The sequence below is a fragment of the Dysidea avara genome, chromosome 4 (assembly GCF_963678975.1).
Source record: "Dysidea avara chromosome 4, odDysAvar1.4, whole genome shotgun sequence".
Classification (NCBI taxonomy): domain Eukaryota; kingdom Metazoa; phylum Porifera; class Demospongiae; order Dictyoceratida; family Dysideidae; genus Dysidea; species Dysidea avara.
In genome coordinates this window covers 41,671,065-41,815,243 of record NC_089275.1, presented here as the reverse complement: position 1 = coordinate 41,815,243, position 144,179 = coordinate 41,671,065, and the positions used below count along the sequence as shown (strand labels likewise).

Here is a 144,179-nt window from a genome sequence, read left to right as displayed (position 1 = left end):
GCGTTGCATTACCCCCGACTCTGCCTGTACTCTGATCTTCGTCCTCGGTCAAAACGAAAGTCAAACAAAAAATTTGTAGTAGGTCAAAAGACAATTTTGTTTATAAAGTGCATACCACAATTGCTACTTTTAGAATTAGAAAACAGCCGTAATTTTACAAAAATTTACAAAAAATTGGTCAGGAGTCAAGCATGGCTTTTAGTGTAAGTCAAGGGTCAAGGCTTATTTTTCTAGTTTGACCACTTTGACTGAGGACGAAGATCGGAGTACAGGGTATATTGGAATCCCACCCCCTTGTTGTTTCCAATATCATTTCTTAGGCATTGCGTTTTAAAACTTTGGGGTCAAAGTGACGGCTTGTTTGATTCCTATTAAACTCCAACCTTAGGGTTTGTATCCGTATGGTGTGGTTAAATGTGTCATTTGTCTTGTTTTATTACTATAGTAAGTTTAGGGATCACATGGCTTTGAAAAGGATCAATAAAGAATTACAAGATCTGGAGAGAGACCCTCCTGCTCAGTGTACGGCTGGACCTGCTGAAGAAGACCTCTTTCACTGGCAAGCAACCATAAGGGGACCACCAGATACCCCTTATGAGGGCGGAGTATTCTGTCTCACGATCTATTTCCCTATGGACTATCCATTTAAACCACCTACAGTGAAATTCTCAACAAGAATTTATCATCCAAATATTGATTCCAATGGTAATCCATGCATAGAAATGATAGGACATTCACAGTGGAGTCCAGCTTTTACCATATCAAAAGTGCTTCTATCTCTCTGTTCATTATTACATGATCCGCCTAACACAGATGATCCACTTGTATCAGAAATTGCTAGGATATACAAGACTGATCGAGCAAAGTACAATGAGTCAGCGAAGGAATGGACTCGCAAGTATGCCATGTGACCAATGGACCCAAAGTTGGTTGGAAATTTTGTAACATATAATAATATTATTATGTGGTTTATATATAAATGTAAGGCTTATTATGATGGCCACTGATCACATCTTTTTGAACTGCAAGTCCATCACATGCCATTGTTTTAAGTTGCTTAATATTATTATATTTAACATGTACTATTTCTCTTTAAGACACCTGGTAGTGCCAACTTCACATAAATTTGAAGGGGTGTGCGAATTATGTAGAATACAATGGCTGGGCAACCGTATCGCAAGACGATGGAAGCAATGAGAACAGAAAGTTGGAAAGGATTAGCCCTAAGCTTTCAAAAGACGATAGTAACTTTCAAGTGGACAAGGTCATAAAGTTGCTTCATGAAGATGTGATATTGAAGAAATATGACTGCGAGAAATTGTCCAGTAGAGACGCGACCAAAGACAAGACATCCGACTTACGTTGGGGTCATTCCATGCCAAATCAACAAAAAAAAATCTGGACCCCTTTCGATTTTCGTGAAATTTGGCACAAACATGGACCCTATCAAGAAACTTTCTCACACCAAAATTTAGCTCATTTCATTGGTCTCCCTTTAAGTTATGACCACTCAAAGTTTCTGCTGAAAATTTTATTTGCTTACACGTCTACAGTAAAATGACCATAACTTTGCTTGTGATTGATGTAGAAATTTCTAGTTTAGAGTTTTGAAATCCTTATTTAATTCTCGTTCAGGTGATATATAATAGTTTATAATTGCTCAAAGGAAAAGGTCAAACCACAAAAATGTAGCTTTTTCCTTTGATCTTCATTTTCAAAAATATATATTCTTTAATTAAATGTATTTTTGGTTTACATGTTGCTCTAATACCTATCATTCATCACTGTGAGTTTAAAGTTGGGACCAATAGTAGATCATGAGTTATAAGTGTTAATGTGTAGCCTTGTAATCACTGCTGTTTGTATGGTATTTTTACAGTGTAATTTCTAATACAGATTGCAAGTAGCCTTATATTGGTATGTTAAATATCATTTATGCATTAAAATAGTATTGACAAGGGCTCACTACAGTGAAACCACATTAACAGAGCCACTTTTAAAGCTAAGAAAGTTGGAGCAATAATAAGGCTGCCTAATAAAGGAATCACTGATTATGTTTTTGCTGTAAGTTCAGTGTCCTATAAAATAGAGGTGGCTACTATAACAAGGTGGTCTTATTATAGGGGTAGGTATATTTATAAGGGATTTACTGTACAACTAATGATATTCCAATCCATTCTTTCACTGTATAATAATAATATTCAGCCACAGATTATGATGATAGTTTCCAATCTTGTATGTGTGTATAATGGATGCAAACGACAGTTATTCGTACATATGTACATGTAAAGTGGAATTGAAATGCCATGTCTTAGTGATATCCAAAGTTTCTTGGTATTAATACCTAGATAGCTGCTTCATATAGTTGCATTAGAGTAGAAATGTCCTATTTTAAGTTGGCTCTTATAAAAAGGTGGCCTTTAAGGTAGCCGCTAAGGTATGTTACACTGTATATCACTTTTGAATCATACTTTGAAAGAGCAAGCCTACTACTGACCACTTAAAGGCCAACTTTATATGTTTATACCTATAAACAATGCCTTTGCTGGAAAAATGTACACTTTTAAAACCACTTACTCGTCAGAAATTTGATGGAATAGAGTGGAAAGTTACCACCTGTATAGAAAGGCCACTACTCCATAACAGCCAATTTAAATTGTTGCTATACACTTATGCAAATGCATTAAGCAGTTACCTGCACATTAAGGCCCAGAAATTTTGGCTCTAAGGTACCTGACTTTAACTCCATACATCAACTGTATCATGATAAAAATAGCAATGTATATAGCTCTTCTATAATTAGAATCATAGAAATGTTCCATAGAAATTACATTGTAGAAAGGTTCACTACAGCAATTGCACACTGATACATATCTATAGCTTTAAGTGAAATACATTAACAATCAATTAAAGAAAGGGTCAAGGAAATTAACTTCAAAGTTAAATCAGAGCATTATAGTAAAACTTGAGACTGAAAGTGGTGCATATTGCATGACAGTCTCTACAATCATTCACATGTAACTTTGATATGCAATGAAATCTGATGCATCGATATCAGTACACAATTGAATTGTTGAAGGTATAAGTTGGAAAGACTGTTAATACTGCATCAGTCATTCATTACTACTTTTTTAGAAAATCTCTAGTAGATTACAATATTAAAACATTCATGCCTGTGTTAAGAACAAAGAATGCAGCTACATAACATCATGTTTTATTTGTAAGTGTTTCAAATTACAGTGGAACTTGTCTTAGTGGCCATGCCACCTGTAACGAAAGTCCACCTTTCTATTAAGGGCCAACTTTAAATTGTTCTAGTAAGACATTTATACACATCAAACAATATAAATAGCCACCTGAATATTAAAGCCAAAAAAATTGGCCCTGACTGGCTTAGACAGTTTCCACTATAGCTATCAAAATACATACTTGCATATCAACAATCAGCATTAAATGCTAACAGTAGCAGTAGCAGTTACTGTAGCTAGTGAAAATGTCATCAAGTTCAATATTTCACTACTATACAATAGACTTGGTGTCATAATCAGAAACAATATATACAAGCTTGATAAGGGGTAAATTACTTGAATATATGTATTTAAGTATAAGTTTTTACTGGGTTTTCTTACAAGACATAAACAAATTAACATTACTTACAAACCAACAATGTATTAATGATTGTGACATAGTATTATATAACGTTACTTGCAATTGGTATTGCATCTTTGCATACTTGAACCATACGAACAGCAATGATTACAAGGCTACACATTAACAGTTATAACGCATGATCTACTATTGGTCCCAACTTTAAACTCACAGTGATTAATGATGGGTATTAGAGCAACATGTAAACCAAAAATAAATTTAATTAAAGAATACATATTTTTGAAAATGAAGATCAAAGGTAAAAGCTACATTTTTGTGGTTTGACCTTTTCCTTTGAGCAATTATAAAATATTATATATCACCTGAAAGAGAATTTAATAAGGATTTCATAAATCTAATCCAGAAGGTTCTATGTGAATCACAAGCAAAGTTATGGCCATTTTATTGAAGATGTGTAAGCTTCATAAAATTTTCAGCAGAAACTTTGAGTGGTCATAACTTAAAGGGAGACCAATAAAATGAGCCAAATTTTGGTGTAAGAAAGTTTCTTGTAAGGGTCCATGTTTGTGCCAAATTTCACGAAAATCGAAAGGGGTCCGGATTTTTTTTGTTGATTTGGTATGGAATGACCCGTTGATATTCTTGCTGAATGCTCTCAATCTGACGATGGAGTGCCAACATAGATATACTAACAACCTGGGGTTAGTATATCTATGGTGCCAACATATGAGGTGCTTATTATGGCATTATTTAGGACAGGGCAGGAGAAATTGCAGAAAATTGTACCAGATTGGCTAGCAGAGAAGATCCCAAAGCCGGTTTATGTGAGCATGAAAATATGTATGGTTATTTGGTGAACCTGGTCACTGTACACATACCTTACAACTGTTGGATAGAATTTCTACAGACTCTGAAGTACCTTGTGGTTTTCAGCCTATAGTGTTACCAGGATTACAAGGTTCTGTACACAAAGGACAATTTGATACAACAGACTAGTGTTGTTTTAGTTAAATAAAACTAAAGTGGTTTTAGTTAAGCTTTTACTTTAGTTGTCTGAAACTAAAACTTAGTTTTTCTGATTTGTCAAAAGACTAAAGCTAAAAGTGCCTCAAATTTTACACGGAAACTTATACTAAAACTATCATTTAATGTTTACAAATAACTGAAACTAAAAGTACTTGCCAAGTATACAAATAACTAAACTAAAAGTAGCTACTTACCACCTACAATTATAAAAGTTGTTGATTGTTTAAAACTAAAAGTATTATAGTAACACATATAGCTAATTATTCACTATACACATACTATCTGCCAGTGTATATAAAAGTAACTAAAAGTGTTTTGCTATAAAAATATTTAATAATCATCACAAGGATTTAATGCTAAAAAGTTACTAATGTGACATTGTCAAGCAGGACGTAGCTAACTACAGAATTTAATAATAAGAGCTCTTAAAATTAGTGAAATCATGTGCACTGTATTATACTTGTTCTTTGAAGAAAAATCATGTAGGTAAGCTGCTGCATTCGCTATCATCATTATTACATAAACCAAACATGCATGGTGGGTTGAAAGAACATAACTACATCAAACTATTGAAGGGTGGCATGCACTGACTGCTAAATCGGTCTCCATATATATTTACTACAATTGTTTTGGCACTTGCTACAGCGAATCATTTTGATTTTGTTACCTTAGTATATTCTGTTGATTTTGCATGTCTATCTTGGAACCTTAATTGTCACAGACATTGCGTATCTTGTATTTTCAGAAACATTTAGTATACGTTTTTCCGCAGCAAACAAGTAAACTTATGATGCTTTTAAATTTGCAAGTGTGTAATTTTTAGCACTCAATACTAGGAGTGTGCAATATTTTATTATTGCAATAATGCACCTCGTTATCATGATTATCATGATACTTGACTGCACAAGTAAATACTGTGTAATTAGATACTGTAAATGTATCTAATAATTATCACTGTGTCATTCGTTATGCAGTTGTACTTGCTTTGTAGCTATATCTGGACACCATGCAATATTATGAGACAAAAAAATTTAAAGTACCGTAGATTCCCTAAAATTTCGGAATCTCTAAATATTCGGCACTCCCCGTGCTTTGAACGCAATGTGCTCTAAGTTTCGGCAAGCGCAGGAAAGTTTTTAATTAAGCGCGCTAATTTTTCGCCACTTGGAGTACTAGTTTGACGAAGGTCTCTTGAGTACTGAGGATTCTCAGTGACCTCACACAATATGTTACCTCGATTCTGTATGAAGCACCAAGTGTGAAATTGTTCAGGGAACGTACCCAACGATATCATCGTGTGACATCACGGCCGGCTATAGCAAAACGATCTTCGTTTCTGTTCACAGAATAAAATCTCTCCTGGCCCCACATGATACACCCTCAGATAACACTTTGTTAAGCCATGGAACACTTCATGCAGCATCTGGTAGCAAGATTCATCACAAGATAGTTTAATAATATTATTGATTGTGGTTTCTATTTTTTATTACTTGTTGAAATCTTTAATATTACGTCTGGGTGATTGTATTCAAAAGCGATGTAGTAATGACATTGACCATCCCTCCTGGATAATGTAGGCAATCATAGTATATAGCGCTGCGGCCAAGTGAGTGTTGTAGTATCGTCAGCTCCGCCTCGAGGCGTTCCTGTTGGTCCCTGTAGAAAGAAATCTAGAAAGTAAGCAGTAAACGGATCGCAAATAACATAGCCATGAAGCGTGCGGACTGTATTAGAGATAGATCCCTAAAAATTCGACAATAGCACCGGGTTGGTACATTTTTTTCCTAATTGTTCGGCCAGACCTGAACAGAATGAAGCATGTCTTTAACTGAGTAACATGCATGGTGATATCGTCATGAACTTGTTTCACCATCATATCAGCTAAACCAATAATTATCAAGACATGTGCAAATTTAACTAACATAAAAATATGGCATTAGTTTATGCATGGTGGTTAAAAGAAGGGATTATGTATCTGGTATGCTATTTCTGACTGGCACTGAAACATTACTTGTGTATATTTCAGCGTTGAAACCGGGTCGGGTCATCCGGGTCTGACCCGGATTGGATCACGTGAGAAACGAAATTGTTCGTTTGACGACGTGGAAACTTATAAACGCTATCGCGTAGCTCTTTGTGAGCCACGCCCACTTATCGCATTACCAACATACGCTCAACTACGCCCATTTGCTAGTAAGTGCAGTATGCAGCACGAAACTGAGGGTATCTATGGTGAGGGGTAGCTATTGTCAGTAGGTGAAGACTTTTTTTTTTTTTTTTTTGGTCTTCAACCTACAGCTAGGCTGAAGTTGTAATATTTACTCAACACGAATCGAACGCTCAAAATGTAGACTCGTTTGCTCGCTCGAGACTAGCCGAAACACGTCTCAGCTTTAATTAATCCGGGTCAGTGGGTCATCCGGGTCAGCAGTAGTGACCCGGTTTCAACGTTGGTATATTTAAACACTATTATCGCACAATTAATTTCAGCCAGGATAGTTATAATTATAAGTGCTGAAAAGAATTTTGAATAGTGCCAGATTTAAACAATATAATTATTATTGCCTGACAAGTGATTGTTGTGTATATTGTGTGCCATAAAACCTGCACATGTGTGTGTTTTCAAACTTCGGTGGATACAATGAAAGGCTGGGCATTGACTTGTCCATGTATTATTTTGCTTCATTTACACACAACATATTAACTACAATCAAATCATTGACAAAGTTAGGATTAAGAAGCCAATCAAACATCAACTTCCATTTGTAAGATATCTCCAATATCCAAAGCATGGATTCAGGTTGATATACATACTGGGATAGATAACAGTCTGTTGGTTAGTATGAGTAAAAGAAAATACTAAGCCATTATGGAGACTTGTAGGTATGTGTCTGCATGTTCTATTTTTTCAAGTTACAACCCACATGTGATTTGATTGTTTCAAGCACTGCAATATCAACTGGCTTTATTTGTGCAAACTGCATAATTGTCACTCCTACCATCAAATGCTAACTGGAACAGGTGCTACTGCTAAGTTCATTATACATACATATATAAATTACCATGTATTACCTGAATTGCAGGTGTATACGTAGTTCTTCTTGTGACATTACCAAAGCAGCTAAATGTTAGGAATCAAAATGCTGATAGGTTAATGTAGATCATTGGATGGTTGCATGGTGGCATTTAAGGTTGACAATGTTTCTGTGCATGACATATATAACTAAACCACCATAATAATGTAATTTAGTATTTGGTAATAATACCATTTGTACCATTAGTAGCGATGGCTGCATGACCAAGGGAGCCACTCAGGCATGTCCACCAATATTTATAACAGATAACTGCTAGACATACGTAATTATATAGTCATCAACCTTGAGGATGTAGCTGGTCTGACTAATTCAATCCTGCTGAAAGTTGGAGTGACATACATTGTATGGCTTATTATAGACCATGCGCATGCTAAGGTACAAGAACCAGCTGTTTGGATAGATAATTTAATACCTCCAGAGGTATATACGTATTATGTATTGGTGGCTGACCACACATTACACTGAACACCAGATATTTTCTAACTCAATTCATGGTAGTTCTGTTAACATAAATACTAAAAATACACCTTGTAATATACTATGGTGGGGGTTCATATGAGCTGTAATTTTTACTGCTGAATCAAAAGGCCTGGGTTATTATTGTTGTCTATCAAGCAAAAGTGTGACAGCTAACAGAAGCCCATTCAACATTAATGTGAATATTAAGTTGAACTCCTCAGACAAGCCCTGTGTGTTTTCACATGAATACACCCATAGCAGTCAGTACTATTGTTTCATAAGTGTATAATAAGCTTAAGGCTTGTACTGTACTTGTCTGCAAAGTCTTTTCATGATGTCAAGTAAGGGAGTGTGTATAATTTAAACAGCAGTGGAAAATATAGTGGGATGCTATGGTGGAATAAAAGTCTAATATCATTTTTACATGTACAGATAAAATACAACAATTTGCTACAAAGTCAGTTTATTACACCCCTTTAGTTCTCTTTTGTGCCTTATATGTTTGCTACAAATATATTGATATTTCTATGTACCAGTAGAAATATTATAAACACATGTACATCTGTTAACTATAGCAGTATCACTTCAGTAGTGAGAGAAAGTTTTATCTTTTACAGTTAAACCTTGCTATTAACATTTGCTCCATCCATTGTCATGAGATCATTTCTTCCAGCGCTACCATTTGATTTTTCTCTACCACAACCCATGCAGCACTCTGCCGTGTAGCTACATGACATTCTATTGTCATTTGTTTTTGAGGACTCATTGCCAGCTAATACATGTTACAGGTCTAGCTACTCATGGTTGTGATATGACATAACCATGTACTGTTAATTAATCATCAAACCACATCATTGTGTTGAGGGTTTCTATTTTGATCTTCACTGGATGCCTGTGTACAAACTCTTGATGGTGTACTTGAATTGGCTAACTAATTTGATGGCATAGCTACATTGTTAAAAATGGGTTGTTGCTACAATACCCCTAACTTTATTAATTTAACATCCTATATTACTTAAGGGTGTTGTGGCAACACCCTGCATTACCCGAGGGTGTTACTACACACCCTTGTAAGTCACCTGGGGTGTTACTACAACACTCTTCAACAGTAATTAGGTGTCATTTGTATAGTTTGTCTGCTTTGTCATTGATTTTTACAAGAAGCAATACAATGCCTTACAATTTTACAACAATAATCCCATGCAAAAAACACATTGCAAAGAGACGCTTGAGATGTTGATATATATATTTTCAACACAGAGAAAATTAGCCTTTTTCCTCAATGCCACTTCAATAAATTGTACATTCACTCCCATGCTACGTAGCTACATTGCATTTGTGACTGGGCCTGCGAAAACAGGGCATGTGGGCACAAACTACACCCTGTCACTCTACAGGTCATATCTCAGTACTGGAACAGAATATTTGCATTCTGTAAATTGCATCATAATGCCAATTAAATGCTTACTTAGAGTTGAAAATTGTGTTGTTGTTGCTATAGCATAATGGTACAAAAAGTTTATGAGTGATGAAAGTTTGAAAAAGTAGGCAAAAATCATGTGCCCACATTCCCTATTTTCACAGGCCCAGTCACATTTTTACATGCTTGTATAGTAAGATTCACAATTTCATATAAATTTGACAGTGGAAACAATATTATGGTGTAACAAACAAACTTCATAAATCATTAAAATAGACAGAACTGTATAGCAATGGTTCTTGCGATGAGAAACATTTCAGTTTATGCAACTGGCAATCCTGGCTGTATACTAACTCAGTACTTAGTCAAGCTGCAAGGAAATTGTCACCAGTAATCAGCTATTGGTATTGTGAGCCAGTGTATCATATCATAGGAAAAGCAATCAATGACTAACACTAATGGATTGATTTCACCACTGTTATCTACCACTGTCATGAACACCTGAGTGCTATTCTATAAAACCAACAAGTCACGTTAACCAACAAGTCACGTTAACCAACAAGTCACGTTAACCAACATAAAAGTAAGGGCAGCAACAACAAATTTATCAGACCAAACATTAGTTATGTCCAAGAATCTTTCAAACCTCAAGCATTAACTGAGCTACAGAAACAATGTATCAAACATTCTTTGTACTACTCAACACTTCATTATAAAGAAATCATAACTTACTATTGTATTTTTATGTGTTTGTAATAATCTTTTCTTGGGGTAATTTTGGTACCGGGATGGAATATGCATGGGAGCACCCTTAGGGTGTAGTGTAAATGCCCATGCATACACCTCTTAGGAATGTTACAAGGTATAACATCCTTACACCCTAGAGGAGTGTCATTCTGGAACATTTGGGGGAAAACCCTTAAGAGTGCACTAGGAACACCCTTGTTTTTATCCCTATTCCTGCAGGCACAACTTCTAGACTTTTCCAGGAGCTCCTATCAGCAATGTCCTTACTTGCTACTCCCTTCAAGTACTATACATGTGTAGTATTGCAATTGTATGACATGAATGGTATTTTAACTTTTCATACTATGTTTATGACTTGAAGCAAACAATGCAACCCACATTCTCAGTATGATGGCTGCAGTGGCAAATGCTCACAAAGCAATGAGGTATGTATCTGTATAAATTTAGAATTTTCCCATTATGAAAATAGCCTGTTTATAGCACTGACTCAAGGGAAGAGTCTTATTGCCTGCAGATTATTACTGAGTTTCAAAATTCACTTTAAGACAATGCAACTGAAGGGAATACAGGGGCGGATCTATGGGGGGGTTCAAAGGGTTCCATGGAACCCCCCTTTTGAAAGAACCTCTCTTACTCGAGATACTCTAATAGAGCAGTCACTGTAGTCTTTTGAGGAGCAGTGTAGGAAGCTATGTATACAGTTATAAATAAGGAAATGTAGTTGGTGAGGGGCAGATATTGTCAGTAGGTGATGACCTTTTTATTTTTTTGGTCTTCAACTTACAGTTAGGAATTCCAAAGTGGAACCCCCCTTTTTAAAAGTCTGGATCCGCCCCTGGAATGTGCTAAAGTGATACAATGTCAGTTTACAAGGGTATGTCAAACTGGAGTTTAGCATGCTTAGTCAACTGGACTCAGCTTCAATTTTCCAGTCTAGCTAATGGGGTTGCTATATTGCATTTGAATACTGAGCATGCCATCATGATCATATCAGCTAGTGATGTTATCTGTTTGTACACAACTGTTGCATAAAATCTGCAACATTTTGTTTGCGTACTGCATTCATAGACATTTTGATTGACAGCATAGACATAACAAATGATTGACTTTCCATACTGAATTCTTTCAGAAGTATGAAGGTAGTACTGTATATTAGGAACCATGGAGGTTAGGGTTTTTCTGGCCAAAATTATCACTCCAAAACCAGCTTCACAATACCACCCTGGTACCTTGGCAGTATTGGTTAGGTATAATTAACCAAGCCCAAAAGTGCCTGACCCTAAATGCTTCCAATAAGTAGCTCTATTTTTTTAAAATTATTCAGTGGAATTTTCTACTGATTGACACCTTCAGACAAGCATAACTCAATAATGGCTTAGGATATGGGCTTGATGTGTTTTCACTGTTCGACATTGCTTCATCCGTAGATGTGCCTTTTGGCATACTGCAGTATGTAAAATGCATGCATCATAGACTTACCTTTGTCCTCCTTTGTGTCCCATTTCTTTTTCAAGGTGTCGCTGATTCATGGTAACACAATACATGGCTTCCATTTACAAATGGAAATTGTCCATATTTTCCATGGTGACTAAGTTGATTGTAGAGGCATCCTCATTTGTAATGCTGTATAAATAGGTGAAAGCAAAGTGTACTAGCCACTTCACTTTGTGTCAATAATTGATAGCTGGGGCATGTGTTAAGACAAAAGCATTAACCTCTGGCCCCATCCTTTCTTTTGATGTGGTACGGTATCCACGGGTTCACCAGTCATAATAATGTTACAAAAAGTAAACAAACAAGTACAAGGATTTTAAGTTCAATTAGGGATCCTAGAAAAAAAGTAGGAAACAAGGGAGGTCACCTACTGACTGAGCTGCTGCTATCACAGCCGAGTTGATCACCTCACTTAATTTCTACTTTATAAATGAAAATTCTAGCTAAAATCTACTCAATAGTAAAAGTTCAGATCTACCAATGGAAAATCTAGGTTGTTCTAGAACACTGCATTCTATATGTGTGTTCTATTAGAAATCCTTAAAAAAAATGTGTGCTCTATTAGAGCATTACAAAAGTAATCAAATAAACTCTGTAATACAATACCATTACAACTTCTCTAGTATTCCATTGAATCATAGCCATTTTGGTACAGATTGGTGGGGCAGTACACTACTAAAATTTTATATACCTACTCATATCAATCATCATTATCATAATCATAATAATAAGTGCTATGCTAATAAAACTTGTGACAACAGGCTGTAAAATGTATTCTAGGATAAACAAATTGAGCAACTGCAACTGATCATCTGGACACATTAATGTGTCTACTGATAGTCCAAGTAATGCTTTTCAATTTTGTGAATTATCTGTTGATTTTGTCTTATGATTCTAATCATATTTGACTAACATCATTGGATACATCTAAATCGACTGGACCAGGTGGTTTGTCAGCCCATTTCCTTATGGAAATAGCTACCAAAATTGCTGAATCTCTTACAGCAATAATGAATTTCTTCGATCTGATATAATTCCACTACGTACATTTTCAAAGTACACCTGTTCATATGGGGGCTCATGTGATGACCCATCAAACTTCCAGCCAATTGCTGTTGTCTCAGTGATTGCAAAGATCTTAGAGAAGTTGGTTGCTGGTCATGATCAGTTGTCTGCTCATTTGCCATCTAATCATATATTACACCCACACCAAGGTGTGTACCAGCATGGAAAATCAACATCTGACATTCTGTTAGTTGTTTAATTAGCTACTTATGTTTAGACAAAGGTGACTCAGTGTGTACTGCATTCTTGGACCTACGTACACAGCATGATTCATACACAAATACTGACTGTATTTATTCCATCTATGTTTAAGTGCTGGAACTAATAGTCCAAAAATTCTACCTTGACTCAAACAAAAACAGACCACAGCCCCAATAGTCAATAAAATTAGAGTTATTTATTGATTTGAGGTTCGTTTTGTCTCATTACAGGGAGTTTTTTAAAATAGTTGTTCCAATACTGAATAAAGACGGGGTTAGAATAGGTAGTATTAGAACACTATTTTGCTGTGATAAAACGTACAATTCACTTGATCACAGCATTTTTATCGAAAAGATAGTCAGACCTTGACTTGTCCTGTCCTATATTGAAATGGTTTAAAGATTATCTAACAGCAAGACATCATCATGTGAAATACAATAATCAGCTCTCATCCTGGAACTTAATGAAGGGGGGTATTCCTCAAGGCAGTGCCTTAGGTCCCTTGCTATTTCTAAGTTATTTCCTTCTGATGGTTTATTGTTACAATATGCAGATGACACCACACCAATTTGTTCTGGTAGAACCCCAGTGGAAGCTGCTTATAAACTGAATCATCAACTGCAATTTGTTAGTTCTTGGTTGACAGATAATAGAATGCTACTTAATGTCAGGAAATCCTGTGTTGTGTGGTTCGACGTAGAAACTCACAGCCCTTTCCAGATAAAACATCACATTATGTACTACTACAAGACAAAAATATCCTGGGTTAGTGTTTGATAGTCAGCTAAGGTGGTGTGAACAAGTTGCGAATGTATGTAAGAAGATGTTGTATTATATCCTCCTTGTAAATTCCAACATGAAGTAACTTCCTGGTGAAATCATCAAACTTTTAATGAACTCACTTGCATCATCTCATTTGTTTTATGCTTTGCCTGTGTGGGGCCCTTCCTTGCTTCAATGCCATGTGACTGCAAAAATGTGAGTTTCTTAGAATTACCAACAAAAAACAACCAATATTAACTCAATACACTCTGCAAAATCAAACTATAAAGGAAGTAACTCATGCCAAATATTTAGGGGATAAGAATTTATCCTGGTCAGAGCATATCAAACAAATAACTAAGAAAGCCAATAATGTAAAATGCTCTTACAATGTAATATAAGCAAGTGTCACCCCCAAACCAAAAGTAATTGTTACAAGGCTCTTGTTAAACTACATTAGAATATGCAAGCACTGTCTGGTCACCCCACATGCAGAGAGACATTGAAAATGTTCAAAGGCGTGCAGCGAGATTTGTAACTAACAATTATTCCCGGTACGTAAGTGTGACTGAAATGTTATCCAACCTGAGCTGGCCCATGCACGTTAACCAGATGTAGAAATGAACAGTAGGCTATAATGTTATATAAGATCATAAACTCCCAGGTTGATATAAATGCTGACAATCTCCTTATTCCTAACCCTGACATCTACCACACCAGAGGACACAATAAAAGATTTATGATACCAATGACAAGGATTGACTCTTACAAATTTTCTTTTTTTTTCCATCCGCTATTAAATTTGGAATTCCTTACTCCAACACGTGATCAACTCGACAGAGATTGAACAACTCAAGCACAACCTAGCTGGTCTAGAGACTATTTAATTAGTTAATTAGTAATCATGTTTGATTGTAATTATACTATTGTTTCTTTTGTGCACCACACTCTTCTTGAGGTCTGCACAATACAATAACAAATTATAATAATGACTCAAATTCAGCAGTTACAGAATCATGCCATTCGTTTAATCTATCATTTACACAAATACAACCACATTACAGAATATTACAATTGTTTACATCGGTTGAAGTTCCCTCACCTTATCAACTTTAGCTCTGTTTGTACTGTGTTTCATCAGTACCACCCCACAAGAGGGATTCTACTTCTCCCTCTGATTCAGTTTGGCAATCAGACTAACTACAACACTAGGATTGCACCATATTTTGCCAACCCGGTCAGATGTAATTTTCAGTTTTACTCAAGGATTTTTTTGGTACAAAGCCATTCATTTGTTGAATTCCTTGCCAACTGACATTAAAGAGCTTCACTCTTTTAGAGACTTCGAGACTATACGATAAGCCATTTCTTATTATCTATGTGATTCAGTGTTGTTTGTGTGTGGTGAATTGTTTCTTGCTTTGTGTTTATATATGCATGCATATTTAGTTTGTTGTTGTAGTTGTTTTTTTGTATCACTCCAAGAAGGAGGAACAGCATTGTGCCAATTGTAAAATAATGAATCAAATCAAATCAAATCACTGATCACATTTTGCATGAAAAATGCTAATGCATAAAGGCCATTATTAAAATTTATTATCATCAACATCATTGCAGCCATTTCATGGCCACCACTTTTGATTTCACAACTTTTTCACCCAGGATTTTTGAAGGCCGAACCCTTTTTATACAGCTTGGCTGTTTTTTTGCATGGATAATTATTACAGACAACAACATCAATATTATAAATATAACACCCATTTCCTCCCAGACCAAGTCACATAAAATTGTGTCATGTGAGATCAAGTGATCCATCCAATAATACAAAGCTGTAAACTTGCTACTGTGACTGGCTAGCACTGCTTGTGGACATGTTTAATGGCTAAAATCAGTATGTTAGTTGTTCTGGAGTAGCTACGTAGCTATAAATCTCTAGTTGTATGTGACCTAGTCTGGGAAATAATGTGTCACTAATGCTAGCTATGAGCGGTTATAGGCTCAAAAATGTATTAAGTCTGTACTTTGATTAAGAATTTCCTCTTATAGCCACAGTAGAAGTACTGCTATTTATCTGAATAAAATAAACCCAGTTTGAAACTTTGCAACTATGGAGAAGTAATCCACCCATTTCTTGATGAGGAAAGAGGAGCAGCCCGCTTCTGGAGCAGAGGTAAACAATGGGTACAGTTATAATTTGTATTGCTAGTAATGTTTGATTCCTCTGCTTTTGATGTCAGAAGCATTTGGGTTATGATGGTCAATTATTGGTTAATAATGGAAAGAGGGAGCTTACCCCCCTCCCTGATCAGATTATCTACCTGATTGATCAACTCAGGTGACACTTTATTATATAACGGTACTCCAGGTCCCACCCCAAAATCATGCAGATCACATTAAGTGATAGATAAATGTACTACTGTTAATTGTTTTTTAATTGCACCATTATTCAATTAATCTGCACCTTACAGAGCCGATACCAATTATACTGATCCAATATTTGCATATTTTGTAAAATGTAAATGAAATAGTACTACAGGTGTAGCTACTGCATCTTTTGTATTGAAAAATCAGAAAATTTAACTATAAAACATAAAATAATATGCCTGGTTACCTATGGTGGTGTGGCCTCTATTACACTAACCAGACAATTTGGCACCGCATAATTTTTACTTAATGTTCCCACAAAGACTTGTCCAGATTGCTCTATATGTGACCCAGTCTGGGAAAACCGGGCTTATCGCCTATTTAAAGTATCGAGAAACGCCGGTTTTAAGTATTTAGTGTGTTGTAGCTCACCAATGGTTGAAGCTACGTGTACCAAGTTTTCACACGTTTTACACCAATTCCTTACCTTCCAGAGCATCCACTGTACAAGTAGCCAACAACTACATTTCCTGCCATTTTAGATAGTTTTTAAACCGAGGTTGACTGTATCAGGCGAGCTGCAAATTGGGTGGAAGGCGGGCAAGATGGTGTTCAAAAATTGAAAAGGAAGTACAGCCACATACAATCATCCCCAGGCTGACCAGAGCTCCATTAAGGCCCCACACCACACATACGGATTGTCACTGGGCTTGGGAAAAGCAGCCAGCAAAGCCAGACCACTCAGTCAAGTCTAGCTGATGCAATTAGATAGTTTGTTCATGTAGCTTTATGTCCTGGGTGAAAAATCGAATCTGCTGACATGGGCGATAAGACCGGTTTTCTCAGACTGGGTCACATATTTTGATTAGTTATCAAATGGCTAGCTGGCTATACAGCAGATTTAGTTCATCCTGTGGTGCAGTTTTTTATTCTTAGTGTAACAGCTATATTGTATTCAGGTGAGAATATTAACAATAACAACCATGCTTGCACATACAGTTGTATGGCTTTTCAAAGCTTAATGCTATGTAGCATAAATACGGGATTTTTATTTGTTTGTACTAAGCAAGAAGGCTATTTAATTACTGCAATGCAAATAATGGTATTTGCCATACAAACTATCAGGTAATATCAATTCATAGAGTGTTTGTGCTGATTGCCTGCCTGCCTGCCTGCCTGCCTGCCTGCCTGCCTGCCTGCCTGCCTGCCTGCCTGCCTGCCTGCCTGCCTGCCTGCCTGCCTGCCTGCCTGCCTGCCTGCCTGCCTGCCTGCCTGCCTGCCTGCCTGCCTGCCTGCCTGCCTGCCTGCCTGCCTGCCTGCCTGCCTGCCTGCCTGCCTGCCTGCCTGCCTGCCTGCCTGCCTGCCTGCCTGCCTGCCTGCCTGCCTGCCTGCCTGCCTGCCTGCCTGCCTGCCTGCCTGCCTGCCTGCCTGCCTGCCTGCCTGCCTGCCTGCCTGCCTGCCTGCCTGCCTGCCTGCCTGCCTGCCTGCCTGCCTGCCTGCCTGCCTGCCTGCCTGCCTGCCTGCCTGCCTGCCTGCCTGCCTGCCTGCCTGCCTGCCTGCCTGCCTGCCTGCCTGCCTGCCTGCCTGCCTGCCTTCAGGCAAGTGTAACTCGATAACAGCTACGGGCTTGATTTTTTCACTGTTCGACGTCACTTCGTCCCAAGATGTGCCTTTTGGCATACCGTAGTACGTACAATGCACGCATCATGGACTTACCTTTGTCCTCCTTTGTGTCCCATTTCTTTTTGCTGACATACTGATATGGTTTTTATCCTGGGCTTGAACCGCTTGATAGATTGCCTGCCCTTGCCTACCACCCCCAGCACAAAGAACGGCATGTGCTGGACAACTGAAAATGAAAATAAGAAGTAGAGTAATGCTGCCAGCATGTTACTTAGACAGGTGGGATTCCACTTGCACTAAATCCATTGCCCTAGAGTAAGCACCAATGGATAAGCATGCACCTTAATTGCATTGAATGGCTGATCAGAGTAGAGTGAACTGAAACCAAGGCAACACCAAAGCCAACCCTGGACCATAGAGTATTCATCACCCTTCTTAGCTGATAAGAGAGAAGCCAGATGTTTGTATAAAACTGTGGCTTCGTGAGCCAACCCTCCTGTTGCCAACACGACGATAGGTGTAAAAGAAACATGCTCAACCTCATGAATTATCTGACCATAAACTTAACGCTTGATATTCTCATGCTTCTTACAGGTAGAAGAAAGTGACGAAGAACTGTTGGAAGTGACAAGTGGATTTTACTGGCATAATTATAATAGGTGTGAAAGCATCGAGCATAATGCTAGCATAATAGGGAGAGTACTTATGCAATACTATAAATTCTTGTTTCTCAAAATACATATCCAGACAGAAGATCAATATACTCTAATAGAACAGTCATAGAACAATCAGGTAGCCGACTGTTCTATTAGAGTATGTCAATCTTTTCTGTGACATGAATTTTGACAAGTAAGGATTTATGGTCTGTGCTTCAGCCACTTATCACTTGCCTATAAACTATAAAGTGCAAAGCATGCAAAGAGGTATAAAATTAATATTGAACTTAGTAGGCAAAAGTTTTGAGCAGTGCAGCATAACATAATAGTCAAAATAAAAAGTAAGACCGAAAAGAATAGTACAAATATTCATTATTCGTTTGTTAAGAAATGCCGTTTTTGTCATTCATTTAAGATTCAATAATTTGAAGAACATTCAGATCTTTGAAAATTTGATATCCATTTCACCCCTAATAAAAAAGCATGATAGGCGGGTCCTAATGCTCATAACTTGCAAATGGTAGTCAGTTTAATCAAATTTGTTATGGGACTACCCTACCTGGCAGACAGCCATAATGCAAAAATGGTGTGCTTTAGAGAAGGGATCATGGAGTATGCGAATGTAAAATGCTGTCACTATATTCGCAGTGTGGAGCGCCGGCTTTCTTGGCTGCACCGTGTGTCGTAATTTGATGGTGTAAGTCTTGCCAGGGCTTCTGTATTGACCACCTTGTGGGTATCAGTGCATGGTACCCCTGACTCTCATCATCATTTTATTATTTATTTAATTATTTATTAATTCTTTACAGCACAAGTGCTGAAAGTCTGTAGGACATGCTATATTAAGTATGTTTGAACGGGAGAAAAAGTATTTGGTAAAATAATTTAATTTTGTGCATGGTGAAATCATAATGATTATGTCATAATGCAAAAAATTAAGCTGGATTTTTTCAGATTTGGATTTTAATTGTACCACTCACAATTATAGCCTTGTTGCAATGTTACCTTGACTTGTACCAGTTGTGGGATGCAAAAAGCATCATTGTTTCAATTGTGCATCGCTGGTGCCTCTATATACCAAATCTTAAAGGTCTATGGTGCATACACAGAAATGAAGTTATTTAGGGAACTGTTTCTGGTCATGCATGAAAAACACAGAACAAAACAAAGTGCTACACCTACAAACAGTACAAATCATTGCAAATTGCTGTAAAAGCATTATCAGCCTACTATTATTGATACCAAGAGTATATAATAGAAACCAAGAGTGTCGAACGGTGTATTAGTGATTGTGTAAAGTAACACAGATATTTCAAATGTATCAGACTGTGAAGATGATGTCTACAATCCTAGCATTGTTATCTACGTATGCTGTACAGACAACTATGAATGGCATTGTTATTTTATCAGCTGCTTGTGTTGTTGCAATGCTTTACACTATTGCTTAAAGGATTTAAACATTGTGTTTGGTATGCTGGTGGCAATAATGTGCTTCTTCCAACTTCTGACACATACGGCTACACTTGTCCACATCAGGTATCAGTTTGCACACAAAGTCAATGACTTGGGATATGGCTGTGCTATAGTACTATTCACAAAGGTGACTTTTTCATTTTTGTACAATTCCACTTTAACAACTTTATATCATTTTCCCTTCGCATATATATCTCATGTATAACACTTATAAACTGAGAACAGTTGAACCTAATTTTAACATGAAGTTAATATGTAAATACATTGCATTTATTGTTTGACTGACATTCATCGCTATGTCACTGATCATAACATCTGATGTAATGTTCAACAGAAATGCATTTATCACTATAGATGGATACTGTGCTACTGACATTGAAGACAATATGAAGCGATCCAGCTTGCAAATAGTTATTGCACTACTATTCTTTATAATTGCAGTACAAATGATTATGTTTGGTCTTAGAATGATAATGTATTTTCTGGTTAGCAGAGACTTTTGTGCATTAAAGACAACTGATGTCAAGGCGTGCTCAACATTGGTATCCACATCTGGATTACATCTTGTCTTGTTTTTATTTTCATTCATATTGATCAGGAACCAGTATCCCTTTACTTTTGACTACTGTTGGGGGAGTTGTGGAACAATTAATCTCGTTGACATTGTCATTAAAGAAAGCAGTGATGTCAAGTAGTGCAGAGATGAAACAATGCAATGACTCATGCATGCATTGGTGTATGCATAAGACATAGAGTGAATGAATTATCATGTGTAAATGCTTAGCTAATACAATGTAAATTTCATGCATAAAGTAAAACCAATGGAGAGTTATGTTTGTTTTTTTATCTGCTTTAACAGTTAGACACTGGAGAGAGAACACTGGAGTGAGTTCAAGAATTGCTTATTCATAGAAAAGTATAATGCAAGCTCCTTCCTAGTACTTAGTTTGAAAAAATAATATACATAATGCACCAAGAACTATAAACACAAGACAGTGTAAATATAGACTAGTTAATAACCAGCATTATTCTAGCAGTATGTACACCCTGTATGCATGTTCCATCATACAGGTTATGGTTTAAAAGTAGTGATGAATGATGTAGACAGATACATAATGCACAAATGAGTAGCAGAGTAAAGTCATACACTAAGTTATAACCACCATAAAACTACTGTAAATGTATGGTATTCATACAGTATCAAAACAGCAAGACTGGAGTCAAATTAAATCATCAAAGTAGATAAAATTGTGGTCAGGTCAAGTCCTCAGGTTTGATCATGGCATATCTAAAGTAAACGTAATAATTTCAAACTGAGAAAGAAAAGATAAACCTGTTAATAGAAAATATTAAATATTGGTCAGTCTTTAGCCTGGGCTGACTGGGTGGCTCCCCTAGATATGGAGCCAACCTAAGTTGACATCATAACAACCACTAATGGCATTGTTACTACCAGGGCCGGCCGCAGGGGGGGAGGGGGGGGACTGGGGCATTTTCCCCCGGGGCCCAGCCTGAAAGGGGCCCCAGGAGGCCCTACGAAGGGCCCCTTGAATACCTGTTTAAAAGATCGATATACTCTAATAGAGCAGTCAGATCTAAATATTCAAATAGAGCAGTTACAGTATTCTTCAGAGGAGCAGTGTAGCAAGCTTATAAATAAGGAGGTATGGTTGGTGAGGGGTAGCTATTGTCATTGTCAGTATGTAATGACTTTTTTTTTTTGGTCTTCAACTTACAGCTTTGGTGAAGTTATGATCCAGAATGGAAACTTCCTTGCACCTGGGGCGCCACTTTAACTATTTGCCCTGGGCCCCTTAATTTCTCTGGGCGGCCCTGGTTACTACTACCTAATAATACAAATGGCATTATTAACAAAAGCCAACACGTCTACATATACTACACCTTAAACTGAGTAGTTCAGCCATCTAATATATGGTGGGTTATTGTCACAAAAATTCATTTTTTAATTTATGGCTAGCTTTTGATCTACAACAGTTTATCAGCATACTATACCGTTTGTCCTATGTATTTGCTACCTGTGCTTTTGTAAGTTTCCCACAGTTGTCTAGTGTGCGTTTCTAAGCAATACTCAAACTATTATCCATCGCAGTGCATCAACTTGATGATACCTAGGTTAAAATTTGACTGGCTTCTATGTATCCATATATATACTAACTTTGCTGACGCTTTGATTAATTATTTGCGTTGACACTTTGATTAGTTTATAGCATTTGAATGAAGCAAAATGGTTATACATGAATGTGTTTAATTCATTGCTTCTTCATTGAAAAGATTTTGTCCATCACTGCAAAAACAAGTGGCAATTTTTCTGTGCATTTTACTATTCACCATAATACATGTGAACAGTGAGATCATTATGATACAACATATCCATGATAGTCAATTGTACTCATATACAAGACAATAAGACTGGCACTGTTTGCAACTAACATTACAGAGATTACATTTAAGTATTGCTAAATACATAGTTGCATAAGGGAACAGGAGTTCAGTCATCACACTTGAAGTAATAATACCATATATCGTAGGTTTGCTCAAGGAATGATCATGAGCTACTCAAGCACTGGAAGGACTTTACAGACACTTATACAACACAAGCCCTATGGTGTATTGTAAAATAATAGATATGGATGTGTTTGTATCATACATAAAGGGTTATTATGAAGATATCAAACTTACTTAGCTACTGTTTAATTACTAATATATATAGGGGCTTCTGCATGTCCTCCATTTGCTTGATAGTCAATATAATAGGCCCATAAGAGCCTTTCAGTAAATTAAATTGGGAGTTGAACTATAAAATTACTCTTGTTACTGATGCATTTTATGGTATCATGTGATAATGTCAGAATTGTGCTTGAATCTATAACCTTTTCAGGTATATAGTGCACAGAAAAAAGTGTCAAGCATATAATATTGGTAGCTAAAATGACTCAAAATGTAATTTTCTTAGACTAGGCACCAACATTTATTAGTTTCTCATCCCTGCCCGCATCACTGTTTTTCTTACCTCATCAAGGATTTTTTGCACCACTGGTGGCTAATAGTAGAGTAGGTTAGCATCAAATTTTGAGGAAGTCGTTACAAAGCGGATAAAAGCACCAATTTTTTCTGAAGGTTTGTTGAAGCATTTGGACCATTTTTAGAAGGGGTGGCACACCCCCTATTATTGGTCACTGCTTGTAGCAAAAATCTAAATACTCTAATAGAGCAGTCAACCACTAACCAATATATTGTAAATATCTCCTTTAATAAGCTGTAGCTAATAATTTATCTGTAAAAACACAATAAAACAGTCTAAAATGTCATAACATACCTATTATAATCTATAATATTCCTGGGGAAGATGACCCAATGCAGACAATAATGGCACCCAAATCTGCTGTATTATTCAAGCTTTACCGTGTAATGTCATTTCTAAAGTTACCCATCCCGTACACTACATGTTAAGAGTATAGGGATAAGGAAAGCAACACTTTCTTTGGCTTCTCTTAAGTTGTTTATTCAGTGTATATAAATACAGTAAGTGTAATTTTCAACCTGTTTGCCCTTGAACTTGCCAGTCTCATGGTAGGACAGCATATCGTAACAGTTTACATCTTTGGTGTGCTTCCAACTAACATTTATATGTGACATAATTGCATTGATAATCTAGAAACCTATTTTGCTGGGGGATCTACTTTGTAAGCATTTAAAAAATATATTTAGCTACTGCATATCATGGATAGGGTGTGGTAATCAGTTAAAATCTCTAGTTGTTATGACTATACAGAATGCAATTTTACTACCATGCAATTTTAGATGATACGATAGAGTGTCACTTAAATACACAATCTATACAAGGCAACACAAGATTCAAAAAGATGCAAGCAGAAACAACTCAGCAAGCAAATCTATGTACCTGGTTATAGTGGAGGTACTTGAAATGCAAAGTACGGATTGAATTGTCCATGTGGGTTACTGCAGAGCTTATGATTCCCCATGCAAACTATAGTTTACTAGTGAACATTGTATCACAATGATCTATTCTAAAGTGGTGGAGGCTCTGTGGCACTTAATATTCCACACATGGTAATAATACAACATGCAGACAGGAAAGGTTTTGCAGACCAATGCAAAGTAAATGTAGCCAATTGTGGCTCAAACATTGATATAAATTATTAATTTGTTTAGGTGCTGGTTCTGAACACATTCTTTAAAATATTAAGGCAATTTTGAAAAAGCCTATTATGTTACAGACTCCTTTCCACAACCTAACTTGTTTTCAAGGAAAAAAGCAAGAATGTTTATAATATATATAGGGACCCGCCGATTATGCTGGCATAATTATGAGCATAATAGGTGTCTGAAAGCATTGAGCATAATGCTAGCATAATAGGTAGAATATTTGTGTAATAGTATGAATTCTTGCTTAGCAAAATAGCTATCACAGAAAGATCGATATACTCTAATAGAACAGTCAGTAACTCTAGTAGAACAATCACATAGCTGACTGTTCTATTAGAGTATACCGATCTTTTCTGTGATATGCATTTTGACAAGTAAGTTTGTGCTTCAGCCACTTATTATTTATCCATAAATTGGAAATTATTAGCAGAGCATGAGAACTGAGGCATAAATAATTGGGCATAATTTGAGCATAATGGGTAAGTATTGAGCATAAATTTAAGCATAATAGGTAAATTTTTGAGAAGTGCAGCATAGCATAATAGGTAAAATTATAAGCATAATTGGCGGGTCCCTAAATATATAGCCATCCAAGAAAGCTGTCTAGATTCTAGACAATTTCATGTATCTTTCCCAGCACCTTGTAAAGTTTTCAGTAATGTGAAAGATTTCACATTGTCTTTATGATGAGCTAGTCTCACCAGCCAGCCTGTATTTTTTCTTTTGTCATTTGGTCGGGAAAAAAGATTTGGTTCCTGACCAAATGACAAGAGAAGAAATACAGGCTGGCAGGTGACAATAAGTTTAAAGATGCAAGAGTGGGTTGTTCAGCAAATGAATTGAGCAATCTACCCTTGCATCTTTAAACTACCTTATCATAAAGACAATACTAATCTAATCAAAAACAGCTAAACTGTAAAAAAAGGTGCGGCCCCAAAAAAGCCATGGTGAAAAAAGATGTGAAATCCAAGGTGGCGGCCAAGAAATGGCTGTGATGGTAGGTTAATGGTAAAAATTTTAATAACGACAATTCAGGTGAATTTGGTCTTGGCACAAAATTCACCTGAATTGTCGTTATTAAAATTTTTACCATTAACCTACCATCACAGCCATTTCTTAGCCGCCACCTTGGATTTCACATCTTTTTTCACCATGGCCTTTTTGGGGCCGCACCTTTTTTTACAGCTTAGCTGTTTTTGATTAGATTTCACTTATTTTTGTGTTTGTATACACCAAAGGGGATTTTCTTTTCTTTACCACAGGAAGAAGAAAAGATGAAGTAGATGTTAAATACTTTATATATTTTATCAGTAAATGTACAAATTATATATATATATATAATACATATATTTATTACAGAACACTCTACACGGTGGTTTCTTTATAACTGAACACTCTACAAAGTGACTTCTTGTAGCTGATATTCTACAGGGCGATTTGTTTGTAGCTGAACTCTCTACATGATGGTTTCTTCGCAGCTGAACTCTCTACATGGTGGTTTCTTTGCAACTGAACTCTCTACAACATGGTTTCTTTGCAGCTGAACTCTCTACAAGGTAACTTCTTCTAGCTGATGTCTCTACAGGGTCACTTGTTTGTAGTTGAACTCTCTACATGATGGTTTCTTTGTAGCTGAACTCTCTACAAGGTAACTTCTTCTAGCTGATGTCTCTACAGGGTCACTAGTTTGTAGCTGAACTCTCTGCATGGTGGTTTCTTTGTAACTGAACTCTCTACAAGGTGACTTCTTCTAGCTGATCTTTCTACAAGGTGATTTGTTTATAGTTGAACTCTCTACATGATGGTTTCTTTGCAGCTGAACTCTCTGCAAGGTAACTTCTTTAGTTTATCTCTGCACAGGGTGAATTGTTTGTAGCTGAGCTCTCTACAAGTGACCTCTTCTAGCTGATCTCTCTAGAGAGTGATTTGTTTGTAGCTCAGGCCCGTAGCCAGGGGGGGTTCTGAAGAACCGCCCTCTTGGAAAAAAGGTCCACAATTTCAGTAAAAGGTCCACAATTTTAGCAAAAATGTCCACAATTTTAGTATACAAGTCCAAATTTTCAGGAGCAAAAGTCCATTAGCTACAGTTTACTAGATACCACTATAATAAGAAGCTAAAATATCTGCTCCGAGTAACTCATTCAGTGCTTGCATTAAATGCAATGCAAGATCGAGATACTCTAATAGAGCAGTCAACCACTCTAATAGAACAATCACTCTAATAGAACAGTTACAATTACATTTTCTTTTAAAAGCTACTTAATTTACATGTAGATTGTCTAAACCGAGCTTTCATTAAAATATAAGATTTTGGTGGACAAGCCCCTCCATGCAGAGCCCACAAATAGCATCCATGCTTCAACTCCATGCAATGTGTAAATTTCATTGTTTAAGACACCCTTTGTTCTACTACACTGCCCCTGTTGATCATGGCAGAGTGCTCAATTTTTCCCATTCTTATTCATTGTGACATTCCAATATATTATATTTAGACACATGCATGTGCAGATGGTATAATTACAGTAGCAGTAGAGATATTTTTCCAGATATCATTCATACAGCTGGTCTTCAGCTTACCTAAAAAAATTGTTATTTTTATTGACTGAAATGCCACTAAATTCAACCTTTTAGTATCTGTTTTCAAAACATTTTCTGGGGGGCATGCCCCCAGACCCCCCTAGATTGGGTGTGCTTTGCACACTCAGTCTCAGTACCTTTATTAATCATCATGCAAGTAAAGGTCCACTTTTGGTCAAAAAGAACCCCCCTTTCAAAATTCCTGGCTACGGGCCTGTCTAAGCTGAACTCTCTACGGGTGATTTGTTTGTAGCTGAACTCTCTACATGGTGGTTTCTTTGTAATTGAACTCTCTACAAGGTGACTTCTTCTAGCTGATCTATCTACAGGGTGATTTGTTTGTAGCTGAACTCTCTACAAAGAACTTCTTCAAACTGATCTCTGTACACGGTGAATTGTTTGTAGCTGAACTCTTACAAGGTAACTTCTTCTAGCTGATCTCTATACAGAGTGACTTGTTTGTAGCTGAACTCTCTACATGATAGTTTCTTTGTAGCTGAATTCTCTAAAAAGTAACTTCTTCTAGCTGATCTTTCTACAGGGCGATTTGTTTGCAGCTAAATTCTCCACCAGGTAATTTGGTTGCAACTGAACTCTCTGCATGGTGATTTCTTGTAGCTGAGCTCTCTACAAGGTGACTTCTTCTAGCTGAACTATCTACAGAGTGATCTTTTCGTAGCTGAAACTCTCTACAGGGTGATTTGTTTGCAGCTGAACTCTCTACATGATGGATTCTTTGTAGCTGAACTCTCTGCAAGGTAACTTCTTTAGCCGATCTCTGCACAGGGTGAATTGTTTGTAGCTGAGCTCTCTACAAGTGACCTCTTCTAGCTGATCTCTCTACAGAGTGATTTGTTTGTAGCTGAGCTCTCTACAAGTGACCTCTTCTAGCTGATCTCTCTACAGAGTGATTTGTTTGTAGCTGAACTCTCTACAGGTGATTTGTTTGTAGCTGAACTCTCTACATGGTGGTTTCTTTGTAACTGAACTCTCTACAAGGTGGCTTCTTCTAGCTGATCTTTCTACAGGGTGATTTGTTTGTAGCTGAATTCTCTACAAAGAACTTCTTCAAACTGATCTCTGTACAGGGTGAATTGTTTGTAGCTGAACTCTCTACAAGGTAACTTCTTCTAGCTGATCTCTATACAGGGTGATTTGTTTGCAGCTGAACTCCCTACATGATGGATTCTTTGTAGCTGAACTCTCTACAAGGTGACTTCTTCTTGCTGAACTCTCTACAGGGTGAATTGTTTGTAGCTGATCTCTCTACGTGATAGTTTCTTTGTAGTTGAACTCTCTACAAGGTAACTTCTTCTAGCTGATCTTTCTACACAACAATTTGTTTGTAGCTGATTTCTCTACAGGATGATTTGTTTGCAGCTGAACTCTCTACATGGTGGTTTCTTTGTAGCTGAGCTCTCTACAAGGTGACTTCTTCTAGCTGAACTCTCTACAGAGTGATCTTTTCATAGCTGAAACTCTCTACAGGGTGATTTGTTTGCAGCTGAACTCTCTACATGGTGGTTTCTTTGTAGCTGAGCTCTCTACAAGGTGACTTCTTCTAGCTGAACTCTCTACAGAGTGATCTTTTCGTAGCTGAAACTCTCTACAGGGTGATTTGTTTGCAGCTGAACTCTCTACATGATGGATTCTTTGTAGCTGAACTCTCTACAAGGTGACTTCTTCTTGCTGAACTCTCTACAGGGTGAATTGTTTGTAGCTGATCTCTCTACATGATAGTTTCTTTGTAGTTGAACTCTCTACAAGGTAACTTCTTCTAGCTGATCTTTCTACACAGCAATTTGTTTGTAGCTGATTTCTCTACAGGATTATTTGTTTGCAGCTGAACTCTCTACATGGTGGTTTCTTTGTAGCTGAACTCTCTACAAGGTGACTTTTTCTAGCTGAACTCTCTACAGGGTGATCTTTTTGTAGATGATCTCTCTAAAGAGTGATTTGTTTGTAGCTGACCTTTCTACATGATGGTTTCTTTGTAGCTGAACGCTCTACAAGGTAACCTCTTCTAGCTGATCTCTCTACAGGGTGAACTGTTTGCAGCTGAACTCTCTGCAGGGTGATTTAAACGCTCTACAGGGTGATTTGTTTGCAGCTGAACTCTCTACATGATGGTTTATTTGTAACTGAACTCTCTACAAGGTAACTTCTTCTAGCTGATCTTTCTACAGGGCAGTTTGTTTGTAGCTGAATTCTCTACAAGGTGATTTATTTGCAGCTGAACTCTCTATAGGGTGAATTCTTCTAGCTGAACTCTCTACAGGGTGATCTTTTCGTAGCTGAACTCTCTCCAGGGGGATTTTTTTCAGCTGAACTCTACATGATGGTTTCTTTGTAGCTGAACTCTCTACAAGGTGACTTCTTCTAGCTGATCTCTCTACAGGGTGATTTGTTTACAGCTGAACTCTCTACATAGTGCATAGTTTCTTTGTAACTGAACTCTTTACAAGGTGACTTCTTCTATATAGCTGATCTCTCTACAGGGTGATTTGTTTCTAGGTGAACTCTCTACAGGGTGACTTTCCTGTAGCTGAATTGTCTATCAGATTAACTGGTTGTAGCTGAATTCCCTACAGAATAACTTGCAATGTAATATAATTCTTTGATGGAGTAAGTTATAAACGTAGCCGAATGCTCTATTAGGGTGACTGTTCTATTATAGTATCTCGATCTCGCATTTGCAACACGTAGTTGGCTTTCGAATCATGACTCAGTGGTTTCTAATCCGATTCTTCTGTACTACTGCAAGGACTTTCTATAATGATTATTCCAGCTACACACCGATTTTCAGCTCATTGCTCTAAGCGGTTTGCTTGCATGGTAGGCGTAAAAACTAATAGTTTTTTTATTCATAAAAATTGATTGCGTAATTGTGACACAGGTTGGATTTTGTGTCATATCTCCATGGCCTTTATCTCGATTCTCTTCAAACCACAAAAAGGTACTCCTACGATGGTTACTCCATCTACATATCAATTTTCAACTCATTCCTCCAAGTGGTTTACCCTGTAGGCGTGACAGACCTTCGACTTTATTTTACGCACATAATCGGTCATAACTCCGTGAATTTTCATCAGATTCCTACCGAAGTTGGTACTGAGATCCGCCTTAATGAGCCCTTCAAGTGTGCCAAATGTCAGCCCGATTGGAGCACGCATTCGTGTTTTATGGTGGATTTTGCAAAATGTGCGAAATGAAGAAGTAGAAGAAGAAAAAAACGAAGAAATTAAAACGAAATTTTGTTCGCTCGTATCTCGGAAATGGCTTTACCGATTTTCTTCAAATTGGGTATGTAGACTCCCATAACTGGCCGGCACGTCTGTAACAAATTTGGTTCCAATCAGATAAGGGATCACAGAGCTACATAGGTGTGAAAATTGCGTTTTCTTTCTTCCTGTTAATATACTCACGGTGTGGCGCGCCGGCTTCTTGGGCCGCACGACACACTATCGTGTGTCTTGATTATAAATCTTTTAAATTGGTCGAAACTTTAAAAGGTGCTGGGAATCATGTATAAAACTATTATTATGTGTGGGTTGAAAACAAAATAGCCATCATGTAGCCCCAGCATAACACATTAATGGTATGCCATAAACTTGAATGTGGAGTTAGTTTTCCTATTTTAATTGGGCATTCAATATGTACAAACTTGTCAATTGAATCAGTAAACTGTAGTGTAAGTTATCTTTACACGTATGCAATTTGCAATGAGTAGTCTTCTCTATGGGTCTAACGTTAACAGTCATCTCCAAACTGCACAGGGTGCATGAGCTATACACTGTAGCTTAAGACAAAAATTGTATATTACATAGTCCAAATGCCTGTTGATGCATTAACTACAGTACGGTTGTAAACATGCATCTTAAACATTGGTATTAACTGCCACTAACTGGTGTAAGAAGGCTACTCAAATTGCACACATGCAAAATTACAGTGCCAATTGCTAATTCATTTGACAAGTCTGTAGCTATATATTGAATGCAAAATATAAAAATAGGAAAACTACATAAGTGTATTTCACTTTATATTCAAGTGCATGATATACTGTGAATGTACTACGTATATATTGGGACTACTTGATGGCCATTTCATTTTCAGCCCACACATATTTAGGTTTGGTGGGCACCCCTTCTAATATTGATAAGTACATCATAAAGAACTCGTATACCAAAAATGTGCTTTATCCACTCTGTAACAAAAATTTTCTAAGCTACCCTACTATAAGGAGGCCAATTAACACCTTTTATAGTTGGTACCTAGTCTAAGAAAATTGCATTTTGAGTCATTTTAGCTAGCTAATTCAGCTATCTAGTTAGTAAAAATTAAAATAAAATTCTGCCCTCCCACACTGCTATTTTGAGTACAGGAGGATGAGAAATTAATTAAGTTAATGTGGCCTAAATTTAATTAACTTATAATGATATTGCATCATGAAATTCTTGCTTGTTATTACACTGTTCTATTATAGCTACATGTACCTCTTCAGCTATTTACATTACATTCACAATATCATCTCATTGGTAACTGGTGTCACATATATAATGCCCAACTGTGCTCAACTGGCTTGGAGTTGTGTGGAACATTTGGTTCCATGTCCTCTAGATCTACCCATTAAACTCTCCTAATCCCATGCATAACAGCTTGGCTATACAAAAAGGAAATACAAGCACAATAATCTGCTTATAGGTCCTAAGCCAATATTTGGAACACTACAGATGTGTGATTCTAAAATTGCATTATGTCCATCACTCTGACATCATCCGCTGTTACATTCCCACTAATTGCATGCACAAGATCAAGAAAACTATTTTTGGCCTAATCCATGCACTCGTTAACATGGAGTATGTATGTAGCCTGACCTATACACTTATTATCAGATATACTGGAGAATGCAAAGGTATACAATGCATGCCAGACTGTGCTTAATATAAACAAGCACACAAAAATTTGGAATTCTCAACTAGAATAGGGACCATAGCACATTGATAAAAAGTACTGAAACAAGCTGGAGTAGTGCATGATATTAAATCACAGTAAAACAATAAGAAGTGTTAAGTCCCTACTGTGCATTTTCATTATGGTATCTTGAACACATTAGGGATAATTCCGTTTTATAAATTTTAAAAATTTTCATAGCAACTTGTTGAAAGCATTTCAGGTTGATCTGAAGGCTTGTTTGTGCTTAGCTTTACCTACATTCAATTTTAAACCCATTTATAATTTCAACAAGTTTGATTCCAAAATTTGATTGGCTGAAAATGTGGTCCCTAAATCCCATAGTACCACACCTATGTCCTATAGAGAACACATTCTGACATTATGCAAAATGTGGCAATAATGTGTCTGTAACATTACACAAAGAATTAGAGGTTGGTGTGATCTGCTTACAAGCAGCTCTCCAATGAACTATAGATAGGGTTTAGTGGCCCTCAGGCTCCATTGTAAAGCCCTCACTTCACTCAGGCATTGTAATGCAGGGCCTTTCAGATTACTAAATTCTGCACAACCCTCTGTTTCCAAATCTGACTTCTATTTAAACTTTAATTGGCTTTAAATATAAAGTTAAAGACTTAAGATATTTTACATTTAGTCTGGTATGAGTCTGTTATGTGATAGGGCGTAGGTACTGTAAATTAGTTTGTAACCAGTTTTTCAAACATCCAGTCACACACATGTAGTCTACACACTGGTTAATTGCAGTTGCATATAAGTTTATTATTGCACAGGGAGTACACTATCTTTGTAATGATCAGAAGCAAGGACCATTTAATTTGTTTTATAGTGATAATTAAAGAAATGACCCATGCATTATCACTATGCTAAAAAGGTCAGCAAGACAGGAGGACTTTCCACACTGAAATGCTTTAAAATTTTCTGCTTACTCCTTCCAGAGATTCTACATGCTTTTCCAAGCAGGAAATGCTATGGATGGAAAAAATTTAATGGCACCCTACACTGTATCTTGGTGGAAAAGTTTCACGATGCATACTGATATTTTACTGTATAAACACAGGTACATTCATACAGCAAACTAACTGGATTAAAAGCTTAACGATGGTCATAGCAACCACAAAATTTGCAAAAAACTTAACTTTCTCCGTTTACGAGATAATTATTTTCAAAGTTATTTTACTAGAAGACATGTTTTTAGTGTGACTATATTAGGGACCCGTCGATTTCGCCGGCAAAATTTTTGGCATAATGGGTGGGTAAAAGCAATGAGCAAAATGCTAGCATAATAGGTGCAATTTTTGTGAAGTGGACATAAAAATTGCACAAAAGATCTAGACACTCTAATAGAACAGTCAGACGTGCTAAAATATCGACAATGCACAGCTAATTGTTACAGTGACAATCGAGATACTCTAATAAAACAGTCACACATGTTAAGCAATATTAGCTAGCTTCTTGCTTTACATGTTAGAGGTAATTGCTGATCGAGATACTCTAATAGAACAGTCACTTTAAGGCGAAACTGTAGCTTTGCAATTGGAAATATTCAATTAACAAAGATCAGTGCTGAACAAAATATGAAGCATAATAGGTGAAAAATAAAAGAATTGCTGGAAAGAAAAATAGGTGGAACAAAAAAGCAAAATGTGACTTCTTGATACTGATTGCCTTATTTGAATAAATGACTTTGATAAGTGACAGCTATTTTATCTCAACAATCGATCACTACATCATAGGACTGTTATTTGTAAACATAGTTGTTTACATTACGCACCTTTTTAATAAGTCAGAAATTTTATCATTTCCCAACTAGCTTGACAACTTTCCTCAAGTTTTCCAACTGATTGTGGTTGGTTACAGAGATTTGCTAGTATCTCGATATTACGCAAATTCATTATCTTACTTACAATAGGTGATTTAGATAATCTTTTTCTAAATTATATCCCAGCCCTATGTGAATGCATAAATTTTCTATTATACAAGTACAGTATATAGGGATATAATACTTCTTATTGTTTTACTATGATTTACTATCATGCACTACTCCAGTTTGTTTCAGTACTTTTTATCGATGTGCTATCTATAGTTAAAAATTTCAATTTTTTGTGTACTTGTTTTTTGTATGTAAAATAAAAATATTATGACTGGTGAACCCACACACATTGCATCAAAAGAAAGAAGGCAGTGGATACTGAACCGAAAGTCGGTTCAGTAAGCCATAATGGCTATTGAATTAACAATAAAACTTAGATAAAAAGGGTCACTAAACAAACAAACAAAACAAACATACAAAAAAAACCTTATCTGGGGCTCGAACCCTGGACTACTGGAGCTTTAGGTAAGTATGCTAACCACTGTGCTACCGCTGCTAACTACTGACTACCTCTACTTTTCTATCTTTTAAATGTTACTCACGTAGTAGTAACCTAAAGGTGAAGAAGAAACCAAAGCTGAATTTATTATTATTAGTACTTCACAGTGACCAGCACTGAAGGTCTGACAGCAACATGTGCTGCAGCCTTAGGATTACCTAACCTAATTCAGGGACTTAGACCTACTGACTTGAATTACTGACTGATAAGGTGTAACAAAAAGGGGTCAAAATAAGGGAAAAAAATTTGACCCATCACTTTAAGCATATATGTTCCATCACAGTGATAATAATAAATTAATTAATTAAGACACTGGTAAGTCAATGAAGAATGCATTGCATATGCCAAAAGGCATGTGTCTGGCTGAAGTGACGTCAAATGGTGAAAAAATCAAACTCACGGCCTGTAGCCTTGCATTGGCCATTATCGAGTTACGCTTGTCTGAAGACATCAGTTAGTCAGTCAGTCAGTTAGTCAGCCAGCCAGCCAGCCAGTCAGTCAGTCAGTCAGTCAGTCAGTCAGTCAGTCAGTCAGTCAGTCAGTCAGTCAGTCAGTCAGTCAGTCCATTACCAGAAAATTAGTTATTCATGAATGCTCTATTAGAGAGTTTGAACAAGGATTGCTTGAAATTGAAGGCATGCATTATATGATAGAAGTCTTGTACCAATGTCCATTAGAAGACTGTAAAATGCACCATACATGCTAACAAATTCATTGATCCTATGAATCACATTAAGGGAATTTTCGAGGAATTCCTCGAACGCCATATGAATATGATTAGCATTTGTAAGGATTTCATAATGTACATAAGCCATACTGCTTTACAACGATGTATAAACCAAAGATTTACTGGAATTCAAAAACTCTCTAATAGAACAGTCTCCAGATTTCTGGATACAGTCACTAGGAAATTCTGCTTAATAATTTAAAACAAATTCCATAACAACTTGTTGAAAGTGTTTCAGATTGATCTGAAGGCTTGTTTGGGCTTAGTTTGACCAATACTGTTTCATCATCATCAGGGAAAAGTCAGGCTGGTTTTTGGGTGATTTTTTCATGGGCCATTCCCAAACCTTTGTGGTCCCTACTACACTCAGCACTATCATACTGTATGATACAAATTTTGGCACTTGCAAAATCCTTCAATAAACATTTTCTCTTGGTTGTTTAGATACTAGGGCTGTGCAATAATGGCAACAATGTGATTATCATGATAAAGATAATGAACTTTCTATTATCAATAACTTGAGATAATAGTAAATCTCTGTATACTATTTGTATATTACAAGCAGGCAGATGGTACTCTTATGAGTAAGGTCACAATCAGTTGTGGTAATTCTGAAAAGGGCAATTTTTGCAAGAGATACTAACCTTAAACATCTATTATTAGGCACAACTGTGCTTGTAAAAGTATTCTCCATGGCAATATTTATAATATTGTTTATTGTGATAAAATGGATTTTGTTATTGAAACTTATCAAGATATAGGTTTTTCCATTATCACACTAGGCACTTCCCAAAATAAAACCTTTACTCAGCCTCTCAGCAAGCCACATTAGACTAACCTTGACCTGTTTGCTTTTTTGGCATTTGGGATCAAGCTCATTTGAAAGTTCTGGTACATCTTTCAGGTACGGATGGTGGCTGGCTTAAAGCTATTCCTTGAACCTATCTTGGTTTGACCATCCCTAGCCCAGAATTTGTTATTGGAGCATGTTTTGGCTAGCTATAGGTTTCTTTATTTCCTCTTTCTCCTAGCTTGCCTTTCTACTATCGTTAGTTTTGATGACCATCGGTTAGGCTACTCTCATGATCATGTCCCAATGAGAATTTGTCATCACAATGCTCTGGTCAACATTGTTTATAATGCCCTTTCACAAGACCATCTTGCTGTTTCATAAGAACACAGCTGCAGCTTGTTTTGATATCTAGATCTCCTTGCACACTCAGCCTGCCTTTATTTTCCTCCTCAGCCTCAAGTGCTGCATGGGGTAGCTGGAGAGGTATGTAGCTAAGGATAAGAAGCATTTGACAGCTGTACGTGGTAGGGCCCTGGGAGAAAATGGGATCTGATTTTATTCCCTTAGTGGTGGAATGCTTTAAAGTCTGGACTCCCTTTGCTTTGAAGATATTGCGGCCACTGGCACAGGTTGCCAGTGGACTTTCAGCATACCTGTTGCTACCAATCTGTTGTAACCATGTATCATTGTAATTCTGTATATATGCTGTAAAGTAAATAATAATGATTGCCAACCACACCAGCCCCCATAGTAGTGTCAAGTGGTGTAGCTAGTATGTTCCTCCTAAACTAGTGAAGAATCTGCTTCAGCAACTTTTGTTGCATTATGCAGACAAACAATTCCTGAGGTATTGGGCACTTCAGAGCATTGTTGTTTAAGTTGATAACAATCCCCTTTTCCTTTAGTTATAGTAGCTATTCCCCTGCTTGAAGTCGTATAGCTAGTCATAAACAGGAAATTGTAATTATAGAGAAATGGGTGAATTTTTCTACTTACTCTATATTAGTTATAACTGAATAGAAAAAATCCCCCCATTTCCCCATTCCTGTTTTTTACTCGTTTCTCGCTCCCGTTTCCCCATTCCTGTTTTTTACTCGTTTCTCGCTCCCGTTTCCCTTTTCCTCGTTACCACTAGCTATAAATAAAGAAATCTCAGTGTCGGGCCGGCACGGCCAATCCCATGTTTTTTAACTAGGTAGTGGTAGCAATCCAGAGCGGAGTTCAGTCGAGTGGAAGTCAATTAACAGAAACTGAGCGACTGTCCATAATTTCTCAGCACCTCGCGAGCATGGCTTCTGCAAGGTATGTGCAGTGTTGCTTTTTTGCGGGTATAGCTAATCTTGTTGTGTTGTGATTAATAGCTACCATAGATAGTATCAAGGCACACGGTAGTGTGTCGTGCGGCCCAAGAATCCGGCGCGTAACACCCGTGAGTATATTGACAGGAAGAAAGAAAACGCAATCTTCGCACCTCCGTAGCTCTGTGATTCATTGATGAAACAAGACGATTTTTGCTGTAGACATGCCCTACAACTGCAGCACTCCACATTCCAAATTTGAGCGAAATCGCTTCACGCGTTCCCGAGATATGCGACTTTCAAAATTGGCTCAGTTTCTTCGGGTTTTTTCTTATTTTTTCTTTTTCTTGTCGCACACTTACAAAAACTGCTATGAAACGCGAACGCCACATCCGATTTCCTTGAAATTTGGCACACAGAAGGGATATAACGGCGCATCTCGGTACCAACTTTGGCTGGAATACGATAAACAGGCAAAGAGTTATGAGCGATTATTCACGAAAAATAACACCAATATGTTGTCACGCCTACAGGGTAAACCGCGTATGGGAAGAAGCTGAAAATCGGTGGGTGAATAGGTTAACTATTGAACCTCAAACCTTTTGTAGTTTGAAAGAAATCAAGCTAAAAGAAACAGGAAGATACAACGAAAAAACCAACAGTGTGTAACAATTACGCAATCGAGATTAGCTAATAAAAAAAACGACTGCTTGCCACGCCTACCAGATAAACCGCTTGGGGTAATGCTTTGAAAATCGTTGTACAGATGGAGTAATTATCTTAGAAAGGCTCATCAATGGTGTAGAAGAATCAGACTTAAAGCTACGGAGTTATAACACGAAATCCAACTTGGTGCAGCAAGTGCGAGATCGAGATACTCTAATAGAGCAGTCATCCTAATAGAGCAGTCACCCTGAAGAGAATTCAAGAGATCAGCTAGAAACAAGAATCCTGTATAGAGATCAGCTACACACAAGTCACCCTGTAAAGAGATCAGCTATAGAAGAAGTTCCCTTGTAGGGAGTTCATGCAACTATGGAAAGAGATAGTTCAGCTAGAAGAAATCACCTTGTAGAGTTTAGCTACAAAGAAACCACCACGTAGAGAGTTCAGCTACAAACAAATCGCCCTGTGGAGAGATCAATAGAAGAAGTTACCTTGCAGAGAGTTCAGCTACAAAGAAACCATCATGTAGAGAGTTCAGCTACAAACAAATCTCCCTGTAGAGAGATTAGCTAGAAGAATTTACCTTGTAGAGAGTTCAGCTACAAAGAAACCATCATGTAGAGAGTTTAGCTACAAATAAATCTCCCTGTAGAGAGATCAGCTAGAAGAAGTTACCTTGTAAATCGTTCAGCTACAAACAATTCAACATGTAGAGAGAGCATCTAGAAGAAGTCACCTTGTAGAGTGTTCAGTTACAAAGAAACCACCATGGAGATTTCTGTAATCAATATATGTATTATATATATAATTTGTACATTTACTGATAAAATATTTAAAGTACATCTACTTCATCTTTTCTTCTTCCTGTGGTAAAAAAAAGATAGGTTAAAAAAGCCGGTCCCAAAGCCGGCCATAGGCTGGCTTTGGGGTATACAAATACAAAAAGAAATGAAATCTAATCCAAAACAGCCAAGCTGTAAAAAAGTGTGCGGCCCTCAAAAAGGCTATGGTGAAAAAAGATGTGAAATCCAAGGTGGCGGCCAAGAAATGGCTGTGATGATAGGTTAATTTTTTTATTTTTTTTTTTAAGAAAGAAGAACCGGCCCAAGTTGGCACTCCCATCCACCACACTCTACTCTGATGGTAGGTTAATGGTAAAAATTTTAATAATGACAATTCAGGTGAATTTTGTGCCAAGACCAAGCGGCACAAAAATTCACCTGAATTGTCGTTATTAAAATTTTTACCATTAACCTACCATCATAGCCATTTCTTGGTCGCCACCTTCGATTTCACATCTTTTTTCACCATAGCCTTTTTGAGGGCCGCACACTTTTTTTACAGCTTGGCTGTTTTGGATTAGATATATACTATCTATGTAGCTACGTAGCGGAAAAGGCGGATACGGTCGGACGCGGAAATTTTCACAAATACACTTTTACAGTTATAAAACAATTACTTTTCATACTTACGTTGTTTTTGCAGCAGCATTCGCTTCCAGACCCAGGCGTCAATTTTGTCATAGCGCTTATACATTTATGAGCGCATGCGCGAAGGATATACTAGTGCTCTAAAGACCTTATGTGACTGGATTTTGGAAAAATGATCCAAATTGCACATTAGAAGTTTCGAGATAAACGGTTTTAAAGAATTCAAGCCAGCATAACTCTCCAAGGATAGCAAGTACGTGTATGAACTTTACACAAAAGATGCATCAACAGGCTATTACCTTCCAGGCCACTTCCAGTACTTGTAGCTGCTTGTGGAGTTTCCCGCCGAATAAGACAGAAAATCTGAGCAGTTGGACTAGCGAAGTAGTATCACAAGTGCTCACAAAGGAGTAGAGGGTGGAGGTGGCGGGGTAGCGGGGTGGGCAAGGATTAGACCTCAAAATGGAGGCAGACCTCGATCGGAGTTCAGAGACGAGATTACAGGGCTGTGCTGGCTCCTTAGCGGCTGATATGTAGCAAAATCCACAGACAAACGTCTGGCCAGCATTATCAGGCTGTCCACTAGTAAACCACTGATTCTTGCCAAGCCAGGTCCTTCACAAGGACTGCCACTCGAGCTCTAGACACCACCCAGAAAGACGTCTGTTGAAACCAGCCTAGAGTAGTTTGAGTGGTACTAAGTGTCAAAACTACTAGTACAATAGTGTAGCTGTCCAGTGGAGGTGTTAGTTTGATTTTGCCTAATGTGCGATTTGGATCAGTTTTGTAAAATCTGGTCACATATAGTGCTGTACACGTGCTCTAGAAATCTAATTTAGTGTCAGAGATTAAGCTGGCATGTCCCAACCTAATCTCGTAGGCCAGGTCCTTGAAACCCTCAATACTTGGTATAAGCGCCTGCGCCTTATACTAAAGGGCGTAAGGTTGTGGATTTAGCCTACTAAGCTAAGTTGCATGGGGCATACAAGCTAATCTCTACATTTATATAACTCCGTATTGAGTTTTATGTGTACAACATTATAATGGTCTTTGACATTCTGTGGAAGTGCTGGTCTAGTCCTTCGCACATGCGCTATAAATGGATAAGCGATATGTGACAAGATCGTGACCCTGGTCTGGAAGCGAAGATTGCTGTATAAACAACGTTAGGTATAAAAAATAATGTAAAAGTACTTTTTGAAAATGTCCGTGTCCGTGTCCGCGTCCGATCGTATCAACTACCCATACATAGCGAGGGGTAGGTAACGAGCCAAAATCGTCTACGAAATTTCAAAGATGACTGCCCACATTTCATATTTCAAGACAAATTTCAGTTAAATTTTCCGTAAATCCAGTAATTTCAAATTTAGTAAATCCGTAAATTTTAGACTTCGTAAAATTTCGTTACATTTTACCGATTGTCAAATTTAATCTTTCAAACTGCATAAATTTCAGGCAATATTTCATCTTTCAGAAATAATTTCACACTACGAAATTTCAGGTCGTTACCTACCCCTTGATGCGTAGCTACATATACAACGGGCCTAGCTTGGCAATGGGTGTCTGGATGGAAAATTAAGCAATTTCACCAAGTGGTCATTTTAAACTGTTAAGCCACTCTAAATAAATTCTCACTAGCTTAACTACCAAACTAAGTACTTTAACTACAAAACTAGCTACCTTAACTACAAAACAGCCTTAATTAATAACTTAGTTCAACTTAAACTTGTATTAATATAATTTTTTGTATTAGCGTTTTACCCCTTTAGGGGCTTTGCTAATTAAAAAATGAAATGAAATGTGTCACCTCGTTATAGACCACCTCCTAAAACCACCTCTTTATAAAGACCGTGTTACTTTCAGGGGCGTAGCTATACCTAGTCTCGTGCCCAGACCCCACCGACTACGTTAACGGAGTGGGTGGGGTCTGCGCACGAGACTAAACTACACCCGGGCCTGCATGGGCACAGGCCTGGTGCCTAGTCTCGCGTAGCCAGATCGCTACTTTTCTTTTTGTGTGGGCGTTTGGAAAAGTAGGGTCTGGTACACCTGCATTGAGAATTCTGTGTAACGTTCCACTGCAGTCAGGGTGAATGTTGATTGCTGCTGATTGGCGAAGCCCTAAACTTCTTAGACCTGTTAAAAAGTGAGGCTGCGTACCATTCTTTTGTGTTGCAGCTGAAGGGCGTGCGTGACGCTTTTGCAGGTCTAAGAAGTTTAGGGCTTCGCCAATCAGCAGCAATCAACATTCACTCTGACTGTAGTGGAACACATTACACAGAATTCTTAATGCAGGTGTACCAGACCCTAATGACCATATCCAAACAATCACCAATAAAGCTAACCAAATCAATGCCTTTATTTACAGAAACCTGCGCCACTGTCCAAGCACTGTGAAATGTAACTGCTACAGAAGTATGGCCAGACCAGAGCTTGAATATGCATCATCTGTATGGGACCCCCATACCTTAAATAATATTAATTATATAACTTTGCGTGGGCGAGATCAAAGGAAAAGTGTACTTTGAATTTCATAAAGTACACTCTCAGCCGGCCAACTGCTTCATCGACCACAAAGAGTGCTTTATTCATTCAATAAAGCACTCTTTGCGGTGCAATAAAGCACTCTTTGTGGGAAATATAGCACAGTTGCTCACGTGCCTTAGTGTAGGCTAATAGCCTACGGGGCTCACGCCAGTACGACTAATCACCAAGCCGGTGAAGGCTGATAGTCTCGCCGCACTGAGTGATCAATCACCCCAGCCATTACAAGTTCCACCACTGGATTGCTTTTATAGACATACCTAAATGCTTCGATGATGGGTGGGAGAAGGTAACGTTGCTGTTACGTTTGTTAATGTAAACGGACAAGTCCTGGAGATATCACGGAAATACTTCACCATGTGACTCACAATAGAATCAATTGTGGGTTGCGAGCAAAACCTGCCAATAGATGCAATGAACGTCTACTGTGCCAAACTATGGTGAAATACGCGTGCATTACTTTGTTTAACTAGTTTGTGTGCATTCAGGCTGCTAATAGTTCGTGCAACGCTTGTTAATTATGAGTCCTAGTGTATGGTGAAGCTACACGACTAGAAAGTTCCATAAATCATTTAAAGCATAGCCTTGCTCGTGCTATAAGAAAAATAAAGTACGAGGCCGCACGCCTCGTACTTTATTTTTCATATAGCACTCGCGGCTATGCTTTAACATATACTAAAATTGAAGCAGTACAAAGAAGAGCAGCCAGATTTTGCCTAAATGAGTTTTCATGTCACTCTAGTGTTACTAGCATGCTAAGCACACTCAACTTACCTCCTTTACAACAAAGAAGAGAGAGAGCTGAACTTATAATGATGTATAAAATTATTAATGATCTTATTTATATCCCCAAAGATTACTTTACCCCTAATGATTCACGATTAAGAAAAGGATACTATAGGCAACTGACGACAAACATTGACTCGTATAAATTTTCCTTTCCCCCCTCTGTGATTAAACTTTGGAACCCCCTCCCCCCTATATAGTTAATTCCCCTTCCCTGGATAATTTTTGTAACAACTTAAGTAATTATATCTGTGCGTTATAATCATTTGTGATTTCTGCACAGTAAAAACAAATAATAATAATACTTTTCCTATGCCCACATAAAAAGAAAAGTAGTGGTCTGGCTACGCGAGACTACCTGGTGCCCAGGTAGCAAGCCTGGTAATAGCAGCGGTGCCTGCCAGGGCGCAGCCGTATTTTATACACACCTATATATGCACTTGTTATCTTTTTGGAGCGTCTTGTAATACTTTCCATAATAGAATCATCAAAAAAAATTGCGTATACTTGAGTTTGTCAAGATTCCACCGTCAATTTAGTAAACTTCTATGTAATGCCCAGCATCACGTGTTAACATTTTAAGATTTGAGCGTGGGTTAAGTCATGCAATTGAACGCGAGGTCAAACATGTGCTGCAATTTGGTGGAACCACTCAGTGGACAACAGTACTGGATATAAAGTAATTGTTTTGTTAGATGAAAGATGGATATAAAGTCAATTCCCACCCGGTTGTGGTGCCTGTCTTACTGGAGGTAGGACTAAAGAGGATCATTATTCATTCAAGCTTTCTCAATGTTAGCATGCTAAAACACTCAAGTAGAGAAGACGGAAGAGTGAAAAAAGAGTCAATGTTGCGGAGGCTCCAACCTTGGACCTTTCTTGGGAGTGAGACTTTTTACAAAGGTGAACAATGGAGATGCAGTGCTTCATCCACACACATGCAATTCAACAAATTTATATTATAACCAGCACTTCAGGATGTCATGACATTATAATAGCATGGCCTCCTTGTGCTAGTTATATTTGAAAGTGTTTGCACATACAGTTACACCCTTGAGAAGTTGTGTATTACTAACTACAAGTGTAAAATGTTAATAACTGCAAGGTATGTGTCCTAGCTACATTACGATTTCCATGACAACCGTGACTGGCTCACGTGATCCGCTGGAGTACACATTTCAATAATAATCTTGTGTATCTATGAGATGTCAACTCAACATGTCCACACAGGTTGTAGCTATCTTGCAGCAACAAAACCCCAGGAATACAAATAAACAGAATCACTAAACTTCACATTTTATATCCCGCCTGGATTCCCAGTGAACTTTCAAAGTTCCAGTACACTGCTTGCTGTCCATATACACTTAGTCATTGTCTAAAAGGAATCAGTCAATCACCATTGGAAACTCCGACTGCCAAACGAAAGTTTGAATGAGAGATCATGTGACTGCTGAAACATAGGATAACCTGGTGTGCGCCGCAACCCACTTAGCCTCAGGAAGCCTTTAGTAAAGCAGCCAGTATCGGAAAATTTGGAGAGTGAGGTTTACTTGTAGGCGTGAGAATACAAATGTTGGGCATGAGAGCATGAGATTGAAGACCAAATTGTGAGAATCACGCCTAGGGCATGAGAGTTGGAGCTTCTGGATGTTGGGGCTGGAGTTGTCACTGATGAAGTATTATGTCTATAAAGCGCAGGTAGAATAGTGAAAAAGAAGTCCCACGGAGGCTAAGTTAGTTCATCATTGTTTAGATTTAGCTTCTATATTTTTCATGCAGCAGTATATCTTAGTCTAATTAATCTGCACAAACAGCAGTGCATAGTGTAGCAGCTAGCTAGGTACATGTATGCACTTTTAAACAGTTTTCGAAAGTAAATGTGCAATAAAGAATCCACAGAGATGGGCTCACATTTCTTGCTAAATAGTTTGCATGGGGACAGTTGAACCTTGTGCCTGGGAAATCCAGAGAGCTAGCTATGCCCCTGGTTACTTTAAAGTCTAAACAAGAGTTCATAATATTTGTATGGGGGAGAGTGTCTAACTCTCAGTATGGCCTGTACAAACATCCTGCACAAAGTTCACCAAAGTTCACCTTTCATCAAATCAACACCTTCACTGGGGGATAGAAAACTGTTGATTGGTGTTGATGAAGGCAAAGCCTTTGTTCTGAAATAAGGCTGAGTTATTACTTTACACAGGGTGTTTGGTGAAAGCATTCAAGTTAGACACTCTCCATCTTACAAATATTATGAACTCTTGGTCTAAATACTGTAATGCTGCTATCTTGTTTTAGAGTGCACCATGTAGTCTGGTGCCGCTCACCCTTTCACAAAAAAGTAAGGGTCTGGGGAAATACAAATACCAAATCATTTCAAAAGAAATTCAATTAGACAGTGCATTTACTACTTGTGACATCAGATGATTGCCCTTCAATTCGAACAAACGCATTGCGTTGCCAAGGCGATTTATGTGTGAATGTCATTGGCATGCATTAATTGGCTACCACCGAATCTGGGCGGTAGAAATGATTTAGTATCTATATTTCACCAGACCCTTACTTTTTGTGAAGGGGTGGGCGGCACCAAACTATTCATCAAGATGGTCTTATTGATTAATTCTACACCACATGCCTAGAAAAGTCAGATTATCTCGAGGATTATCTGATTTATACAACAGCTTGGCTGTACAAAAAAGACATGTCCACAAAATTAATAGTAACTGGTGACTAAAGGAGGAGCTAATATCTAGTGAGGCCTGTTTACTACCTGTAATTTACAAAACTATATTTTAAAAGCTGGTCCTTTATCAATGACTCATGCAGTCATGTTACATTCCTAATTCACATTGACTACCTGCTAGTAATTTCGGCTGCCTTATTCAATAGAGGAGAGAAAAAGGAAGCCAAATTACTAGCTAATTAGAGGTAATTACAGGTAATTAGTTAGGAATGCAGCAAGACTGCATGAGTCAATGGATAAGATTTTTGTAAATAATTATTATATTAACATTCATTTCTTGGCCTCACCAGATACTAGCTCCTATTGTCACCAGTTACTTTTAGTTCCATGGAAATATCTTCTTTTTTTTTTTTTTTTTTGCATGGGGCACTGTTGTATCATAAATCAGATAATCACTTTGACTTTTCTAGGCATGTGACATACAATTAATTAATAAGACCATCGTATGGGGGTATATACACTCTAAAACAACAAGATAGCAGCAATGTAGACATTGAAACAAAACACAATGGAGAACTGATCTTTGTTAACTTTTAAAGAGGTAACTACTAGGTGAAATTGTTTAATTTACCATTCCATGCCACCATTGCATTATATTCCACCATTCCAGAATCCAGATGCCCCATGTGACGCTGTTAATTAATTAGTATACGGTAATTGACACACAACATAGAATACATATAGCTATCGCATACAAAACAGCTCCTGTCAGTGTATAATTACAAAGCTAAACCATCACAGTGACTACTGACCAGCTACTCAATTTAAGAGCAAAAACTTTCAGCTTGCCTTTGAAATGTCATTAAAGTAGCTATGATGATCCATAAAATGTCACTGATACAAAAATGGAATCATGATGGAAAACATTCACAAAGGGTCAGCCAGCTGTAAAGTTAGCAAGCTAACACCGTTTCAAATAACAGGGCAGCTGAAGATTTGTCTGACAGCTGTATTAGGGTGACTGTTTTATTAGAATATCTCAATCTTGATGTGGTTATAGCTAGTGTACATTAATTTGTTGATGTACGGGCCTGGGCTCGGGTAGCCCGGGTTCTGGCTATGCCCCTGCTGAGGATGACTATAAAGAAGTGCTTGCTACATTAAAACATTATAGTGAACAATGAGGTAACAAATTTATCCCCTGTAATGTAAAAAGTTTCTTATTAAGCACTATATCCAACAGTAGTATTGTATAGTAAGGATCATGGAAGTTAGCACCTTTTCACAAAAAAATATTATTTAGAAATTAGCCTTACATTTTATGGTGCCTTGGCAGTGGTCAAGTCCAAAAGTGTCTTCAGACGCTTCAATTAGAATTTTTGCCAACTAATTGATTGATTGACTTAGTGACTGAATAACTAGCCAATACCTTCAGACAAGCAATACTTGATAGTTAATGGGTAAGGCTATGAACTTGATCTTTTTTACTGATATATAGATGTCAGACTGGTGCCTTTTGGCATGCCACAGTAGGGCAATGCATGCATCATGGACTCACATAGTCCTCCTTTGTGTCCTATTTCTTCTTGCTGACAGTGTAAGGTGTTGAATTGCGGTAGTGCACATGGACCCCCAGTGAATCATTTCCATGGTGACTATACTGATTAAAGAGGGACTTCTCCTACTATTCAAAATATTTATGCTGAACATACAGTAGCTGGAAACAAAGTGAAATAAGCAATCCACTAATGGATAGTTGGCATGGGGCACACATTCAGATGAAAATATTAGTCTGGCACCCCTCTTTTGTTTGATGCAGCATGCTTCACAAGTCATAATCAAGTGGACAAACAAGTAAAAGGAAAATTTGTAGTTTTAAGTTTGATTAGGGATCATAGGAATAAAAAGTAAAGAAACAAGTTATACTGTAGACAGATATACTAGTGGGCATTTAGTCCATAATTTAGTCTAGCCATAAGCCCATAACCGTCCATGACTGAATTCGGGATTAAATGTCCTCCAGTATACTGTAGCTCTGCAGGTGTATAAGCCACCTAACTTGTTTCCTATAATCCCTAATTGAACCAAAATTCCAAATTTTTCCTTCTACTTGTGTATATTTCATATTAATTTTGTTAATAATTAAGTTTACACTGAATGTGCAAGTTACTTAGATGGGTTTGACATGGTTACATAGAATTGTCTTCATTATTTCATTACTCAAGAAAACAACATAAGACACATAATTATGTGCAAAATAAAGCAACAAAAAGAGAGAACTGGAGGTGTCTACGTCATAAAAAAAATCTTTGGTATAGAAGTACTTTACAGTACTATTATCTATATAAATGAAATGGTTATCCCTATCTCAATAAGCCTTACAGTACAACAATATATCTAGATAATCACTGTGTGGTTTAGACTGATGACAACTCAATGAATAGTTGTTGTATTCAACCCAAAAACGGTACCAAGATTCACATGTAAACCCTCTTATGTGTGCCATATCTTTATGACAGATTTGTGAGTGTACAATAGAAACAAAGGGATTTAGCCAATTTTTGAAGGCTCGTATCTCAAAACTCATTATTCTCAAATTAGGTATGTGGACTGGAAGGCATTTCAACAACAAAGTTGTCTTGTTCTAAGCATTGAGCTATATGTATATATTATGTTGTGCTTCCTGGTAATAACCAGCTTCTTGGACCACAAGACACCCAACCGTGTGTCTTGATTCATGTACAGTAGATTTGCTGCTTCATTGCTGAGCTGGACAATGATGTTGACTTTGACGAATGCTTCTATATGCAGCTTCTATCTTCATAAGCTCATTGTGAGTGAATTACTTACATGATGCAGTCTGCTTTGCTGTTTTAATTCACCTCAGCCACATTTTACTTTATCACTCTTTTTAAAATGGCATTGAAAAAATTGTAAAGCACCTTCAGGAGCACCAACACAATCTTCTTCATGGTGTATGGAGTATAGGAATAGTACAGACATTATGTGATCATAATTTGTGTGCTGGTAATCTCACTTCTGCAGCCTATAAGAATGGTACTGAGCTATATGTGCAGTAGACAAGACTTATTGCATTTATCAGAAAGAAGTTTTCTCCTTGATTTACAAGGGTACACACTGTAAAATATCTCTGGGCGTCTTTTCCATAGCTGCTTGTCATCAGCATCAAGTATACCACTGGTGACCAAAATTATAAACTGCGATGTATATACACTAAATAAAACACATGATCACCATGTGCACAAAAGCACAAACTGCATGATGCAATACACACTACTATAACAGCTGAAACTCTCTTAAAGGATGCTCCATATATAGGACATGTACTAGAATCCAATAATGTAGGGGATTGGGAATACTCCTCTCAGTAAATTTTGAAAATCATGATGTTCAGTGAGAGCTACAGAGCTATTTTTAAGGGGTACAGCTACTGAAAACCTGCATGGAGTCAGAAACTCAATGTTAACACTCTGGCAATACCATACTTGTGTGCTGTCTTTTACAGTGCATGTAAATCTTATCCCATCTTCTCATCGATCAGACATGTCAAGAGCTGCATGCTCATATGACTTTTAAAAAAGAACATGAGCCAATTGTAGTTTTGGCCATGAATCACAGTATGAAAGATATAGATAGTTGCTTAACTCCTATAAAATAGCTTTAAAGAAAATAGTGTGGATTCAGTGCACCAGAAACTATTTTACACATGACACAAAATTACTACAGTTAAGTATTTCCTTCAAGTCTTTCATAAATCATAAAGTTTCTCACAAATAAAAATTGGCCAGAAACCAGCCTCACAGTGCCTTCAAGGCACCTTGGCCGTATTGGTTAGGTATAAAACCAAGCCCAAAGAGCCTTCAGTATGACTTCCAATAAGCCAGTACAACTTTCTTTCAAAAATAAATTTTCTACTGCCGTGGCTGATTGGCTGACTGACTGACTGACCAACCAACCGACCGACCAACTGACTGATTGACTGGCTGATGTCTTCAGTCAAGTATTTAATATCTAATCAAAAACAGCCAAGCTGTAAAAAAAGGTGCGGCCCCCAAAAAGGCCATGGTGAAAAAAGATGTGAAATCCAAGGTGGCGGCCAAGAAATGGCTGTGATGGTAGGTTAATGGTTACATTTTAATAACAACAATTCGGGTGAAGTTGGTGCCAAGACCAAGCGACACAAAATTCACCTGAATTGTCGTTATTAAAATGTAACCATTAACCTACCATCACAGCCATTTCTTGGCCGCCACCTTGGATTTCACATCTTTTTTCACCATGGCCTTTTTGGGGGCCGCACCTTTTTTTACAGCTTGGCTGTTTTTGATTAGATATCACTTCTTTTTGTATTTGTATACTGCAAAGCCGGCCTATGGCTGGCTTTGAGCCATTTTTAACCTATGTGTTTTTTTTCTTTACTACAGGAAGAAGAAAAGAACTTAAAGAAGAATTTTAGTGCTTCAATTATTTTTGATTTTATTAGTAATTATACAAATTATATACATATATTTATTACATGCCCATTATGCCCCACAGAATATTTTTTTGCAGCTGATCTCTCTACTGGGTGACTTGAAATGTAGCTGAACTATATACAGGATGGTTTCTTTGTAGCTGAACTCTCTACAAGGTAACCTCTTCTAGCTGGTCTCTCTACAGGGTATTTTGTTTCTAGCTGAACTCTCTACAGGTGATTTGTTTGCAGCTAAACTCTCTACATGATGGTTTCTTTGTAGCTGAACTCTCTATAAGGTGACTTTGTCTAGCTGAACTCTCTACAGGGTGATTTTTTTGTAGCTGAACTCTCTGCAGGGTGATTTGTTTGCAGCTGAACTGTCTACATGATGGTTTCTTTGTAGCTGAACTCTCTACAAGGTGACTTCGTCCAGCTGATCTCTCTACCGGGTGATTTGTTTCTAGCTGAACTCTCTACAGGTGATTTGTTTGCAGCTAAACTCTCTACATGGTGGTTTCTTTGTAGCTGAACTCCCTACATGATGGTTTCTCTGTAGCTGAACTCTCTACAAGGTAACTTCTTCTCTACAGCGTGATTTGTTGTAGTTGAATTCTCTACAAGGTGGTTTGCATGAGGCTGAACTCTCTACATGGCGGTTTCATTGTAGCTGAATTCTCTACAGAGTGATTTGTTTGCAGCTGAACTCTCTACATGATGGTTTCTTTGTAACTGAACACTCTACAAGGTGACTTCTTCTAGCTGATCTTTCTACAGGGTGAATTGTTGTAGCTAAACTATCTACAAGGTAACTTCTTCTAGCTGATCTCTATACAGGGTGATTTGTTTGTAGTTGAATTCTGTACAGGTGGTTTCTTTGTAGCTGAACTCTGTACATGATGGTTTCTTTGTAGCTGAACTCTTTACAAGGTGACTTCTTCTAGCTGAACTCTCTATGGGGTAATTTCTTTGTAGCCGAACTGTCTATATGAAGGTTTCTTTGTAACTGATCTCTCTACAAGGTAACTTCTTATAGCTGATCTTTCTACTGGGTGATTTGTTTGCAGCTGAACTCTCTACATGGTGGTTTCTTTGTTGCTGATAGGGACCCGCCGATTATGCTGGCATAATTATGAGCATAATAGGTGTCTGAAGGCATTGAGCATAACGCTAGCATAATAGGTAAAATATTTGTGTAATAGTATGAATTCTTGCTTATCAAAATAGCTATCACAGAAAGATTGATATACTCTAATAGAACAGTCAGTAACTCTAATAGAACAATCACATAGCTGACTGTTCTATTAGAGTATATCGATCTTTTCTGTGATACGCAATTTGACAAGTAAGTTTGTGCTTCAGCCACTTATTATTTATCCATAAATTGGAAATTATTAGCAGAGCATGAGAACTGAGGCATAAATAATTGGGCATAATTTGAGCATAATGGGTAAGTATTGAGCATAAATTTAAGCATAATAGGTAAATTTTTGAGAAGTGCAGCATAGCATAATAGGTAAAATTATGAGCATAATCGGCGGGTCCCTAGTTGCTGAACTGTCTACAAGGTGAATTCTTCTACCTGATCTCTCTACAGGGTAATTTGTTTGTAACTGAACTCTGTACAAGTGCGTTTTTGTGGGTGATCTCACTGCAGGTTGATTTGTTTGTAGCTGAACTCACTAAAGGGTGATTTTGCTTGTAGCTGAACTCCTTGCATTGTATCTAGTTTCTAGCTGATCTCTCTACAGGGTGATTTGTTTGTAGCTGATCTCTCTACAAGTTGATTTGTGTATAGCTGATCTCTCTGCAGGTTGATTAATTTGCAGCCGATCTCTCTACAAGGTAATTTGTTTGTAGCTGAACTGTCTATAAAGTGATTTATTTGTAGCTAATCTCTCTGCAGGTTGATTTGTTTTAGCTGAACTCTCTACAGGGTGATTTACTTGTAGCTGAACTCCTTACATTGTTCCTAGTTTCTAACTGATCTCTCTACAGGGTGATTTGTTTGTAGCTGATCTCTCTACAAGTTGATTTGTGTGTAGCTGATCTTTCTACAGGTTGATTTATTTGTAGCCGATCTCTCTACAGGGTAATTTGTTTGTAGCTGAACTCTGTACAAGGTGCTTTTTTGTAGGTGATCTCACTGCAGGTTGATTTTTTTGTAGCTGAACTCACTAAAGGGTGATTTGCTTGTAGCTGAACTCCTTACATTGTGTCTAGTTTCTAGCTGATCTCTCTACAGGGTGATTTGTTTGTAGCTGAACTCTCTATAAGGTGATTTGTTTGCAGCTGAACTCTCTACATGGTGGTTTCTTTGTTGCTGAGCTCTCTACAGGGTGTTTTGCTTGTAGCTGAACTCTCTACAGGGTAATTTGTTTCTAGCTTATCTCTCTACAGGTTGATTTGTGTGTAACTGATCTCTCTACAAGCTGATTTGTTTGTAGCTGAATTCTCTGCAAAGTGTTTTGTTTGTAGCTGACCTCTCTTCAGGGTGATTTGTTTCTAGCTGGTCTCTCTACAGGGTGATTTTTTTGTAGCTGACCTCTCTTCAGGGTGATTTGTTTCTAGCTGATCTCTCTACAGGGTGATTTTTTGTAGCTGACCTCTCTTCAGGGTGATTTGTTTCTAGCTGATTGCTCTGTAGGTTGATTTGCTTGTAGATGAACTCTCTACAGGGTAACTTGCTTGTAGCTGAACTCCTTACTTTGTGTCTAGTTTGTAGCTGATCTCTCTACAGGGTGATTTGTTTGTAGCTGAACTCCTTACATTGTTTGTAGTTTCTAGCTAATCTCTCTACAGGGTGATTTGTTTGTAGCTGATCTCTATACAAGTTGATTTGTGTGTAGCTGATCTCTTTACAGGGTGATTTGTTTGTAGCCGATCTCTCTACAAGGTAATTTGTTTGTAGCTGAACTATCTATAAGGTGATTTGTATGTAGCTAATCTCTCTGCAGATTGATTTGTTTTAGTTGAACTCTGAATTTTTTTTAACTTATCTCTGTACAGGTTGATTTGTGTGTAACTGATCTCTCTACAAGCTGATTTGTTTGTAGCTGATAACTCTGCAGGTTGATTAGTTTCTAGATGATCTCTCTACAGGTTGATTTGTTTGTTGCTGATCGCTCTAAAGGTTGATTTGTTTGTAGCTGAACTCTCTGCAAAATGTTTTGTTTGTAGTTGATCTCTCTACAAGGTGATTTTTTGTAGCTGACCTCTCTTCAGGGAGATTTGTTTCTAGCTTATATCTCTACAGGGTGATTTTTTGTAGCTGACCTCTCTTCAGGGTAATTGTTTCTAGCTGATCGCTCTACAGGTTGGTTTGTTTGTAGCTGAACTCTCTACACGGTGATTTGCTTGTAGCTGAACTCCTTACATTGTGTCTAGTTTCTAGCTGATCTCTCTACAGGGTGATTTGTTTGTAGCTGATCTCTCTACAAGTGTGTAGCTGATCTCTCTGCAGGTTGATTTGTTTGTAGCCGATCTCTCTACAAGGTAATTTGTTTGTAGCTGAACTGTCTAAAAGGTGATTTGTTTGTAGCTGATCTCTCTACAGGGTGATTTTTTTGTAGCTGATCTCTCTACAAGTGTGTAGCTGATCTCTCTGCAGGTTGATTTGTTTGTAGCCGATCTCTCTACAAGGTAATTTGTTTGTAGCTGAACTGTCTAAAAGGTGATTTGTTTGTAGCTGATCTCTCTGCAGGTTGATTTGTTTTAGCTGAACTCTCTACAGGGTGATTTATTTGTAGCTGAACTCCTTACATTGTGTCTAGTTTCTAGCTGATCTCTCTACAGGGTGATTTGTGTGTAGCTGATCTCTCTCCAGGTTGATTTGTTTGTAGCTGATCTCTCTACAGGGTGATTTTTTTGTAGCTGACCTCTCTTCAGGGTGATTTGTTTCTAGCTGATCTCTCTACAGGGTGATTTTTTTGTAGCTGACCTCTCTTCAGGGTGATTTGTTTCTAGCTGATCTCTCTACAGGGTAATTTTTTGTAGCTGACCTCTCTTCAGGGTGATTTGTTTCTAGCTGATTGCTCTACAGGTTGATTTGTTTGTAGATGAACTCTCTACAGGGTTATTTGCTTGTAGCTGAACTCCTTACTTTGTGTCTAGTTTGTAGCTGTTCTCTCTGCAGGGTGATTTGTTTGTAGCCGATCTCTCTACAAGGTAATTTGATTGTAGCTGAACTATCTATTAGGTGATTTGTACGTAGCTGATCTCTCTGCAGATTGATTTGTTTTAGCTGAACTCTCTACAGGGTGATTTGTTTCTAGCTTATCTCTCTACAGGTTGATTTGTTTGTTGTTGATCGCTCTAAAGGTTGATTTGTTTGTAGCTGAACTCTCTGCAAAGTGTTTTGTTTGTAGTTGATTTCTCTACAAGGTGATTCTTTGTAGCTGACCTCTCTTCAGGGTGATTTGTTTCTAGCTGATATCTCTGCAGGGTGATCTTTTGGAGCTGACCTCTCTTCAGGGTAATTTGTTTCTAGCTGATCGCTCTACAGGTTGGTTTGTTTGTAGCTGAACTCTCTACACGGTGATTTGCTTGTAGCTGAACTCCTTACATTGTGTCTAGTTTCTAGCTGATCTCTCTACAGGGTGATTTGTTTGTAGCTGATCTCTCTACAAGTTGAATTGTGTGTAGCTGATCTCTCTGCAGGTTGATTTGTTTGTAGCCGATCTCTCTACAAGGTAATTTGTTTGTAGCTGAACTATCTATAAGGTGATTTGTTTGTAGCTGATCTCTCTGCAGGTTGATTTGTTTTAGCTGAACTCTCTACAGGATGATTGCTTGTAGCTGAACTCCTTACATTGTGTCTAGTTTCTAGCTGATGTCTCTACAGGGTGATTTTTTTGTAGTTGAACTCTCTACAGGGTGATTTGTTTCTAGCTTATCTCTCTACAGGTAGATTTGTGTTGATTTGTTCATTGCTGATCGCTCTAAAGGTTGATTTATTGCAGCTGAACACCCTGCAAAGTGTTTTGTTTGTAGCTGATCACTCTAAAGGGTAATTTATTTGTAGCTGAACTCTGTCCACAGTGACTTGTGTGTAGCTGAATTCTGTGTAACTGAATACTCTAGAGAGTGACTTAATTGTAGCTGAATTCTCTACACAGTGCATGACTTGTTTATAGCTGAACTTTCTTCAGTGTGGCTTGTAATGTTCTGAATCTCTATAGTGATATATTTGCTTAACTCTCCACATGGTGACTGTCTTCTTGCTGAACTGTCTATAAGATTAACTGTTTGCAGCTGAACTCCCTACAGAATAACTTGTGATGTAATAAAATTCTATAATGGAATAAATAAATTAGCCGAATGCTCTATTAGGGTGACTGTTCTATTAGAGTATCTCGATCTCGCATTTGCTACACGGAGTTGGCTTTCGAATCATAACTCAGTGGTTTGTAATCCGATTCTTCTGTACTACTGCAAGGACTTTCAATGAAGATTATTCCAGCTATACACCGATTTTCAGCTCATTGCTCTAAGCGGTTTGCCTAGTAGGCGTGAAAACTAATACTTTTTTATTCATAAAAATCGATCGCGTAATTGTGACACAGGTTGGGTTTTGTGTCATATCTCCGTGGTCTTTATCTCGATTCCTTTCAAACCACCAAAAGGCACTCCTACGATGGTTACTCCATCTACATAGCAATTTTCAACTCATTCCATGAAGCGGTTTACCCTGTAGGCGTGACAACAAATCGATCTTGTTTTACGCGAATAATTGGTCATAACTCCTGAACCATTCATCGGATTTGTACCAAAGTTGATGCTAGGATTCGCCTTTGGACTCCCTTTCTGTGTGCCAAATTTCAAGGCGATCGGAGTACGCGTTTGCTTGTTACAGCAATTTTTGCAAGTGTGCGAAAAGACGAAGAAGAAAAAAAAAAAACGAAGAAAAAAAAACGAAACTTTGGCAGCTCGTATCTCGGAAATGGCTGGAGCGATTTCCTTCAAATGTGGAATGTAGACTCCCTTGGCTGGCGGACAACTGTGTAGCAAATTTGGTTCCAATCAGGTAAGTGATCACCGAGATACAAAGGTGTGAAAATGACGTTTTCGTTCTTCCTGTCAATATACTCACGGTGTGGCGCGCCGGCTTCTTGGGCCGCACGACACACTACCGTGTGTCTTGATCTGAATAACAGCTATATAAGACTACATGGCTTAAGTGTCTTGTGGCATACCTCAATGCATACAATGCATGCATCACAGATTTATAGTTTTGTTCCCATATACTTTTGCTGACAGTGTATGGTGTCAATTCATGGTAGCATGTGATGGCTTCCCTATGTGTTTGTAACGGAAATTAATTTTTCCTTATTGACTGGATTGGTTGCAGAGGTGCTTCTCGTACTGCTCTTAACCATTGAAATAAAAGTAGTGAATCAAAAAGATCATAAAAAAAAAAAAAAAAACCTTATAACAGGAAATTCTTGAGGGACGAAACTTTAGTGAAACTGTGCAGAAGTACAATTTTTGCATTTTTTTTAAATTCACGAAGTCTAGACAATGATTTTGTTAATGTAATAGCTATGTGTATAAACCCAAACATTTCAATCATATTTTCATTCAGTTATCATTAGTCGTGAAATTCGTGAAAGTTTCATCCCTCGAAGATTTCCACCTATACAGTAGTGAAACAAGGGAGGTCACCTACACCTAAAGATATACTAATGGAGTCCACTAGTATATCTTCAGGTGGAGCCGACTTACACATTTGTCAGTAGGACTGATGATCAATTAATATTGAGATCATTGTGCTTTTATTTTTATGCTTGTACTAGTAGTACGAAAACTATACTCTATGACATTAAATGTTCTTTACGATAGTAAGGTCATGTTTGCTGCTGCAATTTGGATTTGTTTATTAAGTATCAGCCAATGTAAAGTGATAACAGTCAACAATGATGGAAATAATAGTACTAACTGTTGCATACAGGGAGAATGTTCTTGTGGGTCATTTTCAGATGCCTTGCAACACCTTGAAAACCATACAATTATCAACATCACTTCACAATCAGTTCCATTACATGGTCGTATTAGCATTGCAAACTTGAATAATATCACAATATTTGGTAACGATGCTACCATCGCATGTAACAACTCTGGAATTGTCACCATTATATATTGCAGCAATGTTGTCATTAAGGGAGCTACATGGGACCAATGTGGCAACACTACTACTATATATGGAATAGGTTTTGGAAGGTCTTCAAACATAACTATCCATTCAAGCACATTTCAATTTTCTGGTGCATGTAATGCAGTTTTTATGTTTGTTGTACCTGGTTATATTGAGATACGAAACAGCAGTTTTCTTTACAATCATGTCATCAACCCATCGAGATGTTGGTTGTACGGTAGCTTATTTATTAATGACTACAACTATGATATAGGCACGTATATAATTAATATTGCTAACACAACATTCTATCACAATGGAGTATTCAATAACAATGAGTATCGAACTCAAGGTGATAGTGCACTGCTCCTGGCAATCACAGGAAAACGTAATGTTATTGTTTACATAGAAAATTCTACTATATCCACAAGTGGCAGTTTGGGCACTCATTTCTTGTTTGGAGACATAGATAATTCAGTGGTACAGCTAAACAGGGTAACAATTACAAACAATACTCAAGGAGGTTGTATATTAAGACTGACTTGCACTCTTCTAAGCTTACTAATTTCATCATCTACCTTTGCTTATAATGACTATGGGTCATTGAAAATGAATCTGGATGCAGCCAATGCTACAGTTGAGTTGGATAGGGTGTCAATATATCACAATAGGGGAATATACATTGAACATTCTTTATTTGGTAATGATGGTGCTGATGAAGGTGTGGGAATATTTTTGTCGGTTTTTAGCGTCCGTTCATTTATTAACATTTCATCTTGTAACATTTACAACAACATTGGTGGAAGCCATAGCATAGTTTATGTGAAAGTATTTACTGTTTCACAAGAGGCATTTATAGTATCATCCAACTTCACTAACAATGTTGGACCTGCACTACATATTTCATTGCCAATGATCAACTTTGAAGGGTTAATAATCTACCAAGACAATTCAGCAGAAAGTGGAGCAGCAGTTTACATTGAAGATAATACACAAGTTGCTATAGGTGAAGAATCCTCAATAATATTTATCAACAATAGTGCATCATTACATGGTGGAGCTATTTATGTAGACTTACCACTAAATTGTCCTCACCATGGTGTGGTGTTTACCAGTTTACCAAATAACTCTGATGTTTTGTTTATTAACAATTCTGCTGGAATCACTGGTAACTCAATGTATTTCAGTATTCCAGAATCATGTGATGTTATTAGAGATTACAGTGATAGCAACTCCATTGTTTACATACCGCACAAGTTTAGCTATTCTGGTTCCGGTGGAGCTGAAATAAACACTTCACCTTATCAGATAAACCTATGCTCATCACTGGGATGTAATTCTGATAATACTAACAACTGCTTTATACAACATGGAAACATGCTGGGTCAATCAATAAACTTTAATTCAACTGTTTGTGACTATTTCAATAATGTCGCTGAATCAGTGCAGTTTACCATGAAATGCTTAAACTGTAATGGTACTTACAGGCTGCACAATGGTAGAGCTCTTGTACGTGAAGGATTATCTGAAATCACAGTGGTATCTGTTGATAGTGACAGTGATGTGCTTAGTAATGCTAACATTACCATTATTATGTCTTCATTTCTCTCCCCCGAATATAAAAGGCTCAATGCAACTTTTTCATTAGAGTTGTCATCCTGTCATAGTGGATTTTCATTTGACACCAGCTCACAACAGTGCACCTGTTATAGCAATACTAATATTATACAATGCCTGGAACAATACACTGAAATCAAACAAGGCTACTGGTTTGGTAATGTTATTGGAAGACGTACAGTGTCACTGTGTCCTCAATATTATTGTGACTTCAGCTCTCGTATAGAAACTAGGATAGGATATTACAGACTTCCAGTCAATCAAGATGATCAGTGCAGTCCACACAGGAGAGGACCAGCTTGTGGTGAATGTAGTCCAGGGTATTCATTATCATATGACACTCCTAATTGTGTTAGTAATGACAAGTGTTCTGCTGGAATAACGGTACTAGTGGTAGTGTTGACAATGTTGTATTGGATTGCAGTGGTAGTAGTCATATTTGTTTCGATATACTTTATTAACAATGCACCTATAGGATATGTTTATGGTATCATTTACTACTATAGCATAGTGGATATCTTGTTGGGTAATAACTTGTACATTTCTGATGGACTGTTTCAGTTCATTTCCATTTTATCAAGTTTTGCTAAACTGACTCCACAGTTTCTTGGAAGACTTTGTTTTGTGCATGGTCTGAGTGGAATTGATCAACAGTTTATTCGCTTCTCTCATGCAGTGGCTGTATTTCTTTTAGTGGCAGTTGTTGTCATTGCTGCAAAGTGTTCCTTAAATATATCAAAGCTTGTTAGTCGCTGCATTATACGTGTTATTTGTCTATTACTGTTACTCTCCTATACTTCATTAGCCACCACTTCACTTCAGTTATTGAGGCCACTCTACTATCAAGATGTCAATGGTGTATATGTGTACTTGTCTCCATCAACTAAATATTTCAATGGTCGCCACATTTTTTATGCTACTGTAGCATTATTTATTGAAATATTCATAGTGCATGGTCTTATATTGTTCTTATTGTTTGAGTCATTTCTTAAGAAGAATTTCAACTTTGTTAAAGTTAAGGGGTACCTTGACCAGTTACAAGCATGTTACAGAGATGGATACCACTGGTTTGCTGCTTACTATCTTGTGTGTCGACAAGTGATCATTTTAATAGTCTACATCAACACCAACTATGACACTGCATTGTACTGCTTACAGACTTTCTGTATCATCACTGTTGCCATTCATGTGTGGATTCAACCGTACAAGAGTACAACCCTCAATGTGATCGACACAATGATCCTATTGACAATGGTGTTAGTTGTCAACTTGAATGCTTTCAGTTTCTCAAGATCTTCAACCACAGCAATTGTTGCAATATTGATGATTTTTCCATTTCTATTTGAACTATTGGCTATTCTGAGGAGCAAACTGTATACTTTTGTGATAGAGCAGCACCAAAAGCAAAAGAATTCTTACAAGAAAATGAGGGACACCAGTGACAATAAAGGTGGTTATGATGCATAGTAATATAATTTGTATATTAATGCATACGAAAGTACATACATACATATACACAGTCTAGATATTAACAATATGCTTTAATGCTTTGTTATTTGGACAAAATGCACATAACACATATGAGGTATATACAACGACACACTTATGCATATAAACTTTGCTTAGTTAATCACTTTATGTAATAGGAAATTGTAGCAGGACAGACTCTTTTGCCAACAAGCATTATCCTCAGTTTACTCTTGTCCATTACTAATGTACTTGCAAATTTACAATTTTTTCTTTGCCAATGCCTTCTGTAGAAATTTCTCTAAAGCTTTACCTTCCAAAACGTTTTAGCTCTACAGTACCGTGACCTTGTGACACCTAGTTTTTTAGTGCCTTTGATGTTACTTTAATATTAATTTTGTGACTGAATTCTGGAAAATCAACTACTGTATATGGTCACACATAAAACTATTAAAATTTTCGTATTTAACATATATAGTGCTATTAATATCAGAAAATAATTCTCAAAAATTAATAATTCTAAAAGTTTCTGGTATTTATGGATTATTCTGGGTCACTTATTGCTGTATTCAGGAACTAAATATTTGAAGTGTCAATATGGGAGTGATTCTCCAAAATTTGGTTACATTTATAATGCATTTTCAAAACATATATGTGTATGTAATTTATGTCAATAACTGATAGAAGTGTAAAGTTATATAGTTCCATTTCTTTACACAGCGTAACAGAAGATGAGGCCAAAGCAAGCAACAGTGCCTGACCACTAACTACTATGCATTACACATTTTATGCATTCACATTTTTTTGCTTATACAATTGTTATTTGTGTTTTTACTAGTACTGTATAGTAGGGATTAGAGTGTACCAATATAAATTCGGTATCAGTATTAGACCCAATATCACGATATCAGTAATATCAGAAATTGGTGATATTTAAGTATACTATATTTTACTTAAGTACTGTACTTGTTTAGTCTTGATTTTGTAGCACTGCTAGTAAAGCATGAGGCTTGGAATGCTAAACGTTTTCAGAATGGCCAAAGATTCATCTCCAGAGTAAGCTGTGTTTCAGACCCTTTCTTCACATTTCTTTCGGTTTTACAAAAACGCTTGGAAACCATCCATTTAGCCTTTTATCATACGTAGTTATATTTTTTAATTAATTTTATTGTAGTGTCTACTTTACAAGCGGATTGATTGAGGAGGCATTTTTCATGCTGTTCTTCATTTGTAATGTTGCATAACAGGTGGAACAAAACTAAAGCAAAGTGACTTGTTCAGTAATTGATAGTCAGGATGTATGTGTGTTCAGTCACATACTTGCTGTTGTAGTAAGTCCAGTACTTATTGAATATTACTGAGTTATGGGATGCCAATATCTTGGCCATGAATTTTCGTGAATTATTATAACATTTCTGTAGTCTGTAATAGTAATTAGATGAAGGGCTTTGGTTGTTTCTGGGATACTATTTGTGACTGGGCCTATGAAATAGGGCGTTGGGCACACTAATTTTTCAAGCTTTCCTGGCTCATAACATTTGATACCGTTAAGCTTTGGCCATGAAATTTTCAGCACTTATTACGCATTTAAGTGGCTTTAATACACATGAAGAATGCAGATATTCTATGCCAGTACTGAGATATGACCTGTTGTGTGAGGGGGTGTAATTAATTTTGTACCCACATGCCCTATTTCCGCAGGCCTGATCACATTTATTGTATTACTGAACTGGTGAACTGATGACAAGTCCAACTTTCAATGTGTGAAGGTTATCATGTGCATAGGCAGCTCCAGGATTATTTGTGACTGGTTTCTGATCTAGAGCATAGCTAGATTTTTGGCGAAGACCAAAAAGGGTAACAGCCTGCTGAGAATAACTGCCCTCCATGTATTAACTATATGATAAAGTACATAAAAATCCTTATTTATAGCTTTCTTATTCCCATTTAATCTGTACAATTACAGTGCTATATTATTATAGTCTGGTGTTCCTGCTGCAAGTCCACAAGTAAGTTACAATTTCAGAGGGTGTTTCTAGAACCTCAGGAAACTGCCCTAAGTACATCCTTGGCTTTGAAGGTTATGTGAAGTGCAGTCTATAGCGACTTGTAAGTCTATCATTTCATCCTAATGCATCTTCTTAGCACGTGATTGTCCTGTACTTTCCTTAATTGCCATGTTTGTATTGTGATTTTTCACGTATAGTCACATGTGTCTGAGATATTGTAATTGTGTATTTTAAACCTGATGATGGTTTTGTCTCTAAATATCCATTGAGCCTTAGTGAAAAAATATTAGTAATTTAGTTTGAAGAAGTGGTATAATTAGCTGTAATGCTGTCTCAGTTTTATTTATCATGCTAATTATTTTTTTAGAATCTTGGCAGTGTTATTCACTTTATGGATGTGTTTAAGTATAACTGAACTAGTCCATGGTAAAGTGGTTACCATCAACAACCATGGAGATATTGTCACTGAATGTTGTTTGAAAGGATTGTGCTTGTGTAATTCAATCCACACTGCTTTATCATTCATTGAGAATAACACCATCGTTAACATTACTTCAGAAATAGTTTCATTACCCATGAGGACAGCTATGGGATCAGGAAACCTACACAACATCACAATAACTGGTAATGGTGCTACTATCATGTGTAACAATAGTGGAAGTGTGCATTGTGAGTCATGTAGTGATGTCATCATTGAGGGGATCACATGGGATAAGTGTGGTGACCCTAGTAAACCAAATATTTCAGGAATTTTATTTGAGCATATTACCAACTTGATGATTTTCAGATGTGTTTTCCAATGGTCCAGGGTTTGTAGTGCTGTTAATCTATCCACTCCAGAAGGTCACATTTCTATATTAGCTAGCATGTTCCTGTACAATAGCATTAAAAGCATGTTGCCATGTCCTCAATACAGCAGTTTACTTGTGTGGAATCCAATTAGAAAAATAAACTTGACAATTTCTAATTCACTGTTCAGTCATAATGGACTGCAAACATCATCATTAACTGATCCAGGGAATAATGGCTCATTGTACTGCTGGAGCCTATTTCTAGTTAACACATTTACTATTTTTATTGAAAATACAATATTTTCTTCAAATGGAATTACTAGCATGTTTATTTATGATTTTGCTATCAGTTCCTCCATCACCTTAGTAAATGTCACTGTTTTTAACAACAGTAATGGTGGACTCAATTTTTTTTCCACAAGTTACATAACTCAGTTTGATATTTCATTATCAGATTTCAGTCAAAATACCAATGGGGCATTAAGTCTAAGATTAAGCAACTATCTCAAGAGTAGCTGCAATATCAGAAGGACAAATTTTACAGAGAACAAAGGAACCAGTGACGGTGTGGCTTTGCATATTAGTGTAAGGGTGGACAGTGATATTAGATTGTCTTTTTGTAAGTTCAATAGTAACACAGGTGGAGACAGTATAGTTTACGTTGCTTCAATCAGCCAGTTATCACGTCGTCTAGGCAATATATATGTTACCTCGTGCTGGTTTACAAATAACACAGTTGGATCTGCATTACATCTCTCACTGTGCTTACTTAACTTTTACAATTCCAGTTTATTTCAGAATAACCTAGCAGAAAATGGTGCAGCAATATATTTTGAACATAACTCACTTGTGACAATTGACAATGACACTATTGTACAATTTATTAACAACACTGCCTTAGCATACGGTGGAGTTATATATGCAGATGTGGGGAACTGCCAAAACCATGGGATACTGTTTAACAGTACCTCAGATTATAATTTTGTAACTTTTGTTAACAATTCAGCTGAAGTTTCTGGTCATTCAATATATTTCAACATACCTGCATCTTGTGATGTAGTGAGAGATGAAACTAGTAATGACTCTGTTGTTCATATTCCATACAAATTTACATATAGTCAGCGTCGTGATACTATTGGACCTGCTGTAGCTACATCACCTTATGAGATCAAGTTATGTTCACCAGCTGATTGTAGTGTGACCAACAATGACAGGTCTACATGTTTGATTGAGGGTACCAAAATGTTAGGACAATCCATTGACTTTAATGCTACAGTTTGTGATTATTATAACGTAAATGCTGAAGCAGTGAAATTTCAAATAAGCTGTATAAATTGTGGCAGCAAATTTCAACTATCTATAAATGAACTACTTGCATTTAATGGATCTTCTAACAGTTTTATTGTCCAAGCAACAGATACCACCCATGACATAAGAGATAATTTGAACATTACACTTAATATTTCTTCAGTTCTTTCTCACGAGTACGAACAATTTACAGCAACACTGTCATTGACATTACAATCTTGTTACAGTGGATTTGTGTTTGATAGTACTTCACAACAATGTGAGTGTTACAAACATGACAATGACATTGTACAGTGTTTTGAGGATCAGGCTGAAATTAAACAAGAATATTGGTTTGGCGTTTTGTCTGACAGCTACACTGTATCCATTTGCCCTAATTCCTATTGCAATTTTGTTAACCGACAAGAAACTAGAACTGGCTACTTTACTTTATCAGGACTGCTCAATGCCCAGTGTAGTCCACACAGGAGAGGACCAGCTTGTGGTGAATGTAGTCCAGGGTATTCATTATCATATGACACTCCTGATTGTGTTAGTAATGACAAGTGTTCTACTGGTATAACAGTACTAGTGGTAGTGTTGACAATGTTGTATTGGATTGCACTGATAGTAATTTTCCTGGCTGTGATGTATCATTTCACTCAGAAAATTCCTTTGGGTTATCTTTATGGAGTGATTTATTTTTACAGCATTGTGGACATTGTTCTGGTTGATAAACTGTATATTTCTCATGAAGTGTTTTACACAATTAGTCTCTTATCAAGTGCTGCAAAATTAACACCACAATTTCTTGGTAAATTTTGTTTTATAAAAGAACTGGATGCAATTGACCAACAATTTATCCACTACTCTCATGTGCTATGTGTTTGGTTTACCTTGATGGTGATTCTTATTGTAGCAAAGCACTGCAATGCAGTAGCAAGATATGTCAATCGTTCCATTACACTTTTTACTGGTCTATTCTTATTACTTTCATACACAACTATAGCATCCACTTCATTACAGTTACTGAGAGCATTACAGTACAATGATGTTGATGAGGTGTACGTCTATTTGTCTCCACAACTGAAATATTTCACTGGTCGCCATGCAGCATATGGTAGTGTAGCTTTAGTGTGTGGACTTGTCATAGTTCTTGGCCTTCCAGTGTTACTGGTTGTTGAACCACTTTTGAAGAAGAGAAATATCACCATCAAGAAGGTTACACCATTAATGAACCGGTTTCAAGATTGCTACACTGAAAAATATAGTTGGTTTGCTGCATATTATCTGATATGTCGACTAGTGATTATGTTGATTGTGTATTTTGCTAACAGTGACTATTCCAACATGATATATTACCTACAGACAGCTTGTGTGATAATTGCTATGACACATGTGTTAATCAGACCTTACAAGAATGACTTACTTAATGTAATGGATACAGTGATCTTGTTGATAATGTTAATGGTTGTCAATCCTGGTAGTTTCAACTTTTCACAATCATTAATTACAGGAATATATATGATTTTGGTATTGTTTCCATTGTGTTTGGCCCTCACCACTTGGATTTATATGCTATTCAAACATGTGAAAGATGCCCAGTTGTCATGTTCTGTGGCTGGTGAGAACAATCAAGACACCCCTATAAGGTAAACTTTATGTGCACCTGTACAATTGTCTGCTTTTAGCCATAATAATCTGTAAGCACTCAGGCCAACATAGGGTAATCCTAAAGAGGTCACCAGAGGCTATAATATTATAAAAATCACTTAACATTACGTGTGTACCTCCAACAGTAATTTTTATGAAAAGTAGTTATATGGTAAATCTGAAATACATTAAAATTTAGTTTGTTGATGCTGTTTAAATCCCAGTGTGTGGGAGAGTCAAAATGTCAGCTGGGTGATAACTACCATACAGCTAGACAGAGCAGTTCTGCTACTGTGTGTAGGTTATCCCAGTGATAACTAGTTTGTGACATCATAACAACTGTGAATCATAGTTTACATAAATCATCCAGAAACAGTGTCAATACTTGGCCCAGCGATCAGTCAGTGAAGAACCAACTTCTTTCAAAAATCTCTGGCTCTAACAGATTTTTGCTGATTCTCGATCCACAACAGGACTATAAAGTGACAAGTGTCTACTACTTGTATTATCACATGATGCTAATAGTAAAGACCCACACTCATGCATAATAATTATACATACTGTAGTAAATCTATTACACCCTCCAGGGTTGCATGAATCATTTTTGCCCACTGTTTGAGCCTGTTCCAAGCCATGATAGTAGCTTGTCTTGTAGATCGCTCTAAATGAACATTGCTTAAGTCACTTCAATTATCATTGATTGCATGAGTAGAAATCGGTTGTTCATTTAGAACCATTCACATTCACCTGTATCAGTTGGGCTTGTCTTTCCGCTGGCAGTGTGAACCTCTGCTGTTCTTGTTAAAATCACCAGAACCATTCATCACCTTTACTAGTTTTTCCACTCTGCTCTTGGTGCATTGTCATGAATGATCACAATTTCACCAACTTTGATTGCTTGCTTATTACTATTTCTTGCAGAATGATGTTATTATCTGAGTGTATTCAAGTGCTACCTTCTCTACTTTTAGTGAAAACACTATAGCAATTGACTCTGTCTCCTTGCTATTTCCTAAACTATACAGATGTACTTTATGTAGGATCCACTGCCACATCTACTATCTGGTGAGGCAGGGAGGTGATGCGCAAAGGTGCTGGGTAGTCAAGATTGGATAAAACATATAATATGTGAGGTTGAGGGCTGCCACTATGTCTACAATCAATGTTTGTAGCATGGGGAGAGTAACAAATGCCTTTTCCAGGTCCTCCCTAAGAGCCACCTTTGTGAGACCAAATCAAACACTCCCAAAATCCCCATACCAGGGGGATCTCTTAAGTTTATACCCCTGATATACACAATAACATCTGACTCTGAGCCCGTACATCTGAGTGAAAGTGATGAGCTCTTCTAGGTCCCCTGCTGCTGCTTCAAATGTTGAGACATAATTAAAGATGTAAAGTAAGGACTTGCAGGCTTCAAAGTTTCGAAAGATCTGCAAAAATGTCTAAGTAATCCACAATCTCTGAGAATACTGCCCTTGTTGTACCACATGTGAACAGGAACTCATGTCACCCACATGAAGAGCTGCAGTAAAACCAACTTATATGATTTCAATGCCAGGCATCTATGCTGGGAAGAGGTGTTGGATTAGGCAGTGGAAATAGCTTTCTAGCTACTTGACGACAGTGCACACATTTGTGAAGCAAGGATCTCACCACTTGTATGTATGGTAAAGGGTAGCATGATATACCTTTGCCTAAGAGCAATGACTGTGGCAGTGACTCCTGAGTGTAGGTAGGCCTGGTGTACATGATATACAATAAGGGGTGTTTCTTTGGAAAAAAGCAAGTACTGTCTTGGTAAGTAACGAGTTGAAGTCTACTTCAAATCCAGGGAAATACATTGCCATTCAGTGGTTAATGCTAGGATCAGTGCCTCATCCCAGTTCAACGTGATTTACCACAGCTGTTACATTCCTGCTGGTATAGTAACCTGTAGTTAACAATCCTTTTGGGCCAAACACTCTTAATGGCTCTTGCAGAGCAGCTTTCTTGGTTGGCTGTGCTTTTATATAGGTCTTTTAGAGATGGAAATGATTTATCTGCAAGTCACAGAGTATCTTGTAACTTATCCCAATATAAGCCAAAAATAAGCCAAAAACATTAAAAAGAACTGCTTTGTCTGCAACGCTGTCTTTTTGAGCTTTAGTCCTGATTTCTGGAGGTCCAACTGAGCCATTGACATCAAATGCCAAGTATTCCGGTAGCACTCCAGAGCATCTGGTACACTGGAACAGCTGGATGCAACATTGTCTATACATATAGGCTGGCCAGTGTATTATATGCAAGAAGTGGCATAGTTATCACTGCTAAGGCGACAATGCAGTGCTGCATGTAGCATGAAAGGAGAGCTCTCACAACCAAACAAGACTACACTCAAAACTTCTAGATCTTATATTGTCTACCTGAAGAAATATGCTATTCTTTAAGAATGTTCTGTATAACTACAGTGTAGGTGCTCACAAGGGACAAAATTACTTTGATTACTACTACAACTTATTATGAAAAGTCCTTTACATGCATGTGTTTGTCTTTAAAAGATGATTTTAAAATGACAGCTTTCAAGTTTTAGAAGTTTTTCAAGATTAAATGTGTAACTGTCTGATTATGGATCTTAAACGAATGACGAATATTTCTTAATGAATACAAATATTTTTTAACAAACGAATAACGAATATTCGTACTATTCTTTTCAGCCTTACATTTAAGCAAGGTGACTATAGACAATTGCAGTCGTACACTATCCTGATTGGAGTAATGGGTGACTCTTTCTTGACTACATAATGTGGAATGGAGAGGCATGTCAGACTCTGTACTGTTATGATGTTATCATAAGTCTTGTGTAGCTCTGGAGTCTGAGTACGTTTCATGGCAAGGATCAGGTTCTTTTTTCACAAGTACCAAAAATTTGAGGACAGAAAAGGGTCGATCGTACAGAAGGGTTAATGTAATTGGTCATTTACAACAAAAGGTGTGGATTTGGGAATAGTACTAGCAAGAGTTTATAATATATATAGTAGTAGGGTATATATTATGAACTCTTGGTACTAGTGACTTCTACATTCCCCATAGATACCCTATCATAGACTCCACAGAAGTTGGGCCATTTCCTCAAATGATTCTGTCTTGCACAAGTAATAATAATAATAATAAAAGTTAGCTGCAATCAGTAGAAATATTTCAAACTTGTCAGTAGCTTGCACAGGATGTGCTAGAGGAAGGTCATGAACACAAAGATATGGATATGGATAGCATTCTCCTGGGCATGGCATCAGGTTCTGCAATGGGGCTGCAGTCTTCAAGCATGGACATTGGAACTTCTTTCCTGTCATTATTCAGATTGAAACTGATTCTGGTTGGAGCTCTTTAGGGGTAGTGGCTCCTTCTAATGTAGAAAGATAATTATCTGTGACCTGCTTGACATTAGGCCTGAGTCAAGTATGCTCAAAAATTTGCCCAGATGCTTTCAAGAATTTTCACCTATTATGCTGTTCAGTGCTCCCACAATGCTTACATTATGCTCCTAGGTTAAAAGCATTTCTTACAATCATCTTGGAACACTTTAATCAGTGAATGCTCTATTAGAGTATTTCAGTACAAAGTGACTGCTATTTATTAGAGAGTATCAATCTAATGAGCTATGTACAATGCATTTGAGTGCTCTAATGTAGTTTAAAATTTTCCACTGACTGCTCTATTAGGGAGTACCAATCTATTTCAAGCAATTAAACTCCATAGTTTGAAATATCCACCTAATATGCTAGTATTATGCTGGCATAGCCTATTATACTTTTTATTATGCTGTCACATTTGACACAGTCCTACTTGACATGATGTTCAGGGTTTTGGCTTGGGTTGCTCTCTGCTAATTGTTGGTGATGAACAATGTCTGAGCACCTTCATCAAAGGGAAGTGAGCACAGCACCAAAAGCCTCCTGATCACACAATAGCAAAGATCAGATTTCAACAAGTATCCAGTGGTACTAGGATCTGTATTGGTCAGTGGCAGGTTAGCTGGGAGAGAAACTGTTAGTCTGGCTGTTGATTGTGCTGGAGTGCTATAGAAGGGACTGAGATTCTGGTATGGCAGGAGTGGACACCTTGGCCTGTATAAATGCCAGTGTTCTCACAGATACTTGTGTGGAGTTACCCTTGCATCATTTACACCTTGACTTAGTTCTACACTGAATAACTCCAAACAATTGAAATACAAAATTAATTTCCTTTCTATTTTTGCTACGTATGTCAAGCCTCTTCTGTTGGTTAAAGACAGTGTTGCATGCAGATAGCAAAGCAAATTGTTGAATGGTGGTTGGGTTGCTCTTTGCTTTTCAAAGTGCAACTGATTGCTTCTGTATAAAACAATGCAGTGTTGTTGAAATCAGATTGTGATTGATGCCGGAAACATGGATATCTAAGATTGGACACTCAATCAACTCAAAGAGTGTGTTTGAACAGAAATCAAGGTGCAGACCACTAGACTCTACAACAGAACCCATTCATCTGGTATCCATAGGTAGCTTGTCTTATACGATGGTAACAAGTAAGGTACTGTATGATTCTTCAAATATGTCTAGTACACTTTAACCTCTGATATGACTTTCCATGCTGTCATGAAAATGCCTTGAACTGGATACAGTGCTGCTATAGTCTTTGGCAAATTTGAATGTGTCATCATGTGATCATGAACTCTATCTTGTGGAAACATTCTTGTAGAAGTGATACAGCTTGTCAACAATTGGCATCGTGTAGATAAGCATGGAGATATTTAAAAATCTGAACATCATCTAACCCTGAATTTGAACTGCTGCATCAAATGAGTCTCAAAGATCTGCCATGTGAGAGGGTCTCCAGAAAAAGGTGGTAGGTACTACTTGGGTAGTCTTCTCAATGATTTGTACTACCAGCGATTTAAACATGGGTGGTTGCTCACTTGGTAAAAATACTGGGGCAGAAATATTCAGGATTGGCATAGTCAACGTCATTGCATACACAAGCAGAAGATGAATTAGATAGGTGGAGAGTGCAGCAATACAGGAAGCTATTAATGACAAGAAAACTCAAATCAATAGTGTTCTCATTAAATTGTGGCCATAATCTCCTTGTCCATATCTCGTAATATCTCCCAAGCTCACTAAATTGATAAAATCTAGCAATTTATTTTCCTACTGAGTTTCTCTTCTGATTTAGTTGATACAGGGGTCCACTTTGTATTACTATTTGTTTATCTTTTATTTAAAAGGCTTTTGATGCAGACAGACCAGCATTAAGGATCTGAAGACAAGCTTCCCACAACCAGAAACTTTATTGATGAGGCACGTTAAATGGAATCTGTACCCCTCTTCTTTTCTTAAGTTGTAGCAATGGTTGCTCTATGAAGACAAAAAAAACAACAAACAAAATGGTCACAAAGATGATTTACTCAAGCCCCACTGGGTACTATTATTAATTCCACATGCCACAGTACCACAGCTTCTATGAAAACGGTTAGAATAATTACGGAGTGACAGTAACTGATGAAATGGTCACAGTATCAATGTAATAAGTATAGTGATAGCGGATTTTTGCTAAGTCTCAATCTATAATGGGATTAAATCCATGAGTGTATATTACTTGAATTACTTATTGTGGAATGCTGATAAAGATCTACAATCATACATAATAATGAAGTGTTCGTAACATTTGTATATACGAACTCTTAAATTAACACACTAAACTACCAAGTTCAGTACATGACAATAGGCAAATCTTACTAGTATTGAAACTGCTGCTTCATAAAATCATTCATCACTATAAGCTTATCCCTTTGTTTCCCACCAATAGCTTTTGCCATACATTTTTTGACTTCATGATAATATTAATTTTTAGATGAATAGAAACAGCTTTAATAATAACATACATTTTTATTGGATCAGTAACCTCTAAGCAAACTTTAGAAATAAAAATTTCCTTATAAGGATCTAGTACAACAAGGCATTGATATATATTCTTATATATTCCTGCATTTACGTCACGACAGTATTTTCTTTGTAAAACCATCATACAATAATCTTTTTCGCTGAATTTTTTTCTGCTTGTCCCTGAAAGGTGTAGCTACCCAGCAAACTTGTAAAAGTTGTAAATAAACAGAGTGAATCTATTGTAATAAATTCTTACACATTTATTTCCCCTTGCAAATTTAATTACATCATACTTCTATTTAGATTATTCAATCACCATACCATTTACACCACTAGTGTATAATTATGTAGAGAAGTGCTGCTAAAAATTTGGTGATGATATCTGCAACTATACAAGAGTTATAAGGTTATAAAGCAAGGAGTGTAATTGTTTGGTTAAAGGAATGTGGGAAACGAAGGGTTAAACCACATATATACATAGTGTTTCTAGAAGCTACAAAAATTAAATCTCTACACAATCCACACAAATCTTGTTGTGCACGCACTACCAGGATCTCAAACAGGAACTACTTTAATATCCATAACTCCCCTAAACTGGAATATATCCCGCATACTCAGATGATATCATTTTTATTACATTTAACTTGACTTATACTTGTGTAAGAGCTCATAATAGTGCATGAGTGTTATGCAAATTAGTAAATGATTCAACAGTATGACTGCAGAGGATAAACTGTGAATGGTGTCTGGAAATCAAAGAAGCTGTATTTGTAATTAATTCTTGGAAATGGAATGGAGAGTTGTATGTTATATACATGTAGCTTGGTGAACATATAGCTCAAACTAAGTTCTTAAATAGCATCGTTAACTTTGATGTGTTCCTTCTGTGATGTAGTGTTTTCCATTTCAAATTAGACCACTCCAAATAAATTCTCTGTTTCCCATCCATTGCCCACATCTGGTTACTGTCAGCTCTAAATATTCCATATTCTGTATTCTTTCATTATTTTTCGACTATTCTTGCATTCTGTACAGGCTCGGTTAAAGCCATCTTGTAACAGTGTCAGCTGACATGTCTGCAATGCTATCAAGTTGGCAAAAAATTATTTTTGCAAATTAAAAGAAGGTATACAAGCATTGAGCATGCTTTTATGCAGATGTACCAGGCAAACAATGACTTGAAAAGCTGCTAATTATAATATAATTATAATGAAATAATGGAAATGGACTGCCCACCTGCATGCAAAATTTAATATGCCTGAGTCCAGGACGGGCAACAGAGTTTATTTGGAGTGGCCTTAGATAACATAACAATGACACTGCTATACAGGTTGAAAAGTCTGACATGACAAATCTTGCTGCCTGATACTGGATAGCTTCAATTTTGTTGATGTTTTTCTGGATGTAGGGAGCCCATGCCATCACAGCATATTTCATGATTGGTTTGATAGACATCTACTGTATTTACATTTCTTTGGCAATGGTATAGGTTATGTCTAAGGAATGATAAAGTACTATTAGCTTTTTTACAAATGATGTGTTCATTAAATAATAGTTTTAACCCCTAGATATTTGGTGTTGATTACTTGCTTGAGTTTGCTGTTATAAAGAATTTTCACTTTGAGGCTTGAGTGATATTTGTACTACTTCACATTAATTGACTGCATTCAATGTCATGTAATACTGATATCATACTTGTAATGGGTATAATCTAAATTAAGGATAAATGTCACAAAAGCAGAAGGAGAATTTAAGGTTTAAAATAATGTTAGCCATAGTCCTTGACCTTTAACAAAAATGTGCATTAATTGTGCTACAAAAAAACATGAATGTATTATCAGACAGAACACAGATGTGTTGCATAATGCAATGACAGTGTTATGTGAGGTAAAATCTAGATGCTACAACATTAAAGTTGTACATGTTAGACAGCTTCTGTAGACAAACATTGAATATTGCAATAAATTTTGTATCCTCAATGTGTTTGTATCCTCAAATCTCCCTTAGAGCAGTTCTCGTTGCGTAGAAAGGCTTTTGATAAGCAACTGACTTCATCAGGCTGATATGCCTATAGCTACTATACTTCTGGACAATGCAATCAAAGCATGACCAAAGCTGAGCATGCACAATGCTTTCAAACTGTGAATATACAAAAGTGTCTTGGTGATCCTCTTGTAAGTGCAACATAAACTTATACTGGCAACTAATCCAGTTACACAAGTAATAACTTCAAGAGTCAGAATAATACAACATCACAGATGCTAGCTCATTGGAGTTATAAGTGCATGTACATGGTCAATTAAGAGAGATGAAATGTGAAGGTGTTGTCAGAGTCTAGGGACTGCACCCCAAGAATTCCACTGCTACCGCAGAAATCTTGGGTCACGGCCCTGCGTTGTATGTGTGATTTAGGACTCTGTTGGTAGAAAATGGAGGAAGCACAAAATTAATTTTGATGGTCATGAAAAACATCTACTCATGTGCTATCCATCAAAGTTTGTAATAGAGTCCCTCCCTGAATTATTAATATATGTTTACTATATGCACACACTTAATTATACACACATAGCTATTCACGGGCTAGTTAATCAGTGTAAATGAAAGCTGAGTTAAGTTAGTTTATTGTAGGTCATGTGTGACTTCCAGCTATTATTTTGGTTATTGTTGCTGAACTGATACAGTTGTGGTTGAGATCTTAGCTGTGGTAGCTAGTGATTCTTAGGCCAGGAATTTAGAAAAGTTTGTAGTTTGGTGCATGGGTAGATCAAAGGCTGTAAACCGGTTTGCATATAATTGTAACATGGCTAAGTACCGCCTTTTGGCCGCTAATCGGCAGTTCAAAGACATCAAACAAAACCAAACACCAGACCAACACAGGAAGTCAAAATGAATTTGGCTAATACATCAAGGAGATAAATCGCTCTGGAACGCAACACTGCACCCGTCTGAATGAAAGAGAAACAGTACAACCGCCGTGGGCTGACTTTGCGGCTAATCATATACCACACGCTTGTTTGCCAATAAAGTAAGCTATAACCAAGACCGTTATAGTGCTGCACCACTCAACAATGAATATCAGACACTTCAGCTATACCCTCGCAACGTGAAGCATGGCTAGAGTGATTGGTACTGATTTTTTTGCCGGGCTGGATGGACTGTCCTTGCCTACCACGCCGATATCGATAGCTACACACCTCGCACTTGCACATGAGAAATGAGCTACAAATGAATAAACTAGCTAACAATGAATTAACTAACCAGCGGTAGCCAGTATTAGTGCTCAGTGGTAGCCAGTATTAGCCTTGCTTTCTTGTTCCTTCCGTGTTCATATCAAAACATATGTATGGGATTTGTGATTTTCAGGTGGTCAACCTTAAAAGTTTTCAAAACACTGGGTTAAGAATTATGCATCAAATAAATCTAATATTCTTTTTTGAAACCTCAACTTGGTAAAACAGGCTGATTACAAAATCTCATCATTCCTTGTCAATCATTGTCCAATGCAAAATACATGTATTTTACACTACATACAAAAACACTAATTTACAACCTTTAACTCACAAAATCTCTACAGTACACCATACAATAAAAGAAAGCCCTCAAATTTCTCTATCCAATTCCGACCATACAAATGGGAAATTTGCCATAGCAACAGTTGTTTACTGCTGATGGTGACATAATACGCGCTCCATACATTAACCTATTGGAAAATTTAATTATCTCGGCGGGAAAATCCCAATTTGCAAGTTGTTGTCCTCTTTGTAAACTAACCTGTTTAACAATTTGTATGGTCGGAGTCTTATTAAGCATCCTTCGCTGCATAGAATGATACCAAATTTAGTGAATTTGGTTGAGATATGTTGAAAAACACGTGTTTTTACGGGAATTCTGAACAAATAAATTTTGCGTTACAAGGTTCCTTTTTAGCTTCCCCTTCGTTACTACACAAAGAACTTACACATGAATCGAATCACCTTTCCTGATAAACTAAACTTCATGTCTGTCAACCAGAGTATGCGGAAGTTATGGTGCCTTGTTTAGAAGATGATGTTATTTTATACGAAATGGGCATAACCTATTCGGAAATCCGGAATATCTTACATATGTACAAAGTAGGCGCCTTTGATCTGCACAAGCCCCATACCACAAATCAGTTAGAACACACCCATTCAGTTTGTATATATCTGATTTGTAAACAACTTTACCCTCGGGCCTGCGGCCCTCTGGTGTCGTGTTTACAAATCAGATACAAACCTCATGGGTGTGTTACAACTATAACTATACACTAGGTAGGACTTTGTAAACAAGATATACTGCACACCTTATAATATAGGGAGTCACTTCAGTAGCATAGCATTAATAGATTTTGTTTGGTCTTATCTAAAAGCTGAGACCATATAGAACGTTTGATTGTTCTATTAGAGTATATTTATTTCTTATGCAACATTTCAATTCCACCCAGATTGAAAGGTATATATTATACAGAGTGGAGCTGAAGTTAGCCAACTGAGAGTAACCTTCAGTTCACTATGGTCCATTTCTTTTTTGCAAATGCAGCATGTCAACCCACCAAACTCTTTTAAAAATTGGTAAACCAGGACAGTTTGTCTGAACTCCCCAGTTCCTGCAGTGTAATTGAGACACCTTAACTTGCTAGTGTAGTGAAAACAATCCAAACATTTTGCCATGAACTACTCTATTAAGTAAGCTTATTATATAGTTGATATGCATGTCCGTCCCATTATGGGTATAATTATATAAATGATTTCATTATCTAGTTAAATGTTAATAGTAAAAGGTACTAGCTCAATTATTATGCAATTTGTAAGCAAGCCAGAGTGTTCTCTTCAGATACAATAGAATGCTGTATATAACACTGTAAGAGTTAAAAACTGATCAATTATTAATTGCTGTTTATTTATGTAGTGTACACAATTTGGATGATGCACAAAAATCTAGTGAACTTCAGGATCCTTTTCTGATGGTGGAGAGCACTGATTTCTAAACATACACTGCAAAAATTGCACAAGCAAGAACTTGTAGACTATGTGTGACAATACTTGCAATGCTCTGTACGGATATATCTAGTTCTACACACACACACACACACACACACACCTGTACCTTTATATGTACAGTATGCATTTGGTAGTTTCAATGTATTAAAGAATAGTATATCAATAACAAGTTGACTGTTGAATTAAGATCCCTGAAAATGTCATCATTCTGATTGACTCTTGGATTTCCATTATTCCCTTACATTGTATCCTTGACACTTCACTGAAGCGTACATGTAAGAACACACTTTTGACTTGCATACGCTGTAAAACTACTGTATAAACAAAACAATTAAGTTGCAATATAATTTCACCAAGAATTACCTAGTGGCAAACTGACATCATCCACCCACTAACAATGCACTAATTGTACAAGATTAAGGAAACCTTTTTGGATTCATCCATGCACTCATCAACATGCATAATTGCAACTACTGTATTAGTTGGATAATGTACGTATTGTAGCCTGACCCATTATACACTTATCAGGTATACTGGACAATGCAAAGATATACAATGCAAGACTCTGCTTAATATATATTAAAATAATTTATAATTGCAAGTATTTGCATGCCCTATTCCTACTACAAAACAGGCTTATTTATTCAACAAGGAATGAAGGTTGAGGGTCATCTTGTTCACAGTAGAAAGTACACTCTCCAGTATAGTAACCCTTCCCTGATATTTCCACGATCACTGCTGGAGTATCCTTTATTTTCGTCTGTTTCACTACCTTCCCATTGAAGGATGACAGAGTCTTGCCATTAACAAATTTCCTCACTTCTCCTTCCTTGATCAGTCCTTTGTGTTGGAGCAGGGCTAGGAAACCACTAGAACCTGAACCACAAGGGCTACGGTCAACCTATACAGATACAATCAGGAGAAGAGTAAAAAATGCCATATTAGACTATAAAATATGCGACCCACTGAGCAAAATCTGGCTGTAGAATTTTGCCATAAAACCATATTGAAATACACTGGGCTAAAATACGCTTGCTACATGAAAATTTTATGCATGCTTTAACGCTTTTATCGCATTTGAAATTAAGCTCCAATCAACAAACCTTATACACCACTGGATTCACCTGTTTATGGAGAGTAAGAAAATCTTTGCATCATGTTTGCACAGCAAAGGATATACGAATTATGGGTGTTTATTTACGATGCAGTAAAAACTACATTCACCGTCGTCATTTCTTAGTTGGAATGGCCTCCTTCTTTGTCAATATGGAGAAAGCACTATACCTTGATTGCTTTGCGTACACAGATTGAGCCGAGTCCCATCTTTGTAACTTGTTTCAATTGTGAGTTATGATCGATTATCTAAGCTACTGCAATTTATTTCCCATATTGTTGCTGTACAAATCGAGTTTATCACTGTTCCAACTGTCAAGTGCTATAACTCCAAGGCCGTTTGTCATAAAACGCTGAAACTATGGCTGTTCACTCTTTTGTTACTATAGATTACAGAGATTCAATAAAATGGAATTTGAGGAATGTGCAAAATGGCCGTTTTTTGTTCAGCAGGTCACATATGGCAGGCATTTGAGCACTAGGCCTATTAGGTACTTAAAATAACGTCTACCATTTCAAACTTTTATGGCTCATAAGATTTGATTATGAGCACATATTGGAGTTCAATACTGAAGTTTGATTGGGGTCTCTAAATCCCATAATGCCACACACATATCCTAACTGCCAAGTTATCTTAAAGGATGCTGTTTTTGGTGATATTTTTCTGGCAGGAAAATGCAAACTTGGATAGTCCTACAAAAAATGTTTGTGAGTTGAACATTGGATTCTTGAGAAAAACTTTTCAAAACTGTAATACTATCTGGATTTTCGTCCTTTAATATAAACAAGAGCATTCATACTTACAAAAAGTCTAGAAAGAAAACATCTATATTCTGTGAGTAAACCAGATGTCATGTGAAAATTGTGAATGTGTTACTTTCTTGGAAATTTCCCATTATACACAAATTTTGGCACTTGTAAAAGCCTACAATAAACACTCTTCTCTTGGTTGTCTAGATACCATTATAGCCAAAGTATTCACATTAATTGTTAGCCATTCTAGCTTCTTTCCACCCAATAGCAAGTTCATTGATTTCATTACTTGCTGGTCTATCCTTCTGATAAAATAATATTCTCAGTCCATTTTCCTAAATCCATTTATATAGTCACTAACCTGTGCACTATTTCCGAAGATCAAGATTTCTGTGATATCACCAGAAGATCTCAGTGGACCAGAGTAGAACATCACGCCCAAAAGAGAAGCCTTTACATCATCTCCAGGGTATGTCAGTGCAACATTAGCTATCACTGCTCTTCTTAACGTCATGGCTGCAATGGCTATATCACTACTAGAGGATGACTTGATATCCAAACCAAACTGGCTAGCATCAGTGTAAGCAACGAAGTTACCACCATAGCTGATGTCATAACTTATCTCTCCATATCCTTCTGTAAAAACACCACGTAACAGTGTTATTATGGTACATGTACTTATATATAAGGAAGGTGTTGTACACAATAAGGCCATATTTACATATTCATAGATTTACCTAAGTAAGGTCCTCAGCTTCTCATTGCATGATCATTGAAATTGGCTGCTGATGCATTAAATAGATACCAAAAGAATTTTGCAAGCTAATTCTCATGGTAGTATAGGAATGGTATATACCACATTGACCCCAAACATGCACTTTTCAAAACATTAAAAGCTGGACATTTGCTTTCCTGATTGATAGCACCAGGTCCCATACACATACGTACACACACAAAGCAAAGCCTCCAGATGCCATGCGAAACACACTGAGCTATTGCTGCCCAGTTAGCCAGCACTGGGATGCCTGTGCACCATTCAAGCACTCAAGTCTTGTGCAGGAAAATCCGGGACAGGACTAGAAACCCACAGGAGGTCTCATGGAGAGAGGTCGCGGAACCAAAACTTCCACAACGACCTCAACACCACTAAGTAAGATAAGTACAGTTGGGAATTTGCTTCCCCAGGTACCCACTGATGTTACATCTGGGTGGGCTGCTTCCCTAGTTAACACCAGGCCACCAGGTCCCCATTTAACAGCTGGGTAAACTGGAGCAATGTGAGTAAAGTTTCTTGCTCATGAAAACAACAACACTAAAGTGGCTGGGACCTTTCGATCACCATGCCGATGACCTAACCACTTGGCCATGCTGCCTCACAATACACACGCACACACAAGCTAGGTATTTGGGTGCCATATATGTGGTCATGCCTTTCCAGTAGACTGCGCCATCTACAGTATGTAGTATACTTGGATGCCTATGAGGTAGTATCAAATCCTTCTTGATGCAGAACTTTCTGATTTGCTACTACCAAGTCCTCCCATTAGTACACTCAGATGTACTACACACCATACATAATAATGTACATCGATTGCACAACACACACACACACACACACACACACACACACACACACACACACACACACACACACACACACACACACACACACACACACACACACACACACACACACACACACCAAAGTTATCTTCTGATCTGTAGCAAATACAAAACATGGTACACTCTCAAATCTAACAGCTCCAGCCTTCCCATCCTGATACTCCACATGTGCAGTAACCAGACCACATGGACACTGTATCTTCACAGTAGTTTCGGGTGACACTCCCTTCACTATACCATGATCCACAGCATATCTGCATGTGGATATGGTAGCATGGCCACACATGGTATTATAGCCTGGAAAATAACACAAAACTGTGGCTGAAGTGTACATAATAACAAAGTACCTCATACCATCACTTCCGCCGTGCATAAACAACACTGCCATATCAGCTTCCTTGATGTCACTGTTTACAGGTATGACTCCAAACGTGTCCCTGTGACCACGAGGTTCCAGCATCAATAACTTTCTGAGGTGATCAAGGTTCTCTTTGACATAGCGTAGTTTGTCAAGTATTGTGTCCCCAACAATTTCAGGATAACCAGAGACTGCAATGCGTACTAACATACCACCAGCGTGCATGTCTACCGTCTTGATCACTGATGATGTCTTGAGTGACTGATGACTCACTGTAGACATCTTGTAATTCTAAAAATTGAAGTCAAGAAATGGTCTTCATATGGAGCATTTGTATAGCCAGTAGTATTATTCTACATTCATACTCGTATACATTTCCAAACTTGTTTGGGAGTTATTTCCCAATGGTGTAAGTGTACAATCCAGAGACACATTTCTGGAGTGTTTGGAATGCTTAAAAACTCCCATTGAATAAATAATTTTGTAGCTACCTATTGGAAGAATCTAGGGTTGTACTAAAGACACTTTTGGGCTTGGTTATACCAATACTGTCAAGGCACCAGGATGGTATAGAGGTTATCCGTTTACGCTTAGTAACAGTTACTAGACACCATGTTTTTGAGACAAAAATTAATGGCACCCATGCAAGAAAATGTAACTTTTCATGATTTTGCACAACTGAAGAAAAACTTGGGGGAAATCGCCACACCGAGTGAGTTACTTATATTAATAGCCAATTGAAGAGTGGGATAAACAGGACTAGGTTAATTCAGCGGTACAAGCCGACAAGCAGCTGGAGTTTAATGGCCCTGTTTCTTCCAGCTGCAAAGCAATATTACTAAGCAACAAATAACATAACAAATGTACCACAGCTTTCTTAGCGTTCTTTGGCTTGTAACTCGCTCTTGCCTCATGCATTCATGTAGGTAACCTGTAATTATACGGAAAAATTTAGTGTGATGTCAAACAGATAACCTCTACTATGAAGCTGGTTTTTGGGTGATACCATACACGTACAAATTCTCAAGGGACATAATTTTCGCGGATTTCATGGTTGCTCAGCTTTCCGTGAAGTTTTCATCCTCGAAAATTAATGATTATCAGGGCTAGCTCTATCTACGTATGCCTCATAAAGGTAATCTCAGTGAAAAACAAGCGATCCTCGAAAATAAAACTGTGAAAATCCTGAAATTCGTTGATCTGTGAAAATTACGCACCTCAAAAATTTGTACGTATACGGTATTTTTTGGCCAGAAAAATCCTAACCTCCATGATCTCAAATGTATGATAGAATTAAAAAGTAATGAAACAAAGGAGATTGCCAACACTTACACTCTCATACAGTGTACTAACTATTGGACATCACAACATACTGTAATTAAGACTGGGGAACCCACGCATACTGCATCAAAAGAAAGAGTAATGCCATGCATGTCATAAAATTAATATTGTGTCAAAACACATGCCCCTACTGAAAAGTGGAACGGGCCATTCTCAGTGATATTCAGCCCTTTACACAGTGTTACAAACTAAGAACTAAAGTGCTTCTGTGATAAATGCAGTCATTACAGAAATACAGAATATTCCTATTATTAATGTATATGATACTCAGCACAGGGAAGTCATTACGTATATGTTAAAGCATAGCCTTGCTCGTACTATATGAAAAATAAAGTACGAGGCGTGCGGCCGAGATGCTAATAAAGCACTCGGCGAAATGCTTTAAATGATTTATGGAACTTTCTAGTCGTGTAGCTTCACCATACGCTAGGACTCATAATTAACAAGCGTTGCACGAACTATTAGCAGCCTGAATGCACACAAACTAGTTTAACAAAGTAACTCACGCGTATTTCACCATAGTTTGGCATAGTAGACGTTCATTACGTCTTTTGGCAGGTTTTGCTCGCAACCCACAATCGATTCTATTGTGAGTCACATGGTGAAGTATTTCCGTGACATCTCCAGGACTTGTCCGTTTACATTAACAAACGTAACAGCAACGTTACCTTCTCCCACCCATCATCGAAGCATTTAGGTATGTCTATAAAAGCAATCCAGTGGTAGAACTCGTATTGGCTGGGGTGATTGATCACTCAGCGTGGCGAGGCTATCAGCCTTCACCGGCTTGGGTGATTAGTCGTACTGGCGCAAGCCCCGTAGGCTTTTCGCCTACACTAAGGCACGTGGGCAACTGTGCTTTATTGCCCACAAAGAGTGCTTTATTGAACGAATAAAGCACTCTTTGCGGTTCAATAAAGCACTCTTTGTGGTCGATGAAGCAGTTGACCGGCTGAGAGTGTACTTTATGAAATTTAAAGTACACTTTTCCCTTTGATCTCGCCCACGCAAAGTTCTATAAACACTATTATAAATTGATACCTTACGCTGTCACAAAAAGAAATGGGACACAAAGGAGGACAAACATAAATCTATGATGGTAACATTGTACATACTGCGGTATACCAAAAGGCACCTGTTGGGCTGAAGCGATGTCTAACAGTGAAATAATCAAGCCCATAGCCTGTTATTTGAATAACTCTTGATCTGAAGGCATCAGTTACACAGTTAGTCAGTCAATAATTCAGTTATTTAAAAATTCTACTAAACATAAAAGTTTGTAGCAACTTATTGGAAGCTTTCAAGTTGCACTAAAGGCACCTTTGCAATTAACCTACAACCAAGGTGCCATGAAGGTACTGTGAGGCCTTCTAGTCAATATTATTGATTAGAAAGAGCAAACCTTCACAAACCCTAATAATACAGTACTGCCGTTCTGTATGATAGTTTAAACTCAATATAAATTTCGTATGTAGCATTTTTTAGGGTAGGGTAAGTAAAAAGAGTATTCTTTGTACACTTGAGAAAATGATATTATAGATGATCTAAGCATCTTTTCAGGTGGCCTCTACACCCGTTTCTTGTTACAAAGAATTTAGTATAATTATACTCCCTGCATGAAATCCTAGATCTCTCCATGTAATGCATGCCTACAACATCATGATGACTAGGAGGTGTCACATAGGCACTTGCTGTGAGTACATCTGTGACCACAGCCAAATTCTTGACTGGGCAAATTTCACATTGCCCAGCGATCAGTGTTTGACCTGTGATTTGAGCATTTCTTGTAGAAGCTTTGACCACTGCTTCTTCCCCCATTTCCAATGCATGCCTTTCCATATTACATATTATTTATTAATTAAGGGCTTTATAGCAGAAGTGCTAAAGGTCTGTATATAATTTATTAGTGCATGCTACCAACAGCTATGAAAGAAACATCATTACAATTACAGCAAAATGTCTGCTGGAGCTTCAAAACATTTCTTGGAGATCCATACATCTTGTGGCATGTAATTCTGTAAACTTCATGTTGAAGATGTATACTTTTTAACTATAGGTTTTGAACTCTTAAGTCTTGTCTTAACCCATGACCCACTGCAAAGGTATTTTGTGGCCTTGACCATTGACTTTAGACTGTGTGAGGGTGGTTACAGATCAACCTTCAGCAAGAGCCTGAGTGACACCACCACACCACACCAGACCTTATTTTCTTGGGTAGTGATTATTGATTATCAATAAGCATCCCCTCAAAAATGCTAAAATCAATATACCAACTTGTTATCGCACCCTGAGATGGAAATCTGGGTGCTTAATGAACTTTCACCATGAAGTGTATACTTCCTTTAAAACCACATATGTATTGGAAATGCCACAGACGATCGCCGGTAGCAGTGATGATATACACAGGGACTGTTTTTTTTTTTAAATTACACAGATTGATTCCTTGTGAAACTGAAAAGGCTAAGGGTGAGCTGAGCATGATCCTTGTGCATAATTCTACAGAGCTGTGTGCCAGACATGGGTCAAGCACTTAGGTCAAGGGCTTGAAGCACTTTTCAAGCACCTGTAAAAGTGATTAAGTACAAGTACGTGCAAGCACAAATACTGCAATTGAGGGGAATTAGTAAAACGCGGAATACGGGAATAACGGAATTGCAGAATAATGAAATAAGCAAAACTTATCTTTTGCAGATGGGTCATTCCATGTCAAATCAACAAGGAATTTAGAGTTACCTCTCGGATTTTGACGAAACTTGGTGTGTTTGTAGTACCTGTGGTGCTTATCACTCATGCAAATTTTTAGCTCCATACATTCCATAGTTTCTGATTTATGACCACAAATATTTTGAATATTTCATGAAAATTTGGTCTATCTCAGGTTACAAAATCAACTGCAACTTTGTACTGTGTAAATATTTTTAAACACAGTTTTCACTGATGGAAGACTGTTGATTGACCTTTCCAGTGATCCCTAAATTATGGGATATCTACTTAATTATGGCTCAAAAGTACTTCATTGAAAACTTTAATCCATTATATTTTGAAAAATGCTGCTCGAAATTTTTCACATTCTTGTGTGAATAATGATTGGGGCATAGTCTATGCTTGTTAAAATTTTTGTGGTGGGACCACAATGGGCTCAAAAGATATAATGAATTATGTTGTGGTATGTGAAGGAATTTGCAGGCTATTATTGCTGTATTGGAGTGTACACCTCCAATAACCACTCACAACAAGGTCATGCCAAGTTTGTCTTACAGAGTGAAGGTGTCTAGGTACATTGAAACCTGTATTAATGACCGCCTGTATTGAAAGACCATCTATAAGCTGCAGCTAATTTATACTTTAATTTGATCTTAATGTATAGCACCAAAGCATCAATCTTTCTAGCAAATCCAAAAATGGTCCTTATTAGACAGGTCGACTATAAATGAGATCATCATGCGTCCTTAAACACATTAATGTTGTACCATCTCTTCAGTTATACCTTATTTATTAAGTAAAATCTTGCCGTAGTGCACTTACATACATATCCCCACTCTACACTATTCAAGTTACATACATGGCTGCATAGGTACAACAGACCTCCTCAAAAAGGATATCTGGGTACCTTGATAGCCTCATGATCTCACTTTATAATTGTACGTACATTTTGGACCCAAGACAAGTCTATGGTTTCTCAAACATGAACACTTTATCAATGGTCCAGGGAATAGAATAGTTACACTGTACATAGTAGATGCATTACTTGTACCAAGAGTTTTTATATTATTAACACTTGCTTGCACCTCAATGCGTGATTTATAGTACTGTAATTACTAAAATTAATGGTTTTTCAAAGTATTTTGTGTTCACGTTTTTGAAGATCAGTACAGGTAAATGTTAAATATGTGGTCAACATGTTTACTTCCTATGTGAGTATGTGTATGAATTTATGACTTGATCTTCAAAGTGGTCGTGAATGTAAAGTAATGTAGTAATTAATTTCACACATTGAGGTACAATTAATGCATGTACGTATATGGCAAAACCCATCCATTGTTAGGACCATAATAAAGTGCTCACATTACAGAAGCTAAGCACTTGCTCCAAATGTATGTGCACCGCTATAATGTATCTTGCTCCAAATGTATGTATGTAATCCCACTGTAATGTATCTTGCTCCAAATGTATGTATGTAATCCCACTGTAATGTATCTTGCTCCAAATGTATGTGCACCGCTATAAAGTGGGAATACAGTGTATAAACAGGTGTCCTGGTTATCAAGGTATCCAGGTATCCCTTCTGAGGAGTTCTGTTGTATGCATCTATGCAGCCACATACGGAACTTAAATAAGGCTAAATCCACTACAGTGGGATTCAACTTAATAAAGAAGATACTTGTGAAGAGATGGTACAACATTTACATGATGTTTAGGGACACATGGTGGTCAGATCTATAATTTATAGTCAACCTGTCTAATAAGGACCATGTTTGGATTTGCTAGAAAGGGTTGATGCTTTTGTGCTATACATTAAATGAAGTATAATTTAACTGCAGCATATTGGTGGCCTTTCAATACAGGTGGTCACTAATACAGGTTGCAATGTACCTAGACACCTTCACTCTGTAAGACAAACTTGGCATAGCCTTGTTGTGAGTGGTTATTGGAGGTGTACACTCCAATACAGCAATAATGGTCTGCAAATTCCACCGCATACCACATCATAATTCATTATATCTCTTGAGCCCATTGTGGTCCCACCACAAAAATTTTAACAAACATATACCATGCCCCAATCATTATTCACAAAAGAATTTGGAAAATTTCAAGCAGCATTTTTCAAACTATAAAGGATTAAAGTTTTCAATGAAACCATAATTAAGTAGATATCCCATAATTTAGGGATCACTGGAAAGGTCAATCAACAGTCTTCCATCAGTGAAAATTGTGTTTAAAAATATTTACACAGAACAAAGTTGCAGTCAATTTTATAACTAGAGATGGACCAAATTTTCATGAAATATTCAAAATATTTGTGGTCATAAATCAGAAACTATGGAATGTATGGAGCTAAAAATTTGCATGAGTGATAAGCAGCACAGGTACTACAAACACACCAAGTTTTGTCAAAATCCGAGAGGTGACCCTAAATTCCTTGTTGATTTGACATGGAATGACCCAGATTGTACAAATAGTTACATGCTCTATAGTAATTATACTTTTAGTTACCTTGTAACAGCTCTGAATGGCGCACCACGGCGATGGATAAACACTGAGCCAGGTGAGCATTAAATGGACGAATACACAACCAATTCTCCTACCTTCGCTAAACTTACTTATCTATACTCCTTAGTTGATATAGCTACAAAACGTCAAGACCTAGTTCTATTCTTAGATTAAACTAGCTGCCCTTCATGTGCATACGACCGAATTTATTAGGGTCACACTAGAGTTCAGGAGAGAAGTCCGGTGGTTGTGTCTTTAAATGGCCCAAACTCTTCAGGTTTGAATCAAGAGTGTAGGTAAGTAAGTTTAGTGAAGGTAGATCATTCTAGAGTGATTGGTTGTGCGCTCGTCCCATTTAATGCTCGCCAGTTGCTGTTCTATCCATCGCCGTGGTGCGCCGTGCAGAGCTGTTACAAGGTAAATAAAGTATAATTACTATAGAGCATGTAACTATTTGTACAATCTGCAAAAGATAAGTTTTGCTTTCCGCAATTCCGCATTTTACTAATTCCCACAATTGAGTAAATGCATCAAGTACAAACTGAATTGATATAATTACTTTATTAACAAACAATTTATATCAACATGTATAATGGTGCATGCAGTCATGCACCTATTGTTTTAAGAATTATTTTATTGTTACAAGGAACGAACATCAATCGGTAAAACGTTTCATCTTTCAATCTGCACCTCTCAAGTCTAAAGACTTTCCCTGCTGCACTGAATAATTGTTCTACAGGTACACCTGATAGAACCATTATTAGCATTTGATAGCACCTTTTGGTTGTTAAATGAGAAGCTCATTAAATCACAGACTTTTGATAAGAGCTGGCAGCTTTTGTGCTTTAAAAGCACTCTAAAGTGCTTATATAAGCACTTTGAAATATTACAAGTAATTAAGTACCAGCACAAGCACAAATGCAGCACAGTAGCAAATACTTGTAAGCTCTTCAAAGCACTTTAAAACAATTGCTTAAAGTGCTTATAAGTACAAGTGTTTAAGGCTTGACCCATGTCTGCTGTGTGCATTGGAAATGCAAAACTTTAATTAAAATACCTTGAAAATAGTCATTTGTTTACTGCCTAACTGAGAAAACAGTTTGTTGCATAATAGGCCATCATGTTGCAGCTGTAGGATTTCTACTGGTCTAATACTATATCCAGCTTTTAAAATAATTGCTTACCATGTAAACAAATAGTTTTACTGAATAGGACCAAAAAATAGGATTCCAAAGGACTTTTTAAATGCATCTCCTTCTAAAATCACTTAATACTGTAGCTACACGTGCTACAAACCCTGCTATAAGTAATTTGGTGCTTTTAATTCTGTGAAAGTTATCCGACTAAGGGCCTGTGAGAAGGCTTAAATATTTATAATATACTTAGCAGTACAGAGTTGCAACTTGTAGTATCATGTTCGCCATGAATAGGGGGGTCACCATTACATGGTTAGGTCTTTCTCCTACCACGTTTCTTCACACATAGAGACGAAATCAGTGAAGAAAAATCGATTGCATAACAAACACCCATAACTCACGTATCCTTAGGCTACTGCTACGAAACAAAGATTTTTGAACTCTTCTTGAGTAGGCGAAAAAGATGGTACCCATGTTTTTATCATTGCACCCTTTCTTCATAAAAAACAAAGCATTAAAAATTTTACGATTTTTTTTTCATTTACGCAAATATTTTATGCATTGCAATCAATAGCCTGTACTGAAAATTTAGGCTTGCACCATTATGTCGGGTTTTCGCAGATCCAGTCACAAATATTTTAGTACAGTCCTGTAACAATCATATTTTATGTTATAATTACAAACACCTTCAGGTATAAGGGAGTAGGAGGTGTTAGGATGATGCAACATAGAAACTATGGCATAACAGAGGTTTCCATTGCATCATTCTAACGCCTCCTACAAAGCATTTATGCCTCTAAGTTGCTGGTATTGGTGTCAAATTGGTTTAGAAAATGGAAAATGGTCAGCCCAGGACAAGTTAATATAACAGCTATTCCTTGCACCACTCGGCTTTGCCAAGTCAGTGAAGAGCTTACACAAAAGGCTATACAGAGAAAAAAGAGAGTGTGGATGCCGACTGTTTATTAAAAACATAGCTTCTAGAAAAGAATGGGGGTGAGAGGATATGCTCAAAAATGGGGGTGAGTTTAGACCTGGCTCACGCCGGTCTAAACTCAAATCATGTGCGATTTTAATGGACGAACAGTCCAACCCTTGAAAGAACCTGCCCCTTCAGGATATCACAATTCAACATCAAGGTAGCAAACCTTGTCATCAATACAAGCTCTAAAACAAGATTACCCTGTTATCCCCACGGTAACTTTTATCCGTTTTCGCTTCCAAATAAAAGCGGATCATTATATACAACCATTTTGTAGCCAAATTCTATTTAATTCAACAATAAATTATTCCAATTCGAGGTGCCCCCCCTTATTGTCTTAACTTAAACTATTTTTTAAGTCCTTTGCCCCTTAGTTATTTTTATAAGGGTGTCGCCCCAACAAAACTACCTAAGTTAGATTCTTCCAACCATATAGTAAAGCTCATGGGGTCTTCTCGTCTTTCAATTATTCTATAGCATCTTCACTACAATTTCAATTTCATAAAGTTTAGTGTAGAGACAGTTGAGCACTCGTGCAACCTTCATACTTGCCAACAATTAATTGGCGACTGATTACGCTACTTTCATACGGTCAGGATACCGCAGCCGTTAAATTATCTTTTTTACTCATTATTATTAATAACCACCGGGCAGGTCTCACCCCCATTCTTTTCTAGAAGCTATGTTTTTAATAAACAGTTGGCGCCCACACTCTCTTTTTTCTCGAAATCTTACAAGCATATCCTCTGCTCATTTTTGAGCATATCCTCTCACCCCCATTCTTTTCTAGAAGCTATGAAAACTCAAGAAGCAATGAAAAACCTGTTGAAAACCTATGAATACTATTCATTGGCTTCCCCAAGTTTTTCATAGGTTTGATTTCACAGGCTTTTCATGGGTTGTGCATACATACAAACCCTTGAAAACTCACTCGCTCATGGGTTGTTCATGGGTACATTATTTTTCTCCATGCATTTCATGGGTATTTCATTACCCATGAAAAATACTAAGTGCAACTTTCATGGGTATTTCATGAGGATCGTGGGAATTCCTTGGTAATAGCATGGATTTATTGTCCAGTAGTGTATAGTCTGAGTCGTATTTGCTACCCGTGGGATTCACGATACAGTGGAACCTCTATTTAATGGACACTTTGGGACCAACCAATTTTGGTGAAATTTTACTGTTATAAAGAGGTTGTCCTCTTTCAGAGGTAAAATTGTATTGGTAAGGGTCTATAGGGACTTCAGTAACTGTCCTTTATAAGGAGGTTAAATGTACAGTGTCCTTTACAGGGAGGGTCCATTAAAAGAGGTTCCACTGTAGTCGTTCACCATCAAAAATTCTTGGGCACGCAGCTAATCTTCTTATATTGATCATTTTTTCGTTCAAATAATAATACTCGCATATCCTCTATACTGAGCCAGATGTTTTACCATGGATTTTTTTGTCCATTTGAACAATGCATACTGCATATCATGTACTGAGCATTGCGTATTGCATTATAATCCATCCATGCCACTTATGCAATACGCATTTTGAGCACACAGTATGCAATGTTCAAACGGACAATAAGTCCACAGTACTGTGGTAGTTTGGTAGTGACATCCATGAACAAGTATTGCATCAGAAAACACATGAGAAAGTAAGTCTAGACGAGTGACCTCATAATAACCTCGAGTGAGACTTTATGGATCCCTTCACCCTGCTTGTGTAGAATAAGTGAAAGCGGGTGTCATAAACCTAGCAACATTAAGGGTGCTCTGTACAGTCCGCTTATGTGGCTTCCCATGAAATTTAATTTGCTCTATAACTTATAAATGGTTTTAGCAAATGTTCTGAACTTTTTTACTGGATATAAGCTAACACTAGTACACAGTTTAGTCCAAACCCAACTGCTAAATTCGCTTGTTGCTATGGGATACCTAATTTATGGGTACTAAAATGTGTCAACATGTCACAGACTAATTAAGTGACCATAATATTTCTTTTAGTGCAAACAGACTATGTCTTGGGAAGCCTTGTATGAACTGTACACAGCACCCTTAAAATGCCACTTGTCACCTTGCTTTTAACAATATGCTTTGATAACTAATTAACTGGTGTTGTTAAACCACGTGTCTAACTTCTATTGGCCCCTTTTCTGTTACACCTTATCAGTCAGTCAGTAAGTCAAGTCATTAGGTCTAAGTCCCTGAAATTAGGTTAGGTAATCCTAAGGCTGCAGCACATGTTGTTGTCAGACCTTCAGTGCTGGTCACTGTAAAGTGCTACGTAATTGGAGTGAATAAGAAACTTCGAACTTCAAACCATTTTCTCTAATTTTTATTTATTATCAACTGTACCAGTTAGGTACGTACTAGAGTGTGAACATAGAAGGCAAAGCCTCTACGAGGTGTTTACCTCTAGTCTAGGAGCCAGGCTAAGCGAAAATCTTTGCCTAAAGTGAAACGGGACAAATGTATTATTAACGACTGGAACCTTATACAATATTATATAGACCACGATACGTACCTTATCTACACCACATACAGCTTTTAGTAGGGCAGATATAGTCTCGCGCAACTCGGTCTTTTCGTGTCCAACGCACAAAGGGAGTGACTCTGATCATAGATATACTTAGGTTGGAAACGGAAGTTGCGATTACAGGTATCCGTGTTTCGCCTGACGTAATATTTCACCTCATTGTACCATAGATATACTATACACATAGGGATTGGAAACGGAACTCGCGCACTATAACATCCGTGTTTCGGTTTGCGTCATAGTGCGGTTGCTAAGGACGATGATGGCGAGCAGGTGTGTCCGTAGTTTATCTGTTTGTCGCTAACTTCACTTCAGGATGAAGCAGTTAAGTCTCCCAAGACAATAACAAAAGTTTGAAGAGTTTGCAAGAGCCGTATTTCGGCGAATTTTCGGTAGTGACACATTGGACGCTGGTGCATGATTTATCCAGTTTGTTTAGTGACTGATTTCAACGACCCGTGACCTTGTACTGAGTCGTATATTTGAAAGAACGGACTTTAGATGTATTCCATACCATACCATACTGTCCTGAAAGTGTATCTGCAACTAGCTAATAGAACACTTGGTCCACCAAGCCACATTCTTCAATTCCCAGTCCAGGTCATTCTATGATTTCATAGATTTGCAGGAGGCCTGTATGGAAGCTTCAGTACTTACGTGGCATTATACTACAAAGTGGATAAACATGATTGATTGGTCCCAGTATGACTTCAGTTAATTACACAAGCCATTCACCATTGCTACAGAGTTGGCTAAAGGTAGCCGCACCAGTACAGCCAGACTGTGTTAAGTCGACATTCCTCAGGGCAGTGCATTGGGCCCTCTTATTTTTAATATATGTTAATGACTTACCATCTCAAGTCACCGGTGGTTTACTGCTACAGTATGCTGACGATACCACTATTATATGCAGTGCACCTACTAAGGATGATGTAGCTTCATTAATGAATAGTCAGATGGACCAGTGCTAATAAGATGACAGTGAACTACAGCAAGTCATCTGTCATGTGGTTTAGAGTGTCTAATAGAAGATTGCCACATGGTTACCCACCAATTATGATGGATGATGTTATACTATCTGTGGTGCCCAAACAGAAATACTTTGGTCTGATATTTGATGAGCGTTTAACATGGTATTACCATGTCTCAAAAGTGTGTAAATCCGTGTCATACTATCTGCATTTGCTTTGTAAACATCAGCATGTCCTTACAGATGACTTCTTGAAAACTCTTGCAGAAAGTTTAGTTTTTTCTCACTTGATCTATTGCCTGCCTGTGTGGGGTCCTTCATTGCCACATTGTTCATTTGAACGCATCAAACGTATGCAGAACCGTGCTGTCCGTTTGTGTAGATGTCTTCACAAGTATGACCATGTTAGTCATCATTACCACTCATTGAACTGGTTACCTTTTGAACTATTAGTCCAGTATCGCTCTCTTTGTGCTCTGCATAGAATGTTCAAGTACCAACGTTTACCATTAGATCCACCAATTGTGTTTGGTAGTACACGCTCCTACCATACTAGAACTTTTGCAATTTTTGCTCAGCTGATGCGATGTCGATTGTCTTTTGCACAAAAACATTTTAGATATAAGTCAACTATGTGGTGGAATGCTTTACCTGAGGAAATGGTGATGGCAAGAGATTTTTCTGATGAACTGTATTTCTGTTTATTGTCAGTTACTTAATTGATTTTGTAATTATTTTCTGTATGTTTTGTGTTGTATTCTTGTGGTTGTATCATGTGTCATGTACTATATACCATAATGTATGTGTGTACTCAACCAGGGAAGAACGGCTGGTGCCGACTGGTTTTGAGTTTAAATTATAAATCAAATCAAATCGACAATCCCTCACACTAACTAACAAAGAAACCATACACTTTGAATTTTTTAACTGTACAGTAATATGTGTACGTTGAATTACGTGTGCAATGTAGCTAGCTATAAGTGTTTATGTCACTTCTTTTGAAAGTACACGTACTGTTTAAACATATAATTTGGTAGTGCATCTTGAGCTCTTGCTTGTTGGTCATCAGTACACTGTCATTTGGTGTTCTTTGATGGATGTCTAATCATGTGGCTTGGATGATTTCTTCAAATTTTTGTGTCTTATTAGAAGATTCTGTCTTTCATCCCCGTGCCATACAGCTTTGGTTTCAGAGCAATCCAACACACACTTTACACCCCCCAAGTTTGGCAGTAGTTGATGGTATGGTAAATTGATCATGGGCCTACTAAAAGTCCACAAGTGTAAAGTGGTAAGCAGTAATTTTATACAATATGACAATTGATACAATAACTCCAAGTTGCCTAATTACCAACTATTTAATACTTAAAAACGAAAGACTGCTCTATTAGAGAGTTTTAAAATTGCTTTGTCATAAATCACAAATAGTTGTACTGAGAGCTGATTGATGTGTGCAGACAGCTTTATTGATCAACCAGTAGCTTATCTAACTAATGAAATCCATACAAGTGCAAATTACATTCGTATGGTTATAAGTGTCATTTATGTCGCCACTATTATCTTAAACAAGATTCATAGTTACAATGAATTCATTAGCCCATATGGTACTGCTAATAATACTCTAAACGTCAAAGCATTGCTGTGCTCTGTAAAATAAATCTAAAAATGGGTGACTGCTTTATTAGAGTAACTCAAAATAATTGTGGTCATATCAGTAGCAGTTATACACTTACAATCACTTTTTACTTTGACGTATTGAGTGGTTAGATGGCTGTTTATCTAGCTAATGAAATCCCTACAATTGTAAACTATATTCACACTGCTACTGGCGACATGTCTGCCACGGTTGACTTCTATAATGTGATTCATTATTAAAGGAAATTTATTAGTCCCTATGATGTATATAGCACTGTACTAAGTATTTCTGCTTAAAAGTAGTCTTGAAATGCTCTGTATAGTACCAAAATCCATAATGACTGTATTCACTGACTCTAATAGAGCATTCACCAAATTCGCAAAATTGTTGTTATAGTATTACACTACACACTTGATATAGATTTCAAAACAAAGCTACCTAAGCTGCTTCCCAACACAGAGAATCTGTGAAAAGTCTACAAAAATGAGACGGTGTGGCCATAACATAATTCGCTTACCTCTTGGTGGCTTGTTTATTACGAACAACAGCCTCTTGTGGTTGCACACGCATTCCTGTTATTGTGTACAAGGCTAGGTTAACCAATTCATCAAGTTAAAAGTCGACAATTTGCTAATAGTTGGCAAATAAAGCCATTAGAAATAATATCGCGCTCGTAACTACGGACAGTATCTATGGCGGCTAACTAGCGCAAGCGAAACATAAACATGGATGATTTTTCGAGCTCGTTACGTCACATTGGGAATTTGTACAGAGACGTCAAATGAGTTACTTCCGTTTCCAATCCGGTTGTAAAGTTTAGCATATTATTATTATTATTAGCACTTTACAGTGACCAGCACTGAAGGTCTGACAGCAACGGGTAGTGCTAAAAGCCGGAACGGAACGGGGCGCGCGCCAACTTATTGAATCGTTTTTGCAGATTGTACACCGTTTCTTACCATTAAATAGTGACTAGAATTGTGCTAAAGTTAGTTTTCTTCTGCTTGTAGGCATGCTAGAAATCGCTCGCTCGAAGTTTCTATTTAATGCCCACTGCACGAACGCGTTTTGCAATTACCTACGCTGAAAAACTATCATTTAACCTGCTAAACTATTATTTTGTAAGCACTATAAGCATATGATTCATAGCTACTAACATACACTGTGGTTAACTCTCGTAAATTATTTCCCATGCTGGCAGACTTCAGAAAACCATCCTCGCTGTTACTAAAGAGTTGGACACGACTATAACATGAAAATACTACAGTAGTTTACCTTTTACAATGATAAGGAAGCAATTCTACATCAGGATTAAACAGAATTTGATGGATTGGTAAAAGCACAACATGCCACGTGGCGGGCATTAAATAGAAACTTCGAAAGCGCGAAGTCTAGCTTGCATATAAGTAGAAGGAAATGAACTCTAGCACAATTCTAGTCACTGTGTGGCAGTTGGAAACGCTGAAAAATCCGTCTCAAACGATTTTTCTACTTGGCGCGCGCCCTAATTGGTTCCGTTCCGTTCTATTCCGTTCCGGCTTTTAGCACTACCCGACAGCAACATGTGCTGCAGCCTTAGGATTACCTAACCTAATTACAGGGACTTAGACCTAATGACTTGACTTACTGATAAGGTGTAACAGAAAAGGGGCCAAAGTAAGGAAAAAGATCTCTCCAATCCCAGGATTTGAACTGCAGGTCACCCAATGTCTATCTATATGATTTGTACTGTGCATGGCGTTTGGTGAGGTATGTTACAAGCTGTTTATGGCAGCAATTGGACAGCCTAAAAGTTGCCAAAATTGGAAACTTTCGGCAACCCAAAGTTGCCAATATTGGCAACTTCAGGCCACCCAAAGTTGCCAACTTCGGCCACCCAAAGTTGCCAATATTGGCAACTTTTGTGTTTCTTTGAGTAACCACAAATGACGCTCAAAAGTATCCAAACTTGGCAATAAATGTACTTTCTTTTATAAAAGATGATAGAGAATTTGATTGTGGGATTCGGTTATCCACAATTAGTAATTTTGTGTAACAAATTCTTAGAATTGCCAAAAATGGCAATTTTATAAAAGCATGTGCAGAAGCTGCTGTTTTTGGCAATTATAACAACAGTCTAAAAGTTGCCAGTTTTGGAAACTTTGACACTTACAGTTTACCGGTATTAAGCATGAAAGTGAGCATTACAGTGTTAAAGTTCACAAAGCTGCTAACTTAACTATGCTTACTTTAGAGGAACTGTTATAATGATGCTTGAAAGTATTTAAATATGATTACTAGCAATATTATCAGTGGATGCATGCCAGGTAGCTAGCTATACATTCACTTTAAAAGAAGCAGTAGGAATATAGCTATGTAGCAAACTTATGATTTGAATGTGAATTGACCAAAATGCGATAAAATGGATGAAGTCATTTGAAGTTTTTTGTTGTTGTTGTTTTGTAATTTGTTCTGTATTTTTTTGTCTTTGTTTTGTAGTAGCTGTATGTTTCTCCTTGTAGGCTAACACCTTGTACAGGCTTTGCCTATTGTGTATGCCTTCCTGTTTGGTAAATTGAAATAATAATAATAATAGATATAGACTCGGGGTGTGAGTGCCGGACTGTTGAGGTATCAGTAGATACCAGGGTAGATACTATCTGTGGTTAAGGCTACTCACTCAGTCAGTGAAATATTATATGAATGTTTTTAAAGGACTGAAGTTAGCTACAAAGTTGCCAACCTGTGACACTGCTTGAAGGTTATTAGTTTACTAATTTGTTAAGATGCCTTACTGTAGTTATACTGATATTAAAGTGTCAGTAAACTTAAGTATATGGAACATAATTATTTTACTAAGTTTTAAACTCTCAGTAAAACATCAGTGAATGCGGGTTTACTGAAAAACTACTAAAATAACAAACAATTAACTGTTCCATATACTGGGGATATACCACTGTAGTAAACTAAGATACTTCAAGCAGTGTGACACTGTAGCTAAAAACTGAAGTGTCCACCTGGACACCAAAATGTCCCAACTGCAGATACATGCACTGAGACACTACTGACCATAATGAAATTATCACCAGTGGTGCCGGTACATATGGACACTTCAATTTTTACAGTGCAATTAGGTATTTGTAAGACAATTCTGCAGATCGTGAATTCAATGTTGTGGTCAGTTTATGGTAAAGAGAAGCTAATGGCACCTCAAAAAAGTGCTCATACCAAGTCAGATATTGATTCATGTGTTCATATTTTGAAGAGAGCTAATGAAGGCATTACTAGTGCGGCCTAAGGGACTAACTCATCAGCTGAAATGGATAACAATTTTTAATCACCGAACTTTTATTTATAATGTAAGGTAGCTAGCTATTAGTATTATAAGAAAACTTGACTGATCCATTTAAGTACATACATAATTCATATAATTATATGCGTGGATACAGTATATGCATAGGCCTATACAAGATGCAGTCCTATAGTTTACAGTCCTATGATTACAAAATTATTGAGCAGCGGAAAGTATAGTACTACAATGTAGGATTATGGTTCAGCGTTGTGACACTTCTCACAGCATGACTTCTCAACCAGTCGGTAACGTAGCAAAGGGCCAATGAATCCAGGTAGTACAGTTGCACTATACTCACAACATTTCTTTTCACAACTTCCTAATTTGTCTAGATGACAAAACTCCTTCAAGCATATTAAGTATGGACATTCTGGACCACACATCCTTATTGAGACAGGCTTAACATCCAAGCATCTATCATTATCTACTGTTGCAGTTCCCATTTTGCATTTGATCATTCTTCTACTCTTACAATCTTTGTTGCACTAAAATAACAAAATAAGTAGACTTTATACTTTATTAATTTTGTGCCTGTACTTACTTCACTCCATGGTGATGCAACCCATTTTGGGTTGCACCCTGAAGTCTTGTAGCAGCTCTGTACATGTGATGGCTTAGTTGAGGGATCACACTTTATCTCATCATCATCGTGACGGGATATTTTTCCATCATGAATACAATATACACTTCTGTATTGATTTCCTTTCATATAGCAATAGGGTGCTTCACACTACAATTGTAGAAACACTGGATAAATACAGTATCACAACTAAAAATGACACACCACTGCATTCCATTCTTGTACAATCCATTTTCCACTGCAGTGTACTCCACTGCAATTTCTTTGTTCCACTGGCTTGTCATATCCACTATTTTCAAAACACATTCTGTCTTCAACTATTCTCCCGTCGTCAGCACACTTTACATTCCTGATTTGAACTCCATTGCCACATCTTATAGAGCACTATAAAAAGAATATACATAAATGATTGCTTTAATGAAGGCAATGAATAGCAAGAGTTCTTCTGTCATAATGCTTGTATTATGAACTCTTGGAAAAGAGTAGGTCAGAGACAAATATATTGGTATGATACTAAAATGAATGTTGTATTAGCACAATTAACTTTAACATAATGTGATTTACCTGATGTATATGCACAAACATGAGGTGAGTACAAGAGTGACATATTGAGGTAAATCACAAATGCACATGTTAGAACTAATAGCTATATTTCACTTGGGTGACTTACTTAAAATTGCAGGCATGTGAGCTTCATGAGTGTAGTATACATTGGCAATGATTTCAATCATGGGTAACATAACAACAGGGCCAAATTAAAACATTGGTGTAACAACACAAGCATGTTGATAGCTTTGATTGTGGGCACTAAATTAGATCACAGTAAATTTACATTATAAGTACTTGCTTTAATAGCCATGACTGAAATAATGTCGTGAATATGTTTACAATGTTAAGGCCACTCCAAATAAATTCCGATTCTTGTCCTGCACTCAGGAGTATTTACATGCCAGTGGGAGGTCCATTTCCATTATTCTGTTATGAGATTGAAAGCTTTTTAAGCCATTATTTGTCTGGAAGACCATAGAAGGGTGCATAAAAGCATGCTTAAACTTGTACCATCACTTTTAAATCGCAGGAATAACACAAATGTGAATTTGTACCATAAACATAATGACATGTGAGGTGTTTTTACTGAGCCTACATGTACAGTATGCAAGAAAACAATGGAAGAATACAGATAAGGGAACATTTTAGTACTAACAGTAACCATGCAGATAGCTATATGGCGGGTGGTCAGCAAACAGAGAACTATACACCTTCTATTCCCTTTGAAGTAAAATGTGAAAGCAGTATTTTAATATATGCTAACTAAGTGATATAAATGGTTGGATGCTCTCTAATAAAATATGGAGCAAAATTAATGCACTGTAGTGGAATGAATTGGCTATATACATGTCATCTACTGCATATCTGTGGTCTAGCACTAGAAGAATGTCCAAACATAAATAGAATATTCTTTGCAAGGACTACTGATGACAATGGATCATATAATGTATGCATACATTGTATTCAATGCTTTATACTGTGACACGATTGTGCATGTTGGGTTTTCGCAGATCCGGTTGAAGAAACCTCAGAGTGGAACCCCCTTTCAAAAGTCTGGATCCACCTTTCCTTTCCAGGGTTTAAATGTACAAAGGTGTTGGAGGAGCAGTTTCAGGTGGATTTGCAAAAGGGAGAGGTTAAAATGAGTGATTTAAACATTACATCTAAAATAAGTATTCTCTTCAGGTATAAACTGGTTTTGGCTGCACCAACTTTCAATTTAGAGCCACAGGGAAGTACTTTAAGTATTAAGGAGTCATCTCAAAAGGGGGTCCTTTTAACCCACCTGGATCTACCCGGAGTATATGAATGTATTTTAGGCAAGTGTATGTTCACATCCTCTGTCTACAATCAAATATGTGGCTGACACTGCAAAAACTGACATTCTGACACAAACTATACACTACATACAGCAACAGGCCTTCTCTCAGTGCTGGAATAGAGTATCTGCATCCTGTAACTTGTGTTACAAAGCCAATTAAAATTTTAATATTTTTTTATGGGTCATAGCATGATAACTTTAAAAAGTTATGAGTCGTGAAAGTGGGCCCACATTCCTGAATTTTACAAACAAGTCCAGTCACATCATGCACATATAACTGGTAATTTACATTGCTCCAATCAGATGTAATCCATTTATAGGTGCATGAGTGTCCAGTACAAGAGCGCTCAATAGCAGGTTTCTTCAATAAACTACAACTGTGTTTATGTATCTCTCTTCTGTGAGCATCCATACAAGTAATGTTCCTCGTTTGAGTCCCATTTCCACAGCCAGAAGAGCACTAAACACAATAAAAATTATATGTGTTATGGTCATTGTCTAACTTACTATACTCCATTGTCCACTGTCCCAATGATTATGACAAGGGTGACTGTTACATGTTTGTTGTGTTGCTGGTTTTACTATGTTGTCACACTCCCCTGGAGTTGGGACTGGAGCTAGTTCAAGACAGTACACGTGTGCACAAGTAACATTCCTCCTCTTGTGTCCTTCACCACAACTCTTTGAACAAGGTGACCAATCAGAAACTTGCCATCTAGAAATGAATATTTCTTTTTTTGATATGTACAATTCAATTATCAATATGTACTACTGATCAGTTGTGACTATGTATTAAAGTGATACAATAGAACAACTTGGGGATACGTATTTCCTTTGTGATACTCTTTGCATCATGCTAAAATGTCCTAAATTTGCTAATGGAAAAACAATATAATGTACCATGTGAGCTAATATCCATTATCTACTTTTAATTTATAAGAAATGGGGCAAGATGTCACAGAGAAGCACTAATAACCACAGCCATCCCTTCTTACCAATATTTTGTTCCCTTGATATTACTTGGCCAATGGTCATTGTTTCAAGATAGACAAACCAAGTGCTACATGTCTACCACACTGCCACTTCTATTTCTGTAGAATCAATATTATGGTCTCTCAGATAGATACTACAGTTAATGTTGATTGAATTGACTTGCATTGATAGATCCTATTTGACTATATTGTATAGTGAATTTTGTATGTCCAAATCAGCTTTTTACATGCAGCCTTTTGCCTTCTTACCTGTACCCCCAATATTAATAATAATAGGAGTTATTGACTGATCTATAAGAGTAGCTATGTCGATTAGGATTGCATTTTCACTGACAGAGAAATATTGGTAGTACAGAAGAGTAATTTTTCCTGTTATTACCATTGCACTTGGTGCTTTCAAGTAAAATAAGCGAGTATTCTTGAATGTGATTTGGATACCTCATAAAACAGTGCCAGGCAGTAACTATATGCCCAATAGCCACCTATACCGATACTACAAAATTGGTGCAGTCCTTGGATGCCAATTTTGATATTATATAGTTCTTTTCAACAATAGTCATGCACTTTTAAAGCCTGCACTCTTAAAGTTATTTAAACTAAAGTAGCTTTTATTAAAGTAAGTGTGATATCTTAGTAGTAGCTAATTTACTAAAGCTAAGCTCACATCAATAAGATTATAATTCACTTTAATTCACGCTCTGAAAGTATTACAAACAGCACACATTTATGTAGTCACACTAAGAGAATGTTCTAGAACTACAAAGGAAATTAAAGGTTACTAAAATAAGTATCAAGTACAAGAAACTAAAAATAGCTAATTTTATTCATGAACATTAGTCTACATACTTACAGATTATTGTCTCTATATAGTTCAAAGTCTACAATACCACATCTCCTCCCTCTGCCAAGAGTGACTTTGTCTATCAAAGTTAAGTGTAAGATGGTCAGGAGGTCGACGTTGTCGTAATGGATAATGTCTTTCAGGAGGTTCTGTTGTAGCTGGATTAGTGGTATGCTGTTCGGTGGTAGCTTCAGAGACAGCGGTATCCTCTGGTGGTGAATAAGGATAAGTGTCAATGTCAATAGTGTCAGATGAGGTGGTAGCAGGTGTGGCTATAGCCTTTGGAGTGACTATCCTATGACGTAGTTGGTCTATGAGACATTTGATAGTTCTGCCATTATTAATTGCAACACTAAAAGTCACTGGACCCAGTTTCTGTAGAATCACACCAGGTATCCATTTGTGTGGTCCATTGTATTCTCTGACAAATACAGAAGTGCCTGGAAACATAGGTTGTGATCTAGAATGTTTGTCATGATGTTGCTTCTGATCTGCTTGTTTAGATGTCACTTGTTGTTTTGTGTTTGGCATCATTAAGTCAAACGTGTTCTCAGTTTTCGTTTGAAGAACAGTTCACAAGGAGCAACATTAGTGGTGGCATGAGGAGTTGCACGATACTCAAACAAGAATTCTGATAAACGGTGGTGAATTGATTTGCTATCATTGGAACTAGCCTTCAGGGTACGTTTCAGTGTTTGTACAAAGCGTTCAGCAAGGCCATTTGAGGCTGGATGATAGGGAGCACTGAGAATGTGTTTAATACGATTGCCTTCTAGAAATTGTGTAAATTCTGCAGATGTGAATTGAGGACCATTGTCTGATACTAATTGTTCTGGCAATCCATGACGAGCAAACAGTGACCTTAGGACTTCAATTGTCTTCTCAGAGGTAGTAGTTGACATCACTTCTACTTCTGGCCACTTTGAGTGTGCATCTACAACAATAAAAACATGTAACCCAAGTATGGCCCTGCAAAGTCAACATGAATACGTTCCATGGGGTGTCAGGCCATATCCAAGGGTGTAGAGGTGCTGCAGCCGGGTTGGCTTGGTTAGCTTGGCAAGATTGACAAGATTTACCCAATTCTTCAATTGCTTTGTCTTGTCCAATCCACCAAAAGTAGCTTCGTGCAATTGCCTTCATTCTTGTGATTCCAGGGTGATTAGCATGAAGAGATTTCAGTACTTGTGAATGAAGTGTCTGTGGAACAATCACACGCATACTCCACATCACACAGCCATTCTCAACACCAAGTCATTCTCACGGTGTTTGTAGGGTTGAAGTTTCTCTGGTACCTTGGTAGGCCATCCCTCTTGCACATAACGGTAGACTTTGCCAAGTATGGTGTCACGCCTGGTAGCTTTCTGAATATCTCCAAAAGTTACAGGAAGAGCTTGCACTTGTGCAATGTTAAAAGTGGTTACACACTGAGAATCTAAGTCTGGAAGTGTTGAAGGTAACAGTAACCTTGACAGACCATCAGCATTACCATGGTTTGTAGTGGACTTGTATTGGATAGTGTAGTCATATGCTGACAGTAAAATTGCCCATCTTTGTAAACGTGCAGCTGCTAGAGAGGGTATTCCCTTCTTTGGTCCCATGATTGTAACTAATGGTTTGTGGTCAGTTACGAGAGTGAAATTACGCCCATAGAGGTAACGGTGAAACTTTTTAACACCAAAGATCAGTGCCAGAGCTTCCTTTTCTAGCTGTGCATAGTTCTTTTCTGCACTTGTTAATGTATGGGAAGCAAAAGCTATTGGACGTTCGGAACCATCTGAGAAAATATGAGAAATAACTGCACCCACTCCATATGCAGAGGCATCAGCTGCTAAGGCAATTGGCAAATTGGGGTTAAAATGAGTAAGTACGCAAGATGAGGTTAGCTGTTTCTTGGCATTCTGAAAAGCTTTGGAACACTCAGTTGACCAACACCATTTCTTGTTTGATTGTAAAAGTGAGTTCAAAGGGTGTAAAAGTGTTGACAAATTTGGAATAATTTTTCCATAATAGTTAATCAAGCCCAAAAATGATCTAAGTTGTTGCACATTGGCAGGAGGTGGGGCTTTCACAATGGCCTCTACCTTGGAAGGGACAGGTTCAATACCATCCTTAGTTATCACATGTCCTAAGTACTCAATAGACTTAAGTAGGAACTCGCACTTCTCCAGTTTCAGTCTGAAACCATGAGTAGTCAGTCGAGTAAACACCTGTTCAAGGATACGGTGGTGACTGTCTTCATCTGAGGTACTGACCAATATGTCATCAATATAGCAGCACACTCCAGGAATTCCTTGTAGGACCGTGTCCATCAGTTTTTGAAAAAAGGCTGGAGCTGAGGAAATGCCGAAAGGCAATCGGTTGTAAGCATACAGACCTTGATGAGTGTTAATAGTCAAGTATGGTTTTGAGTTGTCTTCAATTGGCAACTGTAAGTAGGCTTGGGACAAGTCTAGCTTAGAGAATATTTTCCCTGCTGATAAGGTAGAAAACAACTCTTCAGGAGTTGGTAGTGGATATTCTTCAACTGACAAAGCTTGGTTGACAGTCACTTTGTAATCTCCACAAATACGAAATTTCCCATCTTTCTTTGGGACTGGAACAATTGGTGTGGCCCACTAGCTATGAGGAACCTTAGAGATAATCCCTTGCTTTTCTAGCCGATCAAGTTCTTGGCTGATGGCATCTTTGATCGCAAAGGGAACTGGTCGTGGTTTGAAAAATCGTGGAGTAGCATCTGGCTTTATGTGAAGTGAAGCTGTGAATGGCTGAATCTTTCCAAGCTCTTTTGAAAACAGTCTCATGTTGCTGTAAACGTGAGTTAAGTGGCTTCAGTTTAACTGTTCTTATGGTGAAAATGTTGTGCCAGTCAAGTTGAATGTGTTTCAGCCAATTTCTGCCTAGGAGACTTGGTTCATTCCCTTTTACAACCGCTAACATCAGTTTCTTAGTTTGGTTGCCATACTTCACTGTCACATTGAGTGTGTCCTCTACCTTCATGCATTCATCTGTGTATGTTTTGAGTACCAGATTAGATGACTGTAGAGTTTTGTTTCTAAACAAAGCTTGTTTTGTGGCTTCTGATATGACAGAGAAAGCTGCCCCTGTATCAACCTCCATGTCAAGTTTCTGTCCATTTAAAGATAATGAAACAATAATGGGGTCAGCAGAACGAGTGTCCACTCTATGGAGCCCAAATTCATCTTCACTGCTGTTAGCATTTTCATCAGCAGGTGGTTGTGTGTCATCTTGTAAATGGTGAGTCTTTTTGCCTTTGATGTGAGTTTTTGTTTGTCCAGGAGTTGATTTAGTTTGAGGGACTTTGGTATGTGAAGCCTTAGAGCGACAGGCGGGGGCAATATGTCCAGTCTTGCCACAGTTGTGACATTGAGCCTCTTTAAATTTGCAGTTTGCAGCATTGTGATTTGAACGCCCACAATGGTAGCAGCTTTCAAATTGACGGTTAGAGTTTGCTGGACGTGGTCTTATTGCATTGATTGTGTCAGTCTTCTTAAATGATTTAGAGTCTTTATCAGCTGACTCCATCCAGCTCACGATTTCCAAAGCCTTAGGCCTTAGGATAGGTCAAGGTAGTTTCTGCTAATAGATGGCGTTGTATGGCTTCATGACGGAGCCCACATACAAAACGATCACGTAAGGTTTCTTCTAGATTACCTTTGAATTCACAATGAGTAGCAAGCTTCCTCAAGGCTGCATCATACTGTGAAATTGACTCAGTAACTGTCTGATCACGTTTATGAAAATGAAATCTTTCTGTAATTATGGAGCGTTTTGGTTCAAAGTGATGGAGTAGAGCTTTTGAAATAGCTTCAAGTGATTTTTCACCTGGTGTAGCTGGAGCAAGTAGATCACTTAGGAGAGTGTAAATAGGAGCACCAATTGAACTAAGTAACACTGCATCTTGTTTCTTAACATCAATCTCATTGACTTCAAAGTATAAGGTTACTCTTTGTAAGTATGACTTGATAGAGTCTGATTCAGGTCGAAATTCCTGCAGTTTCCCAAAATGAGTAGCCATAGCGTGAGTATATAGAAATTTTCGTCGCCAATATGTGATATTTTAGTAGTAGCTAATTTACTAAAGCTAAGTTCACATCAATAAGATTATAGTTCACTTTAGTAAGTAGCTTAAAAATAATAAATAGATAAAAATAAAAAATAATAAAAATAAAATTAATAAAAAATAAAATTAATAAAAAATAAAATAAATTTATTAAAAATTAAAAAATAATAAGAAAAAAGTAGCTTTATTTATTTATTCAGTAGTTATATATTTATTTATTTAATGGACAAAATGGACTCACTCTGAAGGACAAGGTGGCTGATCACAAAACTGGGAAACAAGTTCTAATCCTTCCTTTGACAGACCATCACATTGAGAATGTGGAACCCTCATCTGAGTGTCTATTTGCTGGCAGTATATTTCTGATCTTTGTGTTCCTAAAATCTGTCAATTTAAATTGAGCACTCCAATGAGTTGTCTAACTACCTCTTCCACAAGTTTGACTGCAAGGAGTGAAGTCATTTCCAACAACCCACTGATAAAGATTACTGCCATTATCTGGACACTTCTGTGAATACAGATCATTCAATAGCAATGATATGATGTATAAAACAAAGCTACTGTATAGCTATTATTAATATAGCAATCTTATATGCAAATGAGTCTATAAGGCTTATTGAAAAAGCATCCTGCAGAAATGCTACTTGTTCCTGTCAAGCAGAATATTGTCTATTTGACCACCTTGAATGAAAATATTATACAGTAACTGCACTAAAATAATGTCATTTGATATGATGCTTTTTTTCCTTGTACATAGTTCTAACACAGTGGTCAGATTATCGCCATGGAAAGGCACCAGTATTTTAGATAATACAGCTTTCTTTACTGAATTTGCCCACACATTAGGAAAACAATAGGCATGCGAATAGCTACACATACACGACTATAGGTCATAGCAAAAAAGAATACACACTATTCAGTCATAAATAACTTTTTATTACCTTGTGTGCAAACACGTGCTTTCAATGTATAATGCATGCACCTACCACCACATTGCAAATTCTGTATTCTTTTTGTTCTCCATCACAATCAGCACTTCTAAGGGTAAAATTGTGTATTGAAGTATCTATACAGTATAACACACTGCTTGCACTGTGTATATGTGGTTGAGGATAATAATACAGTAAGCTTACTGGCAAGGGATAATCCTTTCCTTGACTCCCACACCACAAGTTTTAGAGCAGGCACTCCATTGATCACTCAGAGTCTAAACAGATCAATATTAATATAATTAGCTGCAAGCAAACATACATATTTACTGTTTCAATAGCAGAAACAAGAACACCAAATATGAATATCTGCTTGTAAAACTTCATCTTCTTAGCACACATATCAACTCACAGAAAGAGTTCAGTTGAAATACCACTACGGTGAGACTACTGCCTTTTATACTGAATAGGAAGCCTGATAAGTACTGCCTTTTGGTTTACCTGACAATAAAGAATTTATGGTGAATGGATGCATGCATTACAGAACTCTCACTATTTATGTAGTTTGTGCATCATTACTCAGTGATTAAAATAAAGTTTATAACTAAATTACTGTAACGTAGGTAGGTGTTCAGTAAAGCAGGAAGGAGGGAAGCGTAGTCCATCACTTGAACTAGTCAATGCTGTTAATTGCAATCATGTCATGTTGTCATGTTCACGTACATGTGTCACATACATGTGTTAGAATTACATGTGTGATCATTGACACAGCTGTGGCTTTGAGAACTGGTAATCCATGTTATAATTGACACTATTATACACATGCACACTCAGTGATCGTGCATCTACACAAATTCGTGATATTACAGTGGGGAGATTTTTCCCTATATATGGGAATCAGAATGAGCAGCTTCTATGACTATAAGACAGCTAATGGACCAACCTGAATTCTTAAACTCTTAAATAAAAGTGCAATACATCCATTTGCAGTTTAGGTAAGTTAGATAGTAGTTAATTTGCCTTCATCCTTATTTAGATAGCTATAAACATTATTGTAGCAAAACACTACACATTACTAAAAAACTCTGTGTACTAAGTTTCCCACTATTTAATGTGTGATATAAAGCTGATAATGTACGTGTACATGCCAACTTTTTTGATTAACATTCACAGAGGTACGCAAGACAATAAAATCATAGACAATTTTAAGGAGGAGCTGGGGGGATCTTGATGCCGGAAATATTGAGAGAAATTAAGTTGTGGAATTGGCGGCATTGCTACTAGTTTTAGCATCTTTAATTATGTTTTACTACAGCATCAATTTTAAGCCATCTTCAAGCATCAAAATTGCAAAAAATCTTGTAATGGTCACACACCAGACCCCCTTTAAATTTTACAACCTCACATGCTGGGTCTCCCACTGTATTTCAGATCTAATGCATAAATACAGCAACAGGTTAAACCACTTATGAAATTAGTCAGTAGCTAGACATAACAGTAGTAGTGCCTTTGATGACCTAATAAAGTGTTACCAATATATCAAAGATGAAACAAACAACAATCATTGTGTATGTAGAGAGGAGATTATGGGTATCCTATAGGTCTTGTAAAATACATAGTTACGTACAAAATGATGCATTACTAAGATTCATGCCACAGCTTTAAAAGGTTATGAATTGGCAACAAATTGCACGAAATGGCTGCAATTCCAATTATTTATAATGACAGCTCACCTCTCATTAATTGTTATGGCCTTAAATGCGACCGAATTTTGGAAAATCACCCATATTATGGCCACACATGAAACAATTAGAATTTTCATATCTAGCTGTGCTTTAATGTATTTTCAAAATATTTATAAACTTTTCTAGGTATTAAATAGTTTATTCTACCCATAAGTGGGTAGAAATTCATAATGGAATGCTCAACTAAATATTTAATGTGTCAAATGCACCCATATGAATAATTTTCCAAAATTCAGTCACAAATATTATTGCAGCCATTTATTATCTTTGAGATTTTAATTAATTTATAAATCACTTTAAACCTGGTTTTATCTTACCCTTTTCACAGCTTTTAGTCACCAGTCATTTTTAATTTCATGAAAATTCCCCCCTTTCCAGTTAATTCCATTGGATATAGCTATAGCTGGTGATACTATTAGTTCTCCATACATCATAGAGGTGTACATATCTTGTACAGAGAGGTAGCTGTAATAGTTTCATGTATGCATTGATTGGTTATATATAGTTTAATTATGTGGGTTTAAAGCACAAAACAAGCTACCAACTCTTGTATTGTAGTGTACTAATTTTGTGACTGAAGTGATTTTGGTATTAATATACAGACATATACAGATACTTCCTAAAGATCAATACCAACTTACAGTTCATAATTACAATTGGAAGCCACTAGCACAGTTTACCAACTGTGGTCATATATCAGTATACATGTAAAGGAAAATGATATTGTGAATAATGATCATGCATTCTCTGCCACACTAAACAGCTACATGTCTACACATTTGCCAAAATTACAAACTGTTATCCCATAATCCCTAACTATGGACTAGCATTTAAAAGTTAATACTGTTGATAACTTATACCCCGACACTTTGACTGTAAACACAGCATTTATGTACATAGTACCAACAGAGCTATGATCAATGACAGTTCATTATATTCCATAATACCCAATGGTCAGTCAGTACCATTCAAGGTGGCCAATTCTATTAGTATTAAACTGCTAACGTAAATCAGGAAAATTTCAGTGTAGAAAATTTTCATCTATTAAAATATCGATGCAATATATATATGTGACTGGGCCTGCAAAAATAGGGCATGTGGGCACATGATTTTGCCTACTTTTCACACTTTCATCACTCATAACTTTTCATGCCATTATGCTATGGCTGTACAATTTTCAGCACTTTGTAAGAATGTACTTGGCTTTATGATACAAGTTACAGAATGCTAATATTTTGTTCTGGTGCTGAGATATGACCTGTAGTGCAATGGGGTGTATTTTGTGCCCACATGCCCTGTTTTCGCAGGCCCGGTCACATATATATATATATTTTTTTTTTCATCACTGGCATAATTGATGAAAATTTTTTTACAGAAAACCTAACTTTAATATTTGTATGCACAAATTATCACTACTTGAAGGTTCTTAGTTTACTAATTTGTTAAGATGCCTTACTGTAGTTATACTGATAGTAAAGTGTCAGTAAACTTAAGTATATGGAACATAATTATTTTACTAAGTTTTAAACTCTCAGTAAAACATCAGTGAATGAGGGTTTATTGAAAAACTACTAAAATAACAAACAATTAACTGTTCCATATACTGGGGATATACCACTCTAGTAAACTAAGATACTTCAAGCAGTGTATTCGTATAGTTAAAAATGATTCGTCATTTTAATTTTTGTTGATACAACCAGTGACGAAAATATTTTGACGAAGAATTTTTGCTGATTTACAGTATAATAAAAAGATAAATACCCATTTCATGCACGGCAGCAAATATAATTTTATAATTATCATTTTCCAGTCAAGTAAACCATGGAAGCCAGCACAGTTTATCAACTGTGCAGTCATGCATTAAAAGGAACAGCTGGTTGATAGTTGTGACCCATCAAAATTCTTCACCAAACAAAACAATACACATTTGACAAAAATAGAAACTGATATCTCACACTTTCTAAAATATTAGCTAGCATTTAATAAAGCTAATATTATGTGGTTCATACAGTAGTTTCATGTATCCAATGGTTTATAGTTTAGTTGTGTGGGGCTGAAACACACAACAAGCTGCTAATAACTCTTGTATTGCATAGTGCATATACTAATTTGGACATGTACGTAGATGCCTGTCCATTAAAGTCTTTTTACAAGGATCAATATACCTACTTACAGAACAGTGGTAACATTCATATTGTAGACAGTCTAAATTTGGAAGCCACTAGTACAGTTTATCAGATGTGGTGACATGTAATGGGAAATGATACGTGGCTGTGAACAATGATCCGTCAAAATTCTCTGCCAAACTAAACAGCTACATGTCTACATGTTTGCCAAAAATACAAACTGTTATCCTATATTCCTTAGTATGGACAAACGGTTAAAAGTTAATAATGTTGATAAATTATACCCCGACACTTTGGCTGTTAAATTATACAGTATTTATGCACATAGTATCAACAGAGCTATAATCATTGAAAGTTCATGGTCTTCCATATTACGGCCCATGATACCCGAGGGTTGGTCAGTATACCATTGAAGGTGGCCAATTCTATCAGTAATACACTGCTGCAGTGAAACCTCTATAATCCAATGCTCATTGGGATAAGAAAATTGTGTTGGATTAGCAAGGATGTTGGATTATTGAAGTAGACTGTATTACATAGAAAATGACTTTTTGGCATACAAAACAATGTCAGATCATAGAGGTGTTCTGGATTACAGAGGCGTCAGATTAGAGAGATTTCAGTGTATAATAAAATATACACATCCATTTCTTACATGGCATTATTATTTTCCATTGAGGTATATATATCATGTTTTATGTGTATATTCTGATCCATTCACCAACCAGAAAACATTGCAGCAATTTGGCACCCACGATAGTGGAGTGCTATATGCTTAATACTTTCAATCTCTATAACTGACAATGAAGATAATCCAAACAATAATGATCTGGCATTACTATCTGATCCACTTCTTGTAGCTGTTACATTTAACTCATTTTCTAAAATAGTTACAGGTGTTTTCTACTTACTAATTTAATGTGAATGTGGTGTTGAGGTTGTAGCTAGTGTGTGTACTTTGCTAAATGATTTTAGAGTCCAAGTAGACTTTAAGATTGTTGATTAACTAGTTCGGTGATTTAGATAGTACATTATCGCTCTTGAACTGTATTTGTGTGAACAAAAGTGAATCAAAAGTGTGTTGCAAGTCTTTTTGCTTGTGAAACTGTCTTGTCTGTTGACAATGTACATAGTGAAATACATGTACTTTTAATGATAAAATGTGTATATTTATGGTTCCTTTTCTAAAGATCAACCTAACTTGTGTTTTTACAACAGCCATGTGTTCTGCAAATCTTATTATCTTTGTATCATGAGGGTGCAGAGGGGTCACCAGTAACAGCTTCTTGTAGTGTTTTTTTACCAATATTTTTGGTTTAATCACACAGCAAGCTAACCAGACAATTAGTAATTTACATAATCATACAATTGAATTATATCAAAGACAAACATAATAATGTATACAGCTATGAAAACCAGCACATTTTATAAAGTGTGGTCATACATGCAGCTGGTTATCAGCTGTGGTCATACATGTAAAGGGAAACAATATAGTTGCGAGCAATGATCCATCAAAATTCTCCACCAACCTAAACAGCTACATGTCTACAAATTTGCCAAAAATACAAACTGTTATCCCATACTCCTCAAATATGGACTAGTAGTTAAAAGTTAATATTGTTGATAAATTATACCCCGACACCTTGGCTGTATACTGGTATAGTGTGTCGTGCGGCCCAAGAAGCCGGCGCGCCACACCGTGAGTATATTGACAGGAAGAACGAAAACGTCATTTTCACACCTTTGTATCTCGGTGATCACTTATCTGATTGGAACCAAATTTGCTACACAGTTGCCCGCCAGCCAAGGGAGTCTACATTCCAAATTTGAAGGAAATCGCTCCAGCCATTTCCGAGATACGAGCTGCCAAAGTTTCGTTTTTTTTTCTTGGTTTTTTTTTTTTTTTCTTCTTCTTCTTCGTCTTTTCGAACACTTGCAAAAATTGCTATAACAAGCAAACGCGTACTCCGATCGCCTTGAAATTTGGCACACAGAAAGGGAGTCCAAAGGCGAATCCTAGCATCAAATTTGGTACAAATCCGATGAATGGTTCAGGAGTTATGACCGATTATTCGCGTAAAACAAGATCGATTTGTTGTCACGGCTACAGGGTAAACCGCTTCATGGAATGAGTTGAAAATTGCTATGTAGATGGAGTAACCATCGTAGGAGTGCCTTTTGGTGGTTTGAAAGGAATCGAGATAAAGACCACGGAGATATGACACAAAACCCAACCTGTGTCACAATTACGCGATCGATTTTTATGAATAAAAAAGTATTAGTTTTCACGCCTACTAGGCAAACCGCTTAGAGCAATGAGCTGAAAATCGGTGTATAGCTGGAATAATCTTCATAGAAAGTCCTTGCAGTAGTACAGAAGAATCGGATTACAAACCACTGAGTTATGATTCGAAAACCAACTCCGTGTAGCAAATGCGAGATCGAGATACTCTAATAGAACAGTCACCCTAATAGAGCATTCGGCTAATTTATTTACTCCATTATAGAATTTTATTACATCACAAGTTATTCTGTAGGAAGTTCAGCTGCAAACAGTTAATCTTATAGACAGTTCAGCAAGAAGACAGTCACCATGTGGAGAGTTAAGCAAATATACCACTATAGAGATTCAGAACATTACAAGTCACACTGAAGAAAGTTCAGCTATAAACAAGTCATGCACTGTGTAGAGAATTCAGCTACAATTAAGTCACTCTCTAGAGAATTCAGTTACACAGAATTCAGCTACACACAAGTCACTGTGGAGAGAGTTCTGCTACAAACAAATTACCCTTTAGAGTGATCAGCTACAAACAAAACACTTTGCAGGGTGTTCAACTGCAACAAATCAATTACTTTTAGAGCGATCAGCAATGAACAAATCAACACAAATCTACCTGTAGAGAGATCAGCTAGAAACAAATCACCCTGAAGAGAGTTCAGCTACAAAAAAATCACCCTGTAGAGACATCAGCTAGAAACTAGACAAAATGTAAGGAGTTCAGCTACAAGCAATCACCCTGTAGAGAGTTCAGCTAAAACAAATCAACCTGCAGAGAGATCAGCTACAAACAAATCACCTTATAGAGAGTTCAGCTACAAACAGATTACCTGTAGAGAGATCGGCTACAAACAAATCAACCTGCAGAGAGATCAGCTATATACACACAAATCAACTTGTAGAGAGATCAGCTACAAACAAATTACCCTGTAGAGAGATCAGCTAGAAACTAGACACAATGTAAGGAGTTCAGCTACAAACAAATCACCCTGTAGAGAGATCAGCTACAAACTAGACACAAAGTAAGGAGTTCAGCTACAAGCAAATTACCCTGTAGAGAGTTCATCTACAAACAAATCAACCTGTAGAGCAATCAGCTAGAAACAAATCACCCTGAAGAGAGGTCAGCTACAAAGAATCACCCTGTAGAGAGATCAGCTAGAAATAAATCACCCTAAAGAGAGGTCAGCTACAAAAAAATCACCCTGTAGAGAGATCAGCTACAAACAAATTGCCCTGTAGAGAGATCGGCTACAAACAAATCAACCTGTAGAGAGTTCAGCTAAAACAAATCAATCTGCAGAGAAATCAACTACAAACAAATCACCTTATAGAGAGTTCAGCTACAAACAAATTACCCTATAGAGAGATCGGCTACCAACAAATCAACCTGCTGAGAGATCAGCTACACACAAATCAACTTGTAGAGAGATCAGCTACAAACAAATCACCCTGTAGAGAGATCAGCTAGAAACTAGACACAATGTAAAATTACTAAGGAGTTCAGCTACAAGCAAATCACCCTGTAGAGAGTTCAGCTACAAACAAACCAACCTGTAGAGCGATCAGCTAGAAACAAATCACCCTGAAGAGAGGTCAGCTACAAAAAACCACCCTGTAGAGATATCAGCTAGAAACAAATCACCCTGAAGAGAGGTCAGCTACAAAAAATCACCTTGTAGAGAGATCAACTACAAACAAAACATTTTGCAGAGAGTTCAGCTACAAACAAATCAACCTTTAGAGCGATCAGCAACAAACAAATCAACCTGTAGAGAGATCATCTAGAAACAAATCAACCTGCAGAGTGATCAGCTACAAACAAATCAGCTTGTGGAGAGATCAGTTACACACAAATCAACCTGAGATAAGCTAAAAACAAATCAGAGTTCAGCTAAAACAAATCAATCTGCAGAGAGATTAGCTACATACAAATCACCTTATAGATAGTTCAGCTACAAACAAATTACCTTGTAGAGAGATCGGCTACAAACAAATCACCCTGCAGAGAGATCAGCTACACACAAATCAACTTGTATAGAGATCAGCTACAAACAAATCACCCTGTAGAGAGATCAGCTAGAAACTACACACAATGTAAGGAGTTCAGCTACAAACAAATCACCCTGTAGAGAGATCAGCTTCAAACTAGACACAAAGTAAGGAGTTCAGCTACAAGTAAATCACCCTGTAGAGAGTTCAGCTAAAACAAATCAACCTGCAGAGAGATCAGCTACAAATAAATCACTTTATAGACAGTTCAGCTACAAACAAATTACCTTGTAGAGAGATCGGCTGCAAATTAATCAACCTGCAGATTGATCAGCTACACACAAATCAACTTGTAGAGAGATCAGCTACAAACAAATCACCCTGTAGAGAGATCAGCTAGAACCTAGATACAATGCAAGGAGTTCAGCTACAAGCAAAATCACCCTTTAGTGAGTTCAGCTACAAACAAATCAACCTGCAGTGAGATCACCCACAAAAACGCACTTGTACAGAGTTCAGTTACAAACAAATTACCCTGTAGAGAGATCAGGTAGAAGAATTCACCTTGTAGGGAGTTCAGCAACAAAGAAACCACCATGTAGAGAGTTCAGCTGCAAACAAATCACCCAGTAGAAAGATCAGCTAGAAGAAGTTACCTTGTAGAGAGTTCAGCTACAAACAAATCTCTCTGTAGAGAGATCAGCTAGAAGAAGTTACCTTGTAGAGAGTTCAGCTACAAAGAAACCATCATGTAGGGAGTTCAGCTACAAAGAAACCACCATGTAGAGAGTTTAGCTGCAAACAAATCACCTGTAGAGAGTTCAGCTAGAAACAAATCACCCCGTAGAGAGATCAGCTGGACGAAGTCACCTTGTAGAGAGTTCAGCTACAAAGAAACCATCATGTAGACAGTTCAGCTGCAAACAAATCACCCTGCAGAGAGTTCAGCTACAAAGAAACCATCATGTAGAGAGTTCAGCTAGACGAAGTCACCTTATAGAGAGTTCAGCTACAAAGAAACCATCATGTAGAGAGTTCGGCTACAAAGACACCACCATGTAGAGAGTTTAGCTGCAAACAAATCACCTGTAGAGAGTTCAGCTAGAAACAAAATACCCTTTAGAGAAACCAGCTAGAAGAGGTTACCTTGTAGAGAGTTCAGCTACAAAGAAACCATCCTGTATATAGTTCAGCTACATTTCAAGTCACCCAGTAGAGAGATCAGCTGCAAAAAAATATCCTGTGGGGCATAATGGGCATGTAATAAATATATGTATATAATTTGTAGAATTACTAATAAAATCAAAAATAATTGAAGTACTAAAATTCTTCTTTAAGTTCTTTTCTTCTTCCTGTAGTAAAGAAAAAAACACATGGGTTAAAAAAGCCCCAAAGCCAGCCATAGGCCGACTTTGCAGTATACAAATACAAAAAGAAGTGATATCTAATCAAAAACAGCCAAGCTGTAAAAAAAGGTGCGGCCCCAAAAAGGCCATGGTGAAAAAAGATGTGAAATCCAAGGTGGCGGCCAAGAAATGGCTGTGATGGTAGGTTAATGGTTACATTTTAATAACGACAATTCAGGTGAATTTTGTGCCGCTTGGTCTTGGCACCAAATTCACCTGAATTGTTGTTATTAAAATGTAACCATTAACCTACCATCACAGCCATTTCTTGGCCGCCACCTTGGATTTCACATCTTTTTTCACCATGGCATTTTTGGGGCCGCACTTTTTTTACAGCTTGGCTGTTTTTGATTAGATAGTAACAACATTAACAGAGCTATATATAATCATTTCATGATCTTCCATTATAGTCCATGATACCCAAGAATCGGTTGGTACCATTCAAGGTGGCCAATTCTGCTGTAATAAAAAGGTAAAAACACCCATTTCTTATATATAAATTATGACAGCAAATATAATCATTTCCATGCAATCAGGTACATCATACACTACTGGAGATTTTGTCCATGAAAATCCAATGAAAAAAATGTTCACCCTGTGAAAAGTAAAGTTTTCATTGGGTGGAACAATTGAAATTTTATTTTCATAGCATTTACATAGGAAAATTTAATGAAAACCCAATAAAAATTTACCACTGAAAAGTCTGTGAAACTGCTTTTCATGCAATTTTCATTGATAATTTTTCATTGGTTTTTCATTAAATTTTCCTATGATAATGTTATGAAAATAAAATTTCATTGGTGCCACCCAATGAAAACTTTACTTTTCACAGGGTGAACTTTTTTTCATTGGATTTTCATAGACAAAATCTCCAGTGGTAATGTTTGTATAAAATTATTTATCTTTATGTATACATATGCATTCTTATCCAATTATACCGACCAGAAAACCGACATCTACTACACATATTGGAGTACGATTATGCTTTACATTTTCAATCTCTATAAACTGACGATGACAGAAATTGATAAAGAAAGAAGAAAATCATCCATGTTTGATTTACTCATTATTATCTCATAATTAGGCATGCGCGAGGGGTCCGTCACGGGCTGGAATCCCGTACAAGTCATTTGGAATCCCTCGGAATCTCGCACAAAATCTGGAATCTTGCCTTGGAATCTGGAATCTTTTGGTTGATTAAAGTCCGTGAATTTCCGAATAATTCCGGATATTCTAATAGCGTGCAACTCGTGGTATGCAGCTTGAGATGCAGCTATAAGCTTGTTGGCCTGTTATAACTTGCCTTGAGCTGTTAATTTCGCTTCGCTTTAAACTTACTGTGTCTATATAGGTGTTTAAGAGCTTTTATGGATTCAACAGAGCACGAGTGTAGAGTCGAACTGCTGAATAGTCGAGTCTCGAGTTTTCCCGAGTCTGTAGTTGTGTCTCCGATTAACAGCGAACCACAAGGCGAATCCAGAGCCTATCCCAGGTACAGCGAAGTCTACAATGAGTAGCTAATGAAGTTTAGGTGCCGAGTTAGGTGCGAGTTGAACACTAAGTTGAGCAGCATTGTCTGAGCTCGCCGGCATTCGAGGAGAGTGCCCGAGGCACTGATCGTCTATCCAAGAGAGTAGCTCGAGGTAGCTATTACCTTTCCACGCATTGCTGTAGGGCTAGCGTGTCATTAATTTTGTTTGAGTACAGGATTTTAATTTTGTTAATTGGATTTCAGTAATTTAAATATTTCTTGGAATCCGGAATCTTGCCTGAAATTTCGTGGGATTCGGAATCTCGTACAGGATTTTAAGGTCGTGGCGGACCCCTCGGGCATGCGTCTATTATGCCGGAATAATTTCGGGAATAATAGGTACTGAAAAGCATTGGGGAATATTCCGGAATAATCGGATGAATTCTAAGAATAATTGGTACAAAATTATAAGTTTTTATTGTGGTGCAGTGTAAAAATCTTTTAGATTTACTACCAAAACAGTGCAAACATAAAAACGGTGAAAACGATCGAGATACTCTAATAGAGCAGTCACTTACTCTAATAGAGCAGTCAACTTCGAGTCCATAATTCTAATAGAGTAGTCACCTGTTTAAAAACCCTAACAAAAATACTAATTTGGCACACATATTTGGGAATGAATTAAGAATAATAGGTAGACTCAGGAATAAATTTGAGCATAATAGGTGAATAAAAAAAGAAGTGCCAGAAAGAATAATAGGAAGATTTTGGAGCATAATAGACTTAAGCCTACTCATAATTGTATTAGCATCTGACACACTCCTTGTAGTTTATAGTTATAAAACTGACAGTGAACATTTTCTAATCTTAAATGGTGCATGTCAGATGCTTCAAATGTCCATTGTATTTTATCATAGATATACAGACTAGTACCCAGGATTGGAATCATCTCACGTGAGCCCATTAACTTCAATACAAACGCATTCTCTGGATCATTGTTACCCACTTCGAAAAAGGCGGGATAGTGAAATACGCCATTCACAATACGTTTCTGTAAAATGTCAATATGTCAGATTGTTTATTTAGTTGGTGGTAGGCCTTGCGTGAAGTGTAACAACTTTAAACAGGCTCTAGGACCATGTGTCCTACAGACCTTCAGCACTTGTCTGTAAAGCCTTAACAAATACGGAGTTGTTATTGTTCTGGCAGCCAGAAATATTTTGTCAGGGCTATTGTTCCGGCAGTCCACTAGATTTCTCACTATCAAGCACACTAGTGGTATACTATGCCCCGAGCATTCAACTTTAGGGCACGCGTCTAGTAGGTTGCCCCAAGTATTTGACTTTAGGGAATGCGTCTAGTAGGTTGTCTCGAGCATTCAACTTTAGGGGATGCATCTAGTAGGTTGCCCTGAGCATTCAACATTAGGGGATGCATCTAGTAGGTTGCCCCGAGCATTCAACTTTAGGAGACGCGAAAAGTAGCGTTAGGAGTAGGGTCGGGTTCAGCTTTGGTTTCTTCTTCACCTTCATATATATATTATATAGAAGTTACTCCACTTGGAGACATATAAGGTAAAAACAAAGGTAGTTAGGTAGCTGGGAACCACGTAGCACAATGGTTAGGACACTGGGCAAGTTTAATTTTTATTCACGTGACTGCCGGAACAATAGCAACAGCCTAATAAAATTTTAAAAAGCGGTGGTTAATTAGCGGTAGGGCCTGGTTTGTAAGTGTGTCTCTCGATGCAGCTAGCAGATGCGTAGCCACCATTATCGAAGGAACCAGACTTATAGTGCACGGCAACTAATTATTAATGTGCTAGGAATTACTCACAAGAGCAGAACTAGTCTTCTGTGTGACAAATTCGAAGATATTGCTACTTCCAGTAACAATGATCTGGCATGAAAAACTGGATGATTCCAATCCCGGGTACTTGTTTGTATATCTATGATTTTATCTACCTACAGATGGTACAGTGTTTCACGCATAATATATGTGACATTTGAGGTGCTAAGGATGCTTTGTGCACATTTTATCAGAGTCCAAATATACTGTTGTTGCTGATAATTTTTAGTTAGGTGATTTAGATAATGCTTCTTTAGCTGTTGGGTTTGAGTGGTAGTATATTATCAATAGTGCAAGCATGTATTTATAGCATGTTTACTGTATGAATCACAAACAAAAAGATTTACAGGCTTACAGCGCACTTGTTTTGTTTCACCTTTTCTACACAATCATTTGAGACTATTTGAGGTTGTGTGTGTATTTTTCTAAAACAAATGATGTCAGAGTCATAAACTTTAAGACACCATATATAGGCACCAGCCTATTATTCTGGCATACTTTTGAGCATAATAGGTACCTGAAAGCATCAAGCATAATGCTAGCATAGTAGGCAGAATAATTGTCATACTGTAAGCAAAACTGCATGCCACAGAAAAAGATTGACTTACAATAATAGAACAGTCGATGCCACTGATATGGCATTAAGTAGTTATCTGACATGACTGTTATTATAGTTTACAATGTAGCCAAATTATTAATGCACAACGAGTACGTTTTACATTTAACCAGTTGTTCATAAGCCAAAGTTTATCGTTATCCATAGAAACAAGCAACAAAACATTGAAACTGCGGCAAAAATTTAGAGCATAATTATGAGCATAATAGGCTGGTGCCTAACCATATACATACTTGTGGCTGGTAATTTTTAGTTCAGTGATTAAACTATGAACTGTATCTGTGCATATTGGGATTGAGTAGTGAATTATAACAAGTGTGCTGTAAATCTTTTTGCTTATGAAACTGTCTTGTTTGTTAAACAGTGAGCATGCTGCTAAACACATACACTACACTAGTTCAGTTAATAAACTATATGTGGTTCACTTTAATGCAACCATGTGGAGTTATCAAGCTCCATCAGCTGATGGTAATTGTTTTGATAGGTGTACATGATCCCAGAGTTTGTGTGTTAAACTTTCAACTTAATCATAATAATTATACATTCTATAATTGTGCATGCAATAAGTCTAAAGGCTTTGGGCATCCAACCCTACAACACACAAGTTGAGACATGATATATAGCTCACTTACAAAAGCCATAAAATCAGGCAAAAGCATTCCTGTACTATCACACCCCCAGCCTGTGGCCATCAGTTCTTTTAGTCATTAATTTCATGGACTTGCTCCTTTTTACAGCCAATTCCATGGGATATATTATAGTGACATTATTGCTTCTTCATAAATTGGGTATGGAGGTGTACCATAGTCTCATTGTACATATCTTGTATATACAGAGGAGTATCTGTAATAGTTTCATGTATGCGTTGACTGGTTTGTAGTTTAGTTATGTGGGGCTGAAACACACATGCACTATGGTAGTATTTACGTAGTGTACACATGTGATGTTGTGACTGAAATGAATTTGGGATATATACAGACATAATTATAGCTTTTCACTAAAGTTTCCTTTTTGACATGGATCAATATCACATATATACTACATTTGGAAGCCACTAACACAGTTCATCAACTGCGGTCATGGTCAATATAGTTGTGACTAATATTACGTACCATAAAAGTACACACATTACTCAAAAATACAAACTGTTATCCCACACTCCTTAAATATGGACTAGCGGTTAATAGTTGTTATTATTGCTGATAAATTATACGCCAACACTATGACTGCATATTTTATATGTACGTAGTAGTTACTGACAGAGTTGGGGGGTAACTAGTTACTTTACTACAGTAATTAGTAATATAACTGTTTGCTTGCTTTGTAACTATATAGTTACAACTGTCTGAAAAGTAACTAAGTTACAATAGCTACATAGTAACTAATAGGTAGTTATGCTTTAAAGCAAGAACACTTCATTTTTGGGCCATATATGCTACAGCCACATTACAGACACATTCTGTGTACTGAGTAACATGCAGTACATATATATAGCAATAGTTGAAATGAGCTGAAATGGCCACATTATCAGTGCACATACACATTGCATGTTCTCTTCTTCCCTTGTTGATGCATATCTGAGCAAAATAATCATGAAATTATTTTACAAAAGTTACCAAACAAACATAATTTATATTATGAAAGTAACTAGATACTTAGTTACCTTTTAAAAAGTACTGAACTGTAACTGAGTTACATGGGATAAAAGTAACTAGTAGCTAGTTACTTTTCGAAAGTAACTACTCCAACTCTGGTTACTGATGATTAAGTATTTCGGTTTTTAAAAGTAATTAGTACATATAAATTGACTAGCAACATATTTGGAAATTGAAAGGAAACTTGTATGGTTTTTTACAATAGCATAATAAAATATTTAGGCCTATGGTCAGACACACAAAATATTAATACGTACTTATATCTACTAGTGTAAAAATATAAATAACATGGGAATAAAGATTGCTGAAAAAAGTAAATAAACAAGAGACAAACAAGTCAGCATGTTACACACACATAGATCTCTATTCAGACTCAATATAGGACAGCTAATTTTAATAATTTATATAATTAGCTATTTTGTACATTCTCTTTTTGATATAGCTAACTTAACTTGGTTTTTTGTGTAGGTTGTGTTTTAAAGTATTGTGGTTTTCTGATGCCAGTTAAACTTCCTTGCCTGAGTACGTATGCATATGTATCATTTCCACAGGTACACGCACACTGCTCTGAGTGTTTCCTATGGCACTGTTTATACTTGCCCAATGGGTAGGTTGCAACGTTGGTGTATGTACTTGGTTGTATGTGACGCGGTCCTAGTAATAATAATAATAAAACAAATAAAACACATAAAACACTGTGCTTGCATGACATAAATATTTGAGAATACAGTTACTCGACAAGGAATGAAGGTTGAGGGTCATCTTGTTCACAATAGAATGTACACTCTCCAGTGTAGTAACCCTTCCACAATCACTGCTGGAGTATCCTTTACTTTTGCCTGCTTCACTACCTTCCCATTAAAAACTGTCTGAGTTTTGCCATTAACAAATTTCCTTGATTCTTCCTCCTTGATCAGTCCCTTGTGGTGAAGCAGGGATAGTAAGCCACTACAACCTGAACCACAAGGACTACAATCAATCTAAAATACAGGTAAGAGTAAACTATGAAATGTAGTAACACTACTGACACCAACAGAAATTATAATTATGTAAATGAGCCTGTGAAAGCTGCCTCTTGTTTCAAACTTTTATAACACGTGCTAAGCTTTGGTCATGCAAGGTTAGGCCCACAGCCTAAATTCTCATCATTTGCTTTAGAAGAGCTAGTGCACTGAAAGTGTACAAGTAATTTTGTTGCTACTGAACTAAAAATAATATACATTACAGTCAAAGACCATACACAGCTATGTATAGTTCACCTGAGCCACTGCCAAATATTTCATAATATCAAAGAGATGAATATGTGTTCACCCTTTATGGTTTTGTACTAAATAAGTGTGTTTTTATGCTATAAACATGTTTTCACACTGCCTGAATGTCCAACGGATATTTAAAAGCCTCATAACTCACTTGTTCTTGCTTGTATTGAAGTGCTTTTTTGATTAACAGTTCCAGCATTTAAAGGGCTTCACTAATTGTTTGCACAGCTGGCTCATGTAACAAGAGTTATTAACAAGAAAACGAGGGCTCAGGTGACTATGAACTGACTATCAACCCTTACTATATTACCGTATACATGTATGGGACTGGACATAGGTATGTGCGTGGGCACAGACCACATCCTTTCACCCCAATGTTGATTATGGATGTCTTTGCTTTTGATGTACGAAGTGACTACATTGTTATATAATAAATGTTGTATATTTGGGCTAGTATTATACGTTTGCAGAGTTGCCTACATTGTTACACCCCACACATCTCAGGACAATCTCAAACTCAAATCAGTTCAACAACGTATGGCTAGATTTGTCTTAAATGACTTTTTCAGTGTCACTCATATGTTTGAGAGCCTTCACTGAAAGCTAAGCTAATAACTCTATACAAAATTGTAAATAATATAATTTCATATTCCAACCCACAGTATTTTAATCCAATCCATACCACCTTATCCATTACGCAGCCACTGTACTCACAGATTACAAACATACAAACTGGCATTTTTTCCTCGTCTATAGTACTCTGGAATGCTTTACCAATGGACATTGTTTTATCACCTGACATTTAAATTTTCAAAGACAGACTACATCATCATTCTCGGAAAACCGGTCTCGTCGCCCATGACAGCAGATCTGATTTTTCACCAAGACCACAAAGCTACATGAATAAACTATCAAATTTCATAATCAAAATCAGCTAGACTTGAATGGTCTGCTTTTGTTGGCTACTTTTCCCAAGCACAGTGGTGATCCATACATGCGGTCTGGGGCCTTAAGAGCTCTAGTAAGTCTGGGGATGGCTGTATGTGGCTGTACAGCTCTGTGGTATTGAATAAAGACCTGTGCTGTAAATTTCCTTTCATTTAAGCCAGTTTTGAGACTTAAATGGTCTATAACTTGGTCCGATTCATCCCTATGCATTCCTCTTAACAGCCTCTTGAGTCTTGTCCTTCCACCACCCACCCCTTTTGGAGCTCACCTGATGCAGTCAACCCTGGTTTAAAAATTATCTAAAACGGCAGAAAATTAGCCGTTGGCTACTTGTACAGTGGATGCTCTGGAAGGTAAGGAATTGTTGTAAAACATGCGAAATTTGGTGCTCATAGCTTTAACTATTGGCGAGCTACAACACATTAACTATACTTTTCAATAAGCAATAAGACCAGTTTTCCCAGACTGGGTCCCATTTTGCAATCGATACATAAAATAGTTCAACTGTAATTATTGTAATATGTACATGATACTCATGTTGAGTTTGTACATTATTGATGAAATAATAAATAAATAAATAGTTAGTGTGTCTGAAATTCAACCAATCATTCCCACTATACCTACTGTAGTCTCCCTATCTCCAGATACATAAGTAAAATTAGTGCCTAACATTTGAAAATGCCTACAATAAATACTTGCATGCTAATTTTACTACAAAATATTCTGTGTAACCTGTGTTGGTCGCTAACCTGTGCACTATTACCAAAGATCATGATTTCTGTGATATCACCAGAAGAAATCAGTGGACCACAGTAGAACATCACACCAAAAAGAGAAGCTCTTGCATCAACTGCAGGGTATGTCAGAGTGACATTAGATATCACTACTCTTCTCAACGTCATGGCTGCAATGGCTATATCACTACTAGAGAATGACTTGACATCCAAACTAACTGGCTAGCATCAGTATAAACAACAAAGTTGCCACCATAACAGATGTCATAACATATCTCTCCATATCCTTCTGTAAAAACACCATGCAACTGCTATATTGACTATTGAAGCAAACGTGCATACATGCAGGTGCTGCTATACACAGTAAGGATACTTTATTCACCTGGATATAATAGCATTTAGCAAACAAGGTCCTTCTAGTTCCATGGGAATAACAATCCATTGCAACTGGATGATGATGTATTAAACAGATACTAAAAATGATTTGCAAGCTAATTTTCATGATGGTATAGTGCATTGTCCCCAACTAGCACTTTTCAAGATATCAAGACACACGGTAGTGTGTTGTGCGTCCCAAGAAGCCAGCGCGCCACACCGTGAGTATATTTACAGGAAGAAAGTAAACGCGATTTTCACACCTTTGTAGCTCCGTGATTCCTTATCCTATTGAACCCAAAGTTGCTACAGAAATGCCGGCTAGGTAGGGGAGTCCACATACCAAATTTGAAGAAAGTCGCTCCAGCCATTTCCGAGATACGAGCGGCCAAAGTTTGGGTTTTTTTTCTTCGTTTTTTTCTTCTTCTACTTCTTCTTTTTGCACACTTTGCAAAATCCGCAATAAAACATGAATGCGTGCTTGGATCGGGCTGAAATTTGGCACACTTAAAGGGCTCATTAAGGCGAATCTCAGTACCAAGTTTGGTAGGAATCCGCTGAACATTCACGTAGTTATGACCGATTATTTGCGTAAAATAAGGTCGAAGGTCTGTCACACCCACAGGGTAAACCGCTTGAAGGAATGAGCTCAAAATTGCTATATAGATGGAGTAACTATCGTAGGAGTGCCTTTTTGTGGTTTGAAAGGAATCCAGTTAAAGGCAATCGAGATATGACACAAAACCCAACCTATGTCACAATTACGAGATCGATTTTTATGAATAAAAAACTATTAGTTTTCACACCTACCAGGCAAACCGCTTAGAACAGTGAACTGAAAATCGGTGTGTAGCTGGAATAATTATCATAGAAAGTCCTTGCAGTAGTACAGAAGAATCGGATTACAAACCACTGAGTTATGATTCCAAAGCCAACTACGTGTAGCATATGTGAGATCTAATAGAACAGTCACCCTAATAAAGCATTCAGCTACGTTTATAACTTACTCCATTATAGAATTATATGGCATTGCAAGTTATTCTGTAGGGAGTTCAGCTACAAACAGTTAATCTTATAGACAATTCAGCTACAAGCAAGTCATCCTGTAGAGAGTACAGCTACAAATATGTTGCTGTAGAGATTCAGAACATTATAAGTCACACTGAAGAGAATTCAACTATAAACAAGTCACCTTGTAGAGAATTCAGCTACAACAAGTCACTCTGTAGAGAATTCAGCTACAAACAAGTCACTGCGTAAAGGATTCAGCTACAAAAAAGCTACCTAGTAGAGAGTTCATCTAGATCAGCTACAAGCAAGTTACTTTATGCAATGTTCAGCTACAAGTAAGTCACTCTGTAGAGAGTTCAACTACAAACAAGTTACTCTGTAGTACAAACAAGTCACCATGGAGAGAGAGTTCAGCAACCAATCAAAAAACCACCATGTAAAAGAGTTCAGCTATACAAACAAGATATAATTTTATAGAGAGATCAGGTAGAAACTTAACAGATCACACTGTAGAGAGTTCAGCTAGAAACAAGTCATCCAGACTGAGTAGAGAGATCAACTAGAAAACATCACCTTGTAGAGAGTTCAAATCACCCTGCAGATAGTTCAGCTACAAACAAATCACCCTATAGAGAGATCAGCTAGAAGAAGTCACCTTGTAAAGAGTTTAGCTACAAAGAAGCTACCATGTAGAGAATTCAGCTATGAACAGATCATCCTGTCAAGAGTTCAGTTAGAAACAAGTCATCCTGTAGTGAGATCAACTAGAAGAAGTTACCTTATAGAGAGTTCAGCTACAAAGAAACAACCATGTAGAAAGTTCAGCTGCAAACAAATCAAACTGTACAGAGTTCAGCTACAAACAAATCACCCTGTAGAGAGATCAGCTAGAAACAAGTCACCCTGTAGAGAAATCAACTAGAAGAAGTTACCTTGTAGAGAGTTCAGCTACAAACAAACCATCACGTAGAGAGTTTGGCTGCAAACAAATCACCCTGTAGTGAGTTCAGCTACGAAAGGATCACCTTGTAGAGAGTTCAGCTAGAAACAAGTCATCCTGTAGAGAGATCAGCTAGAAGAAGCTACCTTGTAGAGAGTTCAGCTACAAAGAAACAACCATGTAGAGAGTTCAGCTGCAAACAAATCGAATTGTAGAGAGTTTAGCTACTAACAAATCACCCTGTAGAGAGTTCAGCTAGAAACAAGTTATCCTGTAAAGAGATCAGCTAGAAGAGGTTACCTTGTAGAGTGTTCAGCTATGAACAAACCATCATGTAGAAAGTTCAGCTGCAAACGAATCACCCTGCAGAGAGTTCAGCTACGAGAAGATCGCCCTATAGAGAGTTCAGTTAGAAGAAGTCACCTTGTAGAGAATTCAGCTGCAAAGAAACCACCATGTAAATAGTTCAGCTGTAAGCAAATCATCCTGTAGAGAGTTCAGCTACGAACAGATCACCCGGTAGAGTTCAGCTAGAAACAAGTCACCCTGCAGAGAGATCAGCTAGAAACAAGTCATCCTGTAGAGAGAACAAGTCACTTTGTATGTAGAAAGTTCAGCTACAAAAAAAATCACCCTGTAGAGAGTTCAGCTACAAACAAGTCTCCCTGTAGAGAGATCAACTAGAAGAAGTTACCTTGTAGAGAGTTCAGCTACAAAAGAAACCATCATGTAGAGAGTTCAGCTGCAAACAAATCACCTGTAGAGAGTTCAGCTACAAACAAATCACCCTCTAGAAAGATTAGCTAGAAGAAGTCACCTTGTAGAGAGTTCAGTTACAAAGAAACCACCATGTAGAGAGTTCAGCTACAAACTAGTGACCTTGTAGAGACATCAGTTACCTTGTAGAGAGTTCAGCTACAAAGAAACCATCACGTAGAGAGTTCAGCTGCAAACAAATCACCTGTAGAGAGTTCAGTTACAAACAAATCTCCCTGTAGAGAGATCAGCTAGAAGAAGTTTCCTTGTAGAGAGTTCAGCTACAAACAAATCACCCTGTAGAAAGATCAGCTAGAAGAAGTTACCTTGTGGAGAGTTCAGCTACAAAGAAACCATCATATAGAGAGTTCAGCTACAAACAAATCTCCCTGTAGAGAGATCAGCTAGAAGAAGTTACCTTGTAGAGAGTTCAGCTACAAAAGAAACCATCATGTAGAGAGTTCAGCTGCAAACAAATCACCTGTAGAGAGTTCAGGTACAAACAAATCTCTCTGTAGAAAGGTTAGCTAGAAGAAGTCACCTTGTAGAGAGTTCAGCTACAAAGAACTATCATGTAGAGAGTTCAGCTGCAAACAAATCACCTGTAGAGAGTTCAGCTACAAACAAATCTCCCTGTAGAGAGATCAGCTAGAAGAAGTTACCTTGTAGAGAGTTCAGTTACAAAGAAACCACCATGTAGAGAGTTCAGCTACAAACTAGTGACCTTGTAGAGACATCAGTTACCTTGTAGAGAGTTCAGCTACAAAGAAACCATCATGTAGCGAGTTCAGCTGCAAACAAATCACCTGTATAGAGTTCAGCTACAAAAAAATCTTCCTGTAGAAAGATCAGCTAGAAGAAGTTTCTTTGTAGAGAGTTCAGCTACAAACAAATCACCCTGTAGAAAGATCAGCTAGAAGAATTTACCTTGTGGAGAGTTCAGCTACAAAGAAACCATCATGTAGAGAGTTCAGCTACAAACTAGTGACCTTGTAGAGACATCAGTTACCTTGTAGAGAGTTGAGCTACAAAGAAACCATCATGTAGCGAGTTCAGCTGCAAACAAATCACCTGTAGAGAGTTTAGCTACAAACAAATCTCCCTATAGAGAGATCAGCTAGAAGAAATTACCTTGTAGAGAGTTCAGTTACAAAGAAACCATCATGTAGAGAGTTCAGCTGCAAAGAAATCACCCTGTAGAAAATTCAGCCACAAACAAATTGCCCTGTAGAAAGATCAGTTAGAAGAAGTTACCTTGTAGATTGTTCAGCTACAAACAATTCACCCTGTAGAGAGAGCAGCAAGAAGTCACTTTGTAGAGTGTTCAGTTACAAAGAAACCACCATGGAGAGTTCTGTAATAAATATATGTATTATATATATAATTAGTACATTTACTGATAAAATCAGAAATATTTAAAGTACATCTGCTTCATCTTTTCTTCTTCCTGTGGTAAAGAAAAAAAGATAGGTTAGAAAAGTCCCAAAGCCGGCCATAGGCCGGCCTTGGGGTATACAAATACAAAAAGAAGTGAAAATCTAATCAAAAACAGCCAAGCTGTAAAAAAAAGTGTGCGGCCCTCAAAAAGGCTATGGTGAAAAAAGATGTGAAATCCAAGGTGGCGGCCAAGAAATGGCTGTGATGGTAGGTTAATGTAAAAATTTTAATAATGGCAATTTAGGTGAATTTTTTGCCAAGACCAAGCGGCACAAAAATTCACCTGAATTGTCGTTATTAAAATTTTTACCATTAACCTACCATCACAGCCATTTCTTGGCCACCACCTTGGATTTCACATCTTTTTTCACCATAGCCTTTTTGAGGGCCGCACACTTTTTTTACAGCTTGGCTGTTTTGGATTAGATTAATCATTACATGTACAAACACACACACAAACACGTCCTTTGGCTGCTATAAAAATTATTATGGGTGTGATCATTCCTTTCCAGTTAACCGGACTATCTACTATACTTAGGTCAGTGTTAGTAAATCATTCTGGGTGCAAGACCTATTGTCTAGATGTTTCATAGATTACAGCCGAGAACATGAAGTCTCGCTAAAACTGTATTCTCAGTACATGAGATAAAGATAATTGATAATTGCTTCTCTGGTTAATACCAGGTCCTCCTACTAGTGCACCCACATGCACACACCATACATAATAATGTACATCAATTGTACAACACACACACACACACACACACACACACACACACACACACACACACACACACACACACACACACACACACACACACACACACACACACACCCAAAGTAATCTTCTGATCTGTAGCAAATACAAAACATGGTACACTCTCAAATCTAACAGTTCCAGCCTTCCCATCCTGATACTCCACATGTGCAGTAACCAGACCACATGGACACTGTATCTTTACAGTAGTTTCTGGTGATACTCCCTTCACTATACCATGATCCACAGCATATCTGCATGTGGATATGGTAGCATTACCACACATGGTAATATAGCCTGGAAAATAACACAAACAGTGGCTAAAGGATTTCATCTTAACAACCATCACTTCTGCTGTGCATAAACAATACTGCCATATCAGCTTCCTTGATGTCACTGTTTACTGGTGTGACTCCAAACATACCCCTGTGACCACAAGGTTCCAGCATCAATGACTTTCTGAGGTGATCAATGTTCACTTTGACATAGCGTAGTTTGTCAAGCATTGTGTCACCAATAATTTCAGGATAACCAGAGACTGCAATGCGTACTGACATACCACCAGTGTGCATGTCTACCATCTTGATCACTGATGATGTCTTGAGCGATTGATGACTCACTGTAGACATCTTGTAATTCTAAAAATGGAAATCAAGAAATGGTCTCCATATGGAGTTTCTGTATAGCCAGTAGTTATTATTCTACATTCATACTCGTATACATTTTCCAAACTTGTTTGAGAGTTATTTCCCAATGGTGTAAGTGTACAATCCAGAGACACATTTCTGGGGTATTTATAGAATGCTTATAAACTAATAAGCTCCCCTCAATTCTTTCTACTGGTGCTAACTAGAATCAAAGGTGTAATCATACCATAAGCATAGGTGGAAAGAAGATGTAAAAAAAATCAAATGAGAAGTCAAAATCGTATTTTAGGATATACACAAAATCTTCCCTTAAGAGTAATAGTGTGGCAAAGCACCACTCTACTTCAAAATTCCTTTTGATGTCGTAAAAAGAAAGCATAAAATTACTTTGATGTTGGAAACAAAGTGACAGTTTACTGCACCATTTTCTTTTGCTGGAGAAACCTCTGGTACATAATGCTTTAAAATGAAAGGTCTACCAAAATAACTGAAGAGTCAACTACGTACTCTAATAAAGAATTCGATAAAGTTCTGATGGAGTATAAGGGGAAAAGATCAGTGTCTGAGCTAAAATTGAATCTTACTTCTTGATCTCTACACTAATATCTCACCATTCTGTCTAACATCCCACCATACCAAAGTTACAATTTTCATGTACTAATCCAACAATTCTATATTGGACGGTTGTTTTAGAAACCCATTCTAGAAATTACTTTTGGCAAAATATAAACACACTTCAGTCTATACCCATGACTGAATTAGGGATTAAATGTCAACTAGTATATCGGCAGGACTGGTGTTACTGTGTAGGCAACCTCCCTTGTTTGCCTACTTTTTTTTTTCTATGATCCCTATCGAACTTAAAATTCCTAACTTTTCCTTAAACTCGTTTGTTTACTTTTTTGGTAACATTATTATGAATGATGAACCTGCGCATACGATTACCACATCAAAAGAAAGGATGGCGCCAGAGTTAATGTTTCATCTAAACCTGTGCCACAGCTATCAATTATTAATTGACTCAAAAGTGAAGTGGCCATTACGTTTCGCTTTCAGCTATGTTTAACTCATTACAAAGCGGGAGAAGCGCCTCTCTCAATCCAGCCATCACGAAAATATGGACAATTTGCACGCCTCAACTATCAATTACTGACTTGAAAGTGACGTGGCTGTTACACTTCGCTTTCAGCTATGTTCAACCTGTTACAAAGTGCTACAAACAAAGAACAGCAAGAAAAGTGCCTCTGCAATCAATCTAGCCACCACGAAAAATACGGATGATTTGCATGCCCCAAATATCCATTACTGACTCGGAAAGTGACATCGCCATTACACTTTGCTGTCACCTATTTTCCTATTTTTAGCTCGTTACACAGCATTACAAATGAAGAACGCCTCTGCAATCAATCCAATCACCATGGAAAATAAGGACGATTCCCGTTTACAAACGTGAAGCCATGCATCATGCTACCTCTAATTGACACCTTGGGCAGTCAGCAAAAAGAAATGGACACAAAGGAGGACAAAGGTAAGTCCATGATGTGTGCATTTTACATACTGCAGTACAGTGGAACCTCTCTTAATGGACACCCCAGAATGGTACGGACAGCCTCTTTATAACGGACAATTAATGAAGTCCTAAATGCATCTTCCAATACCTGTGTGTATTGATGCCCCCTCAATAGCGGACACCTCTCTATTCCGTAAACCAGACATTGCAAAATTCCCAGACATGGCAAGCACTACAGTACAACACCTCCCTAATTGCGGACACAAGCAACAAAGGTTCATATTGCCAATTACAACAATCACTAAATCGAACTACATCATTTAATGCAGAAAGCACTGTCTCTGTAATTACTGCCTATAAAGTAGGAGACAAAACACTGAAATTGATGATTTATGATGTTATGTACAGTAGTTGGCAGATAGTGAAATAACCTTGTCTCAGTTGACCAGCCGGTTCAGTTGATTAATAATTTCAAACCATTTTCTAATTTTTATTTATTATCAACTGTACCAGTTAGGTACTGGAGGGCTAACACAGAAGGCAAAGCCTGTACGAGGTATTTACGAGGGGTCCTTCACTTCCAGAAATGTCGTCGATGACCATAGAAATTTGGCAATTTTTATTAGAAATGTAGAAATTTTTGTTGGGAATTCAGAAATATTAACTGAAATTTTAAATACATAAATCCATACGATTAAAATTTTTATGTTTGGCATTGAATTTTGATTATTTGTAAGTTATATTGCATGGATTTATATGTGTATATACACGAGGCCAGATGCAAGGAAGAGGGGTCACTATCAAGACGTATAGCGCCATCTAGATTATACGCACTAACATTTGTCCGTAATCTGCTTCGTAAATTTGTTGTATACTTTCGAGCTGATTCGATTCCCACAGTGCAAAGGCCACAGTACAAGTCGTTTTGGTGTGTCCGTGGATTACTGGTGAGTGTTTCATTCAAATTCCTACCTCACCCCAACCATGATAGAGTCACGACGACTTACCAGACCTCTAGTGAACCGTTCGGCTCGGCTTGAACCCATACTGAAACCATAATACAGTAGCCTAAGGCACGGAATATACTACAACTCAAGCTACAACTTCGTAGCACTCAAGAATTTCCAAGTCAGAAATTTGGAAATTTGGTAGAAATTTATCCAGAAATTAGAAATTTGGTTGGCAAATTTCCATATTTCGAAATTTCGTAGATGGATTTTGTATGTGAAGGACCCCCCGGGTATTTACCACTAGCCTAGCAGCCTAGGAGCTTAAGCGAAAAAACGACCGGAGCCTTATACCATATTATATTGACCACGATACGTACCTTGTCTACACCACGTACAGGGCAGGTATAGTCTCGCGTACTTCCACTAACTCGGTCTTTTCGTGTCGAATTTCGTGTCCAACGCACAACGGCGATTTTTTTTTTTGGGGGGGGGGGGGGGCACTTTGACTTAGAAAAATTTTCACGTTTTGTGAACTTACCGTTTTTGTTTGTTTTACGGAAAGTTACATTGGTTTGACCACTGACCAGCTCGGCGGGTTGAATCATAGATAATTAACGTTAATTATCTACTGGTGGTTGAATATGGCACGGAATGGCATGTCAAAATCTATTCCTCTAGTGATGTTGTGAATTCTACAGACAACTACGTAGGTGAACATTTCCCTCCTCAACAAGACATGTTTTCTCACCGGAAACACACGACTGTGACGAGATCGGTGACTGAAGCCTGAATGACTAAAGCTATGGGGGCAAGATTTTCTAGAAAATTCTGTAATTTGAAATTGAATCTGGTAACAATATTGACAGTTTAAAATTTAAAAATATAATTATGTTAGGTATAATGTAGGCTGCTTAATTGTGCTTGCTTCTGGTACAGTATCAGGACGGTGCAGACTGAAGAGTTAAGGGACAGAGCAAATTTGACATTTGAAGCATACAACAGACATGGATGTTGTTCTGGGGGGCTTGTGCATGCCCCCAGGAAGATTTTCAGATTTTAACACTCTGTTATAAGATTTTGGACTATTTTTAACTGTGTTGGCACAGGTAAACAAAGTAGCTAGCTAGCTACTTACAGTTCTTAAGAGAAATACAAAATGTAGCTGTTCTATTAGAGTGGTTGACTGCTCTATTAGAGTATTTCGATCTGAACTTTCACCATTGCAAATCACTGTAAAATATAATTTTGATTACCTGAATACACTTGACCAGTTTCTGGAAATCTCAGAAACCCCCCTAGATCCACCCCCTGCAAGGTGTAACAATTTAAAAATTATTTGCTTTGAGACTGCACTGTTGATTGTCTCAGTTTAATAATTAACCATTTCTCGACAGTGGCTGGTCTACTTTATTGTATGATTATTAATTAGTGTATATAAGTTTTTGCTATGTAGTTGCAAATTTGTTAAATTCTTTTTGTACAGATCAGGCTTTACAGGCTCCTTGAGCCTTCTTTACCTGTAACACAAATACTAATGTTCCTCTTGCTTTTCAGTACATTCTGTTCATTTGTTCATGCAATGCTGTTGTGCCTGTGTTGTAAATGGTGTCCGATTAGAGTAGTTTGTGCTCTAATTGGACGCCTCTACAAAGCTGTGCTACAGTGAAACTACTCTAATCAGACACCTCTGTAACACTTCTATAGTTTGACACTGTTTGTTGCATCAGTCATATAATGGTTACTATCTTGGTGAGTGTCAGATTATAAAGGGTTACTGTACCGTATGATTGCATTACATTTAGTGTAAAGTACACAGCATGGTCAGATACCAGAGCAGCAATTGGCCAAAATTAGACATTTCAATCTATGCAGTAGAAGCCTCAAAGTTCACTACCAGATCTTCTTGTAAAAGTCTTTTCAAGAATGTAATCCTGCTAAACCTCACACCCGTGCTACACATATACAAATCCGTTAAATAAGCATGCATGTATGAAGTGGGATCATTGATTGAAATATCTGATTAAAAAGTGATGCTTTTAATTAATTAGTAGTAGGACTGAAATGAATACTCAGATATAGTAGTAGCTCCTTAAGCACTTTGCTATTTGGATAGTAAAATGGTACTCAAGATACACATATATTTTGCCATAAGAATGATACCATGAATGCTGTGAAATCTGATTTGTGAAATTCAATGCATTTCACTTGCCAGAAACATTTACATGGGAACAAAGTGTGTGGTGTGTTTGTTAATTTGTACTGTTGCGACTACTATACCTGCAGTGTAAAACATATTACAGGTGCATATAGACTACAGCTTCTAGTATAGGATTTATATATGTGGCAAGACTGGACCTGGGATATGAATATGTAAGTATCTGTCACACTACAAACTATTACAGTAGCAGAGAGGTACCTGGTCTCACTGGTGTTGACGGAAAGTTTAATTACATGACTGAATGGTTCAGTGATTACTACTTTAATGATGTATGTGCGAATATTCTGAAAATTTAATTTTACTTATGGAATTACAGAGTCCTGAAATCTGTGTAGTATACATTGTGGCCACTTTTGGAATGGTGTCAATAATTACTTATTTATGAAGTCATGAAGTATATCTTAGCTATGTTTTGGGACCTACTTAACATGGTCACTATAATGAGGTGGTCTTATTAATGAGGTCATGAAGTACACCTTAGCTATGTTTGGGACCTGCCTGACATGGTCACTGTAATGACGTGGTCTTATCGATAGGATCATGAAGGTAATCTTAGCTGAGTTTGAGACTGACATTACTCGACTATATTAAAGGAAGCCACTTGATGTTTTTGCTGTATTCACATACTTGTCATGTCCACATAGAGGGGCAAGTCATGCAATGCTTATATGCACGTCTGTCATAAAAAGAAAAGTGAAATGTGTATTAAAGAAATTTTGCACACCCTACATTATGTAATGGAATTAGACAAATTACTGCATCAACTAAGAATGGCCATGCACCACCACCCATAAAATCAAGAAAGTTCTTGGTCTGTTAATCCTTACCATATATGAACACGGTGAGTTTTCCCATGTTGCATCAAATTAAGCCTCAGGCTCATGTATATACCTCTACAGAAACTTGTACAGCTGTATCTGCTGCTTGTTCACTACATTTTTCAACCTGATACAAACAAATTAAAGCCAGCATAGACTATTTTCAACAGCTGATATGATTATTGGGTGCACCTATAGCTATAATTATTAAAATAGTAAATTCAAAAACATTTGTATGAACAATTACCAGGAAATAAATTTTGCTTCACAAACGATTAATGGAGGGTAAATAATGTAGAACTTTTCATCTATAGCCACCACAAGTAAAGCTTAAATTCACTTTTAATAATATGCAAATTTTTATCTGAGGAATGATCAGCAAACAGACAAATCCATTTCCACATTGCTAATGTCACTATATACAACTCTAGATCTTCTTGTCAATACCAACTGACACTAATAGTGGACAAGACATACAATGAGTAAAATCGTGATATGACCTCTTAACATTCAGTATGTGATATAAGGGATAGACATAGGATTACCCATATTGCTACCAGTATACATAGATGCACAGTGGATGTATTGGTAGACTACAGCAATATCGAACCTATGAAAGTAGTGTTGAGTCCACCATTGTACCCTTCCTCCATCAAAATAGGCAGGTGACCACAATTAAATTAATATGTGACTGGATCTACGAAAACCGTTCTTATCGCCCAAGGCAGCCGGAAGTTTGATTTTTTCACACTAACACAAAGCTTAATGAATGCACTATCAAGTTTCACTGCCACAGTCGACCAGAGTAAAGTGGTCTGCTTTTGCTGGCTGCTTTTTTAGAGCACAGTGGCGAGCCGTACGAGTGGTCTGGGGTCTTGATGGAGCCCTGCATGGCCAACCAGGTGATGGCTGTGTGTGGCTGTACAGCTCCGTGGTGTTGGACAATGTCCTGTGCTGTAAATTTCCTTTCACTTTAGCCAGTTGTGAACCCTGAATGGCCTATAACATGGCCTAAGCCCCCGCCTCCCACCTTCTGGAGCTCGCCTGATACAGACAACCGGCTCGAGCTCGGTTTATAAACTGTCTAAAATGGCGGGAAACTTAGCTGTTGACTACTTCTTCACTGGATGATCAGGAAGGTAAGACATTGTTGTGAAACGTGTGAAAATTTGGTATGCGTAGCGAGATGCGTAGCTACCATCATTGGCCAGCTACAACACACTGAATATTTAAAACCGACGTTTCTCGATACTTTTAAATGGGTGATAGCTAAGACCGGTTTTCCCAAAGACAGTCACATATTATGTTTCATGAAGTTTTTATCCCTCTAGCAGTGACCTGGCAAGTTGACAAAAATTTCAGACTTGTTTAATTATCAGAGTAAAATGGCTCTCTATTAGAGTATCTTGTAAGGCTATTCTGATAAGCACTTTACTTCCCCGTTGCTACTACACCTTGAAATAGACTTCTATTTTAAAGACTTTCAACATAGATCATAGAGGCAATTATGCAGGTTGGCAGGCAGTCATTATTAGTTTTGATTTTATCAAAGTTTCTCATGCAAAAGTGAAAGTACTTCCATTCCCATCAGCGTTGAAACCGGGTCGGGTCAACCGGGTCACATTTTCTCCGGGTCATCCAGGTCTGACCCGGTTTATAAATTATCCGGGTCTGACCCGGATTGGATCACGTGAGAAACGAAATTGATCGTTTGACGACGTGGAACCTATAAACGCTAGTCGCGTAGCTCTTTCGTGAGCCACGCCCAATTATCGCGTTACAAACATACGCTCATTTATTAGTAAGTACAGTCTGTAGCATGAAACTGTGTCCGTTTCTGTCTGCAAGCTTACGTGGGGCCACGCCCACTAATCGATTAATGTATGAGTTGTATATAGTCTAGGTCTAGTCTTGCAGCAGGATAAGTACTTTTGTGAGCCACACCCATTTTAATATATTGGGAAATTGCAATACTAAGTATGTACGAAGCCACACCCAATTGCTGTCTGTAAACTCACAGTAGCTAAGTGGAACCAAACCCACTGACTGATTTTAAATTATAAACTTACCAGCTTAGTTATCACATAACTACTCGTTTACTCAACACGAATCGAACGCTCAAAACGTAGTCTCGCCGCCTAAGTCGCTCGAGAATACCCGAAACATAGCTCTTATCGCGCGCCTCGGCTTAATTTAATCCGGGTCACATCCGGGTCAAATCCGGGTCAGTGGGTCATCCGGGTCAGCAGTAGTGACCCGGTTTCAACGCTGATTCCCATTAACCCAGTTGGTAGTCACAAACTTAAGACATCCACGTACAAGCCAGATACTCATCTTTTCTCCCCTGGACATGATCAGTAAACACTGGGCAGGCAGTGTTTACTGATCATGTCCAGGGGAGAAAAATTACAGAGAGGGGTGAATTACAGGGGGGGGGGACATATGTACAATTAGCTATTTAATGATTAGTTAGCTACAAATGTTATCTAGAAATAATTTCTTATCAGTAATTTCAATTAATGAGGTTGATAATGAGTTCCAATCAATGATAGTTCTTGGGAAGTAGCTATTTTGATATGCTGTGGTGTTTGCACTTGGGTGGATAAAATGAATGAAGTGGATGGTGGTGGCGAATATCTAGTTGTTCTCAGAAAATGTGGTGGTATATTTACACTAGCTTTGTGTACAATATCATGAAAGAAGGATACTCTAGCAATCTTACGGCGTTCTCTTAGAGTGACCCAATTTAGAGATTCTATCATAGTAATTACACTACTATATGTGCTATAGTTGTTACATACCCATCTTGCACTTCTCCTCTGTATTTTTTCCAATGAGTTGATATGTACTTGCTGGTAAGGGTCCCAAACAACAGATGCGTATTCTAAAATGGGACGGACAATTGTAAAATATGCAGATTCTTTGACTTTTTGAGAACAGTTTGATAAGTTTCGCTTTAAAAAATTTAGTGTCCTGGAAGCTTTATAACAATGCTATTTATATGAGAAGCCCACTCATGTAGTCTTAGAGCATGAGAGTGAACAATTGCAGGCCTGCCAACCTAGGAAACAGAAAAACCTTGAGACTCAGTCTTGACATCCAGAATGGACTGCTGTATCTGCACATTATTATAGGCAGACACAGCAAGTTGCAACAGCCCCCATACCCACACAATGAGCAGGTAGGCCACCTTTACCATACGACACATATACACATGCCCATCTTCATATGGGCATCAATATAGGATTTAAAACATGTTGTGCATCACTAATCTATGCGTGGAATAGCTAGACCTGCAGTAAATGTGTGCATGAGTCTTATTTCACCAGATAAATGTACTTACTCGGAAGTCACTGTGTTGAAACAGTTACTCTTTTATTGCTGTGAAGTTGTAACACATGACCGGAATATGGAACGTTCTTTATAAACCACTAGGTGTTTATAATATCAAGTGATGAATTAGAGATGTGTCAATTTCATCCTAGAAACTGAAAGCAAATAAAATATTCCAAACACATAGAACATACCATTTGTATCGGCTACAAACCCAAGAAAGCAGGTGCTCTTGTGTGGGGTCCCTTGTGTGACGTGCAAACCAAGCGCTTCAGAGTTGGTACTGTATTCTGATCAGAGTTCTGATCGCTTGAAATCAACTCCAGATCTTGCTCCAAATACTCTCCAATGTATTGGTATTAAATAGAAGGCCGAAGGCGAATCCACGCCACAATGCCCGCCTTTAAAATCACGTGATCTTGCTTAGTTGTACCACAATTACGTACCTGGGGAAATCCCCTGAGAACTTGAAAAAGCCAGGTAAAGGGCATTCTGAGAGCTTTGACTTTGGCCTGAGCTTGAAAGTGAAGGAAATCGTGAGTTTTACGGTGATGATCCATGAGAATTAGGCTGAACTAAAAATCCGTGAGTTTAGGGCTACTGCTTGTGAGACCTTGAGTTTGGTAGTGAAATCGTGAGTCTCACGGTAAATCAGTGAGGGTTGGCAGGCGTGCAATTGCAGTTTAAACTGTCACACCACATATACTATATTCAATTTCACAAGGTTCACTATTAATTTTGTGACACCGTTCTTACGAGTAGCCTCCATTCCTTCACTCCCCGCTAGTCTGGCCTCAGTCATCCGGCCCCGCCATGTGTTGCGAGAAGACGTGCCTTGCTGAGGAAGGAAATGTTCACCTACGTAATTGTCTGTAGAGTTCACAATTATATCAATTGAGAAGACGAGGAATACACTGGCTATATCATGCCATGAACATGAGATTCAACCAAATGTGACTCCGTAAAACAAATGAAAACGGTAAGTTCACAAAACATGAAAAGTCAAAGTGGGCCCAAAAAAAAATTCGCTGCACAAAGGAGATTCTGATCACGTGCACTGATTTGGTTTGAGGTCATAGAGAGGGCAAACCACAGACAGGCCTGTAAGAGGCTAAATCAATGCCAGCTCAATGTTACAGTAAGGTCCTGAGTCTTAGCTGTGCAAGGAGGCTGAAGTAGAGTCTCTACTTCAGCCTCGTAGGCTGTGACACAGATTATTTTTATTATCATGAACCACGATAGTGGGTTCATAAGGCCACTCCAAATAAATTCTCTGTTTCCCGTCCACCGCCCGCATCTGGTTAATGCCAGCTCTAAATATTCCATTGTTCCGTATTCTTCCATTTTTTCCGGTTATTCTTGCATACTGATAGGCTCAGTAAAAGCTATCTTGAAACAGTGTCAGCTCACGTGTCAGCAGTGCTATCAAGTCAGCACAAACTTTATGTTTCAGTTATTTTTGCAACTTACAAAGGAAGGAACAACAGGCCTGTAACCAGGATTTGTCAAGGGGTTTCAACTTTGACATGGTAGGCATTTATGGCAGCGGGAGTCTGGGGGTGCAGCCCCCAGCCGCTGACAACACTTTAATATTTGACTTCTCCCAACTGGCCTACATGCTAATGACTCCAAAGAGCAGTTGTAAGTGTATAATTCTGACTATAATCCCTTTAAATCTGATATACCGTATAATTTGAAGTTATATTTTAATCTCAACTTCAGTATGTGCAGCAACTGCACATGCTTGGGTTAATTTTAACAGCTTGAACTAGATACATTTCTTATATACATTGAAATAATCAACACTTGAAGTTATCCATTTACTATCTACTTATCAGTGTTTTGCTCAGTACTCCTCTACTCAGTCAATAGCTATTATTCCTTTGTGTCACACTTAAGTGAAATGAGATATCTAGGTCACATGTGACTTCTTGGCTGTACTGTACAATGTTGTAGTTTCTTAGGACAGAGACTAAGTAGGTTTACAGTGCACATGCAAATACATAGCTAAATACACAAGGCATATTTCCAAGGTGGTTCACATATTTGGTGTTATTCCTATGTGGTGATTCATAAGTGCAGGGGTCTTGGAGCATAGCCCCCACCACTGACACATTTTAAACATTAAAATACTTCAAAATTACATTGATTCATGATTTCTTATTGTATGGGTAGTCCTTTATCAATATTATTACAGTTATTTTAGCTTGCATTTTCAGAGGGCAGTTTCCAGAACCCCATGCATGCATGCCTGCCCATATACACCCCTGCACATCAGTGAAAGAGCTAGGACTGTGCAAATATACTCATGCAGATAGTTTTTATTGTGAACTTCCTTGCTATATAGTTAGCTGGCAAGCACTATCCCAATAACTAAACATTTAACTGAACATCAAGAGCATTACATGCACACAAGCATTTCTCAGGTATACTAAGCAGTAATTACTATTTGTTGCCTAGCAGCTATATAAAACACAGACCTCTTCAGCTACATCAGTACAATTCATTAAGGAGCTACAAATTAATAATTTGGTTTGTCTACACTTCACTAATAATAGCTAGTAGCTAATCTAATGATTTTAGCCATGACTACATATCTGAAAAATAGGTATAGCACAGTGTTCAGATAAGCACATTATAGAAGAGGTTCAGCTTGGTCATAATTGTTTGAAAGCTTTAACCTTGAATGATTAGAGTATTTGAGTGATTGTTTTGTTAGAGTATTTGAGTGACTGTTGTATTAGAGTATTTTACCCCTTTTCTGTTACACCTTATCAGTAAGTCAAGTCACTAGGTCTAAGTCCTTGAAGATAGGTTAGGTAATCCTAAGGCTGCAGCACATGCTGTTGTCAGACCTTCAGTGCTGGTCACTGTAAAGCGCTAATAATAATAAAATAATAATGGTGACTGTTCTATTAGAGTATATCGATCTTTATAGCTAATTTTCATCCCCACCCAGATCTTAGCTGTGTAGAGATCCCTATTTTGACTCTTTATACTCAAATGGAGCATTTATAGAGAGTCAAAATAGGGATTTGTGGTTTACATTACCACCCCAGCGATCCCCTCTTGTTTCGTGGCTTTTTTCAGCGATCCCTATTTCTTATTTTAATTTTTAATATGTCTAGTTTGTGTACTTTTTTCCAAATCCATTTATGGATTATAAGTTAATTGGGCCAATTAACTTATAATCCATAAATGGATTTGGAAAAAAGTACACAAACTAGACATATTAAAAATTAAAATAAGAAATAGGGATCGCTGAAAAAAGCCACGAAACAAGAGGGGATCGCTGGGGTGGTAATGTAAACCACAAATCCCTATTTTGACTCTCTATAAATACAAAATTAATAATGCGTTAGGATATCTAGTTATTGAGTTAACCTTTTAAACTGAGGAATCTCTGTTACACTGTAGCTTTAATGTTGGCACATTAAAGCTACAGTGTAACAGAGATTCCTCAGTTTAAAAGGTTAACTCAATAACTAGATATCCTAACGCATTATTAATTTTGTATTTATAGAGAGTCAAAATAGGGATTTGTGGTTTACATTACCATCCCAGCGAAATTTTTAATATATCTAGTTGTGTACTTTATTCCAAATCTATTTACAGATTATAAGTTAACTGACACATTATAGTGTAGTAAGCTAACAGAGATTCCTTAGTTTAAAAGGCTAACTCATTAGATATCTTAATGCAATATTAATTTTGTAATCTATGATAAAGACTGTATTTTCATCTTGATTTGTACACACACAAAATATAAGGCAGGATACATTAATTCCTAGTCTATACTCAGTATTTGAGTCATCATCATCACACTTGGTGCCATTGCTGAAAACACACTGCTATATGAGCTACCTACCTGTCAGAAGAATTACTGATTGTGCACCTATCATACAGGAGACAGTGTTGATGACAGCACAGGAGACTTGAAGAAGAACAAGATGTCTTAGGTGATTATTCTAACAGAAGGACAAGAATGAAACTCTATGATACAAGTTATAAGAATGGTTGCTAACTGTTAGTGTTATAATTCCTGTAGAGTCCAATTTTTTTTCAAAAGAGAAGATAAATTTTCATGTGATATAATGATGCATACATCAAGCACGTGCATTATAGGTGTAGAGTTGTCTAGCAGAATAGGTAGTGAAGAGATAGCTATACATTGTAGCTGTTAGTGTAGTGCTATTATTGTAGCGATGACGCTTTGCAACACCTTTGTATAAATGCACGTATGAACAAGGCTGAATTCAGCAGCAACCATGTGAGTTGGTATTAATCAAGCTAAATAGGAGATGGCTAGGCTTGGCCGAAAAAAAGTCTTCCTATGCCAGTGTCTGTATGTACAAATTACAATGTGGCCAGTGGCGTAGCCGGTCTTACATGATTACCAGGGATTTGGCAGTCATTACCCATGCATGCAGGAGTACTTTAAACTGGCATGTTGAGTTCCGATTGCCAGGACTTAGACTGGGCTCTAGCCCTGGAAAGCCTAGGTGTAGCCTGCTAGCAACAGTGTGTCACAAAGTGGAACACCATAGGTATAGTCAGCAAAGTCTGGTTAGCATGTGATCATAGCTAGTTACAGTGACATAAGTACAGTAGCACACAATCCTCCCATATAAGACGTCAGGCTTCACACCCTGTAAGTTGGTTTGATATGGATACCATACGGGAGGGTTGTTGATGATAT

The 144,179-nt window shown here is 37.4% G+C and overlaps 6 protein-coding genes and 1 long non-coding RNA gene across 9 annotated transcripts; 2 read left to right on the top strand and 5 right to left on the bottom strand.

Moving 5' to 3' along the window:
* The first annotated feature begins 449 nt into the window (after window positions 1–449).
* LOC136254069 (ubiquitin-conjugating enzyme E2-17 kDa-like) lies at window positions 450–1,076 on the top strand. The gene has a single exon (XM_066046728.1). It carries the CDS (start codon window positions 462–464, stop codon window positions 909–911), a length of 450 nt encoding a protein of 149 aa, XP_065902800.1. The 5' UTR covers window positions 450–461; the 3' UTR covers window positions 912–1,076.
* A 35,699-nt stretch (window positions 1,077–36,775) lies between these two features.
* LOC136252193 (uncharacterized) lies at window positions 36,776–76,540 on the top strand. 2 transcript variants are annotated; one of them, XM_066044585.1, is made up of 3 exons: window positions 36,776–36,921; window positions 56,338–59,696; window positions 60,434–60,577. In XM_066044585.1, the coding sequence occupies exons 1-3, from the start codon at window positions 36,908–36,910 to the stop codon at window positions 60,436–60,438; spliced, it is 3,378 nt and encodes a 1,125-aa protein (XP_065900657.1). In that variant the 5' UTR covers window positions 36,776–36,907; the 3' UTR covers window positions 60,439–60,577. The 2 variants fall into 2 exon arrangements, with proteins under 2 accessions (XP_065900657.1, XP_065900656.1); XM_066044584.1 differs by lacking the exons at window positions 56,338–59,696; window positions 60,434–60,577 and adding exons at window positions 62,090–65,452; window positions 76,280–76,540 and having other exon boundaries at window positions 36,778–36,921.
* Window positions 76,541–76,922: 382 nt separating this feature from the next.
* On the bottom strand, window positions 76,923–130,332 carry LOC136252197 (trans-L-3-hydroxyproline dehydratase-like). Its single transcript, XM_066044589.1, has 3 exons — window positions 130,083–130,332; window positions 78,599–78,873; window positions 76,923–77,272 (listed from the first exon to the last, which is right to left on the bottom strand). Exons 1-3 carry the CDS (start codon window positions 130,288–130,290, stop codon window positions 77,012–77,014), a joined length of 744 nt encoding a protein of 247 aa, XP_065900661.1. The 5' UTR covers window positions 130,291–130,332; the 3' UTR covers window positions 76,923–77,011.
* On the bottom strand, window positions 79,784–91,570 carry LOC136252198 (trans-L-3-hydroxyproline dehydratase-like). The gene is made up of 3 exons (XM_066044590.1): window positions 91,403–91,570; window positions 80,215–80,509; window positions 79,784–80,157 (listed from the first exon to the last, which is right to left on the bottom strand). The coding sequence occupies exons 2-3, from the start codon at window positions 80,498–80,500 to the stop codon at window positions 79,799–79,801; spliced, it is 645 nt and encodes a 214-aa protein (XP_065900662.1). The 5' UTR covers window positions 80,501–80,509; window positions 91,403–91,570; the 3' UTR covers window positions 79,784–79,798.
* Window positions 93,279–95,373, bottom strand: LOC136252199 (uncharacterized). The gene is made up of 2 exons (XR_010699403.1): window positions 95,296–95,373; window positions 93,279–93,651 (listed from the first exon to the last, which is right to left on the bottom strand). It is a non-coding gene; the product is annotated as an uncharacterized lncRNA (long non-coding RNA).
* LOC136252194 (ADAMTS-like protein 2) lies at window positions 97,373–107,067 on the bottom strand. 2 transcript variants are annotated; one of them, XM_066044586.1, is made up of 10 exons: window positions 106,978–107,067; window positions 106,852–106,925; window positions 106,705–106,756; window positions 106,145–106,226; window positions 105,960–106,095; window positions 100,309–100,516; window positions 100,091–100,261; window positions 98,136–98,315; window positions 97,893–98,081; window positions 97,373–97,836 (listed from the first exon to the last, which is right to left on the bottom strand). In XM_066044586.1, exons 1-10 carry the CDS (start codon window positions 107,047–107,049, stop codon window positions 97,546–97,548), a joined length of 1,455 nt encoding a protein of 484 aa, XP_065900658.1. In that variant the 5' UTR covers window positions 107,050–107,067; the 3' UTR covers window positions 97,373–97,545. The 2 variants fall into 2 exon arrangements, with proteins under 2 accessions (XP_065900658.1, XP_065900659.1); XM_066044587.1 differs by having other exon boundaries at window positions 106,705–106,753.
* Window positions 104,298–105,200, bottom strand: LOC136254067 (uncharacterized). The gene has a single exon (XM_066046727.1). The coding sequence runs from the start codon at window positions 105,178–105,180 to the stop codon at window positions 104,299–104,301; it is 882 nt and encodes a 293-aa protein (XP_065902799.1). The 5' UTR covers window positions 105,181–105,200; the 3' UTR covers window position 104,298.
* Window positions 130,333–144,179: the final 13,847 nt, after the last annotated feature.

Excerpts from the sequence above, each read along its gene's own strand:
- LOC136254069 (XM_066046728.1), top strand. The coding sequence starts at position 462 with ATGGCTTTGAAAAGGATCAATAAAGAATTACAAGATCTGGAGAGAGAC.
- LOC136252198 (XM_066044590.1), bottom strand. The coding sequence starts at position 80,500 with ATGTCTACAGTGAGTCATCAGTCACTCAAGACATCATCAGTGATCAAG. Across the intron at positions 80,158-80,214 it reads TATGCACGGCGGAAGTGATG|GCTATAATACCATGTGTGGC; the intron begins GTATGAGGTACT and ends GTTATTTTCCAG.
- LOC136252197 (XM_066044589.1), bottom strand. The coding sequence starts at position 130,290 with ATGTGTGGTAATGCTACCATATCCACATGCAGATATGCTGTGGATCAT. Across the intron at positions 78,874-130,082 it reads AGATCAGAAGATTACTTTGG|AAGGATATGGAGAGATAAGT; the intron begins GTGTGTGTGTGT and ends GTGTTTTTACAG. Across the intron at positions 77,273-78,598 it reads TCTTCGGAAATAGTGCACAG|GTTGACCGTAGCCCTTGTGG; the intron begins GTTAGTGACTAT and ends GTATCTGTATAG.
- LOC136252193 (XM_066044584.1), top strand. Across the intron at positions 65,453-76,279 it reads AATCAAGACACCCCTATAAG|TGTACACAATTTGGATGATG; the intron begins GTAAACTTTATG and ends TTATTTATGTAG.
- LOC136254067 (XM_066046727.1), bottom strand. The coding sequence starts at position 105,180 with ATGGAGTCAGCTGATAAAGACTCTAAATCATTTAAGAAGACTGACACA.
- LOC136252194 (XM_066044586.1), bottom strand. The coding sequence starts at position 107,049 with ATGTGTGCTAAGAAGATGAAGTTTTACAAGCAGATATTCATATTTGGT. Across the intron at positions 106,096-106,144 it reads CAGTCAAACTTGTGGAAGAG|GAACACAAAGATCAGAAATA; the intron begins GTAGTTAGACAA and ends GACAGATTTTAG. Across the intron at positions 100,517-105,959 it reads CAGCCACCTTGTCCTTCAGA|ATGGCAAGTTTCTGATTGGT; the intron begins GTGAGTCCATTT and ends ATTCATTTCTAG.